The sequence below is a fragment of the Sebastes umbrosus genome, chromosome 10 (assembly GCF_015220745.1).
Source record: "Sebastes umbrosus isolate fSebUmb1 chromosome 10, fSebUmb1.pri, whole genome shotgun sequence".
Classification (NCBI taxonomy): Eukaryota; Metazoa; Chordata; class Actinopteri; order Perciformes; family Sebastidae; genus Sebastes; species Sebastes umbrosus.
Genome location: NC_051278.1, coordinates 9,535,205 through 9,673,444, shown reverse-complemented (window position 1 = coordinate 9,673,444; position 138,240 = coordinate 9,535,205). Strand labels below are relative to the sequence as shown.

The 138,240-nt window shown below is 39.9% G+C and overlaps 5 protein-coding genes across 11 annotated transcripts; 2 read left to right on the top strand and 3 right to left on the bottom strand.

The window, feature by feature from the left end:
- Positions 1-7,925: 7,925 nt before the first annotated feature.
- Positions 7,926-19,242, bottom strand: LOC119495989 (RING finger protein 122-like). Of its 4 annotated transcripts, none has more exons than XM_037782962.1 (6): positions 18,442-19,242; positions 13,365-13,521; positions 11,026-11,068; positions 10,899-10,940; positions 9,271-9,353; positions 7,926-8,541 (listed from the first exon to the last, which is right to left on the bottom strand). In XM_037782962.1, exons 1-6 carry the CDS (start codon positions 18,479-18,481, stop codon positions 8,421-8,423), a joined length of 486 nt encoding a protein of 161 aa, XP_037638890.1. In that variant the 5' UTR covers positions 18,482-19,242; the 3' UTR covers positions 7,926-8,420. The 4 variants fall into 4 exon arrangements, with proteins under 4 accessions (XP_037638890.1, XP_037638892.1, XP_037638893.1 ...); XM_037782964.1 differs by having other exon boundaries at positions 18,502-19,232; XM_037782965.1 differs by lacking the exon at positions 18,442-19,242 and adding an exon at positions 18,336-18,436.
- Positions 19,243-31,393: 12,151 nt separating this feature from the next.
- xpo1b (exportin 1 (CRM1 homolog, yeast) b) lies at positions 31,394-66,500 on the top strand. The gene is made up of 25 exons (XM_037782956.1): positions 31,394-31,740; positions 35,387-35,518; positions 35,799-35,900; positions 41,589-41,661; positions 43,696-43,757; positions 47,574-47,618; positions 51,321-51,502; positions 52,083-52,131; positions 52,250-52,369; positions 52,893-53,021; positions 53,145-53,303; positions 53,393-53,590; positions 55,314-55,452; positions 56,656-56,837; positions 57,095-57,251; positions 57,357-57,520; positions 57,646-57,780; positions 57,862-58,045; positions 60,404-60,510; positions 60,967-61,161; positions 61,471-61,639; positions 62,444-62,578; positions 62,708-62,864; positions 62,971-63,067; positions 65,012-66,500. The coding sequence occupies exons 2-25, from the start codon at positions 35,393-35,395 to the stop codon at positions 65,156-65,158; spliced, it is 3,213 nt and encodes a 1,070-aa protein (XP_037638884.1). The 5' UTR covers positions 31,394-31,740; positions 35,387-35,392; the 3' UTR covers positions 65,159-66,500.
- A 2,076-nt stretch (positions 66,501-68,576) lies between these two features.
- kiaa1841 (KIAA1841 ortholog) lies at positions 68,577-83,300 on the bottom strand. 3 transcript variants are annotated; one of them, XM_037782959.1, is made up of 21 exons: positions 83,108-83,300; positions 81,582-81,733; positions 81,249-81,420; positions 79,120-79,219; positions 78,683-78,921; positions 78,428-78,486; positions 77,890-78,050; positions 77,703-77,789; positions 77,445-77,555; positions 77,194-77,317; positions 76,916-77,068; positions 76,022-76,164; positions 75,827-75,923; positions 75,699-75,731; positions 75,469-75,568; positions 73,750-73,835; positions 73,182-73,210; positions 71,795-71,868; positions 71,544-71,632; positions 71,268-71,350; positions 68,577-70,704 (listed from the first exon to the last, which is right to left on the bottom strand). In XM_037782959.1, the coding sequence occupies exons 2-21, from the start codon at positions 81,729-81,731 to the stop codon at positions 70,668-70,670; spliced, it is 2,127 nt and encodes a 708-aa protein (XP_037638887.1). In that variant the 5' UTR covers positions 81,732-81,733; positions 83,108-83,300; the 3' UTR covers positions 68,577-70,667. The 3 variants fall into 3 exon arrangements, with proteins under 3 accessions (XP_037638887.1, XP_037638885.1, XP_037638886.1); XM_037782957.1 differs by having other exon boundaries at positions 71,268-71,343; XM_037782958.1 differs by having other exon boundaries at positions 71,268-71,343; positions 79,120-79,216.
- A 1,757-nt stretch (positions 83,301-85,057) lies between these two features.
- Positions 85,058-90,833, bottom strand: pex13 (peroxisomal biogenesis factor 13). Its single transcript, XM_037783174.1, has 4 exons — positions 90,670-90,833; positions 86,900-87,615; positions 86,612-86,734; positions 85,058-86,099 (listed from the first exon to the last, which is right to left on the bottom strand). Exons 1-4 carry the CDS (start codon positions 90,741-90,743, stop codon positions 85,750-85,752), a joined length of 1,263 nt encoding a protein of 420 aa, XP_037639102.1. The 5' UTR covers positions 90,744-90,833; the 3' UTR covers positions 85,058-85,749.
- Positions 90,834-94,306: 3,473 nt separating this feature from the next.
- On the top strand, positions 94,307-133,784 carry sertad2b (SERTA domain containing 2b). 2 transcript variants are annotated; one of them, XM_037782933.1, is made up of 2 exons: positions 94,307-94,527; positions 131,851-133,784. In XM_037782933.1, the coding sequence occupies exon 2, from the start codon at positions 131,855-131,857 to the stop codon at positions 133,118-133,120; it is 1,266 nt and encodes a 421-aa protein (XP_037638861.1). In that variant the 5' UTR covers positions 94,307-94,527; positions 131,851-131,854; the 3' UTR covers positions 133,121-133,784. The 2 variants fall into 2 exon arrangements, with proteins under 2 accessions (XP_037638861.1, XP_037638860.1); XM_037782932.1 differs by lacking the exon at positions 94,307-94,527 and adding an exon at positions 118,505-118,662.
- The last annotated feature ends 4,456 nt before the right edge of the window (positions 133,785-138,240 follow it).

The following is a 138,240-nucleotide window of genomic DNA, read 5'->3' as shown; positions in this document are numbered from 1 at the left end:
ATCTATCTATCTATCTATCTATCCATCTATCTATCCATCTATCCATCTATCTATCTATCTATCTATCTATCTATCTATCTATCTATCTATCTATCTGTCTATTTATCCATCATAATCGTAACACAGATTAAGTATATGCTTACTACCATTTGCACTCTTAGATGCCATTGGAACTATTTGTATTCTAAAACATTTCAATCTGTATTCTTAAGACCTGTTTCATAGTGAAAAACACACATATTTCAATTTGAATCATGTTAGGATAAGATAAGATGAGATAATCCTTTATGAGTCCCAAAGCAGGGACATTTGCAATGTTATTAAATGTTAATACCACATATATACCTTCAAACAGAGAGTGGTTTTATTCAAATTGCATTTGAAATCAACTTGACAGCATTTATAGCCTACATTTCAAGTAATTGATCTTAAAAGCTTTCGGAAAATGAACAGCAGCAAGACTGGCATGTAGTCCTAATAAATCCAGATATTTAAATTTACCAGTCTAAAGCTGACTTTCAGTAAGAACTTCGGCTTTAAAATAATGAACTTATTGCTGTGTGTCACAATCATATCAGAGTTTCTATTGGCCCAAAGCTAACGTGGGTTGGAGTAATGGACACAATATGTAAATATATATATATATATATATACTGTATGTATATATATACATACAGTATATACACACACATAATGTACTGTATATATGTATATACATGCTGCTGCTGCACTACTGTACACACACACACCTCTAGAGACAACAAAGTGATATCCATCTGAGAATAACTAATGTATTGAACATGAATAATGAATAATGTTGTTGCATTATTCCTTATTTCATGGGCTATTTGGGGATTATATTTTATAATTACATATATACTGTATATAAATTATAACAAAGCCTACATGAAACGAGGATTTATAGCTCAAAGCTAAACCCTCTTTCTTTCTTTCTGTGGCAACATTACAGGAAGAGTCACAGTGAATTTGGTGTTAAATGTTGCAGTGACATGCCCACCAGCGTCAGGACATCCCCTAATAAGACAACCCCGGAAAACATGTCTAAGCAGCACAGACATTCCTTCAGGATACAATTTACATCATGTTTTTTATGGGAGATGGGAAACCCATCACCATCTCAAGCATTAGAGAGGAGTCTATGCTTCAGCTGATGAAACTCATCCTATTGTATTGCCGTCATTGGCTTAAACAAAGTAAAGTTGCTGCTGTCTTTATGGCCATGAAACCTGAGTTTTTTAAAGGATGTAAGGCTGTAACTTGTTGAGTTGGTTGATTGTCGTGATACTGACAGTATATGCTTCATGTTTGAGTGTACGTTTTGTATATTTACATTGGAAAGACGGATGGTGTTTTCATTTTGAACAGCCCTAAAAGGAGTTTAGGGGAAACCACCTCCACCTTCTACAAAGCATCCTTTATAGCTGATGTGTTTGAGTGCATTCAATAAAAAACACTCCGTCATGACTGCTGTAAAAACCAGGATTGTCTGAGCTCATTCACTTATCAGTCATTTATCAAGCCTATACTACTTCTCCAACTACATTTATAGATAATCTGAGGATCATATTCAAACTTTGTTTAGTCCACCTACTGAACTTAAACTCTTTCAGTGTCTCAAGATGTAATCATATTTTTCACTCCCCATTTTAATCCATCTAGCACCGGCAGTGGTGGAATGTAACTAAGTACATTTACTCAAGTAATGTACTTAAGTACAGTTTTGAGGTAGTTGTACTGAAATTGAGTAATTCCATTTTATGCTACTTTATACTTCTAGTATTTCTTCCACTACTGAGCACCAGCAGCATTACACCTTCACCTCTTTGCATACAGTGTTACTGAATCAGCCTGAAGATGATGCAGGATGTCCTGTTTTGCAGTAGCATTTTTGCACCTTATTTTCTGAGAGCAGCTGAATCAAACAGACTTTATTACTACATGAACAGTTACTGCGTGTCCAGAAAGAGAGTGAGTGCAGGAGTTTGTCCTTACCTGAATCAGGGGTCTAAGGACAGAGGATGTTGTACAGATTGTAAAGCCCCTTGTGGCAATTTTGTGATTTGTGATAAATCAAATTGACTGGACTTGAAAGCCTGAGAGGTTTAGTGAGAGATGTTTGCAGTGATGGATCAGTCATCTCCATTCATGATAATCCTTTAACCGTTCCCCTTCACTAATGTAGGAGTAATCAGGCAGTTTATGTGCAGAACTCTAAATGCTCACTCATATCTGGGACTTCTTGTGGTTAAATATTTACTTTTTAAGGGATTTCTTTGTGAGGAAGTGCAGACTATTTTCTATCTGCCAACCAACGGATGTCTGCGGGAATAACAGAACTCACCACATTTGTAGTGCTGTGTTTTGGGGTAGTCAGATGAGATTTCCGCCCTCTTAGTGTTTCGATTGTCTTTGCAAGTCATGCAGTTAATGTCAATAATGGAAGATCAGCATCACTGAAAACCTTTCATGACACCCTTGTGTTCTTGTGCAAATACCCTGATGTCGTGACTGAACAGGGAATTTCCAGACATCTGCTCACTGTGTGTTATCGCTTTGTGTTGTCTGTGTGTGCGGTGCACATTTTTGCAGTCATGTGCATCTTCATACCTGCAAGATAACTCTGTATTTTACTGTTGCAGTGACATCATGAAGAACTCCAAAGTAGACCAGAGGTCACGTTATACAATCATTTACTATAGACCTTCTCAGCACTTTGTTTTAGTTGCATGCTGAACTGGGGGAAGCACCATGCAGCATAACGTGGGGTAATGTGAGAATTCACTATTTGTTTAAGTTAAGTGGTAAATACAGCTCTGCAGTCAAGTGTCTTTTGTGGGATTACTGGGAATTTACAAGACGATGAGTCAACCTCATAAAACAGCTTGCAGGAATTACTGGTCATGGATAAGATAATGTGACTTGGTTGTTTAGTCTCAAGTTGCTTTCTCTCAAAACCTGTAATACATATACAGTATCTTCAGGAAGAGTTTATTTTCACAGATGGGTGCTTTAAGGTAAATACTAATGTCAGCATGCTAACATGCTTACAATGCTAACATGCTGATGTTTAACGGGTATAGACTAATATTTACAATCTTAGTGTAGCATGTTAGCATGCAAACAAAGTTAACACAAAGTACAGCTGAGGCCATCGGCGTTCGATACTGCAGCACAGGGTACCCTATAGTGCCGGTATGAGGCGCACCGGGCTTTCTTTTTTAACTACAATGTAAACTCATCTGCAGCAACAGTAAATACTAAGAGAAATTGCTGTGGTGACGTAGTTTAAAGAGCAAAAGAGACACACAGGATGGGCAGGAGGGGCGGTGGATGGGTCCAACAAACACAGGGCTTTCACTCAGGAGACTACTGTTCATGTCCCGCGCGTTAAGTTTCACTTTCATGTTAGAATCAGCTGTTTGTTCGTGTTCCGTGTTCACAACGTCAATTCACATTTTCACTTCACAAACGTAGTAGTTTTAAGCCCAACCATCTAGATTTTGCCTAAAACTAAGCAAGTGTTATTGTTTAATTCACAGCATTAAGCATGTGTTTACTGCGAGCAAAAAGTGACGCCGAGGGGTCTGACAAAGTGTCAGTATGTCACGAGTTGGAATGAGAATGTGTTGCAGAATCTCATGAGATTTGTAGGTATTTGGTAATAAACCAAAGTATTGGATACATTTAATGTGAGGATGGCGCTAGAGGAAATGTTTTGCGATCAGCAGTTATTACAGTTCATCCTGAGGGGAAAATTAATATGTGTACGAAATGCAGATCCATCCAAAAGCCATTAAGACATTTCACTAAAATTCAAAAATGTCAGCCTCATGGTGGCGCTAGAGGAAAATGTCAGGGGATCACTAGCAGTCAGCAGCATCCATCCAGTAGAGTGGAGAGTAGAGAGAGGAGTTGTTCAGGTCCAATCTGGACCAGAGAGGTGGACCGACTGACAGACAGGCCAACGCTTTCTCATGTCATGTTGTCAAGTAAACAAAGATGCCTGCTTAGGTTCAGGCAATAAAACCACTATAGTTAGGTTTTGGAAAAAACAACATGGTTGGGCTCAAAACTACTACATTTGTACAGTGAAAATGACACTGAACGTTGTGAACACGGGACATGAACGATCAACTGATTGTAACGTGACACAAACAGCGGTCTACAGGATGAAAGCCTTGTGTTTGTTGGAACCATCCAACTCCCCTCCCGTCCCCCTGCTACGTCACCACGTTTATACTGACGTGGATGGGTTTATATTGTAGTTAATGGAAAGCTCGTTGCGTCTCATACCGACGCTAAAGGGTGCCTTAAGCTTTGGTATCTAACAGCAATAGTCGTGACAAAGCGTCGGTATTTGACGCCCTGGGAATGAGAACGGGATGGACAGGCAGACGTTACCATCCCTGGAGTTACGTCGTGCTACCATGGCTAAAGTATATCAAATAAAATCAGCAGGTAATTAACTGTAGAGAGCAGCATTACGCCTCACAGTCTGCTGGAATTTCATTAGAAGATGAACAACAAAAACCTTAATGTTTGAATTAAGGTGAAGATTTCTTTCTCAGGCACATTTATATATATATCTTACTGGTGGAAATCCTTCTGTCACATTCACACACAGTTGGTAAGATCAACCAAAACCACCTAAACCAAATATAGGGCACCGACGGGACAATAAATTAACATATCCATATATTATAACGACAGCATACAAACAAACAGTTTTGAGTGTCAACATGTACCATATTTAGAAATAAAGACTTGGATCCAAATGACCATATCAAAACACCGGTTATATATATTTTTTTTCTAAAGTCAGAAAATTTAAAAGCATTTACAATTTACACAGTACTCATAATAGTATATTACATGGTACATACAGAGAATGATGTTTATGGTGCACCTCACTCAGACAAGAAACCAGCTCAGACAGGCTCTTCATATCAGTGCAGTGTGTCTATTTATATCACTACAGTACAGAGCACTTCTTAGACATTGGGAGATTTCATCTGTCCCACTGGCAACAATGACATCCAACTATTTGACAAATGACAGTCAAAGTGTTTTAGCATCACAGACACACAATACCTTTTACTGAAAGCCAGTCAGATGGGGCCATTATTATAGTATAACTATTTACAAATGTGTGTGGAGAGATGGGGAAAACTGTATCTTGATTTTTGTGTGCGGATCAGGTTTGTAAAAAGTGTAAAACAATCTCTAAATGCATACTGAGATTTGTGAACGGGTACAGGAATCTGCAAATGTGCATTCAGAATTTCAGAATCTGTGTGTGTGTAATCAGATTTGTAAATGTGAAAAAAATCTCCAAATCTGTATTCAGATTTGCAAGTGTATTGAGATTTGTAAATGTGAAGACAAATCTGTAAAGGCGCACATAAATCTGTAAATATGTACATAGATCTGTGAATGCATAGACACATTTGTAAACATGTAGACAAATCTGTAAATGTGCACGTAGATCTGTAAATGTGTAGAAAAATCTGTAAATATGTACATAGATCTGTGAACGCATAGAAAAATCTGCAAATGCGTACATAGATCTGTGAACACATAGACAAATCTGTAAATGCGTATATAAATCTGTAAATGTGTAGACAAATATGCAAATGCGTACATTGATCTGTGAATGTGTAGACAAATCTGTAAATGCTTATATAGATTTGTAAATGTGTAGACACATCTGTAGATGTGCACATAGATTTGTAAACCTGTAGACAAATCTGTAAATGTGTACATAGATTTGTAAATGTGTAGACAAATCTGTAAATGCGTACATAGATCTTTGAGCGCATAGACAAATCTGTAAATGTGTACATAGATCTGTAAATTTGTAGACAAATCTGTATATGTGTATATAGATCAGTGAACACATAGACAAATCTGTAAATGCGTACTTAGATCTTTAAATGTGTAGACAAATCTGTAAATGCGTACTTAGATCTTTAAATGTGTAGACAAATCTGCAAATGTCATCAGTTACAACTCAGCAGGCCTCTCAATTGGCTTTTCTTCTTTTTTTTTCACGTGACTTTTGAGATCATAAACCATTGAATATAAAAAAAACTCATTAAAATTGGTTAATTAAAATTGGTTGAGAAATGTGAACAGAAAAGTGTTTTATATCTAGAAATGCCGTAGCTTCCTTATTTACTTGTTTACAGGCCAGTTAGCCCGGCCGGTCCACTGGGTGCTACCACTGACTGGTGGTACGTAGGCTGTACTGCTAGTGGTGCAGACACATTTGCAGATTCCTTTACACATTCACAAATCTCAGTACGCATTTAGAGATTCTTTTACACATTTACAAATCTGATTACACACACACACACGGCTTTGAGATACAGTTACACAGCTCTCAACACGCATTCGTAAATAGTTTTACTACAATAATGACCCCAGATATGATACAAAACAGTTCCTTAGAAAATAACTTAAAAACCATGAATATATGTGTTAATTTACTGGTTGACCCTTTATAGTAGTTGAACAGGCATGTAGTTGTCTGTAGTTTTGTCAGATCCCATATGACGCAACAGTCTTGTCATTTAGGTCTTCAATACCGCCACTCGGCTTGGCAACACGCTGTAGGATGGAGCTGAGTGACTGTGAGACATTTTACAACTGTCCTGTTTCGTTAAAAGTCCTCTTTTTTCCACAACTGCACATCTTTCATTACAGTCTCTGCGTTCACCATCAAATTTGGGGGCAGCAATAAGCCAAAGGAGGTTTTGATATCTTCAAAGCTGGTGTCTGGTAGTTGAATCTTCTTCTTTTACTCAGCTCCGGGCTCTTAAGAAGTTGTGGTGAAAGAGCATCATATTCATGTGGCGCTGCATGTCATTTTTTGGGGAAAAGTGAAAACGCGCAAGACTGGAATTTGTCATACAAACATTTCTCAGAGGCAGAGCTGCTCTGGGGGCAGAAATAATCTCTTTAGTTGGGTTACAGCAGTAACACTCATGCAGAGGGACCAACACAACTGTTTGGGTGACACAGAAGTAAGACACATATATATACACTTTTTCCATCAAAATTTGCGTGTAGATGCAGGTTTTTTAAACACATGAAAACGTGAAAAAGCTCTCTTATCTGACCCCACTTGCCATTCGTTCCCACTTGGAATTTGAACATTTCCCAACTAGCTGGTATCTTCACACTCTGATAATGATGCCAACACTTTGTTTTTGGTGGTGATGCCATAATGTTGATGGTAAATGCTGATGTAGTTGTCTTTATGTAACATATTTGTGCTGTAACAGAATTTCTATCTACCCCAAAGTTTCTCCTCAACAGATAATCAAATCTCACACTTCAGTGGGTGACATTAACCACAGTTTTCCTGCAGGATAAGCAATTGATTAAACCGAAGCCCATTTAAAAAGGCAAAAAGTGGCACTCTTGCTACCAAAATAGACTGTAGAAAAGCGTGGAAGGAGCATTTGTGACGTCCATAGAATTGAAAAGGAGCTTTTTGAAGCCTGGAGTTTAGGATTTATGTCTAACTGTTAACTTCGCCGTTTAGTGGAGCCAGACAATTGAGGGCTGTTGAGGAGTAAACTGGGATTTCATTAGGCGGCAACCTCTGGGTCTGAAAAGTGAAGCCATTGCGGAAGTGCCTTAAACTTACATTCTTTCTAACAGCCAGCAGGGGGCTACTCCTATGGTTGCAAAAAGAAGTCTGATTGTATAGAAGTCTATGAGAAAATGAGCCTACTTCTCACTTGATTTATTACCTCAGTAAACATTGTAAACATGAGTTTATGGTCTCAATCTCTAGTTTCAAGTCTTCTTCAATACAGCATGATGTTCATTTAGTAAATTATGGTCCCATTTAGAGTTAAATAGACCATAAAGCAGGGTTTGCTTTAGGGCGTGGCTACCTTGTGATTGACAGATCGCTACCACGGCGTTGTCCGGTCTGGGTGTTGTCCGTGTTTTCGAACTTTAACCCTTTCACAGTGTGTTTTCAGTTCATGAAAGTTAATTATAACATTTTTGGTCGTCTAAAAGTTTCCGCGTTCGATTGTATTTAGCTCTACCCTCTCGTGTCACTTCTGGTTGCAAAAAAAACAAGATGGCGACGGCCAAAAAAGCCAAACTCGAGGCTTCAAAACGGCAGTCGACAAACCAATTTCATACACGCATAAATCCTCGTCATTGTGTGCCAATGCTGACGGTTGCAGTCTCTCATTTAGAGGATCTGCAGCTTTGAGGCACTTAGCTTAAGCTTCTGGCTATTTACTCATTTCTACTTCCAGAGTAGCTCTGCCTTAAAAAATGTTTGCATTACTAAAACTACAATCTGTTGGATAGTGAAACAGGCTTTATAGTGAGTGGAGAGCGTAAGGTGCTGCAGGACATGTGTTCCCCTCTCAGACCTCCAGGAGACTCTGCGGCCGCTCAGGTGCTTGTGGGGGGTCCGGCAGGAGGCGGCAAATGGGCTTGTTGCACATGGGGCAGACACTGCGGATCTCTAACCACTTTAACAGACACCTGAGAAAAGCAGATAGATGAGAGACGTGTTACCTTGTTTTGTCATTTCAAAGGAAGACAAAGTATGCAAAGTTACGCAGGTGGGTCTAGGTGGAAGTTTAAGAATCAAGAACAAAAAGTTCAAACAGGTTAATTAATAGTTGTAAAACAGGATGGCAGACAGACATACAGGATATGTACACAGTTCAAAGGGGATACAGGTAGAGATATGTCAGTCAGAAAGACAAGCAAACTGGTCTAAAAGCCCTGATGTCAATGTCACGCCTACGCTGCAGGGCAAAAACAGGTCTCAGTTGTTTAAAGCATGCTCAAACACGCAAGGTGTTGTCAGGAATTCGTTGGTTATTTTCTGCAGGGCATCCTGAAATTTTTTATTATGAATTTCCCTGCTTCAGCTGTCAACTTGAAGGCAGAAATCCATTGTGAAGTGGAATTTATGAGTCATTCCTTCGAACTGGTTAGTCCAGCTTTTTGCACATCATGAAGCCTTTACCAAAATGCAAAAAAACAAAAACAAGGCTAGAATAATATTTTGTGGTTTTAAAAGGCAGGCCTATATGGAGCCACTGACGATGGATTTGCAGCCACAGTGACTATCCACATGGTTCGAATGAAAGATTGTTTGCATCCTCAAGCATAATGTGTGAGTCAATAAAATCAGCTGCATGATCACCACTCAAATGAATCAAGTCTGGAGTTGAGAAACGGTAGTATAGTTGCAAGACTTACTTCTTGTGAAAAGCGTGGGAGCATGGGCACACTCCAAGCTCGTCCCTGCTGCGAAACTCCTCTAAACACACTGCACATGTTTGCTGAAAAGGGGAAACAAGAGGTTTTGAAATCAGTTCATAACCGACACTTGAACTGTTTTCAGTTAACACAGCATATCCTGATAGAAGCACTCCTTACTATGCAGCATTTACAAAGTCAGAACGATAATGCATCCATTCAGCAGCTACTACTGTGTAATTCTTTGTTAAAATTGTCACCAATAAAACTTTGACTGCACTTCAATAATTTCATCACTGCCATAACCCCTTATTCATACTAACACTGTACAATATGTACTATCAATCTTACAAATATTCTGTATTTGCATTTTGCATACAAGCAATAAACATGCTTTACCCTTTTTAACATCTAGGTAATGATGGAAAATGCACACCAAACGAGCCTACTGTCAATTCAGCCTGTTCTCATTCCCAGGGCGTCAATTACCAACGTTTTTTCACGGCTGTTGTCGTTCGATACCGCCACACAAGTCACCCTTTAGCGGCGGTGGGAGAAGCACCGGGCTTTCAAGTAACTACAATGTAAACCCATTCACGGCCACAGTAAACGCTCAGGGAAAGTGCTGTGGTGACGTAGTTTAAAGAGTGAAAAAGACACACTAAGGACAGGCGGGATGGGAGGTGGATGGGTCCAACAAACAAAGGGCTTTCGGGTGACCGCTGTTGGTGTCCCGTGCGTTAAGTTTCACTTTCACTTTACAATCAGCTGTTCATTCGTGTCCCATGTTCACAACGTCCAGTCACATTTTCACTGTACAAACGTAGTAATTTTAAGCCCAACCATGTAGTTTTTTCCTGTGTTTACTGCGACCGAAAAGTGATGCCGTGAGGTCTGACAAAGCGGCAGTACATGACGAGGTGGGATGAGATATATTGGCCAATTTGGTAGTTTAGCAAAATTAGTTGTCCAAAGATATAATACTTTATTTTTTAAGAAGATCTCTAAAAAGCTTCTTCTCAAAGTTCCCACAATTTACAGATTGCTGCCAGCTCTGAGTAACTATTTCAGTTGTGTGAATTTGTCTGAAATTAAGCTTATATACTATAGACTCAATTTAGTATAATCTCACTTCTCCCAAACTTGGCCACATTTATTATGCAGTATAGAATTGGGACATAGCTGATAAGACAGACAGAAGAAGTGTCTCATGACAGCAGCAGTGTACCGGGGAGTAGCTAGTGTCTGACCACACATACAGAACCACCTTTAAAAATAGCCTAAATGAAGTATGGCGACTTAAAAGGAGTCATAGGAAGGAAGATATAATGTTTGGTTGCGTGGTTATCCTCTGAACTTCAGTGAAATATTCACCGGGACAGCAGTAACTCAGACGTTGATTACATGTGCAATATTTTTAACACTATAATTGGACTTTGCCAACAGTAATAACTAAAAAATATGTCTGTTTTTCCAGCAAATTACAGATTCACTGTCCCTCATTACAGCAGTAAATTGTCGCCATTCATTCATTTTGCGACATTTTAAATACTTGAGTCACTAAACTGCTGCAGCATGTTTTCCACATTCATTTACGCCCCATTAGCCGGTCAGCATTGTCAACTTACACCGATTAGGCTCAGCTTCTTCCCAGCTCCTTTCAAAACAACCTGTTGAGCAGAATGGATTTGTGTCATAATGCAGAATTCACCAGAGACAACAAATGAATTACTGGATATAGTATGATCATATTACCTCATTGTAACCATACTGTTCTCTTGCACCTTGTCGCCTGAGTCTGTGAAGTACAACAAAAAAAAAACTTATCATGCAATGTAATTTTGGGCCTAGTGCTCCATATCTGTCTTCTTCAGGACATGTCTTGTCACGCTGTATGAATCAGCTGAGATTCTGCCTCAAGCTTCCCTGGAATTCACACAATGCCAAATTCAAGTAACAGCCTGTGCATCTATCTACACTCCCCACGAGCACATCTATAACACTCTCAAGGAGAATCCCCACTGAAATTCTGTCTTATTAAAGGACCAATATGTAATATATTTGCTCTAATAGATCATAAAATGACCGTGATATGTTACCAGAGATTAAGGAAACACGCGTAAATGAAATACTGGCTTCCCTGACAACAATGCTACAGCCAGTATGTTCCGATCCGGAGCGTCTGTTTTTGTTTTGGCTGTTCCCGTCCACTGCCTATTTCAACACCCCTTTGCCACATATGAAACAAATTGGCACACAGCAAACACAGCCTTCTGCAGCCGTGGAAGCAAGCAAATGAACTGGATCAACAGAGATAACATTAACGTTAGATTCTACCCGACCTGGAAAGCCTCGGGTCATCTCTCTGTAGGGTTATCAAGGCAGCGAGTATTTGAAACACACAGCCGTTGAAGTGATTCCGACTACTGCTGCTGGTCAGAGGCAAAGAACGTACAGTATATATTGCTAAGAAGTGAAAGTTAATTGGTCGTCCCATTGCAACGTCAGCGCCCAGCAGCAGAGCTACACCTCCGCCATTTTGGACTGAAAGCGACTACCAGGCTAACCAAAGGGCTAACGCCGTGATGCTAACACATGCTAACGAGTAACCGTCACACCGGAGGAGCAGACGGGCCGCGGCTCCAGTGTTTTGAATTTGGACTGCAGTACTCATTTTAAAACGCTAACTGTCAGTACATATTGTTCCTTTGAATTGATAATAAATTGTTGAATGTCTAAATAGATCACTGTTATTTTGGGGTCGGTGTACAAATATAAAATATGCATTCATAATTGAGATGCACACCGTTTTGCCGTTTTTAACTTTCTTGTAAATGACTGATTTTACAGGTGTTCAAGGCAACTCTGGTGGCTTCTGATTTTGTCAACACTTATTACTTAACATAATCCCACAGTTTTAGATTAGATCAGTAGATTTTTCAGATATCTTCCTGACAGCCAAATAAATCAACAAAGTTTAACCGCCTCAGCAAAGATAAATCTTTGAACAGGTTTTTCCAGAAGTTCCGGAAGTTGACAACAGTTCACTGACTGACCTAATTCCAACCTGTCTGTAAAACCCTAATGTTAGGGTTAGTAATGTTCTTCAAAAATATTTTTTTTCTTATATTTGTTGAAATTCTATTTACATCCCGACAGCAATAAATAAATGAAAATCCAGTATCTGTAGCCGTGCTCAGACGGACTTGGCGTCAACATGTACGCACTCAAGTCGCATTGATGACGCATTGAGAGTCGATCACTCAGACCACATTCAGAGGTGGTCTGGGCCACATATGACCACATTCTTTTAGCAGTGTGTACGCGAATGTGTGCTGGGCCACATTAAGGACCTCCTACTCAACTGACGTATCGCTGAGGTCTCTGCGCTCCTCATGTGAATAGACAGACGAGCGCTTGTCTGCCTCGCGGCATGGAAATGGCCTATGTGCTCTACTGTATCCTGTCGGTACAACTGTATTTTATTAAAATATATCTTATCTGTAGGCTACATATCTACAGACTCAGACTAGGCACGCAAAGTGCATTATTCTCATACTGGTGGAGATGTGTTGGTGTCGGTGTTTTTTTTGTTTCCGGTGCTCTGCACAGAGCTGGGAGTCCTCTGCATTACCTGAACATTACCTGAATCGACGGAGTCTAGTTAATTAAAATACTAAAACTTAGTCTGTAACGAGTATTTAGACTCTCTTGCTTATTTAATGTTGGCTTCTACAGATAAAAACAACAGCTATATTGTATGCAAGGAGTTCAGGTAAGGTCTCTCTGGAGGCAGGATGAAAGAAAGTGTAAACAACAAAAGAGTAGATCAGAAGATCAGAAAATAACACCTGGTATGCACTAAAGGTTGCAGGTTAATGATCTGTGACACAAGAGCTTCTTAAGGAGGAATTTACCTTTGAGGCAGATTACACAGCACCTTTGACAGACTGTGGGGTTAAACTAGGATGATGTCTCCAGTCAGATGTGGTCAGATTTTTAAGAACATGCTAACACTAGTCCAGTACAGCAGTCTGACACATGTGTGAATCCTGTACAGAAGCTCTAACCCAGCCTTATCTGTGGTGTTGTACCTGAACAGGTAGCAGCAGAAGATGAGGGTGAGCATGAGGATGAAGAGGCCGATGCCCAGGATGATGATGTAGACGTTGAGTGGCAGGTGGAAGACTGGTTCGGATGTCATCTTGCAGTAAGGGTCGGAGTTCTGCAATCCAAGGTCACACAGACACCCTGAGAGGACGGGACACATGAAACAAGAGATTACACACAGTGGAAATTGTATTAAAGGTCTGTCTGTCTGAATATACCTGTATTCACCCTTTGTCTCTGTTTTAGCGCTGGTCTCTTTAAGCCCCCCTCCAGAAAAAGCCCAGTCTGCTCTGATTGGCTTGCCGAAAAGGTATGGTGCACCTTTGCAAAGGTAGTTTTCAAGCCATGGGCGATATATTCTAATGAGCCTGCATGTGACATAGGAAGAGCCCATTAATACCAGCCCGTTCTCATTCCCAGGGTGTCAAATAGCGATGCTTTGTCACGGCCGTCGGCATGAAATACCAACGCTTAAGGAACCCTTTAGTGTCGGTATGACCGGTACGCACCGGGCTTTTCATTAACTACAATCCCACGTCACTATTAAACGCTCAGGGAAAGTGCGCCAGGAGTGTGGTGACGTAGCTTTAAGAGCGAAAAGAGACACACAGGGCGGGCGGGAGGGGAGGTGGATGGGTCCAACAAACACAAGGCTTTCACCCAGGAGACCGCTGTTTGTGTCCCGTGTGTCACGTTACAATCAGCTGTTCGTTTGTGTCCCGTGTTCACAACGTAAAGGGTCATTTTCACTGTACAAACGTAGTAGTTTTAAGCCCAACCATGTATTTTTTTCCTAAACCTAACTATAGTGGTTTTATTGCCTGAACCTAAGCAAGTGTTTTTGTTTACTTCACAACATTAAGCACGTGTTTACTGCGACCGAAAAGTGACACCGAGGGGTCTGATAACGCGTCAGTATATGACGAGTTGGGATGAGAACGCGTTGTTAATACAGCTAAAGCAACATGGTTTGACTACCAGGAAAAAAAGAGGAAATATGTCTTAGGGTTACACCAGTATCACCACAGTGTCACAGCAATTACAGATGATTTTCATAATGAGAAAATGCTCAGATTTGTATTCTTGTCAGGGTGAAAAGCCTCTTAAACTGCATTCCGAACTATCCATTGAATATTTATTTATACCAGTTCAACTATTAATGCATACTTGTGTGGAAGCAACCGTCCTACAGACAGTGATGTATTAACAATTTTTATAATAAATGCAACTATTCATTAAACTGCATCATATCCATCATATCAACATATGATATTTATCATAAAAGGCGAGTCTAAACCAGCTTTGTCTTCACACAAAGAACAAGGCATGCATGAACAAAGCCTAACGTTGGTAATAATACAAATATTCATTCACGTTTTCAAATGCGTTTTGAAAATATATGGAAATGTTATTTTTTAAACATGAATAGCCACCGTAAACAAAGCTACAGTCACACGTAAGGAATGTAGCCTACAGCATGTGGCATTTAGAAACTCAACAGAATTGTCTTTCCACACAAAGTGCATAAAGGGCATTTTTATGGCATTTAAAGACTGAATCCTTTTGAAAGCATTGAAAGATCCATGTTTGAGTGATGTTAGCATAAATGGTTCGGTGGGGTAGTGGGGTGAGCTTCCATGTTTCATTTCTTTATGAATGATCCAATTATTTGACTATTTGTACAAGGGCCCTTCACTGTATATTTTCTATCATCTTTGTGTCCTCTTGTCTGGATAGTAGCCCGCTTGACTCTATCAGAGCCTATAGCCGGGTCTCCATGACAAACGTATCCCATCATACATCACCCTGTCCGCCTCCTATGGCGAGGATGTGGTGTACGTATCTGTGTAACTTGTAAGGCCCGGCACACGTGCACCACACACACCGCATCTGTGAAGCCTCGTATTTCAAATTGCAACGTAATACTGTTTACACTGTAGGGGATTCTTGAGCTGCACAAAGTTTTTGAACTTGGGTGAAAGTTGAGATATGAGTGCTTGTGTGGAGAGGCAGCGTGTAACAACAGCGATCTAATGGAGGTGGAAAGTGAAAGAGTTGCACTACACATGCTTTTAGTCCTTTGTTTAAAAGGGATACCAATTTTAATTGGTATCTTTGATTGGTGCACTTATTGTAAGTTGCTTTGGACAAAAGCATCTGCTAAATGAATGTAATGTAAAATCTTTATGGCATAAATCCATAGAAATCAGGATCAATCTGAGTTAAGCTACAGAATCTATCCTCATAATGTTCATACCAAGAGAGAACCTTCCACGTATTTACAAAGTTCATAGATCTCACAGCAAAAGCAACTCTCCAACCCTGCAAAGCACTTTCATGTGAACTTTTTACAACCGTCCTTGCGTCACACAGGAATGTGTTCCACTTCTTCTTGGTCCGCGTCTTAGCCTGAGAGACTAGTTAGTCGCTGGAGAGCGAAGTGTTTTCAGCCTGAGGGGCTCGAACGTGACAGTTTTCATTCCACACGGTGCACGTCAGCCTCAAACCACAGGAGTTAACTATTTCTTGAGGTCAAAATATACTGCGGTGGCGACCTGCTGGTTCAAAAGTCATTCTTTAATGGACAGGGGTCGAGACAGGAGGGTTGCACATGTACAGTTTTGGGGAGGGTTTGACAGGAGGTTTGGGTGAAGCTGGAAGCAGCTGGAATCTTAGCACAATGTTGGTAAATCATTGATAGTGGAGCGCTAAAAGGTAGGCCACTGTGCAAATGCATGCAGGACTGTACCTGAGCCACTGTTACACAGAAACAGTAGCTTTGCTTTTACATATTTTGACTGGAAAACTATAAAAACCTGATTGTATAACGACTTCTTTTAGAGGTCTAAGTTGTTTTTGTTTAATACGCCTGAGGTCATGTCTGCGGTAAAAACACACAATAAACACATTGTTATCATGGTTGTTATTGGTCAGGTCATGACTTTGTGCATAAAAATTCACATTAGGATTGGGTTGTGGCAAGCTATTCATAAATCCAGTGGTAAGTTTGTGTGGAAATCCTTCCTTTTAACTACTAGCTAGTTTCAAACTAGTGATTTACTAAATTAAAAAGAATAAGAAGCTAGTCAAGACTTTAGTAATGTGTACATTGGTTGCTAGGAAACATGCAATTTAAAAGTTTACATCTTTATTAAACAGCATTTAATGATATATGAGCAAGCTAACGTTAGTTTTGTCAGTCAGTTGACAGTTACACGTGGCAGTTACTGGGTGTAAATATTTAGTAACAACTATGAAAGAAATAGTAACTTCAGTTCTATGAGTACGTGCAAAGCCCCCTAAAGGGCTTCACTATTGGTTTACATCATCCAGGCTCCACCTCGGCACCCTGACGGCGCATTTCCACCAGATCCGGTGACTGAGGGCGTCTCAACGCTGAGATTTTTCAACTTTATGCAAATGAGTCAGCGCAGCGCGACGCGTCCGGCTCAAGAAACTTGGACCAAGTTGTTAAACTAGGCGATCTAGTTCTAAAATGAGATTCAGCAGCGGCATCGCCTATTTCTCACCTAAAATGTTTTCAGAAGTAGATTTTGGTGGATTGTTTAGACGAAATAATGGGAAATTTATGAGTAGGCCGCTATGTTGTTTCACCAATTACGTGTGTGTGAACCCGTTGGGGCACAAGTGAAAGTGGAGAATAATAATAGAAATGGGAGGAGCAAATTATTCACCTTGTGCCGTTTCCTCGTCGGTATGGGAACAGGAAACGCTACACGTCGGTGGTAAACTCAATCCATCACGGGGGGACATGAGCTATCACCCAGCAATGTGACCTCACATGAGATGGGGAGAGGAGAGAAAAGCCCGTCCCAGGTGGGATGCTTCTAATCAAAACATGTATTACAACTGAAAAAGTCGACAAGCCCAGCAGAGGAGTCTGAAGCTTACGTGGGCTGCACGCGTCTCGCTTGGTCCTTATGGTAAATACTCGGGACAGATTACCATGACCACTGTAGGGCGAGCCAGGGAGGGAAGTAGGCTGCTAATAGTTTCTGCTTACAGTAAGCAGAAGTTGGCTCTGCCATCAGGGCACCAGCGACATAAGGCCTCTGTTTCAGATGCGTTGGCCGTAGTTAAGCGAGCGAGCGAGGGAAGCAGCTTGCTAGCTAGTCCTAAACCAAATTAGCAAATGTTAGCAAGTCATGGTGTAGCTAGAGCTGGTTAGATAGTGTAGCTAATGACGTAGCCTGAGCAGCACTAGCCTAGCAGTTAGCAGAAGTGTCCGGTATGTCGTCAAAGAGGCAGTAACACAGGACCTTTGTCACAGACGAGCTGGTCATCTTCCTCGTGGTATTAGTAGTAGCACGGCTAGTTAGCCACCAATGCTTAACGAGAAACTTCAACAGGACTTGCTTAGGGGGACATCTCAGCATCAGGGGTGACAATCGGTTTCACTGAGGGCTGTGTTTTCCTCAATGTGGCTGAGAGAAAAAGAGAGCACAGCGACAGGTGTGCTGGTGTTTTATATGGCATGTATGCAACCACCTGATTAGGCGATGTGCAAAGATGCCTCAGGGTGCTGAGGCGGAGTCTTGATTGATGGGTAAACCAACAGCGAAGCCTGTTAGATGGTGAAGCAAATACGAAATAGAACTAATTTGTATGTTATTAGTAAACACATAAATTAGGCTAAGTTTGAACTTAGGAAAAACCTGTGCAACCGGCTCCAGGACACTTACCGTTACACCATTGGGCAGGATGCATCAAATATGCAAATGTTCGGTTGGCAAACCCCAGAAAATCTTTGGGGTCGTGACCTCTACGATATCACAAATTCTGGTTCCCACAAGCTCTGAACTGTACGTCCTCTACTTTTTAGGTTCAGACTAGTTTAACCCTGATAGCAGAGCGGATGTGCAGCAAGTTAAATCCGTGTGGTCTGGAGTAAGCAGATCTGATTAGAGACTCCCAGTTTCTCAAGAAGACATTACCAAAATAAGCAGCTGCTCATTTGAACCTCAGTCTGCAGTGATGCTTTGCCACTAAAAGGACAAAGACTTGGAGATGAACCTGTGAGCCTTGTGGATAAAAACACACCAATGTCACAGGCAGTATGGAAATATACTCCAAATCCCATCCAGCACTCTGGTTATGTACCTCTGGCTGAGCAGTCGTTGCTTTTTTGTTTTGCCTCCCCTTCAAAACATTGTCACGAGGCTCTCCCTCCCTTCCTCCTCTTCTTCTCTCCTTCCTCTCTTCTTCTCTCCTCTGTCCTCTCTTTTTAGATCTCCACGTCGCTTTCCTCTTCTCTGGCTGTGAAAACCTGCCGTGGCCAATTATGGAGAGACAAAGGGAAGGACATGGATGGGTTTCCCAGCAGCACGGCCAGTCAACCAGGCAGGCAGCCCTCAGTGTTCCTGTGGAAAGCAATGTCTCATCTCTTCCTCTGGCTTCCTGTTCTGAACAAAGAGCACAGGGAGGTGTATAACACAGGAAGACAATGCGGCTAATGTTAATTCAGATCCAGGCTCTCCTCTCCTCTCCTCTCCTGTATTTTCTTCTCACATTCACTCTCCTCCTCTCTCCTTCCTCGTCTCCACTTCTCGTCTACAGCCCTCAGTTTGTAAACAGATCCCTGCTCATGTGATTCGCTGTCTGCATCACAGCTCTGCTTTCACCGCCCCCTCCTTCCTTCTTCCTCCCTCCAACCCTCCCTCCCCGCCCGCCCGACTGCCTGCCCTCCCCTTACCTCTAGCCCCTCTGGGTTTTTCCTTCCACCCCGCCACCCCCTCCTTCCTTTGCAGCTGCAAGCTATTATTGAAGTGGCTGCTGAGCAGATGGCAGACAGGCAGATGTGGAAACAGGCGTGGTGAGGGGCTGTGATAGGACAGTCATAAGGTAGTTTTATATATTACAAACTAGGGCTGTCAATCAATTAAAATATTTAATCGCAAATAATCGCATGATTGTCTATAGTTAATCACGATTAATTGCAAATGAATCACATTTTTTATCTGTTCAAAAAGTCCCTTAAAGGGAGATTTGTGAAGTATTTAATACTCTTATCAACATAGGAGTGGGCAAATATGCTGCTTTATGCAAATGTATGAAATCAATGAACAACACAAAACAAGGACAAATATTGTCCAGAAACCCTCACAGGTACTGCATTTAGCATAAAAACATATGCTCAAATCATAACATGGCAAACTGCAGCCCAATAGGCAACAACAGCTGTCAGTGTGTCAGTGTGCTGACTTGACTAGGAATTGCCCCAAACTGCATTATTATTATCATAAAGTGGGCATGTATGTAAAGGGGAGACTCGTGGGTACCCACAGAACCCATTTTCATTCACATATCTTGAGGTCAGAGGTCAAAGGCCTCCTTTGAAAATGGCCATGCAAGTTTTTCCTCACCAAAATGTAGCGTAACTTTGGAGCATTATTTAGCCTCCGTCGTGACGAGCTAGTATGACATTGTTGGTACCAATACAACCTAAAAATATCGCAAGTGGTGTTAATGCGTTTTAGAAATTAGCCCTATTACAAACATAATGTTGGTAGAATTGGCTGATACCAAGTCTAGTTTACACAAACTCTCTCTTTGTTTATAAAAGATCATAACCTGAACTGATCCAGATGGAGAACTAATCCATTTCCACCAAGACGGGATCATAAACTGGGCAAAGCGGGCCCCAGGCCCTTAGGACCCAAAGGTTCCAAGCTCAACGTGTGGTGATTACTTTGTAATGTAATTTATTGTAAATAATTGTTTGTTCAAGGTGCAGTGCAGCATTTAGCGGTGAGGTTGCAGATTGCAACCAACTGTAGCTTCTCCCGTGTGCCAAGCGTGTGGGAGAACTACGGTGGCCGACGTGAAAACACGAATGTCCCTCTCTAGAGCCAGTGTTTGGTTTGTCCGTTCTGGGATACTGTAGAAACATGGTAGCCGGCTCCTTGAAGAGACCCGCTCCGTATGTAGATATAAATGGCTCATTATAAAGCCGTGTTTCCACTGCATGGTACGGCTCCGTTCAACTTGGCTCGACTCCCTTTTGGTACCAGTGCTATGCTGTGTTTCCACTGCAGATAGTACCCTTTCAGTGTAGGCGGGATTCTTATCTTATTGCTGTAGCGACAGGGCAGGAAACTGCCGTGACATCATCTTCAACGGGATACTAACTGAATAATTTCATTCATTCATGCTCACATTCACAGCTACGGGCAATTTAGAGTCAACGATTACTCTAACCTGCATGTCTTTGGACTGTGGGAGGAAAACGGAGAACACGGAGGTGTGTTCTCCGTATGTGTTGTTACGCAGTGACAATGTTACCCTACCACATAATTCTATAATATGTAGGCTACTCTGTAATTTAAACATTACAAGGCCAAACATACAAATTGTTCTTCCCTTGGAGCTACATACTGTATTTGTCCCAGTATGTATTTTATTGGTATGCTGTGTGTACTATTACACTGTAATTTGTGGGCTGTATTATAAAACATTACCATATTTTGTTTTCCAATTTTGGGCAGGAAAGTGGTCCGATTTAAAGGGACACTCTGCCAATTTTATACATCAAGTTGAGTTTACTCATCACAGAGAGTACTGTACATCCTGTATAAACAGCTGTGTAATGTATTCTGTGGCTCTGGAGGGATCTTTCTAATGAAACATGCAAATGAGTTTCATTAAGGGAAGTGTAGGATCCAGTGTTTTTGGAGCTTGACCGATATTCAGGGTATTTTGGCCTCTGCTGCTTTGATTTTGACCATTTTTATATGAGTCTCGCATGAGTCTCCTAACCTTGTGAAAGAGCAATATTAAATCAATGTAATGTACCTTTAACAGAAGGAATATATATTTTTCCCTATCAGATAGTTTGGAAGTACGGAAGTACCTTAAACTTGCATTCTTTATAACAGCCAGCAGGGGGCAACTCCTCTGGTTGCAAAAAGAAGTCTGATTGTATAGAAGTCTATGAGAAAATGAGCCTACTTCTCACTTGATTTATTACCTAAGTAAACATTGTAAACATGAATTTATTTTCTCAATCACTAGTTTCAAGTCTTCTTCAATACAGCATGATGTTCATTTAGTAAATTATGGTCCCATTTAGAGTCAAATAGACCATAAAGCAGGGGATGCTTTAGGGCGGGGCTACCTTGTGATTGACAGGTCGCTACCACGGCGTTGTCCGGTCTGGAAGTTGTCCGTGTTTTCGTCTTACAACTTTAACCCTTTCACAGTGTGTTTTCAGTTCATGAAAGTTAAATTGTAACATTTTGGTTGCCAAAAAAGTCTTAGTCAGTCAGTTGTACTTAGCTCCACCCTCTCGTGTCACTTCTGGTTGCAAAAAAAACAAGATGGCCGAACTCAAGGCTTCAAAACCAAGGCCACAAACCAATGGGTGACGTCACAGTGACTTCTGGTGCCTTCAAATGGGGTTGTGTTTACTGTGTTCACGAGAAGAGTCCATATGAACGCCCCCCTCTTGTGGTATTCACAACCTCGTAAATGGAAAGTTTCTGAAAGCTCAGAGTTCACGAGTTGTGACGTGTTATATAAATAATAAGTTAATATATTGTAATTTTAGTTGTATATTGTTTTTCTTTATAATTTTATAATATGTCTGAGAAAAATGTTGATATTCCCAACAGCCTCATCTTTCTCCTCTGTCATTATGCCTTTGCATTTACTGCTTTATGTTACCCACTTGCTAAATTGTTAGCCTCTGTGGCTTCTAGACGCCAACAGTAACGTTAATATTGCCGTTGCTTAGCAGCGGTGTTCTCACGACTTAACCACTTGGAACGCCACGCATATCGTGTACACGACTTCCCATGTTGTAAACACAAGCTCACGAGTTTCATTTGAAAGCACCATACGTCCACTTCTTATATACAGTGAGTCTATGATTAGACTTCAAGAAGTATATCAGTCAAACCATACTTGGATAGGGACCAACAGGCATTCAGTCAGTATTATGAAGATAAATAGGTGTTAACAACAGGTGACAAAAAGAGAAGAGACATGTGAGCAGAAAGTTAAACAAGATAGGTAAACATGAGATGAACATGAGGTAGTCAGCTTTGATAGATGGATTGCAAAATTAACAAATCACCAGTCTGGTGAGATGAGAGAGGAATGATGTTCGGAGCTTGTTTCCTGTAACTTGTTCAGTTTGTTTGCATATCTATAATGAGCTGTAACCAAGTTCTCTTATTGAAGCAGAGCTGAGACTCACATTTTCTTACTGTGTTTGTTATTTCCTGATACTTTATTTCAAATGCTCTCACCTGACCAAATGAAGTGTGCCAAAGGAGTAAACACTCCAGAGTTGAACTAAACCACTACACACACACACCCTGAGGTGATGGGCCAAGTGAGGATTAATGCAACCAGTGAGGGTTTTCTTTCTGCCTCCGGAGCTGCTTTGACATACTTGTAGAATAAACCTGTTAGATAACATACATTTTCTCTGAAGAAAATATATGTGTATCTGCAGCTCACAAAGAAAAATAAAATGGAAAGCATTTTAGATAAGCTAAATAATAAAAGCATGTAAGGGAGTTCTTAAGCTGAGTGAGTTCAGCAAAATGTCCCGCTCTCATTATGTTTGATATAACTATGATATGATATGAAATTAAAATGGAAAGGGAATGGAAAAGAGGTCAGTAGTAGCTGGGAAATTTTAATATATGAGAAGAATAAGCTAGTAAAGTTATATGGAAGAATTACACAATCTGTAGGCAAAATATATAAAATGAAAGTGTTATTGATCTTTTATTTACTTGTAAACAACACTTTTTTGTATTCTGTAGTTGTTTTCATCTGAGGAATAAACACCTAGAAGTTTGAATAAAGTCCCAACTAACTGTCTGTATTGTTGCAAAGCAGTATAATATGTCCATGTGTCTTTAGTTTTAACTTACAGTATGTGAAGCTTACTTCAGAGAAACCAGAGGTCCATCTAGTGGCTGTTGTGCAGAAGTGCAGCACATGTCTGACTGCAGCACAGAAATGCTTCATATTGAACCAGACAACAGAAACTCACTAACACAAAATTGAATGTGTGTCGCAAATAAACAAGATTATGAATCAGTAAGGATTTTAAAGGGGACCTAATATGCTTTTGTGCTTTTTTGTGTTATATAGTTTTTTTTGTGCATGTTAAAGGTCTGCAAAGTTACAAAGCCTAAAGCCCAGGCCAAAGGATTATTTGATCAGCGCTGCCTAGTTTGACCGTTTCCACGGAGTTCGCGAGTGATTGACAGCCGACTCTCATAGACGGCAGCTGGACGGCAGACTCCAGATCAGCTCTGATTGGTTGTTTTCCTCCGGTCTGGGAAATCTTGCAGATGTCATTAGCAGCATTGGAGGACAGCGCATGACACAGAGACACAGGATTTTTTTCAGATTACCTGTCTCATGCACTACTGTCAGCATATAGCGACCGTTTTATAAAAATTACATTTTTTAAATCATATTTGCTCCATTTCTACCCACTGCAGCCTTAATGAAAGCCCAGTGCATCTCATACTGTATCTAACGCCAACAGCCGAGACAAGGCGTCGGTATTTGACGTCCTGGGAATGAGAACGGGCTGACATTTAACTACACACTGTTTTGATTCAATCTAAGAAACTGCTGTGAAATTGATTTTTGATTCTAACTTTTAGATAAATATTGTTATGTATCTTTTTTTTGTACATTTCAAATGGTCACTGATTCAAAGCGTATTGGGAACAGGCCACAGGGTTCGTGTGCTGCCTGTAAACTGCTGTTGCTCTGCACCACCTCAAGGATTCAAACCAAGCTGTCTAGCAAGGTAGAATTTGGTCATTATTTAACGATATGACAAATATCTACCGTATAATCCACTGATGCGACGTGTACTTACTGCTCTAAGCAAAGACAAATTACATGAGAAAAAGCCTGCTGGTGTGTGAGAGTACTGAAGAAGACAACAGGCCCTTTCAAACAGCAGACGTTTGACGTTATGTCACAGTAGGACAAACACACAGGTGTAAATAATAAAGTTAATGATGGCTGAGTTGCATTTAGCTGCTTCGGCTTCAGGGTCCAGAGCCCTCGTTAATGTTATTAGTAACACCTGTGTTTTTCCTACTGTGACGAGTCTTGATGACCCTGATGAAGGACACAAGCTGCAACACATCGGTCTGATGCTAAAGTTGCTCTTTATACTAGATTGCTGTAGTTTTGACCTCTTTGACTGTGGCTATCAGCAACATCCACATATGTAGACTTAATGCTTGTGCTAAAATAAACACTCACAGTCAGAATTAAGCTTGTGCAAACATAAACTCTGACCTAACAAATCGAAACACGTTCAAAAGGCCACATCTTGGGACATGATTCTATAAAAATACAAGATAAGGTGCTTCTACTGTAACCACTGCACAAGAGCAAACACTGGCTGTATAGTGTTATAATCATATTGGGAGTGTATCATAAGTCCCACTCATAATCCCAAATTTTAGGTTGAATTCAATCTGTTCAGCAAGAAGTAGGGCTGCGACTAACGATTACTTTCATTGACAATTAATCTGTTGATTATTTTTCGATTAATCAAGAAGTTGTTCGGTCTATAAAATGTCAGAAAATGGTGGAAAATAAAGCTCTTTTTAAAGAGTAAAAAGTCTAAATTCTCTGATTCCAGCTTCTTAAATGTTAATATTTTCTGGTTTCTTTTCTCCGCTATGACAGTAAACTGAATATCTTTTGAGTTGTGGACGAAAGAAGACATTTGAGGACGTCATCTTGGGCTTTGGGAAACACTGATCAATATTTTTTTTACCATTTTCTGACATTTTATAGACCAAACAACTAATCGATTAATCAAGAAAATAATCAACAGATTAATCGACAATGAAAATAATCGATAGTTGCAGCCGTAATTTGAATTACTTTGGTTACTTTGATGTAAAACACTCATCTAACATGTATGTTACAAAAAGTTGATTCCATGTTGGTTGGTTTTTTGTTAGTTCACATATAATATAATACAGTATAATATTGTGGCTTTCAGTGAGATACTGTTAAAGTAAATACATGTCTGTCATTTCCCCAGCAGAGGGCACTCCAGGATCACATGTCAAAATGCAGTAATTTTAATCACTTGAGTTGCAGAAGATGGCGCTGTTATTTGTTTATATAATGTCCTGACTAAAGCATGGACTGGCTAATCCAAGGGGTATATTATAGATATATTTATTATTTCATGCACCAACTATCACCAAATATAAGCACGTCATTCCATGTGCTTAGTGCTTAGTCTACAGTTTTAAACAGTTAGGAGACCTCAAATATAACTGACTTTTGTTGTCACATTATTGTGCCATATCTCTGCACCGGGTCAACAGAGCCAGCACAACAAATTACAAGGTGTTACTTGTTGTTTGCCTCATGGAGGTCAGCCCCCTAGTGTGATGCAATGATAATATATGTAAATGGATTACCGTGCCCTGACCAGACAGAACGAGATTTAACCAGCCTACGCCTGACTGTGGTTGCTTACCTCCAAACTTCACACATGTGTGACAATAAATTCCAGCACTGCAGCAGGAGAGAAGCTCAGTGCTGTTGACAGAGAGAGCCTGAAGGCAGGTGACTCTCTGGTGACTCTCTGAATGAAAATGACGTGATTTCGTAGTACTACATTTATTTTTAATTATATCAAACAGATGTGAACTTTATAATGAATGGCCCATTTTGAGTGAAAGGCGTTAGTGAACGCTCCTCTGAAAATGTAGCTGATGTTTTTGAGTATTTGTTTGTGTTATGAAAATCATCAATGGTACAAGTTGAGACACATTTATGACTGTACCTGATACATTCCCTACAGTCTATCCTGCATGTTTATTTGTTTGCATATGTGATATCACAGTAAAAATCACAAGTGGAATGCAAATAATAAACCACAACAGTTAACGGTAGAGACATATCTTTAACTCTATTTAATTGTAGTTTTTTATTTCTTCTATCTAGTGTAAATGGTGTTTTTCGTACCCATCTCATATCTTTTGTGTGAGTGTCATTGTGACGTAAATTGCTGCTGTAACACCTCAATTTCCCATTGGGGATCAATAAAGTCTATCCATCTATCGATTTATCTGTCTGTCTGTCTATCTAAAGCAGTCAAGAGACAGAAAGTATATAATTTATGTTTATTCAGCCGATTTGACTGTTGTCAGGCTATTAAATTGGCGTCATCAGTCGCTATAAGCCCCATAGATGTGGGTCAATAGTGGCCTACTACACCCACTAGTAGGTTTTTATCATCTATTCACAAGTTGTCGTTTTATTGCCTAAACCTAAAGAAGTTGTAGTTTTATTGTCTAAACCTAAAGAAGTTGTAGTTTTGTTGCGTAAACTTAAAGAAAGTGTAGTTTTGTTGACTAAACCTTAAGAAGTTGCAGTTTTGTTGCCTAAACCTAAAGAAGTTGTAGTTTTATTGCCTAAACCTTAAGAAGTTGCAGTTTTGTTGCCTAAACCTAAAGAAGTTGTAGTTTTATGGCCTAAACCTAAAGAAGTTGTAGATTTGTTGCCTAAACCTAAAGAAGTTGTAGTTTTGCTGTTTAAACCTTAAGAAGTTGAAGTTTTGTTGCTTAAACCTAAAGAAGTTGTAGTTTTATTGCCTAAACCTAAAGAAGTTGTAGTTTAATTGCCTAAACCTAACTATTTTTGCTGTCTAAACCTAAAGTTGTAGTTTTATTGCCTAAACCTAGCTATTTTTGTAGTCTAAACCTAAAGAAGTTGTAGTTTTATTGCCTAAACCTAACTATTTTTGTTGTCTAAACCTAAAGAAGTTGTAGTTTTTTGCCTAAAGCTAAAGAAGTTGTAGTTTTATTGCCTAAGCCTAAAGAAGCCTTTTTGTTTGTGTTCAAAACGTGATGTTTCATTCAGTTTTACTATGTTGTGTTGCTTTTAAGTTTCACTTTCACTTTTACAACACAGTAGGCGTAGTAGGCCCCTAATGACCCACATCTATGGTGCTTATAGTGACTGATAACACCTATTTAATGGCCTGATAACAGTCGAATCCGGTGCCTTATCTCACATACTGTGTGTTGAACTTCAGACACTGACTTTTCCAAGACTACTGTATTCCTGTAAAGTGGGCTGACTTGTTTATTTGTGTCCAGAAAAGTGTGTTTTCTTTTCTTCCAAGAGGATTCAAGGAATGTGTCAGCACGCAGGGCAAACCAAATGACACCCATGAATCAACACATAGATAATAGGCTTTGAAATCTTGCTTGTTAATAACAAAGGCTCGGATATAGGCCAACTGTCTGGGAGTGTGAGACTGATCCAAGGACACTGACAGACCAACAGTGCACACATACAGTAGGTGAGATGACATACATTAAAACAAGCTGTAATCAGAGAATTTTGACTCTTTTTTTCAATTAATCAATTATCAAAATAGTTGGCAATTAATTTAACAGTTGACAACTAATCGATTAAGTGTTGTTGCTCTGGCCAGAACCATGCTCACTTTCTAAAATCACCATCTATTGAGGCAGTTTGACACATGATAAATGGTTTCGTTTTACATTAAATGGAACTTATGTTTTATCTGAACTGACCAGTAAAACCAGTAAAACATGTAGCAGTCCATGTCTACTGCACAGGTGAGCTAAGAAAGACATGAGAATGTAGTAAGAAACTAAATCAGTAATAACAGGATTTCAGGATTTTAAGGGGAGACGCTACAGGTGAACAGGGTAAACATTTTAACCAGATGTCACCATGAAACTTTCCCAATTGATTACTGACATTTAGATAATTATTTTTTGTATTACAAGTTTTCTGAAATTGTATGTTTAAATATACAAATGAGGCATTAAATATGTGCTAATTTGCATATATTTCCAGAACCTACATCTGAACATTAAATAAAGCCAGGTTCAAAATTGTTTTATTTTGTTGTCATATTAGTAGTTAAAGGGTTTTATAGAGGGAATTTTGGATATCTCTGTTTTATCACTCCATAAATCAGAAAATACTGTCAACAGCCATAAAAAAAAAGCAATTTTCACCTTGTTTTTAGGACTAAAATGTTCAATAAATCAGGCTATGAATGATATATGAACAAACCGCTATGTATAAACCTTCAGAATATAGATAGGAATGAAACTGGGAAGTTTGCTGGATGTACTAACATGTATGTTACATGTTTTGTGAAATTTTATGTTTAAATATGCAAATGAGGCATTATCTAGTGCTATAACTTTATAGGTGAATTTATCTGAACTGACCACTAAAACATGGAGCAGTCCATCTCTATTACACAGGTGAGAAACAAAAACAGTATTAACAGGCTTACAGGTTTTAAGGGAGACACTACAGGTGAATAACATTTTAACTAATTGATATCACCATGAAACTTCCCTAATTGATTACTGACATTAAGACAATTATTGAGTCATTTTTTAAATGAAAAAAAAGTCTAAATTCTGTGATTGCAGCTTCTTAAATGTGAATATTTTCTGGTTTCTTTACTCCTTTATGACAGTAAACTGAATATCTTTGAGTTGTGGACAAAACAAGACATTTGAGGACATCATCTGGGGCTTTGGGAAACAATAATCAATATTTTTCACCATTTTCTGACATTTTATTGACCGAACAACTAATCGATTGATCAAGAAAATAATCAACAGATTAATCGACAATGAAAATAATAGTTAGTTGCATTAAGACATTTACATTAAGACAATTATTTTTATGTTTTAATATGCAAATGAGGCATTATCTATAGTGCTATAACTTTAAGGGGAATTTAGGAGAAATCTACAAATAGACAAAGTATGGAAATAACATAACAGAAGTGGGCATAACATAATTATGCACTTCTTGTAATGTCCAGTGTGCAACACTGAAACAACACAGGTTTTATTGCAGTTACACATTTCCTCATCAACTGATACTAAATCTAAAAACATAGCAGGACATTTGTTTTGCAACCAAATCCAACATGCACTTTAAAAAAAACTGAAATTACATGACTTGGCACAAGCAGCATTTCTATGCACCACAATTAACGTTAAAATGATTTGTGCATGTATCTATGTGTCGCATAAAGACATAAAGAACATGAGTGGTAGACAGTGTTGCTGGGTAAAGGACTCCAAACGCCCTTCGAAAAATCCTCCCCTGAATGACTTTACAGGGTTGTGTACTGTCTCCACTACACACCAAATCCAGTATTTTTCCATCAAGTAGCGCGCTCGACCACGTGACCACAAAGGAGGAAAAAAAAAAAAAAAAAAAAAGAAAATCATGTTTGCATCCTCAATTGTGACAAGAGGGTGCATGCTCTATATGCATCTCAATTAGCAAAAAAAACTACATTTCTTCTCTCTGCAAGCTGCAGTATATGTATTATAAGTCTTCACTTTGTGGTTCCTGTTGTAACAAATATTCTCCTGCAGGTCGTTTTTCTAACCCCGTGCGTTCATGATCATGTAACCACTCCCACTCTGGTGGCTGGTGGAAAATTACCAGCTTACAAGCAACAGGCAAATGAATGGTACTTTGCGGGTTTAGCAGCACATCATTCAACCCTCTAGTACCTGCAATGTGTGAGTGCATGTAGCATAATAAAAGTAGTAGTCACACAGAGTTTGATATATTATATGCATTTTTTGTTGCATTTTACATGAATGAAGGTAATGCATAACTTGACCCCTGTGGAGTAGCAATAAAACAGCTTACTACTTACTAAGATAAGATAAGATAAGATATTTCTTTATTAGGACCTGCAGGGGGGAAATTTGCAGTGTACAGCAGCAAAGGGGATAGTGCAAAAAAACAAGATGCATCAGCTAACATAGTAAAAAAAAAAAGAGCTAAACAAAGTGTAACAAAATATGAACCATTGAAATAAAAGGAAGTATAACAATAGACGCAGTATATACAGTATTGACAATAAACAGACTATAAACAAAATTACACAAGTGGAAAATGATATTCGCTATTACTGATATAAAGCATGAACAAGTCCATTCTGCAAATGTGGGAGACTCTGATATATTATATGCATTATAATAACATTTTACATGAATGAAGGTGATGTATAACTTGACCCCTGTGGAGTAGCAATAAAACAGCTTACTTATTGGCTATTCTGCTATAAGCAAGTCCATTCTGCAAATGTGTGAGTCAGTCTCTGCCCTAGTTTGATATATTATATGCATTATAACGCTATTGTAGCATTTTACATGAATGAAGGTAATGTATAACTTGTGGAGTAGCAATAAAACAGTTTACTTATTTGCTATTACTGATATAAAGCATGAACAGGTCCATTCTGCAAAATGTGGGAGCATGTATCTGCCCTAGTTTGATATATTATATGCATTATAATATCATTTTACATGAATGAAGATAATGCATCCTGTGGAGCAGCAATAAAACAGCTTACTTATTTGCTATTTTGATATAAGCAAGTCCATTCTGCAAAATATGGGGAGTCAAATATGGGGAGTCAGTCCTAGTTTGATATATTATATGCATTATAAAAGCATTTTACATGAATGAAGGTAATGCATAACATGACCCCTGTGGAGTAGCATTAAAACAGCTGACTTATTCGCTATTCTGATATATTATATTCTGATATAAGCAAGTCCAATCTGCAAATGTGGGAGTATCTCTGCCCTAGTTTGATAAATTATATGCATTATAATAGCATTTTACATGAATGAAGGTAATGCATACCCCTTTGGAGTAGCATTAAAACAGCTTACTTGTTCGCTATTACTGATATAAGCAAGTCCATTCTGCAATGTGGTGAGTCTCTGCCCTCTTTTTTCCTCTCCAGGCGGCGTGGGCAGCTTTGCTTTGCTTGAGCGAATTGAAATGAAACTGACAGCCGAGTCGACCAATAGGACGCCGACTAGGAAGTCTCAACTGACGTGTCAGCCAATCAGAACGCAGTGTGGGCGTGACCACGAGTCCAAACTTTTACGCGGCGCCATCGGCTGAAAACTAACCCGAGATGGAATCTCCCAGTCTGAACCGGTTTCAACCGGTTAGGAGTTAGTGAGCTTGAGAGGGGAGAGAGGAGAGAAGAGAGGAGGCGACAGACTAACACACACAACAACCTCTCTCTATCTATCTATACAGCCTGGAATAACATATATTAACCTTTTAACGAGTGAATTAAGGTTTAGTTTAAGATGTGTCGGAAGGACGTACCGCTGCATGGTTCACCGTGATAGTAGTTGTGTTTCCAGACAGACAGACATCATCACATCAAACTGGATATTAACAGTCAACGCTGCAGAAAATAGAGGAAATATATTCCTCTAACAAAATCAACATTCACTCTTTTTCAAGTCAGAGCTTCTTGGACTTTAGGTAGGTAACCATTGACTTTGCCCCTGCTAAGCTACCTAGCTATACCACTTTATATAGGGATTAGCTAATGTTGTGCAGTCAGAGAGAGAAAGTTAAGATAACTATAATCTTGTTACTTGCAGATGAATTATGATTAAATCCGTGCATCTCTCATCAACACCAGAAGCATCACTTGTGTGTGATGTATGTGAACGGATGTCAAGTTGCTAGGTACTTAGATAGCTAACTTTATCTCTCTGCTAGTTAAACATGTTAACTAACCTTGGCTTGTCTTCCTGGAGAGTTTAACCTCAATAGAAAAGCAGTTAACTTCCCTAAAAACTGGAGTATAAATGAATCTATGTGCAGCCCCTCCGTCCATGGCATCCTTGGTTTGGTTTGGTGGGAGTGGTTGTAAGTCAGCAGTGAAGCACCACATGTGAAGCTAGCATTTATACCACTTTATATAGGGATTAGCTAATGTTGTGCTGTCATGTTGTTAATGTTACTTGCAGATGAATTATGATTAAACATCCGTGCATCTCTCCCAACAACAGCAGCATTCAAAATTCACTTTATTGTCATTTCACAGAGTATTTGCATAATTTGCAGTCGTGTTTAGCAGCAGATAAAAGTGCATTTATGTCCATAGTAAAGTGCTGTTTGCATTACTGTTTCCAAACATTGTCATGCAACAATCACTGCATCATACATCATCACTTGTGTCTGTGATGTGTGAGCAAGTTGCTATCTACTTAGCTAGCAACTTCACTCTCTGCTAGTTAAACATGTTAACTAATCGTTACTTGTCTTCCTGGAGGGTTTAACCTCAATAGAAAGCACCCCACATGTGAAGCTAGCATTGAAGATTCAAGATTTACTTTATTGTCATTTCACTGAGTATTTGCATGCACAGAAAGGAAACGAAATTTCATACAATTTGCAGGCAAACACACAATTTTGCAGTCGTGTTTAGCAGCAGAGAAAAGTGCATTTATGTCCATAGTAAAGTGCTGTTTGCATTACTGTTTCCAAACATTGTCATGCAACAATCACTGCATCATACATCATCACTTGTGAGCGGATGTTGCTAGGTACTTAGCTACTTTATCTCTCTGCTTCCTAAGAAAGCTAAAAAATGTTAACTAACCTTGGCTGGTCTTCCTGAGAGTTTAACCAAGCAGTTAACTTCCCCTAAAAACTGTTGCTAGCGAGTATAAATGAATGTATGTGCAGCCCCTCCGTCCCTGGCATCCTTGGCTTGGTGGGAGTGGTTGTAAATCAGCAGTGAAGAAAGCATTTACACCACTTTATATAGGGATTAGCTAATGTTGTGCTGTCAAGAGAGAGAAAGTTAACATAACTAACTCATCTTGTAACGAAACATGCCGATGAATTATGATTAAAAATCCCTGCCTCTCCCACCACCACCAACAACAGCATTCAAGATTCACTTTATTGTCATTTCACTGAGTATTTGCATAATTTGCAGTCATGCACCCAATTTGCAGTCGTGTTTAGCAGCAGAGAAAAGTGCATTTATGTCCATAGTAAAGTGCTGTTTGCATTACTATTCCAAACATTGTCATGCAACAATCACTGCATCATACAGCATCACTTGTGAGCGGATGTTGCTAGGTACTTAGCTAGCAACGTTATCTCTCTGCCAGCTGCTAAAGCAAAGCGGCTAAAACATGTTAACCAACACGTTGCTTGTCTTCCTGGAGAGTTTAACCTCAATAGAAAAGCAGATAACTTCCCCTAAAAACTGGAGTAAACACGCATCTATGTGCAGCCCCTCCGTCCCTGGCATCCTTGGTGGGAGTGGTTGTAAGTCAGCAGTGAAGCACCACATGTGAACTGTTTGTGCGACACTGCTAGCTAACAGCTAGCATTATTAGCTTAACGGTGCTAAGCTAATGTTAGCATGTTGTGTGCTAGTGCTGTGTGTGTGCGCGCTGTTTTTACGTTAGCGACACCATAGGTAATGTTAGTAAACTGTCAATATAAGCTGCATTTTGATTTAGCACCACTGCCTGCTGCTACTGTGTGTTGCTGTCGGTGTTTTGGAGGAGTGAACTCCGTCACTTACAGATGTAAACAACGTGACGTCGCCCAGTATATCCGGCACGTGGCCTGGTTAACCTTCTTATATGGTGGTAGAAAGAAGTGCTTCATTAGTAGAACACAGCAGGAGCTGCCTGCTTATTTCTAACTTTGAAATCTGTTAAGTTGTTTGTTTTAAACCAATTGGCTTAATGGTGTACTCAACTGTTTACAAATCAATATTATTAACCCATTTTTGGCAAAATAGTGTGTGTCTTGTAAAAAACCCTCCTATCACCAATAAAATTAAGGTTACCTGATGTTAACCTTCTGATAAGGTCGTAGAAAGAAGTGCTTCATTAGTAGTAACAGAGCAGGAGCTGCCTGCTTATTTATTATCTATTGTTAAGTTGTTTGTTTAAACCAACGTGGGAATTGGTTTAATGGTGTTTACAAATCAATATTAACCCATTTTTTGGCAAGATAGTGTGTTGTCAGTCTTGTAAAAACCCTCCTATCACCAATACAATTAAGGTTACCTGATGTTAACCTTCTTATATGGTCGTAGAAAGAAGTGCTTCATTGGTAGTAACAGAGCAGGAGATGCCTGCTTGTTTCCTAACTTTAAAATCTGTTGTTAAGGTTTTGTAATTGGTTTTAATGGTGTACTCAACTGTTTACAATCGTGTTTATTGCCAGGTGTAAGAGGTATACACTAGGAATTTGCTTTGGTTATGTTGGTGCAAGTAAGCAGTATAATAACACAAGAATAGATAAAAACGTTAGAATAAAATAAGAATAAAAAAATGGAAATTCTACCGATATACAATATACAAAATAAGCTATAAAAATGATAATAAACAAATCAAGTTGTTGCCAGTCTTGTAAAAAAAAACTCCTATCACCAATAAAATTAAGGTTACCTGATGTTAACCTTCTTATATAGTCGTAGAAAGAAGTGCTTCGTTAGTAGTAACAGAGCAGGAGCTGCCTGCTTATTTCTAACTTTCAATCTGTTGTTAAGTTGTTGTAATTGGTTTTTATGGTGTACTCAACTGTTAACAAATCAATATTAACCCATTTTTTGGCAAGATAGTGTGTTGCCAGTCTTGTAAAAATCCCTCCTATCTCCTATCACCCTCCTATGTTTGTATACCATATACATTGTATATTGGAATTCTAATTCCTGTTTACACCTGAATAGACCTGAAAATAAAATCAAGCCTGATGTTTCCTTACACATAAAAGAATGATCCCAGTCACTTCCACACACTGAGGCATACCCAAAGCCCAGGTATCGCTATCGGGAATGAAAAAGTTGGATCGGTGCATCCCTAATAGACTAGAGCACTGTGTCCCAACATTTTTTAGCCAAATTGCAGTCCAACAGGAGAACAGACAAAGCTTTCCTTTCATGTTCATACTTTTTGTACAGTGACAGGCTTGTGACACCATGAGTTAACTTCTTATTAATGTGACAGCTCACTGGTGGGTCCGTGGGATGTTTGCTTTAGATGTCAGCTGTTTGGAATTGTTTCTAAACACACAGTTCACATGACTTTGCCTGTTGAATGTGTTCTGTGCACTCATGACCCCCCTCTCTCTGCTGTCCTTGTTGCAGAGCTCTATGCCAGCAATTATGACAATGTTAGCAGACCATGCAGCACAGCAGCTGCTGGACTTCAACCAGAAACTGGATATCAACCTGCTGGACAATGTGGTGAACTGTCTATATCATGGGGTGGGACCACAGGTACGTTGTGAAGCATGTACAGATGTTTTATAAATGATGCCTGAAATAAAAGGATGAATATTTGATTTTGACAAGCAGTGTTTTTCTATCCCACAAGTTCTCTTAAACCCACACCTGCCATAAAACACACTGTATATTCATTCTTCCTTTCCTGTTCTGTTTACATGATGTTACAGCACAGACAAGTCTAGAAATTACTGTTTTCTAAAAAATGCATTTCTAAGTCTTTTCATGGCACCTCAGTGTTGCATTTAAAGTGTCCTTCATATTTGTATTACAGCAAAGAATGGCACAAGAAGTGTTGACACACTTAAAAGAGCACCCGGATGCCTGGACGAGAGTGGACACCATCCTCGAGTTCTCCCAGAACATGAACACCAAAGTAAGCCAGCTCCAGTCCAGAAAACATTGGTGGAAAGACACTTAGTTGTGCTTTGAGGAAGTGTATGCTATTACAAATACAATTTGTAAAATGAAAAATAAAAAAAAAACATGTCACTAGGTCACAGTGGTTTGTTGACAACATGCTTTAACTTATAGAAAATATGCTATTTGATGGATCTGTTTTTATTTAAAGCAGTTTTATGCACTATGAGTGCATATTGTGGGTGCACATGGCCCCAGTAGAAGTTGAATACCTAGTCCATATTGGCACCATGCCCTAGCTCTTGAGCTATGCAGGACCTCTGTTCTGATAAAATGAAATATGTTGGATCTGAACCCACCAGATGAACAATTGACCTTGCCTGTCAACTCCTGGTGGTAATATAATACAATACGGCAGTCCCAAATACCATTTTTTGGGCTTCGAAGCATTAGGGTCAGTCCTACAATACAATACGAAATATGTCTTTTAAAATTCTGCCCTGTTGGGTCTGAATGAGAATGAGCCCCTTCTGCTATTTTACCCATCTTTCTTAATCATGCAAATCCTATCGGCTATATTTTTTCTGGTACCAGCAGTGCTGGTCTCTATTACAATTCACCCTTTAGGAGCAATTTCATTGATTAATCATCAAGAAAACGTTACAAAGTAAACATACTTCTTTATAACTCGCATGCTTTATTGCTCATGAATTAGATTACAAATATCAACAAGTAGAAAACAGAACGAGCTGCCCCAATCCCCTTACTAGTTCGATGTATAGGCATATCTGCATGGCCAGGGGTCAGCTGTTACTGTAACGCAGGCCTCTTCAATTACTTTTTTTAAAAAGGCCAGATTTAAAAACAATGAAGTGAAGGGGCTGGACATTTACATATCCTGTCTGATCTGCAAAGCTAGAAATTTAAATGTGAAAACAATACACCTTTTTAATCTCAGTGGGTTGTTGTTTTTATAAGCACAATGTTGCATTTAGCATCTTTTTTATTCAGCTTGACTCTCCTAAATCCCCTATGCTTAAACAGCCTAGGCTATAACTTTTTAACAAAATAAGTAGGGCTGTCAATCGATTAAAATATTTAATCGCGATTAATAGCACATTTTTTTATCTGTTCAAAATGTATTTTATGAGATTTGTCAAGTATTTAATATTCTTATCATTATGGGAGTGGGCAAATATGTTTGCTTTATGTAAATGCACAAAACAATTGACAAATATTGTCCAGATCCCTCACAGGTACTGCATTTAGCATAAAAAAATATGCTCAAATCATAACATGGCAAACTCAAGCCCAACTGGCAACAACAGCTGTCAGTGTGTCAGTGTGCTGACTTGACTATGACTTGCCCCCATGCCAGTTTTTCCTTGCCAAAATGTATCATAAGTTTTGAGCGTTATTTAGCCTCCTTCGTGACAAGCTAGTATGACATGGTTGGTACCAATGGATTCTTTAGGTTTTCATATGACACCAGTATCTTCACTTGCAGATATACTCACTAGCTTTCAAACTGAGCCCGCTACAACCTCCAAAAGATCGATTGCATTAACGTGTTAAAGAAATTAGTGGTATTAATTTTGAAAGCCCTAATAAGCACCCAAACAATGATATTGCTTTTAATAGTGTGTAAAAACGTCAATAGAGTTAGTGGTGAATGGGAATAAACTCTGTTATTGGAAGAAATTATTATTATTTAAAAAAAAAAAAAACGTTCCCATATTTATAAAGGATCAAAGAGCCGGATTGAGGTCGTTAAAGGGTCAGATTTGGCCTACAGGCCGCCAATTGAATAGGCCTCTTGTAACTCCTTGTTGTTAAAGATCTGGTGCATCAGTTAAAAGTAGAACAGGGAAAAAACGCATCTGCTAAGATAAAGAGCAGCAATAATGTTTACTTTGAGTGAGCTCACACTTCCAGCATGTCATCAAGGTCAGCGACATCCTTTACCCTACAGTTTCCTGTCATATAAAAACGGTGTAGCCCACACAGCACTGGCTCTGATCAGCTATTGTAGTTATACAAACTTTTCAGCTTATGTCCAGCTGCTAAAAACATTCACACAGATATAAACTACATCCAGTATTGTCAGTTACAGTAAATCTGTTATTATAACTTTTTCAGATTTGGGTTGTGCATTGTGCACTGATACAGCTGTTAAAGCAAACTGCTTGTGAATAGTGAACCCAGCCATTCAGACACATTCATGATTTCACTGGTTGTATTAACAAAACTAAATTGATTATGATTTTTTAAAAATAATCAAGGCTACTCCATAAATCTATTGTCCACAATAGGAAATGGAAAAAGTATGCACTGAGAATGAAATAAAGTGCAGTGCATCCACGACTTCCTCAAAGCACACAGCGTGACATTTGCCTTTTTTCATTTTTGCTTGCCTGTAAGAGTGCTTTTAACACTGACGTTCATTACTAATGTCTAAGTTGATGTATCAACAGTACTTTTTCTAGATTTTAAATTTGTAATTTGCCAAGACATAGGGGCATTAGAGGAAAAGAGGAAACAAAAGGTAAACACCTCTTGAATTCTACATTCATCTTTGTTTTTTTAGTTTAAAAAGTGCATAATTTCAAAAGCACTTTGAACATTTGGCTTTTTTCTTAGTTACTACACTTATGATATTTGAAAAACAATGTCATGAATTCAAGCTGTGACTATTTGATATTAATCACAATGTTCCATTATGTTTATGGCTTGTAATAGGAAGAAAAGGGGTGTGTCATCCTGTGCATCATGACACAGCTAGGCTTTGACGGCAGGCCTCCACAAGGTCTACCCTTTTTAAATTCCCTTTGACTGAATTCTGTTCATCCGTTTCTATTGCATCTGTTTCATTGGACAGAGGGAGGGTGCAGGCTGCAGTCAGTAGGCTCCATTGTAGACAGACAATCTGTTGATGGCTTTATTTCACCTGTAGGGATCATGGCTCCGTTCCCGCCCCACCCTTCTCTCCTTTTACAGTGCATCCTCTTCCTCTTCTCCCCCTCTGTTCCCCTCAGTTCTTCAGCCAAGACCCCTTTTTTTAATAATCTGCTTTTGCCAGCTAAACAAGTTGCAAAGCATTTGGCAGTTCACTGCTGATAATTCGTCTCTTCTTACCTCTTGTGGTGGTTTGTGCAAAGCGTGGCAGTTAAAGGTGAAACTAAACATGCCAGAAATGTGTGCGTGCGGCACTCCAAGTGACACCTGTCAGTGGTGTACAGTCAGTGTGCCTGTTAAGGAGATTTCACCTTTAATCTTCCAGCATCCATTGTCTGTAGCGCATTGTTAATCCTGCTTTAATAACATCCTATACTACATGTCATTTATTTTTATTTTTTTGGAATCATTGTACTCTTGAAATGATGATCCCTACAGTTGAAACAGTCAGTTGAAGCAACGTTAGATCAAAAACTAACTTGTAAATAAAATGTTTTTTTTTTTCTTCATGCTTCACTATTAAGCAGAAATTAATACAGGGCGTAACCTGTGGTTGGTCTTGCTGTTCCTTATGACACACCAGTTATAGGGATCTGATTTAGGCTTACCTCAGACTTGAACCATAATCTATATTTTAGCGTTGGAAAAAATTGACTCACATGGTTTAGGGTTGGGTATCGATGAGAGTTTCTTGGTGCTTATTGATTCTAGCCCTTAAGTGCTCGTTCTTTGCATGCTATTTGAATAATAAAAGAAACAAAATTGTGAAGGCAAAAAACACCTTTATTTTCTGCAGATTTTTAGGCTGCAATAAAAACTCACTTTTAGGAAGAAAACATGAGATAAATATTTATATTATAATATTATCCCTGTTTTATACTTTGTTTTATTTTATTTTGACACGGTAGTAGGGCTGGGCAATATAAATATATATATATATAGTTTCTATCGGGATATATGCTGGGCTTGTATTTATTTATTTCTGTCCTTATAATTTCACTTAAAACTGTCAACAAACTCAAGCTCTTAAAGGACCAGTGTGTAACATTAGGAAGATCTATTGGCAGAAATGGAATATAATATTAATAAGTATGTTTTCTTCAGTGTATAATCACCTGAAGCTAAGAATAGTTTATATCTACATAGGGAGCGGGTCCTCTTCACGTAGTCCGCCATGTTGCACCGCCATGTTTCTATAGTATCCCAGAATGGACAAACCAAACTCTGTTAGCTTTTCCTACTTGTGCCGGAGTCGATAACGTTACTCGCTGCCATCGCCGCTGCTCTCTCTCTCTCTGTCACTTCCCACGTACCCACCTTAAGGTTGGCACACGGGAGAAGTTGTAATCTGCAACGTCACCGCTAGATACCGCCAGATCCTACATACTGTTCTTTTATCGACCTTTAAAATGAGAAAATACTTAGTACTATTTCATTTGTCAAGTATTTAATTCACACAGGAGTATACAAAAATAGGCTTTATTATGTGGTTACATATAGACTATTTATTTATTGAATTACCAGAAAACATGCTATATTGTGATTATATGTTGTTATCGAGTAGTTAACATAGTATATATAGTTTACTCTGGGGCGTTATGACTACAACTGGAAACATTGAAAATGCTGCATTCTTAGTGGGTGTTCAGACCAAAAATAGACCCCTACGTTTAAAATAAAAAAGCTTGGCACTGGGGCTGGTCATTGTATTGATATTATATCAACATCGTGATGTGAGACTTGATATTGTCTTAGATTTTGGAGTATCTTTTCTTGGTTTTAAAGGCTGCATTACAGTAAAGTTCATTTTCTGAACATACTTCTAGCTGATCCATTATTTTATCTTTACCTACTTAGTCATTAAATCAACATTACTGATGATTATTTATCAAAAATATCATTGTGTAAATATTTTGTAAAAGCACCAATGGTCAACCTACAATATTGTTGCAATATCGATATTGAGATATTTTGTAAAAAATATTGTGATATTTGATTTTCTCCGTATCGCCCAGCCCTACTTGGCGTTGCGTTGTTGGGCGCGTGTTGCTTCAGGTACCGGTGAGTCCATAAAATACAATCCAAGAGGTCCAGTTTGAGTAATAGATCCACGAGTTTGAAGGTTTATCAGACGGTGGTTTATAATGTTATGAGGGAGGATTTTAGAGCTTTGGAAAGTCATCACAATTGTTTTTCATCGCAATGATCTTTAGAAACAGGACATTGATTACAAACTAATCTACATTGTATATGCGCTTGTACATATTTTATTGACCGCCGCAGCACCTTGACCGGCGGATGACATCAAAAAACAATTGTCGATGCCCAACCCTACATAGTGTCTGTAGCCTCGGTAAAAGAACATTTAACATAGACCTTGTAATGTCTTCTAGACCATTAGACTCACCCTCGGAGCAATCAGAGCCAAATCTGGTTAATGGATTGTTGTATTTCTCTGCTGTCTTTTGCTGTCTGGTGTGATGCTGGGAGAAACAGCAGGACTTCTGCAGTGTTCCAGCTTAATGCTGCTTGTAGAGATTTAAAAACACAGACTACAAGTGAATGTTCTGCATACTACAAAATCTGCATGAAAGATGTGGTTCAGTCCAATTCAATTTAGAGTGCAAGTTATTACAGGCTTGTCCACTTCATACTGTTTTTTGGCTAGGATTACAATTATACAATGCTTGTTGTTGAGTGTTCTCATAATAGCTTTATCCTAATGCTTCTCCCTCCTTGCATGTTACAGTACTATGCTCTTCAGATTCTGGAAACGGTTATCAAAACAAGATGGAAGATTCTCCCCAGGAATCAGTGTGAAGGTAAACGTTGCTTATAATTCACCAAATGTTTTAATTCTGTCTGCCTTTTTAAATGTTGTGACGTGCCGTTGCCAAGTTGTGGAGTGTTCCCCCACTAAGCATGCTGGTTTGTTTTTCTGCTCGACTGGTTTGCACTGGCTGCTGCAAGCCAGGTTGGATTCTGCCCTGTAGCAGTTGCTTTAGAGAGGAAACAACAAAAACACCCGAGCACTGATTTTTAAAGCTTTGTGAATCTTTGTAGAGGAACTTTAAAGTTATTACTGTGCTTTCTTAAGTTGCTTTAAAACATTAAAACCCCCACGTATAAATGTTTTTATAGGACAGTATCTTTCAGATTACTCTGATTGCAAATGTTTTTGTTTAATTTATCTTATTGTAGCTGTAGGAGAAAGAGACAGGTTATTGGCATGGACTAATCCCGTCCACAGTGTCTTTTTTTGAAACTACTGCTAGGAGCTGCTCATAGAAATAGAATAAGAGTAGAATGGACATTGAACTGTTTTCCGTGGTCATTTGACTAAAAGAAAACGGCGATTGATGTTAGTTGTTAGGGCCACAACAGATCACATATCAGTGAGGCCGTAACGTGTGGTTGCAGCTCGCCGGGAAGAGAATGGAGGTCGTGTCTAGGCAGTAACTCCCAAGTTGCCATAACGTGCGAAAACTGCTGCCTGACAATCTGTCTCTACCATAACCATTCAAGGTCAATGCCTAACCATAACCATGTCGCAAAAGTTTTGCATCTTGGGGGTTACCTGCTACCTACCTGGAGGGAGACTGGCTAGTTAGCGAGGTAGCTTGTCCTTAATAGCTGGAGTTAGCTCACTACAGCGGTTGCAACGGCAACAGTACACATAAAAAGGGCCGTCGCTCTGACATCGTGCTACGTTGATTTGAATGAGGATGTCCGTTCTACTCCTGTTCTATTTCTATGGTGTTGCCAAAGTCGGAGATTTTCAAACCTTACACATCGGGGTTTATTTAGATGTCTTTGGAAACATTCCAGATTTTCAATAGGACTTGTCATGAATGGGAAGTTGTTTACCAGATAAATTGTACTTTTTATAATGTTCAGACTTTAATTGTTGCCTAATTGACAATTCTACTTATTACTTACTTACGTAATAAACGCTAGCATGGTACTCTGAACCTTTAAGGCCCATGTGAGAGTCCATGACTGCGCTCCATGTTTCTTTATCCACGTTGTTCAAGTTGTGGCAGGTAACATTTGTACACCTTACTATTTATTATCTCAACATTTCCCTGGTTTTCGTAGCTTCCAATCCAAAACATATTGCCCATATGCTGCTTAAGATATTTTTTATTTCGATTTTATTTTAGAATCTGAAAACCGAGTGGGATGTAAATTGTCTTAAAGATTTTGGTTGGAGCAAAAAGCGACTATTAAGAAGCTAATTTGATAATCATGTGCAAATCAGTTGATTGTGCCTCCCTCAATTCTTCTATAATTTTGCTCTAAATTTATTTTTTTCATTGACCTGAGACTTCCCTACTTCTGACCGTAGATGCCTGAATTTTGTTCAAGTGGCAAACCCAGTGCAGGGCAACCGGCAAGTATGTCTTTTCCCCCTTGTGTCAGAGTACTGCCTTGTTTTCGGCTCCGCTCTCACTACACCCCAGCACATAGTTTTCAGAGTACAGATACAGTCTAGTAACAAATGCGAGGGAGCTGAAAACACATTTTTTTAAGATGCTCTGCTCACATTGACAATCTTGACTGTCTATAAAACACCTGGGGAAATGTAACTTCCACTGAACTGACCAAAATGTTTGCCCTATAGAAGTTCAGTTGCAGCCCACATCCACGTGTTTATCAAGTATGTAAAGTGAGGGCCACACCTTAAAGTACAGATGTACTGGGATTACTTTGGCCAGATTCAGCTAGTTATGAGCCTGCAGACTGTGTTGAGTAACATGCTCCAGGCAACTCGTCATGTCAGGATGTGTTTCGATATACGTATTTCACTGGTGCATGCTCACTGTGTCCCTCTGTTATCTTTGTGTGTTTGCCAGGTATAAAAAAGTATGTTGTTGGTCTCATTATCAAGACTTCATCAGATGCATCAAATGTGGAGGTGAGTACAATTTGAATTCAAATTAAACCTGAATTATATAAATATGGGTGAATTTAGTGTAGGACTTCACTTAAAGGGATAGTTTGGGTGTTGTATGAGGTACTTATCCATAGTCAGTGTATTACCTACAGTAGATGACGGTCGGGATGCCCCCAGCTTGGAGAAACAGACAGGAGTTACAGCACACAACCAAAGCGATGTGCTGCTGTGGACAGGGCCGGCAGCAAACGTGTTTTAGTCACCTAAAAGAAACGCCCACCTAAAAAAAATTATTATCAGTTTAAGTGTACACTATATGTAGAATATTTTCATAGCTTTACCTTGCTGTCAGACAGCCCTTTCTGACGGGGAGCCGTCGTATCCATCTATGTTCTCACCAAAGCCACCAGACTCCATTGAAAAAAACCCAGTAATTTTACCTCGCAGAACACGGCGGTTGCTGGTGTACAGCTGCCTCGATCGATTAGTTTGTTTGTGTTACTGTGTGACTTTGGTGAATCCAAACTAATCCTTTAAAACACACAAAGTCACACAATAACAATGTGTGTAATGACCAGCAACTTCCGCGTTCTGCGAGGTAAAATTATGTTTGTTTTTTTCAATGGAGTCTAGTTGCTTTGTCAAGAGCATAGATAACGGCTTCAGCTCCCCATCGGAAACAAGACTGTTTCGCTGTCTCACTGCAAGGTAAACAGGCGAAAATATTCTAAACATAGCCCCACTTCAAAACACCCGAACTATCTCTTAAATACTATGGAAGTTGACAGAAATGCCAACAACTGAGCTGCACATAACTAAAATTATTCTGATGAAATGTTTAGTTAGTATTTAAGCTCTGTTCCAAATTTGGGCAAACAATTGTTATTCTCCATATTATCTCTTAATTAAATATAATTGGACAAACTCTTTAGTGTCAAAGTAATCTGCACTGATATAGTCTGAAGTTTGACTTACCACAACAAAGGCTACCGATATATGTTCATTCTTTTGACATTTTACATTGACAGCCATATTTACCGTCCGAGTGAATCTCCTTTAGTTTAGTGTTTATGTTACATCAGAGCAGCCAGTCTGAGGACAGCCGTGAGTAACGTTGGTAACCATAGTGCTGTGTTGTCCAGACTAAAGGTGATGACTTCAGCTGCTTTTGAAAGCGTTTTCAGCCAACTCGACCACACAAACAACCAGAGGGTTGAGTTCGGAGTCTGAAATTAAGTTTTTTCCTCACCTGCTGCTGTGGCGGGTCACTGAACATTTCTACCAGCCACTCAATTCTTTTTGTCTGCCACTTCTGAAATCGATGCAGAACGCTTTAGAACTGTAAACACTGAGTCAGTGGTACCAGACGGTAGAAATATGGGTCATGTAACCTTGATCCCTGACTATTTAAACTTAGGAATTGCTTTTTAAAAATAATATTTCTTAATATTTGGAAACCTCTCTGCTATTGTGGCAGGTGACCTGGAATCTTTACATGCCACAGCCAGCATTTACCCTGTATTTGGCAGGTGGCAGGTGCTAATTTCATTCCCTGATTGAGCTGTTAAGACTGTGTTTAACTTTCACCGACATCAACTTTTTATGCTGTCTTCTGGAGATCGCAGCATTTGTCTCTCTCTACTAAATGTTCATGCTAAACTGTTGGGAATCAACTCCAGTGAAAAAACTGTGACTGGGTTAAAAACATAGACTGTATATAAAGATGGACGACAAATCTCCTTTTCCTCCCACTGTACAAAAGTGAAGCCAAAATATCCTGGATATCGGAGCTGCCATCTTGATATTTTGACGTCATTTGGAACCAAAGTCTGCGCAGTAGTGATCGGGGGGGGGCTGGAGCTGCGGTGTCAAGGTCCAATCACGAGCCGAGCACGGCAACAGCTTGTTAGCGTGAGCCACCTAGCTCTTACGTTAGCACCATGGTAGCTGTTTGACTAGAAAGACACAAAACATAATATCTCTATAACTACATTTATGATCAAATTGACAACATGTTCTATTACACAGACTCGTGACGTTTATGGAAAGTTAAAGTTACATCTCCTCTCTCGTACAATTCCCGAGCCTCCGGCTGCGACTACTTCACTAAGTGCAGCTGTCAATCATGACGTCTCACCCCATTTTTATAGCATCAAATAACTGATTAAAACAAAACTGATCAGAAAAACAAACATACATCAGCATGATAAGAACTACTTAAAATTTAATGAAACATTTATTTAACGTGTACTTTGACTTTTTAGTTTGGCCCATGTCCCATCCACTAACATGGAGGGGGTGGGCTTTATGTCCTATACTGCAGCCAGCCACCAGGGGGCAATCCAGATGTTTTGGCTTCACTTTTGGGGAGCTGTCATGGTGTCCATCTTTATATACAGTCTATGGTTTCAAATGTAACACCTATTTGAGTGTGCGGTCTCTCATTTATTAGCAGCCCACCTGAAAACAAGATCTACTCGTGATTATAGCAACTTTCAGAAAGTCACTTAGGCTGGCTCTCCCTCTGCTGTATGATCATGTCGTGGAAAGGAGGAAGCAATGTTGGGTTATTTATGTGTGGAGTTCCCCAGTCTAACTAAAGTAATAAGTTATAATTTAATCTATATGTTTCCCTTTAGTACCTAATATTAGCATTACTGTTACTGTTACTGAACAAGAACACAAAGACTACATATAGTTGTTGAACTGCTCATGACTGTGTTATAAAACAAAAGTGAAACTGAAAACTAAACTGTAATTTAAACCAGAAATGAGCGAGGCAGTGGACACAAACATGTTTAGCTGTGCATAAGGGTGAGGTCTGATTATGGTAAGGTATAAAAATGCCATCTGATACCACCACACTTTAATGACTAACGTTATGATGAGAAAGCATAACACATTAACCAACAGGCCAGACTTGGTCGAAGGTTGTTTACAGTATTTTGAACCAACTAAAGCAGCCAGCTTTAGAACAGTAATAGGATTTGAAGTGAGGTTTTACATTCAGGTACAAGGAGCCTATACTTGGTCTGTTATCAGCTTTAAAAACCATAATTTGCTGCAGTGTTGAACAATAATATACCAGTGCAACTTCATCACTTACTTTACTGAAGGCTTTAATTTTGGGTTACATTAGATTAATGAAAGTTTATTTTTCAAATTTAATTAACCGGTCCTAAGGCGTCTTTTTACAAACACACATGTCTTTACTCCCTAATGACAAAACGTAACATCATGGATCTACTTTGATTCTTTCAACCTCAAAATTTAATGTTTAACTTTTAATCTTGTTGTCCTTCTTTAGTCATACCTCCTTTCTTCAACTTCAGACGTTGAAAATAAAGCTGCAACTAACGCTTATTTTCATTTTTTATTAATCTGTCGATTATTTTCTTGATTAATTGATTAGTTTTTAGTCTATAAAATGTCAGAAAATGGTGAAAAATGCGGTTCAGTGTTTCTCAAAGCCCAAGATGACGTCCTCAAATGTGCTGTTTTGTCCACAACTCAAAGATCTTCAGTTTACTGTCATAGAGGAGTAAAGAAACCAGAAAACATTCACATTTAAGAAGCTTGAATCAGAGAATATTTACTTTTTTTTTTCTTAAAAAAATTACTCAAACTGATAAATCGATTATCAATATTGTTGCAGCTCTAATACCACCCTTAATTGTCTCGCTGTTTGATTTGTGACCTCTAACCTGTTATATTACATTTCAGGATGTTCCAAATTAAATTTTTAATGCTGTGATGAAATGACAGAAGGCTTGTGTTGTGAAACTGAGACGGTATGACTAACATTCATCTATCCCTTGTTTATTTGTACTTTTTTAGAAAGAAAAGGTGTACATTGGGAAGCTCAACATGATCCTTGTTCAGGTAAGCCTCCAATACTAACGACAAGTCAAAGAATCCTGTTACCAAATTAACATTTAGAGCCATTTATCAGCTGTTGTTATAGCTGCTAAACCTTGAGGCTACAAAATGGTGAAAACATTGTTTTTCTCTTCTTCTATCTTGCATCTTTTTAAACAGTGTGCATTGTTATACTCTATTTACTACATTATATTTTTAAGAATTTGGTATGTACACAGCGCCTCAGCTGACAGTGTTGTATGTGGTGTGTTTATTTTATCTTTGGAAATTCTGACAATTGAGGCTCGAGGAAATGCAAACAAGATAACAAAATCACACTGTTAGTTAAAGCACTTGATCTTTGTCAATATGGCTTCCGGCTTTCTGCCTTATTTATGCTCACCCTCATTACACATGAACTGTGAGTTATAGTGAGAAGTTTAAAGTTAAAGTGAGCTCGTTCATTTTGATTTTGGTAGGGATGCCTCAAGCCAGTCTGCAAGTTATTTTTTAATTTATCTTTTATTTAACCAGAAAGGTCCCATTGAGATACAATATCTGTTCTGCTAGGGAAACCTGGTCAAGATGGGCAGCAAGTAAAAAGTTTCATATACGAATATAAACGGGGACAAGGAACCATCACAATGAAAAACATACAAAAACACAACAGCTGTCACAAAACTTACAGGAATCGGAAGCTAAAATAACCAAGGCAAAATATTGGCACTTGTTAAAAGCAACTACATTGTACTGTACAAACTAGGGCTGTCAAAGTTAACGCGATAATACATTTGTTTTAATGCCACTAATTTCTTTAATACACCGTGCGATATTTAGGCTGTAGAGGCTCAGTTTTAAAGCAAGAGTGAATATACTGCTATCATATGAAACTAGAAGCTTGCTTGTTGTGAAGGAGGTTAAATAACGCTCCAAACTTACGCTCAGTTTTGGCGAGGAAAAGCTGGCATGGCCATTTTCAAAGGGGTCCCTTGACCTCTGACAATATTTGTCATTGTTTTGTGTTGTTAATTGATTTCTTATAATATATATACATATATACTGTATATAGTATATATACATTTGCATAAAGCAAGCATATTTGCCCACTCCCATGTTGATTTGAGTATTAAATACGTGACAAATCTCCTTTTAAGCTACATTTTGAATAGATAAAAAATGTGTGATTCATCGCGATTAAATATTTTAATCGATTGACAGCCCTAGTAAAAACATATTTTAAGATATTTTTCAATCGGTATCAATCAGTGTTGTCTATTTGACCATTATAATAATCCATCATTGTGAGCACCTTGTTGTGCTCTGTTAAAACACTGGAGTTTGTTCCTAGTAACCCCACAGTGTTGCATGTGAATGAATAGTGAAGAGGAAAGAAAGAAGTGGCAGCAAATAGTTTCAATGAAGTTATGTACATTGACAGTAAGAGAGTACACCGGAGCAGGAAACTCAGCTCTAGCCAGCTACTCTAACCAGCATCCTACTCATCGCCTATGACAACTGAAAGATGAGTACTAAGGCACTTAATGATACAGAGTACACTATACGAGAATATAATATACAGAACAATATCTGTGGTCCGACTGGAGAGTGTATTAAGTCAAATACAACATTATGGCTCACTGGCTGGTTAGTTACTCACAGGCTAACTGGTGACACTGGTTAATGAGTGTTGAGGCAGTGATTAAAATGTAGCCTCTGTGTCCTCCGGTGCTCCTAACGGCATCTGCAAGATTTCACAGACTGGAGGAAAACAAGCAGTCAGAGCTGATCTGAGGTCTGCTGTCCAGCTGCCCTCTATGAGAGCTGGCTGTCAATCACTTGCGAACTCCGACCAAACGGTCAAACTAGGCCGCGCTGATCAAATATGAATCAATATTATGTTACGTTAATGCCTATTTCTCGCCTGAAATGTTTTCAGAATCATCTTGTAGTGCACGGTTTAGCTGTAAAATGAGAAAGTTTGTGACACGGCAGCCATGATGAGATCTCTTGAAAAAACGACAAGTTCTGGTCACATGAGCGGAGCACAGCCAATAGGAACGCTCTCTCTCTGATATTAACCTGTGATTGGTAGATTTTTTAAAGCCTGAAAACAGAGCCATGAGGAGGTGCAGAAGTCTAGTTTTCTCTCAGAACACTTGAATTACAATATGCTGAAAGGTTATTATGGAATTTTTGCTCAATGATGCCAAAAATATACTGCCTAATGCCACTTTAAGTAACAATGTATGACATACATGACTTCTCCCCAAAAGTGAAGCCAAAACATCTCTATTGCCCCCTAGTGGCTGGCTGTTAGTTAAGGAAGCACTTGATTTGATATGCAGAGTTTTCTATGAGCGGATCATTTTAAATGTCATTATTATACGGCTTTGTTGAATACTCGACTCTCATTGGTCAATCACAGCGTTCTACGGTCTGTTATTTTTTTTTATAGCAGACTGTTGCTATGTATAACAGACCGTTGCTATGGGCGCAGTTCTGATGTCGGACTCTGGCGGACCATTTTTGTGTCGAATTATTGATTTCTTAAGTAAGTAGCTGTGTAATAAACGGGATAATGTACAGCGAGCCGATCATTGTTGTGAAAGAAACACACACAGGGTGATGCGGCACCCCAATCCGATCAGTCAACCCTGTTCATTTAATTGTGGGAAGCCAAAATCGTGATTAATATTCAATTAATTGTGCAGCCCTAATTAACAGGTAAAAATATATTATCATCACATACACCACCTCTAAATGTTAGAAAGTTTAGCACATCTGTATGTGAAACACAGCACAATAAAATTCACAAATAAAAAGAGGGATATGTCTGTTTTGAATAGGATAACTGTGTTTGGGCGTCTTACTGCTGCCTCAATGTTCCCCTCATCTTTTGCAGTGATACTTGTTAACCTGAAGATGTCACTCTTAATTAGACTATGTGACTCTAAAACTGTCCAGGTCAGCCAAGTTCCTGATTCCTTATTATTGAAATTGCATATAGATTCTCCTTTGAACTTCTCTGGCACGGCAGATGATCTTTTATAAACTGTCGCTCATGGTTGGGAAGAGGAGAAAGCTGCAGGAGAAGCATTTGTTTGTATGGAAACATTATGATGAAAGATCTCTAGTCATTATTGATTTAGTAGTAAAGACACACAATATAAATACAGAAAATATATTAGAAAGATATTGAGTCTTATTGGTGTCAACGCTCTGGGTTTCGCTCCTGAATGTATAACAATTTGACACCACCTCCTTGTGTGTGTGTGTGTGTGATGTATGCACGAGGGAAACAGCGATTGGCTCACTGGCTGCACGAGTGACTTTGCATTAATGCCAGTGAGAATGAGTCACCGCCTGCGTCAGCTGAGCTAACATTGTTTTGGCTTTCAGAGAGAGTAGTGCTCCAGATTACACTCTCGTCCTCAGGATGCTGTTTAAAATGTTTGTGTACATCTATGTTGTATTTGTAGTAGTGCGGGTTTTGCTTGTGTCATTAACACACTTTTTACATTCTGTTTTTACAACCGTACGATCATAGTGAAACAGAAATAGGGGCACACGCCTGACTTGAGATTGAAAGGAGGGTTATTTTTAGCATGAGTCACAGATTTGTCCCCTTAATTTTTCGTTTTCAGATCACACGTTTGCCTTAGTGGAAAATGTCAACCAATATATGTGTGTGTGTGTGTGTGTGTGTGTGTGCCCCTGTGTCTGCAGATCCTGAAACAGGAGTGGCCAAAGCACTGGCCCACCTTCATTAGTGACATTGTCGGGGCGAGTCGCACCAGCGAGAGCCTTTGTCAGAACAACATGATCATTCTCAAGCTGCTCAGCGAGGAGGTCTTTGATTTCTCCAGTGGCCAGATGACCCAGGTTAAGGCCAAGCACCTTAAAGACAGGTCAGCATGCATCCTCCTCACAAACATCTGGAAGCACAATCATATTAATTAAAGGAAAGTGTTGAGGAATTTGTTTGGATGGCATTGGTGGGGTAAATGTATCTGAGTGAACCACACAAAATATCATAATTAACCTACAAGCCTACAGAGTGAGTGTTTCAAAGTCAAAAGATTTTGTGTGGAAAATCATATTACAGACAAATCAACCAAATCTTGGTCGTCATTGATTCTACATCGGTTTTGCCTAATTTAAAGGGATAGTTCGGATGTTTTTGAAGTGGGGTTGTATGAGGTACTTATCCATAGTGGATGACGGTCGGCACGCCCCGAGCTTGGAGAAGCGGAAAGGAGTTTAGCAACAATTTATTGTGCCTTATTGTCTAATTCATATGTTCCCAGAGGGTCTTTTAACTGAGGGAAAAGTTCATATTTTGTATGTGCATTTTCTTCAACTTAAAATATCCTGTGTTTGACCTGAAGCATCAAAGTGAAGTTAATGTAAGAGAGAGATTGTATCCGTCTGTCTCAAATGTCACAATGTGTTACAGTATGTTTCATAATGTTTCTTCTTTTTTTTCAGCATGTGCAATGAATTCTCCCAGATATTCCAGCTTTGCCAGTTTGTTATGGTATGCAAATCCTCATTTATTACTTTTTTATCATTGGTGTACAATCATTTTTCACCGGTTACACACACACCAGTGTATGTCCTTCAGCTGTTTGTCGTCTCATCGGTTGCACTTTTAGGAAAATTCCCAGAACGCGCCCCTGGTCCACGCCACTCTGGAGACCCTCCTACGTTTTCTCAACTGGATTCCTCTGGGTTACATCTTTGAAACCAAACTGATCAGCACATTGGTGTATAAGGTATGCACACACAGATGCACAGTTGTAATATTTAGGCCTTTCAAGATAAAATGAGATCTTGAAATTAGCTGGGAAAACTCATTTTGAACTATATTTCACTAGTATTAGGAAGTGTTGTGTGTCATAATAAGCCTATAATGCTCAAAAGTAGTATTTTGTCACTTAAAAAGATCAAGATGCATTGTCTAAAAACAACTCACTGAAATGTTGCTTGTTCGGTGATTGTGTCTTATATTAAGGGTTGTGAGATATTTTAACTAGTAATTAGACGGGATATACTTGGTGAGATTTTGCATTCCAAAATGCATCCTGAGGCATGATGTCACATAACATGTTGACTTGAAATGTAGGACTCTTAACTGAGCCAGAATGAATAGTTTGCAAAACAAATCCATGGATTTGTTAGTAGTTGTGACGTAAGGCATATGCCAAGCAAGCTTAAAAATACTACAGGTAATTGCTACACATATACAGTTTTAACCAAATTAATCTTCAACTAAACATCTGTTTCAACTGTTTTCAGTTCTTGAACGTGCCCATGTTTCGCAACGTGACACTGAAGTGCCTCACAGAGATTGCAGGCGTGAGCGTCAGCCAGTATGAGGAGCAGTTTGTCACACTCTTCACCCTGACCATGTGTCAACTCAAACAGGTGCGTTATTCCTTATTCACACTCCACGACGTTAGGCCTGATTTTCCTTTAGGCTCAGATAAGACAATGCTCTGATTTCCATTTGTTCTTGTAAAGACACTAACGATCCATATCTGTGTGTAGATGCTGCCTCTGAACACCAACATCCGGCTGGCCTACGCCAACGGGAAAGATGACGAGCAGAACTTCATCCAGAACCTCAGTCTGTTCCTCTGTACTTTCCTTAAAGAGCACGGGCAGCTCATTGAGAAGCGGCTCAACCTCAGAGAAACGTTAATGGAGGTAAGAGAGAATACTGTCAGTCGTACTGGTATAACGACCGGTACAAATGGGAGAAAAATATTGAGAATTGTTTAATGGTCCTCTCCCAGGCCCTCCACTACATGCTGCTGGTGTCAGAGGTAGAAGAGACGGAGATCTTCAAGATTTGTCTGGAGTATTGGAACCACTTGGCTGCTGAGCTCTACAGAGAGAGTCCTTTCTCTACGTCCACGTCCCCGCTGCTCTCTGGCAACCAGCACTTTGACGTGCCGCCACGCAGACAGCTCTATCTGCCTGTACTCTCCAAGGTACCACACACAGCCAATCACACTCTATTTAACCGCTTTATTGCAGAATTAACACACCTATAGCCTTAATTGTAGAGCTGCAACAATTAGTCGATCGGTAGAGAGATTATCAGCAATTATATTGATAATCTATTAATCGTTGAAGTAATTTTGAATGCCAAAGAAATACTCTTTTCAGCCTCTCAAATATGGAGATTTCCTGCTTTTCTCTGTTTTATATCATATTAAACTGAATATTTTTGGGTTTTGGACGGACAAAACAAGACATTTGAAGACATCACCTTGGACTTTGAGAAACTGGGATGGACATTTTTCACTATTTTATAGACCAAACTATTAATCGATTAATCTAGAAAGAATCTGCAGATTAATCGATAATTAAAATAATCGTTGGTTGCCGCCCTACTTCATTAGCGTTGTCCCTTTTTTTCCACTTGATGACATTTACATACGCATTGATGCAATATGATGAATTAATGGGATGTCAACAACATGGCCGTTAGATGAATTTGCATTGTTGTAGTTGAATTTATCAATACAACTTTTTTAATAAACATTGGGTGTTTAGGGGTGGAGAAGGTTTTCAGTTTTCAGGATTTCTAATCTTTCCTATGGCGCACCGCTCAAAATTGCCACCAAGCGCTTCGCTCATAGACTGTATATAAGAAGTGGACGTAGTCACCGTGATGTCACCCATTGGTTTGTGGACTGCCGTTTTGAAGCCTCGAGTTCGACATTTTGGCCCGAGAGGGTGGAGCTAAGTACAACCGAACGCTGAATAAGACATTTTTAGGCGACCAAAATGTTAATATTAACTTTCATGAACTGAAAACAAACTGTGAAAGAGTTAAGGTTCTAAGACGAAATACGGACAACTCCCAGATCGGACAACGCCGTGGTAGCGACCTGTCAATCACAAGGTAGCCACGCCCTAAAACATCCCCTGCTTTATGGTCTATCTGACCCTAAACGGGACCATAATTTACTAAATGAACATCATGCTGTATTGAAGAAGACTTGAAACTAGCGTTTGAGACCATAAACTCATGTTTACAATGTTTACTGAGGTTATAAATCAAGTGAGATTTTCTCATTGACTTCTTTACAATCAGACTTCTTTTTGCAACCAGAGGAGTCGCCTCCTGCTGGCTGTTAGAAAGAATGCCCAGGTTGCCCACTTGCTGCTCTCAATGTTCAGGTTTTTTCAACTTTGACCTCGTTTGCTGCTGACGCTTTAAAGTGCAACCAATGAGAGAACAGCTGCAACTGTTGTTGTTGCCTAGAAACAGTAAATGGCATTCCTTGTGTAGTTCTTGATGACATAATATACCTGCACTATGCTTTGCCTCTGCAAGGCTCTGCCTCGCCGGTGAGCCAATTTCTGATCATGTGAAGGCAGCTTTAGCTTGCAGTCATACTAGAATCAGCTGGCACTGGTGGAGCAACAGGTGGCTGTTAAACTGCTGCCAAAAGATTTGCTACTTACCACGTTACTGAAAATCAGCAGCTAGTAAAGCAAAAATAACAACAGACTATTTCTCTTTGGTGCTAATAATATTTTACATAACATGGTGTGTGTATATAACCATGAGTCAAACATCTCATTGTATATTATCCTTTAACATTAATGCCCACTGATATATATACTGTATGTGTGTGTGAGGGCAGTGACACTGTTCTTGGATGTGTGTACTTGCTGACAGGTGTTTGTCTCTTGTGACAGGTGCGTCTGCTGATGGTAAGTCGGATGGCCAAGCCGGAGGAGGTACTGGTGGTGGAAAACGACCAGGGAGAGGTGGTCAGAGAGTTCATGAAGGACACCGATTCCATCAACCTCTACAAGAACATGAGGGAAACCCTTGGTATGACTTCATAATAAGAGCATCTAAGATAACATCCACTGCATTCTCCATCATTAGCCTACTCTTTCTTGGCCACAAAAATGCAGTGTTTAATTTATCACAACCACAAAGAGTGATATGATTTCTATATGGCTTCTAATTTACACCCACTTATCACAAACATCCTCACTAAAGATTTATTCATTTTACTCAGCGCGGCCATGATATTTAGATATTGTCGGACAATCGGGCGGCATGTGGCTCAATGGTTAGCATAGCTGGCTGGCTGGGGCCTCTCTGTGTGGACTTTACACGTTCTCCATGTGTTTACACTCTTAACGTAACATTAGCTAAAATAAAATAATGATGATGATTTTACTGACTCCAGGGTCATATAATAATAATAATAATACTGCTGGTAAAATTGGGTTTTGATAGATTTGTGGATCAGACGCAAAAGATTTATCTATCTCCGTTCAACATTTTCATATTCTAATTTTGTCCTTTTTTTTTTACAACTGCACAGAGATGCGCTTTTGGCTTTGAGGGCGCTTTCACAAGCCAACAATTAATCTATTTTAATCAACCAATGGTGCGGTTCATTTGGGCAGTTGTGAACACAGTAATCATACTCTGGTGTGGACCAAAACAACCGGACCGCTTGCAAGAGGTGGTCTCAGAGCATTCCCAAGCGAGCCAAAACGCAGGCTGCCTGTGCCGACATTTTTAGGGATGGACACAGGTTAACATGAGTGGGAGAGGACTGACCTGGACTTCTGCAGAAATCCGATGTTTGCTTGACATCTGGGCCGAAGAGGACATACAGAATACGCTGAATAAAGTCCGCAAAAATAGTGACATTCATAAAGTCATACGAGATAAACCGGAGGAGAAGGGATTCGTGCTCAGAGTAGATCAGTGACGAGTCAAAGTGAAAACACTTAAACAGCAATTATATCAAAGTCTGTGATTCCCTGCATAGAAGTGGCAGCTCTCAAGACGAAAAAGATAAATTTGCTCCTTTATACATGCCCCTCAACAAATTATTTTTTTTATTTGGTCCGCTTTAATTTGTGCATAAATAGAAAACTAACCAAAAGTAACAATTTCACTCTGATTCAGACTAACCAAATGGACTACGGCTTGTCAAGCTCCCGAAGTTTACTACACATTGTTCACGTACTGATACTACACATCTACTGTGTTCTCTCTGTCGTCCCTCAGTGTACCTGACTCACTTGGACTACGCAGACACAGAACGTATTATGACAGAAAAGCTTCACAACCAGGTGAACGGCACCGAATGGTCCTGGAAGAACCTCAACACGTTGTGCTGGGCCATCGGCTCCATCAGTGGGGCGATGCACGAGGAGGACGAGAAGAGGTTCCTGGTCACCGTCATCAAGGTATACATAAGCACTGAATGTGCTTGTTGTAGTACTTTAATTTGAAACAGTTTAAGATCTACCAACACTTTTACAGTGAAGTCTTTATATGTTATATGTACTGTACATCTGGAAAAATTACTGACTTAAAAATGCTCATATATTATGACTCAAATTACAAGTAAACATTTAAAGCTGCTAACTGCAGTTTATCATTCATATCATACAGCGCACTAAACATTGATCCGAGGTTATGTGTCTGATTGTGTTTGTCTCAGGATCTGCTGGGTCTCTGCGAGCAGAAGAGAGGAAAGGACAACAAGGCCATCATCGCCTCCAACATCATGTATATCGTTGGCCAGTATCCACGCTTTCTCAGAGCCCACTGGAAGTTCCTCAAAACTGTCGTCAACAAACTCTTTGAGTTCATGCATGGTGAGAGATGGCTTGATTTAAAAAAATGTTGGATCTATAAATATCATATTTTGAAATGATCTCAATTTTGATGCCGCTTAATATCACCCTCCTCCTCTTCATCAGAGACCCATGACGGCGTTCAGGACATGGCCTGTGACACATTCATCAAAATCGCCCAGAAGTGCCGGCGCCACTTTATCCAGGTGCAGGTGGGAGAGGTGATGCCCTTCATCGACGAGATCCTCAACAACATCAACACCATCATCTGTGACCTTCAACCTCAGCAGGTCAGCAAATACATGATAATAATAATAGACATTTTCATCATCTCTAGAGATTTATCACTCATGTGTAAAGTACAGAGGCAGATATTACCACTTTTGCCTAATCAAGCATTCCTGTTTGTGTCCAGGTGCACACGTTCTATGAGGCAGTAGGTTATATGATCGGGGCCCAGACAGATCAGGCTGTTCAAGAGCACCTGATAGAAAAATACATGCTGCTGCCCAATCAAGTGTGGGACAGCATCATCCAGCAGGCTACCAAGGTGAGAGACCAATATACCAGTCAATATGTCCATGAGAGACAAACAAGAGCAGTGTGTTGATCTGTTACTCCGCTCCCTCAGAACGTGGACATCTTGAAGGACCCGGAGACTGTGAAACAGCTGGGCAGCATCCTGAAGACCAACGTCAGAGCCTGTAAGGCCGTCGGTCACCCCTTCGTCATCCAGCTGGGACGGATTTACCTCGACATGCTCAACGTCTACAAGTGCCTCAGCGAGAACATCTCCGCTGCCATTCAGACAAATGGTAAGGGAGGTGTGTGTTTGTGACCATACAGCTGACAGATTCAGCTCGTCGTTGTTCACGGCTGGGGCTCGGAGGGTAGAGCAGGTCATATTGATCCCCGGCTCCTCCGGTCACATGTCTAATGTGTCCTTGAGCAAGACACTTAACCCCAAAATTGCTCCCGTCAAATCTGAGTTAACCAAAGTCACACAATAACACAAACAAACTAACCAAATCGAGGTAGCGGTAGACCAGCAGCTCTCGTGTTCTGTGAAGTAAAATTACTGTTTTGTTTTTTCAATGGAGTCTGGTTGCTTTGGCGAGAGCATAGATGAACGGCTTCAGTTCCCCGTCGGAAACATTGACTGTATAGCTGTCTCATGGCAAGGTAAAGCGGTGAAAATATTCTTAATTTAGCGTGCACTTAAACTGATAATGATTCTTTTAGGTGAGCCTTTCTCACCAGCAGTACATTGCTTTACTTCTGTGCGGTAACCCCTGTCTGTTTCTCCAAACTGGAGGCGTCCCGACCGTCATCTACTGTAGGTAATACACTGACTATGGATAAGTACCTCATACAACCCCTCTTCAAAACACCAAAACTATCCCAATTTTAAAGTGTGAATTGTAACCACCTGGGAAGAGATGTCAGGATGATAGTGTAGGTAGGTGATAAGTTAAGATTGATAGACGAAATTGCGCTGTGGGCAGCAGACAGGTGGAGACTCTTTCCCCCTTCCAGCTTTTCAGTGGTGTTTTCTTCAGTTTGACATATAGCCTCTTTAACGTCTCATACAAATCATCTATTTTGTGAACATAAATGTCCTGTAAACCTTTGTTGAACGCTGCTGAGGCCTAACCTAATGTGTTTGCTAATTGTGCGGTGCATTTGTGGAGGACTTGTTGTTTGGGTTGTTAAGCCTGTGTACAGATCTGTACACAGCATAGTGTCCCTTCATTGTTGTTTAGGCATGCAGTCCATTGTGTAAAATCCAGCGTGGTCTCAGTGTGTTGCAGCCAGAGGTTTGAAAAATACCCAAATTGCTTTTCAATACCATGTGTTAATACTTGAAAGATCAAGCTACTCTCACTAACACAAACTATCATTTTGTGCTTTTTTTGGTTGGTGCTACAGTTGCAATAGATTTGTTATATTCTAGCCTTTACTCATGTACATGTCACGCGGTAGCATTTTAGTATTTTGTCATTCAGTCCTGGCATTTTGTCTGTAGGCCAATAGGTACTGCGTCCTTTTTTTTTCTTCTTCTTCTTCTTGCATGCGCCTGTTTTGGTGACTCATCTCTGAGTCTTTCTGTGCTTAAACGGGAGGAGAGGTGCCGTCTGAGGTCTGTCAGTAATGATCAAGTATCAAGGATTTCTGCTCTTGCATTGACCGCTGACTCAGAGTAGGGCAGAAATGGCGATCCGTGCAAGAGGAATAAATAAATCCTGTTCAAACGCTTAACCGAACCTTTTTAAGGATAATGTGTCTATGATCTATGATATCTCTGATTTATCTAGAATAAGACACAAAGCATCAAACTGACAGTGATACAGAGCAGATTATTTTGCAAAAGAAAGGAAACAATAATTTGTGATTGAAGCCAGGCTCCCCACATCCTGATAGTACATCCTGTAGGGAGGCACTATAAGGATAACATCTTCTATTACGTTATATTCAATGTCAGTTGTGATGGTGTTTTCTGTTGTGGAAATTCAAGTGAGAAAAAATAAAGTAACAAGATGGGAATGTCTGCCTACAATGGCCTAAATGTCGTTATGGCTTTAGTACAACCAGAGTTACGGTATCAAAGGGAGAGCTACAGTACCTCTCTATCTATCATCTCACTGCTTCTTCATAATCTTAAAGTGTTCTTGGGAGCAATTTAGCATTTATCAAACTATAATGCACAGCAAACGAGAGGAAACCCTGACACATAAAGTGTCGTTTATGCTCGCCGTAGTGTTTTTTAGGTGTTTAATAAAACTCGTTGATTTCTTGCTTCTTCACAGAATATTTTGTTTGTACAGTACGCCTTCATGCATTTTGGAGAATACTGCAAAGAACAATGCATTGAGCACCTTTGTGCGTGCTCGTAGCTTGCGCGCCATCGGGGAGGCCCGGCCAAGGTGCCTCGCTCGCATATAAACAAAACTTAAACATGCTCCTACAGATCCTTCACTGCTCAACCAGTCAGCATGTATCTGATGCACAGCTCTGCAAACACTTTGTAGTACTCAAAGACCTCTACTCTGTGCCCTGTGCAGAACTTTTTTGACTCACATCCTCTCAAGAAAACAATGTATTATTAGACAAAGTGTGAGGAAATCATCTTCATGTAACACCTTCAATATGTGTGTCTCCTCTTTGTGTTGCAGGTGAGATGGTGACGAAACAGCCGTTGATCCGGAGTATGAGAACAGTGAAACGAGAGACACTGAAACTGATCTCAGGCTGGGTCAGCCGATCAAACGACCCTCAGATGGTGAGAAATCCTCAGATATGTAGCGGCACATCACTGCTGGGGGAATAAAACCTAATATTTCTGAAATGTCTTGAGGAACAATAGCCCTATTTTGGTGGTGATTAACATTTCACTCTGAATTTACAAAAAAAAGAAAAGCAATGGTGCTAAACAGGACTGTATTTTTACTCTGGTGTCCTCAGGAGATACTACGCTGTGGCAATCAATGAAGCGGTTGACAGTAGAAAAGAAGTAGAACTAATCCAGCTAGTATTTTTAGATCAAGCACAAATATCTCATTGTGGCAGAGTTGTGCCCTCAGCTGTGTTCTTATCTGCATCACAATTAATATTCATCGGGAGAGTTCATGGACGTGCAAAAATTAAAGCTGCACCTTTTTGTAATGTACCTGTCAAAAGTGATTCTTTAAGAAGTCTTAGACGTCTTTAAAGGTGGATGCCTCCTGTTGTTTTCCAGGTTGGCGAGAACTTTGTTCCACCGCTGCTGGACGCCGTCCTCATCGACTATCAACGCAACGTCCCCGCCGCCCGTGAGCCCGAGGTCCTCAGCACCATGGCGACCATCGTCAACAAGCTGGGAGGACACATCACCAGCGAGATACCCCAGATCTTTGACGCCGTCTTCGAGTGCACCTTAAACATGATCAACAAGGTGAGGCATAATGATCAACTGGACACATCTTGTAATCTAGTTTGATATAAATTATGATCTGTGGGTATTTAAAAGTGTTTCTAAACATGTAATACAGACAGTGATCTTTGTATTTTTGTTTCTGATAATCTGCTTGAGTAGAAATCTAAACAAGTCCAGTGCAGTAGACGACTAACCTAACCTTAGCCATCATGAAAACAAACATTTGAATTAACAGCACTTAGATAAGCTAATCTATATCATGTGGACTTCACAGGAGGCACAAGGTTTTCTAACAACTTGTTTTTGTGTTGTGTGTTTTTCTGCCAGAACTTTGAGGAGTTTCCAGAGCACAGGACTCACTTCTTCTACTTACTCCAAGCAGTTAACTCTCACTGCTTCCCTGCATTCCTCGCCATCCCCCCTGCCCAGTTCAAACTGGTGCTGGACTCTATCATCTGGGCCTTCAAACACACCATGAGGAATGTGGCTGATACTGGTAAGGCTGCGGACACACACACACACACACACACACATTTTACTACATTTATTAATGTTCATATTTAGCAGTAATGTCTATAGCAGGGGTCAGCAACCTGCGGCTCCGGAGTCACATGCGGCTCTTAAGCTCCTCTCCAGTGGCTTGCTGTGGATTTTTAAAAATGGAAATGAATAACTGTTCTTTGTTTACATTTTCATTTTTATTTATCATTGTTGTACGACGGTATGACGGAGTATTAGGGCCACATTGAGTAAAAATAAATAAATCTGAGATTTGGAGAAAAAAGTCATAATATTATAAAGTAGTAATTTTACGTGTTATTTTTTCTTTTTTTCTGGTAAAGTTATGACTTTATTCTCGTAATGTTATGACTTTTTTTTGTAATATTATGACTTTTTTTCACCATTGTGGCCCTAATACTCTGTAGTACATTTGCACTTTGGCCTTCACTGCATTAGACTTACAGTTTGTACTCTAAAAATGGCTCTTTTGATAGTAAAGGTTGCTGACCCCTGGCCTAGAGCTACTAAATGATGTTAAACCATCTGGGTGTTGTGTTTTATGGTGTGATGAGGAGGGAGTGTGTCAGAGGTGAGGTTAATCTTCAAACAACAAAAACAGTTTTGTTTAAAAGGCAGAAATCTGACACAGCAGGTGCACTGTGTGTTACCTCAGCGATGTTCAGAAGCACTCGCTGATATTTACTTCCTGCAGTAATGTACAGGTATAATGTTCCTTTTCTGAGGAAGTTTGAACTGAACAATGTGTAGAAAGCTGACGTTTGTGTTTCTGCTCGTCCAGGTCTGCAGATCCTGTACACGCTGCTGCAGAATGTGGCCCAGGAGGAAGCCGCCGCTCAGAGTTTCTACCAGACGTATTTCTGTGATATCCTACAACACATCTTCTCTGTGGTCACCGACACATCACATACTGCTGGTGAGTTTACACACACACACACACATGCGCTGTGGGGGACACTTGAATGCTCAGATGTGAACATCTTTTATAGATGAATAAGTTTCTTCAGTAAAAGGGTGTGTGTGTGTTGGTGTGTGTGTCCTGCAGGCCTGACGATGCACGCGTCCATCCTGGCCTACATGTTCAACCTGGTGGAGGAGGGGAAGATCACTACAGTGCTGAACCCTGCCAGCCCCAACAACCAGAGCTTCATCCAGGAATACGTGGCCAACCTGCTCAAGACCGCCTTCCCTCACCTACAAGAGTGAGTATATCAACGCACATGAACTCACACACACAATCTCTGATGTGGTAAAATACACATTTTGTTAACACCCCTGTGGCTGTGTGTGTGTCTTTGTTTGTATTAGTGCTCAGGTGAAGGTGTTTGTGACCGGACTCTTCAGCTTAAACCAGGATATTCCTGCCTTCAAGGAGCACCTTAGGGACTTCCTGGTCCAGATAAAGGTGAGGTTGCTTTGTGTGTCTTTGTAGTGATTTTGAGTCTCTTTGTAGTCCTTTTGAGTCTCTTTGTGGTCTTTTTGAGTCTCTTTGCGGTCATTTTGTGTCTCTTTGTGGTCATTTTGAGTCTCTTTATGGTCTTTTTGAGTCTCTTTGCGGTCATTTTGTGTCTCTTTGTAGTAATTTTGAGTCTCTTTGTAGTTGCTTTGTGTCTTTTTGTGGTCATTTGGTGTCTCTTTGTCGTCATCTTGTGTCTCTTTGTGGTCATTTTGTGTCTCTTTGTGGTCATTTTGTGTCTCTTTGTGATTGCTTTGGGTCTCTTTGTTGTCAATTTGAGTCTCTTTGAGTGACATTTCGCAGATGAAATCCAGGGGGGCTCCTGACACTTTGGCCCCCTGGGCCTATGCCCGGTAGGCCCGTTCAATAATCTGTCCATCCCTGGCCCACCTAAATGGAACAGGGCCATAATTAATGTTATTAATTACACCTGTGTTTACCCTGCAATGACATGTCAAAATGGCTGCTGTGAAAAGGGCATATTGGAATAGAGCAGCCAGATCTTGTTGTTGTTTTTTCCCCAGCCATTGTGCAGCATAAACACAGCCTAGCAGCTCCTCTCTGGAGCAAAGCAAGACATGCACAAAAGCGAATGGTTATACTAAGTGTTAATTTAATGTAATACGTATATATGAATTGTCTATCCGTGTGTATTTGTTTGCTGATAAGCTGAACTAAAGTGAACAAGGCCCTGCATAGCTCCGGCTTTGCTGTTTGTTGTCTGTGCCGTGCTGGCTTTGTCTCTTCTCACAGAGGTTATCAGGGAACACATAGTTAGCTGCTTAGCTGTTGTTTCCAGAAATAACATTTTCATGCGTGGTCAGATTGTTCTGCTAAGTATATGGAAGGTTTGTGGCTGCTGTGCCAGCTTATTGTTGGAATAAAACCGTGCACAGATATGATAGTGACCGTGATGTGTTCAGTGTTTTCAGCTGTCAGACTCAATGTATCTTTAGATGGTTATCTTTAATTTCAAGATAAAACTGAGCTTTTGAGATGTAGTCAGGATCAGGGCTAAAATAATTAGTTAATTGATCATGGGATCAACAAATCAAATTATTGTCAACAATTTTGATAATCAGTTAATTCTCATTCGTCATTTATTGATCGAAAAATGCAAAACATTTATCTCTTTGCTGTTTTTTCTCTGTGGCCAGCTGCATAAAAACAGACCCAGTCTTTGTCTAAGTCAGACTTGCTATAGACATTTAAATGTACCTGTTGCATAAAGCTTCTCTATGAGTGACTAATGTATTACTGACCTAGATAGCCTGTCACGCAATGCATTATGGGTCAAATAAGACACTTTACAGAAGAGAAAAAAATGGCAGAAGCTACAGCGATACCACACCAAGTGATGGAGAAAATAATAGAAAAGATAAACAACATAAATCCAACAGCTGTTAGAACAGTTAAAGATGCTAAGAAATAATTCAATAATATGAAACAATAATCCAAATAAATAATGGATAAACCGTTGATATAATTAGCTAATAGTTATGGATAAACAGTTGAAATAGTTAGCTAACAGACCCGCTAACAGATTGTTGCCATAGCAACAAAGCTTCAGGTGGCTAACTTTTTTACCTCAAATTAAGTCAGTCTTAATATTTATGAGAGGCTCAATCAGACTCGTCTAACCTGACAATCTAAGGTCAAGACTAGTCTTAAACTAAGTTTATGCAACTTCAAATCATTGTGAATTACATAGATTTGTGTTTTGGACAGTTTGATGTCACCTTAGGCTCTGGGATGTTTACAGTTATGACACTGTTTAGACAAATCAGTTAATTGTAAAATGAATTGATAATTATTAGTTACAGTCCCAGTTGTTTAATCTGTCTGTTTTAAGAGCTAACCGCAGTGTTTCCTTGTTTTCTGCTGCTGTTCCAGGAGTTTGCTGGCGAGGACACCTCAGACCTATTCCTGGAGGAGAGGGAGGCGTCACTTCGTCAGGCCCAGGAAGAGAAACACAAGATCCAGATGTCGGTCCCGGGCATCCTCAACCCTCACGAGATCCCTGAGGAGATGTGTGACTGAGCGCCAGACTCCACCAAACTGTACAGTACTCCAAACAACAACAACAACAAACAAACAAACAAATAAACCCTAACCGCAGCAAACACAACAAAACCCAAGAGAGGCACTTGATAGTGGTGGGAGAGGCCGCTCACCCTCTGCAGAGCGGGCCGTCCCATTGGATGTTTGTTGACCAAAACAATGCCAACAATATGTAAATGATTACCGCGTCACCCTGTGGCCCTTTTTACATAATCTGCGTTTTCTATGGAGACTTTTTTGTGTAATATCTTTCCAGAACTGTTAATCTAAACTCATGTTTTGTTGGTCTCTGGCCCATCCTAAGACCTGCATGATGAGGTTGTAACGATTAGACGACTTAACCATCTTGTTTTTTTGTTCTGTTCCCTCCACCTCCCATGTTCTCTTTTTCCTCCATATATTTGTTTATATATAAATATATTATATATACAAGTCTGAGCAGGGTTTTTGTGAAAAACGGCATATGTGTCAAGTCGGCATAGAGGCTTCTAGACCTGTGGCGTGACAGGACAGGACAGGAAGTGGTCTTTTTTTAGTGGCGCATGCACCGCTTGTTTGGTGCCCCACGGCGTTGTGGGAGAATGTGAATCTAACGGATAATGAATGAAGACGGAGAAGATGCTGCTTCATGTATCAGCATCTGTTGCTCATGAGTTGTGCTTCATCCTAAAAACGTGTATGGCTGCAGCCGCCAGGAGGTTTTTTTAGGGAAAGCAAAACCGAAATATGTGCATATCATCCCAATTGTATAGCATCTTTAATACCATGGGAACATTTTTTTTCCTTTTTATTCTATTGTTTCTTTTTGTTGTGGGTGTGTGCGCGTGTGTGCTGTCGCCTAGTCGACATCAGCGTTTTGTTTTCCTCTAAGAGGATTGTTGCTCATTTGTGAGCCTTCATTAATGGGATGTTTTAAGGAAGTGGCGGAGGTATTTATGGGTTCTTAGTTGGTTGCATCTTTATAACAACTCCTGTTTAACTCAGATGGCTTTTGAGATTTTGAATTGTACTAATTTAGATTGTTTACCATGCAGTAGTGCAAGTCAAGTCACTACCTTTAGAGCAAAAATGAAAAAATAAAACTGGGTTTACATTTAATTTTGTATTTTTGCATTTTTCAGTTGTACCTGTTTGAGTTCTGTCCAGATAAACAAAAGGCTTTTTGTCCAGAGAGCAAATTAATTGCCAACGAGTTTAATTAGGAAAAGAATGTATAAATCCAAATAAGCACCCAATCTCTAATGGCAAATTTCCCTTCTCAAGGTGTTACATTTGTTGTGAACTTTTTGAACTGATTAAAGTTGAGAATTTTATAACCCTGCCTTTGCTCAGATTTCTTCATTCCAAAACAGACCCATTTTACAGGATGTTATTCTTTATACTAACTAAAATATGAAAATATGTCATGCTTATTGCTACTTCACTTGGATGTTTGAGCTTCACTGTGAAGGAGGAGAGGGAAATTTAACATTTTTTTAACCAGATAACTGAATTTAAAGGGATAGTTGAAGTGTTTTGAAGTGGTGTTGTATGAGGTATTTATCCATAGTCAGCGTATTACCTACAGTAGATGACGGTCGGCATGCCCCAAGTTTGGAGAATCAGACAGGAGTTACCGCATGAAAACAAAGTAATGTACTACTGTGGATGGAGCCTGCATCAAAACATATTTAAGCCACCTAAAAGAGAGAATTGTACTCTATACAGAGCTACAGTGGCCTATATACAGTGGATGAGGAGTACATAGGCGGCATTTGGACACCAGATATCTGTGGAAAATCGGTGCATATTTAAAGACACTTTTTTGAATTTTTTCAAAATTTTTGCTTCTAAGTCATTAAACACATCTTGTCAATACTTAACATGGCTTTTTCGGATTAGTTTGTTTTATTGTGTGACTTTCATTAGTTTACAAAAAAAAAATCTGCGGTCACAGATTTCGGTATAACACCGGTAACTCCTGAAGGCTTCTCCAAACTGGGGACGTGCAGACCGTCATACTGTAGGTGATACACTGACTATGGATAAGTACCTCATACAACCCTATTTCAAAACACCCAAACTATCTCTTTAAAGTGCATTGAGGTTGAACTATTTCTTTACTTAAAACTCTGAAGTCTGAAAAGTTTGGACCAGATGAACTGATAACATGTTGGTAGCGGGCCGGACAATGTGGCATTCTTGTCCTGAGTTATGGAAAAATAACACTGCGCTTTATATTTAAGCCGTTTATCCACATTAACTGAGAGTGAACCACGAGGAAACGGTACTCACTGTACATGTGTATTGTTTGGTATGTAGCTTCTTCTGACAGACATCAGTAAAATTACTATATTTAGAGTTCAAACCCACTTCTTTTACACACAAACTCATAAATCCTTAAAGCAAAGGTAGTTGATGATGATGATGATGGATGTCATCGGTCACACACACGCAGTATTCCTGTGGCATCGGGCCACTTCCGCTCAGACATCTTTGGCCAAGGTTGGTGCTTTGTAAACCGACCCTGCCATTAATCCCTGTTAACATGCTGGTATTACATTAAAGGTTATGATGACGCCCTGCTACTGAAGAGCTGAAACACGTCGTCTGATGCAACCTGTCAGCTCTGATGCAACCACAGAGGAAGCTGTTGCACTTCATTGTGTTTGGAGGGGGTCAAGTATGTGGGTCTTCTTTATGGCTGCAACGCCCCTGTAACGGAATCTTTTGGCTCATATCGGTGATTTTATTTGTGCATGTTTCTGTGGAGTCAGCATCTGGTAATTACTAGCTCATATGTCTGCTTTTGATGCCTTCATATCAGACCCTCTCTCTGGGACCATAATTCAGTCCGGCTGTAACTGGACCCCCCCTCCCTCCCCCTTCCTGACCCAGATCTAGAGATCCTCAGCCATTCTCGGCATCCGCTGTCGAGGAGAAGAGGGAACAGCTGGGTGAGCCCCCCCCATCGCCCGCTCTACACCTCCTTATGCCCTGCTCTGGGTCTACAGTACGCTGTGGGCAGCAAGCAGGGTTATTAATACCGCTGTGAGTAAGTCAGACAGGAAGAGCCAGGTTAGCACACCCGCTGGTCAGTCATCTCCAACAGAGAGGGTGGCTGACCCCTCTACCCAGTGGCACATACCAGCCCTCTGCCCTGGATTTTCACTGTTTCTACTTCCTTCTTTTAGTCTTTTGGGAAAGAAAAAAATGCCCTCTAAAGTCTAAAAAGCTGTAAAAGGAGTAAAATCAGAGTTTTAAATTCTTCAATATCACCTGGCAGTATACGTTGGAGCTGGTGTGACTGACAGATTGTGGTCAAACTGGGGCAAAGTTGATAGTTGAGAGCCCCAGTTAACTCCCCAAAGGTGGTATACTGCCACCCAGTGGACGGCAATCAAATAAGCATCTGGAGTTCAGTGTCATTCATGTTTTATTGGTCCCAGTGTTGTACAGTGCAGTCACATCCTAATACAGATAGGAACGGCTAGACCTACATCTCTACCAGAACTGGGGGTTGGGGGAACATTAGTAAATTACTGTAGCATCAGGAGACAATGAATGCTAGTGCAGAGTTAATTTAATGTACTGTGATCTGCAGTTAAACAGAAACAAGCCGCGTCGAAGCAGTAAACTTTTCATTCCCTATAGAGTGCTGCAGGAATGAGTCCTAAAAACCAGGAAATGAGTCAGCATGTTAGCACTTTCGGTTCCCTTGGTGTTTGGTTAGATGCCTGAAATAAGGTCTGTGGTTAACACAAGCTTAACGGCAAATTCACACCCAGAGTAGTGGTAAAGTGCGGCCTGCGGCAAGAAGGGTGACCAGATCCCAACAAACCAAATGTGAAACAAAGAGTATGTTTGTGTGGGACAATGTGGGACACGTTGGCTGAGAGGTAGTCTACTGTTTTGATATAATGTCTATCTAACTTAAATAATAAACATTTCTATTCTGCCCCTTATCTTGTAACATCTCTATGCTTTGCCAAATGCATCCATGAACTGTGTCGTATTTCCCCCCGTGTGTGAAACTGAAAAATAACTGGCAAATTTCATAAAAAACTCTGAGAATCACCTTCCACCAGCTTATACATACTTATAAGTAGTTCCACAGTTTTTGTTGTAGCTGCTCTTCCTTTTATTTGTGGTAGTTTCCATCATATTCTGCCTAAATCTGCAGAGCTTTTGACTTTGCAGTGACTCGTAGTAAAGACGGTGAAATGTTAACCTGCACTTGACCCACGTGTGCGCAGTTTGACAGCCTTCCCTGCTTTCTTCACAGCCATTGGATAAAAGCCAGATTTTTGACTTTTGAAAACTAGAGTCGATGAAAATGTGTCTGTGCAGTCTCTTGTAAAGTGGGACACCTGGTCACCCTAGCGGCGAGCTGCCATGCAGTGTCTATGAAAAGCAGCAGCGGTCGCTCCCAAGCTCAGCCAGCTGCGGCCGTTTGAATCTGCGGCAAAGTGCGGCCAAACTCAAATTGGGACAAGTTTCACTTTTAGTGGCGAAATGTGGCCAGAGAGGAATCACACCAATCAGTAAACAGATCCTGTGACTCCTGTGACATGTAGATCTATGTTTCCAATTTTCTTCTCGCCCGAAAAATGGAATTATTGCGGCAAGCGAGCTGCACTTCGCCGTTGCCTGATTTTGTTCTATGACATGAAATACGTCAGTAAATATCCCCACTCGCGAATTTTGAAGCTTTTACATGTCTTAAAAAAAGGCAGTTAAATGAGACTACTAAACATCAACACAGCGAACACTAGTCAAGCCAAGCCAGTCAAGTCATGCGACCGTGGTGTAGTTTGTTTATAGCCTAACGACGTTTTACTTCTGGCGAAAAAATCATAAAAGTGGTGTTCATTTGTGGAGATTATCTTGCTGAACAAATAAGTATCATAAAAGTGTTGTTTGCCACAGAGCTTATTTTCTGCAATAATCCAAAACCCAATGGAACAATCTCATTGGCTTTTTGTCGAGGGAACCAGGGCGATGCCAACTTCCTGTTTGGCCTAGAACAATCTGTCATCCTTGCAGCGCTCTATCTGGCTTTTAGCATCACTTATCTCTCTCTGAAGTTTTTTAGTCTCATACCAGTGGAGTTGACTGGATCCAAATCATTCAGATCTTCAGTAAAATGACAGTCAGGAATAATCTAGCATCTCTCATGTTGTCCTAAACCTAAAGACACACTGAGAGGTTGAGAGCTGAGATCTTGTTTTTCAAGGACTGACCGCAGCTGCACAAATAGTGAGGGTTGATGACGGTGATCAATACACCTGAGTTAAGCACAGAGGGAGGGAGCAGGAGTGACAGGGGGAGAGCAGAGAGTCCACAGCTGAGTTATATATATAAGTGGAGGCTGCCAGCAGGAAGTTATTATGTTGTTCTGAGCCCTCACAGAAGGATCTCGCCTCTTCCTCTTTGTTCTCTCGAGCTCTTCATCACTTTTCATGCTCGTCTCTTCAACAGCTCGGTGGGCTTCTCCCCATCACGTCCTTTATGTTGTCCTGATCTGAGCATAGCGTATTTTTGATCTACAGAGAAAGAAGAAAATGTGTTTCCATCAACTGGTTTGGAGCAAATAAACTTGGTCAGATGTTGGCGCTATAGGCTACGCATTGGCTGTAATCTACCAGTAAACAGAGGAGTAGAAGAAGAAGTAGAGGTTGTGAAACAGAAACAAAACAAGTCAGCTTGAAGAGAGGTCTTCAGGAATGTGTTTCAATTGGACAAGTTTTAATTGTTCTTTCATGTCAGCTAGTATTGTCCATGTTTCATGCTGTCCGGGGACGAAGACGAGCTTTCACGCGTTATGGGAACATTCGAGAAGACGCCAAGAGAAACAGCTGATCAGTTATGTGAGTTAAACGTTCGCTTAAATGTTAAATGTTCGAATGATTTATTTGACAAATGCGTTTCCATTTAGTGCATCAACTCTCTTTGGATAAAGGCAAAAATCACCTCAAGCGAGCGTAAAAACTTTTATATCGAATTTTCTAATGCGATACTTTAAAATGTGAATAAAAATATGTGAATGGAAACATGGATATTGAATGGGACATGATGAGGTGTGTGTGTGTGTGTGAGGAAAGAGTACCTGGGTGTCTTCTCTGAACTCTGTCTGGCTTGAGAGGAACTCTTAAACTGCGCTTCCAGTCTGGAGTAGATTCCTCCTGTAGGCTGCAGCAAGCACACACACACACGAACACACACACACACACACACCGTCCAGAACAAAAACAATCTGACATCAGGCAGCTGTAAAAACTAGGACAGCAGGGTCGACAGCTCGACACCAATCATCCTCATCTCATTACATGTCCAGCATCCTGACGGTGAATAACACTCTGCGTGTATATGAACGGCTTCTTGCCTCTTTAGTGTCCTTAGATTTGCTCTGTTCCTGCTCTCCAAACCTCATCTTAGTCAGGTAGCCGACGATCTCCACCATGCGACGCTGGTCTGGTTCATAAAGGCAAACAGAGAATTAAAAACACGGCGGGACAGAACTTGATAGTGAAAATGTAAGAATAAAGGAGTAAAGTAAGAGCATTGATACATGATTTGAATGCATACTTGATGTGACTAAAAATATAAAAGTATTAATAACATTCAGTCCTTTACCTTCTTCCCTCTGAGCGTCCTGGTTGTAGCGCATCGAGCGAGAGCTGTCCCACTTACTTTTCTGGACACTCACTCTACAAAACAAGAGCACACACACACACCAGTGTTAACCGATTCAAGATATTTAAAACATTTAAATCAAATTGAAGCAGAGAATAAACACACTTCCATCCTCATCTGATACTATAGATACACTGTAGGGCTGGGCGATACTTCAATATGATAATTTATCGTCTTTCAATGGAATCGTATCATGATGAAATCATATATCGAGATATCGTGGTACACAATTACGTCGTCTAAATTGATGATAACAAACACATACTAACTCAAATTTCTCAGAAAATCTGACTTGATAAGAATTATTCTTATGGAAATAACCCAGTGTAATTAAAACAAACAATTGTGGCGGTACTGAGTTCCCCAGACTTTAGTTGTTCAGTCAGAAGACTGAAAAACTGTTCCCATCCACATAATAATATAAAATAAAATGCCTTCTTAATAATAATAATGAACAAATGCCTCTTCAATAATAAACAATTAAGGAAACTGAAATATTGGTTTTACTTTTCCTTTTACCCTCCTTTAAAGTTTTCCCAAATAAAATACACTAAAAGAAATGGGTATAAAGGGTTTCATTGAAAATCAACAAATGAATAGAATACAAAAATACAGCCTGCAGGCGTTAGGCTATTGTAAGGCAAGCCAGCTGTTGCACAAATAGTACCTAAACGTCCCAGTGCAGGTAACCCAATTGGTTGGCACTTAACTTATTTCCCCAACTAGGAGAGTCAACACTCTCAACAAACAAAACACAAAGATCACAGAATCCCAAAAGGGCCCAAAACAGACCAGAGTTTCTGGTAAAGCTGATAACACATGTTGCATTGAGTGAAGGAGAGATCAGAATGACACTGGGTGTGCAGTTTCCCTCCTCTTTTAAGCCCTACAGAAAGGGCGTCGTTACACCCTGATTGGCCAAGAGGGGAATGCACCAAGCTGCTCTCAACTATCATTTAAGAGCCAGTCCCCACACCCTGCGCAACAGGTGAACTGAATAACCCTCTAATCACTCAGCAACTCAACCAAAAAAACACCAGGGAAAAGGAAACAACAGCAAGCACCAGAGAATTGGCAGCTGCCACACAATTATCTTAATCTGATTATACTATATGTGGTTATTTCATATAGATTATTTATTTATCTATTTATTGGATTACCAGAAAACATGCTATATATTGTGATATATATCGTTATCGAGATATGAAATGATATATATCGTGATAGAGGATTTTGCCCATATCGCCCACCCCTACAGATACATTAATATGAGAGCATGAGTATATGAGGATATTCTGAATGATCTTGTGTTTGCAGATTAACTCACAGGAAAGGTGTGTTGTCTCTGGACTGTGACTGAGGGAGAGAAAATCACATTTAGAAAACACAACAGTGACGGTTTTAAAGCTACAGTTTGACACTTAACTGTACTGTGTTATTAGAGTAGGAATACAGTTACTAACAAATGCACTGTTAACACTATATCTCTATAATGTAGACTACAGTGCAGACTACAGTGTTTCTGGTTGAATCTACGAGAGCTAGTGGAAGTTTAGAAACCATAAATAAGCCGTGAACAACAACTGTGTCTCTTTAAGCGGATGTTTTAGTAGTAATGCATCATTTAGAGTCAACTCTACGTACACATTCATGGAAGCGGAATTATTTTGCTTGGATAAACAAATTATAAACTTATAGTGTGTATAACCCAATTCCATATATGCATAAAAAAAGTCACTATACTGTGAAAAGCAAGATGTCTATATCTAGATTTCATTCACTATGCTGCATCTTTACACTCTATTGTACCACAAAACAAAAAGTCTTTTGTATGTTGCGTTCTGCAGTATTTCACTCCAGTGAGGAACTGAATATTCATGAAGTCACTGACTCACTTTCTCGGCTTTGTCTTTGCGCTGGAAGTTTGGAGAAGACATTTGTTTTTTCAGAGGTCTGTGGGCCTTCTTGGCCTTCTTAGCAGCTGGAAACACAAAAAACAAAGCAAAACAAAAAAATCATGATAAATATGCTGTGACACCATCTGCTGGCCAAACGGAGCAACTGTTTTATTTTAGACCCTTAAAAAAAGGGGCTGAAAGTAACAATGAAATGTTAAAAATAGATAAAAACGAGTGCGATGAAGTGCTATAAATAGAGAAACGTTTCCATGTGTGTCCTCATTTTACTTTTATCATTCTAACTGCAGCAGTGACTCGGCGTTGAAGCGAAGCCACAAGGGGTTAAATGAAGTAAAATTCACTGAAATAAACATGACATTTTTTATGAGGTCATGGGGTGAATAGTCACAGGAAATGAGGACCTGAAGGCATCGTGTGTTACTCATGAGTAAAGGCACTCTGAGTGATCTTCACCTCTCACGCCACTCTAACCCTTCAGATAAACTGCAAATTATTGTCGACTATAAGAAAAAACACACAAGGAAAGTATAGTGAATGTATGATAATGAAAACATTTATCCCCTATACCCTCACAGCGTCACTGCAGGAATAACCATTATGACTTTTTATCGCTGCTCGAAACGTTTTTCTGATTATACACATTAACCATATAAACTGCAATTAAACTGCCATTACAAGACACAACTATTATAATAGTACCGACAAGAACAGTTAGGAGCCTGTAATTAAACCTTGAATTACATGAATATATCCATGACTTATTATTATTCAGACAAGCAGTGAGTGCACCGACTGTAATTCAACAGCTCGAGTAGAAAACACAAAGAATCACAGGCCGTCGTCAGTTTCACCTGTTTACTACATTTTCTCCTCTTAAAACTGTTAAACTACTAATAAAGACAACTGAAGGTCAAAGTTGTGCTGTTTGTTATTAGCACCAAAACTAGTAACAGAAAGTTAAATATGTGTATAATTGTAGTTATAACTTTGATTTATATTATTGTTTTAGTTGTTTATTAAAGGCAGGGTTGACGATGTTCTCCAGTATACACTATTTGTTATATTGGTTGAAAGGGTCTTTACACCCCGACAGTGATGCATTACTGATGAGCTCTGAAAAAGAGCCGTCATCTGTAGCTGCTGTAATCCTGTAAAAACGTCTACCAATCACTGCCTCGCGGTCCGCTTGGAAAGAACCAATCAGATGCCTCCCTGCCTCCTTGCTCGTACTCTACCTTTGGCTTGCACCAGCCTGAATTCAAAGCGCGTCGCCGCGCGTTTCCTGGAGAATGGAAGAATATTTGTTTTCTTTCCAAAAACAGTTTCATATCAATCTCATGTATGTGCGTAAAGTAGAGAGTCAGAGGACAGAAGTGCTGGACGGATCATAAACTGCTGTTCATCAGCACTAAATTCGCCCCTAAAACCACAAATTGTCGATTTCACTTTCCTGCTTGTTTACAGATTAAACAAATGAGCTGCAACGTGTTTAGACGGAGCCAGGCTAGCCTGTTCTGCCTCTAGCCTTTCTGCTAAACTAAGCTAAGCTAAGCCAAGCTAACCGTGTTCTGGCTCTAGTGGTATCAATGATCTCGTTCAAAATGGTGAACTATTTCTTTAAAATAAAACTTAAAAAATGTATATGCTGAAATTAATAATTTTATACTGCAGTGTAAAGCTAAAAGGCTTCTCCACCTTGTTTCTTGGACAGCTCCTCTTCGTCCCCGACCTCGTCTTCAGTGACCTCTGACCCCGTGGTGTACTCCTCGTCCTCTGATAGGAGAGACTGCTGCCTCTGGATGGGTAAAGGTCACACACTCAGCTGCTTGATGACACTGACTTTAGTCTTTACATTTGACTAATAATCTAACAAAAGATCTCAGTGAAAGCAGATGTAATGAAGGAAATGAGGGAAACGTTCCTACCAGTTGCAGACTCCAGTTTTTCAAAAGGGAAAACTGGTTGAAAACAGAAAGCAGCTGAAGTCAGAACCAGAAAAAAAATGACATGCTGGTAGAAGAAAAGCATCAGACAGAAACTGAGAGAAACTCACGGTGCTGCCGTCTCCTCTCAGAGGGCCGAGCAGCGTCGGCTCCAGGAGAACATCACAGTCCTGAACCTTTTCTGCGCTGGAGGGACTCTCCTCAGCACTAAAACACAAACCAACACAATAAAAATATATAGCGTTAGCAAAGCCTTTCATAACAAGTAGCCCTTCAAAATGTAAGAAACACACACTGATGCTCACCTGTCTGGAGGCGGTGTGTTGGACAAACACACTGCGTCTCTGTGCAGCAGCAGGTCATTGAGGACTCTGGTCTGAGCCGAGGTCTCCTCGTCACAGTTCTCCTCATCGGGGACGTTCACGATGTGGTCTCGCATCTTACAGCCCTGAACAACACAAACACATTTAACATCTCTCAGCCACAAACACATGCATGCACAGTAGACCAATGGAGTGAATTAACTCCTGCATTCATGTTAGAACAAGCTTTCCTTTTCGGTTTTCCTCTCTTTATTTTACACTCTCGTTGTCTCGCCTACCAAGGAAACAACTGTAGTAGAAAACCTATCAATTAGTTCTATTCTGTAGTAAACACAACAATGCATCAACTACATCACTGAGAAATCCCTATAGAGGAGCATGTGATCACTATTGAAAATATAGGTTACACCATCCATCGTATATAAGGCCTTGTCCACATGTACACGGCTATTTGTATGCAGCTTTTTCTATGTGTGCATTTCATCCAAAACCCAGACAGCGTTTTAGGTCACTGAAAACAGAGCTTTTGTAAAACTCCGGCCAGGGTGAAGATTTTCAGTTTCAGTTTTTGGCTTGTAACATAGTAACAGAGTGTGCGGCATTATCTCCTTTGTGAGGCGTCACTAATGAGGCCACATGGCGTGCAATGGCAGCATAAATACATCCATGAATGGTGGACGTGGCCAAATAACCTGCTAACAGCACTTTTTACATAAATGTATTACTCTTCCACTATATTGAGGAACACAGGCGTCAGAATGCGCTACGGAGGTCACTGCTATTTATCCAATGCAACACTCCCACGACACAGACCCCGCTGACAACGTCACCTGTGTGTGTGTGTGTGTGTGTGTGTATGTCTGTGTGTGTCCATACCTTGGGCATACCAGAGGGGTCAAAGCGGAGAACCCTCTGGTTGCAGCAGGGGTAGACTCCTGCACCGTGCCAGCCTTTCTCAGTACCCATACCAGGATACAGCACGCTGTCTTGGTGGTACTTACAATGGGTCAGCTCTGCACACACAAATAACTGCACGCGCACACACACACACACACACACACACACACACACACACACACAAAGAAACTCTTTAGGTGGGGATGAATACATTTAGTCACAAGTGCTCAGGTTTATTGCGTAACACAAACACACACCTGTTGGCATCGGGAGCAGGTGAGGTAGTTGATGGTACCCCAGATCCTCCAGTAGACCAGGACCCAGGACTTGAGCTCCTCATACAGACTGCTGATGTATTCATGAACATCCCAGCTCTTCTGTCTGCACACACACAGTTAAATAGGATATATTTCTGTTCTCCACGTATTATTGCTGACAGCTAAACAAATACAGGAGAACTCTGAGTACATGACTCTTGTCCATGTTGTGTAGGACGTTGCTGTAATACTTAGTGTGCGTGTAGATGATCTCTCCGCGAGCATCGATGTTGATTTTCCCTGGAACGCAAGAAATCTTCCTCTCAGTGTCTTTAGTCAGCATCTTCAGGCACAGACCACACCTGGGATTAAACACACATGTGTGACAAATTGTGAGACTGACGCTAATAAGAGAACAATTATCAAGGTAAGAGAAAAACTGTTGCTAATGTTTATGAACGCCTGCAGCTTTAACGGTGTTGCTAAGCAGCGAGGCTGCTGCTTCTCACCTGTAGAGAGTCGAGGCGTTTCCCGGTGAATCTCTGCTCTGGTAGTTGGAATCGAAGAGACGCTCGATTTTCTTCTGAAACAATTTGCTTTGAGGGGGAAATAAAATGTTTAAAATGGGATATCTAGTTGCTTTTGCAGTTTCTTTTACAAGTACAACACCAATATTCTGCATTCCCGTCTCGTCACCTTTTGAACTTGTCCTTTTTGTCCCTGATGTCGTCGGCCTCGTTGTGGTTGAAGAGTTCGGCGATGCGCGTCGCCAGGTTGCTGTTGATGCAGTTCATGTTGCAGGGCGTAGCCACGATGGCGCTCATGTGTTTGTGGCAGTACTGGATGCACTCCTCCACCTGGATACGGACGAACATACACCACTAAAAAACCTTTCACAGCAATTGTAAATTTTCAATGATCCTGCATAAATACTAATCAAACACTACTTTATCATTAGCTCTTCTTATAGAGCAGTGGTGAGAAAATGTACTGCAATCTGTCTACATAACTCTTAACATCCATGCAACATCAACTTAACAGAGCTCTATGTATGGGCCTCTGGTTTTTCCTGGACTAAGAGATCAATCATCAGTGGTGAAACATTTCTACTGGTAGATATTGTTGGGAATATGTTGTTGCCAGGCCACATATCAATAAGTTTTAATACATCTGAAAAACAAAAGGCCCGAAGAAGCACACCACCACACCTAGCGTCACACGTCACAACACTTACTAACGTATCCATCTTCAAGAACTCGGAGGAGATCAGGATTGAGATCACATTGCTGGGCTCTGTAACCGACAAACACCACGTGACCAACCAAGCAAACCGACAAACGACACAGAACACGCAGCCAGTGACCCACCAAACACACACCACCACGTTTAGTGACCGATAAATCAAGCACCGTCCACGGATTTACACAAAACACTGCTCCCATGTGTAAGAATGTGATATTTATTATTATAGTTTTACAGTTTGTTTTACCGAGGCGGGGTTTGTCCCTGTTTCCCTCTCCGGCAGAGTTCCTCCTGACGTAGTTCATGAGCCAGTCGAAGATCTGCACGTCGCAGTGGACGGAGATGTCCACCTCCTCCCACCTCTGGGGGTCCACGGACAGGTACTCAGCGAAGTAACGCATCTCTTTAACCAGAAGATCTCTGGGACACGTGAAGTCCTGCTTCAGGTTCTTGGTCTCATCGCACACATGGATGACCATGTTGGGACTGCAGGAAACAAGTTCAAATCCAGTATTTGAAAAACATATACCTGACAGATTTTTTATACAAGGTGGAGTATTATTTAAAGATAAAGCAAGTGTGTACGTATGTGTAAGGAATCAATGTGCATTTTTGTTACCTTTAGGAGGTTAATTATGGGAAACAGCGCTTTGTAAAGACTGAGGAGGAGATCTCAACACTTACTCTCGTGGCTTCTGAGGTTTGTCGTCCTCCTCCGCTGAGACTCGTCTCTCTTTCTTCTCCACAGAATCAGCTCTTCCTGTGGCCCTCGATTTGGAGCCTGCTGACACCAGCAGAAAAACATGTAAATATACTCTGAATCCAGTTATCAAACATTAACCATCAACACTACAGCTACACATGCTTTAGCAAAGTATCGTACTGCTCTAAAATATTAGCTTTCAGTAGTCTACTAGCCTAAGAACATTTCTATTAAAGCTAGAGTTTGTAATGTTCTTCAAAACATGCTTTGATATATTTGTGAGTACTAACAATAGCCATGTTCGTTGTTTATGTTCATTATGATATATTTACATTCATAATGATTATTTTGGGGGAGTGGCTTTGGAGGGAGGCCTGAATGGCTCTCAACCTGGCGACGACCAGCCAGCGGCTTACAGCTAACGGTGCTAACGGCGCTAACAGTGCAAACAACGGCAAAAGTGCTGACAGAGCTAACAGTGTTTACCTGAGGGGGAACCGGAGGATGGGTGCTACGCTTCCGTGGCGACGCCATTGTTATTTGCTGCTATATTAATGCTCTGGATATTGAATTTAGCACCTTTAATCTAGCGTTGTCTTGCTAGTTTCTTAAGATTACCAACCCTAGCTTTAACAAAGTTAGCTGTGCCTGAACTGATTATATCTTGTTAAATGAAAGGCATAGTCAATTTAACTTTACTTCAATTGATTCAAGCTTATATTAAATGAAAACTACATGCATTTTAGACTGGATGAAACTTATATGGTTCCTGTGAGGAAAAAAAGCTGTAACAGCAGCCAATAGGTAAGATGACAAACTTATAAAGATGCTGCAGGAGGGTTCACCAAGTTAAATTAAAGACCCTTTTAATACCACACATAGAAATAGGGGATAATGTACAGCGAGCCGGGCGAAGCGGAGGTCTTGCATCGCCCTGAAGGGGTTAATTTCACAACAATGACCTGCTAACTGTACATTATCCCGCTTATTACACGATGAGGATGAATTTATGGGTTTTTTGTGACATTGTATTAAAGGTAAATAACTGTCTAAAGGATGTGTGTAAAACACCTTGGAGGCGGTGTTTATTATATGGGGGAGGGAGTGTGGCAGCTGCCAATTCTCTGGTGCTTGCTGTTGTTTCCCTTTTCCCTGGTGTTTTTTTGGTTGAGTTGCTGAGTGATTAGAGGGTTATTCAGTTCACCTGTTGCGCAGGGTGTGGGGACTGGCTCTTAAATGATAGTTGAGAGCAGCTTGGTGCATTCCCCTCTTGGCCAATCAGGGTGTAACGACGCCCTTTCTGTAGGGCTTAAAAGAGGAGGGAAACTGCACACCCAGTGTCATTCTGATCTCTCCTTCACTCAATGCAACATGTGTTATCAGCTTTATCAGAAACTCTGGTCTGTTTTGGGCCCTTTTGGGATTCTGTGATCTTTGTGTTTTGTTTGTTGAGAGTGTTGACTCCTAGTTGGGGAAACAAGTTAAGTGCCAACCAATTGGGTTACCTGCACTGGGACGTTTAGGTACTATTTGTGCAACGATCTGGCTTGCCTTACAATAGCCTAACGCCTGTAGGCTGTATTTTTGTATTCTATTCATTTGTTGATTTTCAATGAAACCCTTTATACCCATTTCTTTTAGTGTATTTTATTTGGGAAAACTTTAAAGGAGGGTAAAAGGAAAAACACAAACCAATATTTCAGTTTCCTTAATTGTTTGTTAATATAGAGGCATTTGTTCATTATCGAAGAGGCATTTGTTCATTATTATTATTATTAAGAAGGCATGTTATTTTATATTATTATGTGGATGGGAACTGTTTTTCAGTCTTCTGACTGAACAACTAAAGTCTGGGGAACTCAGTACCGCCACATACTTACTTAAGAAATCAATAATTTGACACAAAAATTATCCTCCAGAGTCCAACATTAGAGCTGCATCCATAGCAACGGTCGGTCATACATAGCAACGGTCTGCTATAAAGAAATATCAGTCTGTTGAACGCCATAGTTGACCAATCCGAATCGAGTTTTCAAAACAAAGCCGTGTAATAATGCAATTTAATACCTGTTTCACCATCATACCGACCAAAGTATGACGGTTATCTGACCTGTGACTTTGCTGCTGCTCTGGCTGCTTCCTGTCTCCACCACCTCCCCGGTGTCCAGCAGCGCGGTCAGCCCGTCTGAAGGCGAGGTGCTTCCTTCTGTCAGGGAGTTACATTGGTTGTCCACATGAAGAAAACCCCCTGAGCCCTTCAGCTCCTCAAACCGACGGGCACACTGTAAGATCACATCAGTACCACAGTGTTATTTCTTAACAACAAGCCAGGCCTCATGTTACTAAACCATGGAATGACTGATGGATGGGATCACTGGACAGGTGGAGGGGTGGATGGATGGATGGATGGAAGCAATCATAGTTACCCAGCATTCCCAGTTACCTCCTTGGGAGTGAATCCTGGAACCAGCTTGGCCACGTTGTCCCAGTTTATGGGCTGGGGGGCTCCCCACAGAGAGCCCAGCACCATGTCCAGAACCAGGACGTTGTTGTCATAGGGGAAGTTGTTGTTGTCCGAGCAGAAGCGGCTCATTTCTACAGAGAGACAAGAAACAAATAACTCAACAATGAATACCTACATCTGATTGATCATCACAAAGTAGAGTTAAAATGATTGGTCGGTCAACAGAAAATGAATTTGAAACTATTTTAATAATTGTGATAGTAAAAGAGTGTTTGGACTGTTTGTCAGGCGAAAGAAAGGGGTTAAAGAAATTTTGATGGGTATCTTTTTTTTTTTACCATTTTATAGCCCAAGCGACAAGTTGTTTAATCAAGAAAATAATCACCACATCAATAATGAAAAAAATAGTTAGTGGTAGACCCTGTTGCCCTGGCATTAATACTGAATATCAAGAAATATTCTTATTTAATTTATATTCATACTATAATTGCATTTATATTTAACACACTTAATAGATCCCACTTCTCAGAATTTGTACTGTGGTTATATGTTATATATTGTATGTCTTTAATGCACATATTTGTACGAATTTCTTACATTCTCATTTCTATTCTTATTTTTATTATTTGCTTATATTTCTCTACATATATTGTGTTATATAATAATAATAATAAAAATAAATCTTGTTTGGTGGCACCTTTCAGGACACCTTACAAATATAAAATAAATACTCAAACAGATAAAAACGACATTATTGTAGCATTATGTACACAGTTTACATGTAATGTCACAATTTTCTAATTCTGATAATCCAAATTATGAAGCAATAAGCAGCCATACACAAAATATGAATACATTATCATATGTGAGGTATTGCATCAATACTGATTAATGAATACCTAGAGAATGTGCATTTACATACATACATTTGCTGCTGCGACAGTAGTATAATATTAATCCATGGTGAGTTATGCAATAGAGAAATTTATCAGTGATGCACATATTTGTACATATTTCTTATATTCTCATTTCTATTCTTATTTTTATTATTTGCTTATATTTCTCTACATATATTGTGTTATATAATAATAATAATAATAATAATAATAATAATAATAATAAAAATAAATCTTGTTTGGTGGCACCTTTAAGGACACCTTACAAAGATGAAATAAATACTCTAGATAAAAACAACATTGTTGTAGCATTATGTACATAGTTTACATGTTATACATTATCATATGTGTGGTATTGCATCAATACTGATTAATGAATACCTTGAGGAATGTGCATTTTTACATACATTTGCTGATACAGTAGTATAATATGAATCCATGGTGAGTTATGCAATAGAGAAACTTATCAGTGATGCTAGAGGCCGAGTCATCCTCTGTCCTCCTCCTGCTGCATCAACATCACATGCTTTTAGGTCTCATTAAATCAGCTTGTTCTCTAAATACTGGGTTAATTCAAACAGCAAGAAGAATCAGATGTCGTTGACATACTTATCTGGTGTCAGAGATGTTCCTCCCCGTCGTCTGGTACAGTAAACTAGGCTGGTGCTTGTTTTATGTCATAGTGGATGGATGATGATGGTGCTGATGCTGCGGTGGTCCTCTGCTACCGGCTAGCTAGCTAACTTTAAGGGATCTGCTGCTTTCAGGTACGCCTCGTAAACTCCTAATCAAAAACTCCACACAATCACAGTGTGGCAGTCAGTCGCACAGTATTGCTCAGTTGTTGATGCTATTTTCGTCGAGTTAATTGTAGGTACACACAACCATAAACAACTTAGCATATTTTATCAAAGTACTATTTCCAAGGTTAACCTCCTGAGACCCAGCCCATTGACATGTGTCCTCTGTAGTGGACATTCTGTCTACATGCATGTCCTCTTACTCTTTTGACCTACTCTATCAACCCCTGGTGTATTGTAAAAAGGACATCCTAGGCTTTCCAGTGATATGGCATGTGTGTTTTTTTTTTTTTAAATCAATTTGAATGTATTCTTGGTTTAATATCACCCTACAGCTGTTCCATCTTTTTAGTCTTTTCACACTGAAATAGTCCTGTAGTCCACTACAGTGGACAATAAAAATAAAGTTTAACAACCCTAAATTGTTAAGATTTTCTCTTATCCATAAATAGGAAGGAAATCACAAATAAAAAGTAATTGGAAGACACTTTTTTGGTTAAAGCTCAATTGCACCCATAAGTACAGTATTTCCGAATAGTCCCTGAAGGCAGCATTAGCTTCAATCAGCTAGTTAGCATTATGAGCTAGCAAAGTAACGTCTAAAGGCTACTTATCAAAGGCTTTTAAGCTCAGTAGCACGGGAAAATGTTATCGACAAGCTACACTGTCAAAATACAAACTTAGCAGTCAAATCCTAAAATAATTTAGACAGATAAAACGCCGTTTGATGAACTAGTTCCGTCGTTATCTGCTGACTTGTCACCGTTGTCGCGACACTGCAGCAGGTTGCTAGGCGTCCTGTTGCTTAGCGACAGAGGCCGTAAATCCAGAGTTTCTGCCATCATCAATTTTTCATCATCAGTCCTCCTCTTTTTCAAAAAACTAAATAAAGTTACATAAAACAATATCATAATATTAACACAATAAAACCTAAATCTAAACAAAATAAGCTCTCTTGGTCTTTAGGTTAACTTTTGTATCTTGTGGATGTATTTTTGTGTATGTTTAGCTATTTTAAAGGTCCCATATTGTGCTCATTTTCAGGTTCATGTTTGTATTTTGTGTTTCTACTAGAACATGTTTACATGCTGTAATGTTAAAAAAAAACTTTATTTTTCTCATACGCTCTGCCTGAATATGCCTGTATTTACCCTCTGCCTGAAACGCTCCGTTTTAGTGCATATCAACGGAATTGCAACTGAATTGCGTTGCTAGGCAACAGCTTGGGTCCATGTTTACTTCCTGTCAGCTGATGTTTTTTACATACACTGCAACAGGAAATAAACTGGGATACATTTAGAGTGTTTACGTTTAAAACCGTGTAATGATCTAAATATTGTATATTTGTGACATCACAAATGGACAAAAATCCTAACGGCTTGTTTCTAATGCACAATTTCTGAATACGGGCTGTGTGTGTTTCTCCGTATATTGAGCGTTTTGATAGTTTAACAGTATTTATACAGCACTTAAAACCTGCTTTATAATATAAAAGACTCATAAATCTCACTTTTTACAATATGGGACCTTTAAAGCCTCCAGTGGACACGTGTTGAAAATACGCATTCCACTACGAACATTAAACACAGTGCATTTAGTCCTTGTGCACAAATGTATGTTACAATTCTAATGCTACTGTGATGTCCATGTCATATAAAGTAAACTAAACTAAACTTTTGAGATCTTACTGATGTGAAACCCCTGCTGTTACTTTGGTTTACTACTTTATAATCCATCTTCCCACACAATGGGCAAAACATGATTTTTAAAAAATATTTATTTTCAAAATAATTATATTAAATATTTACAAAATTACTTTTTGTAACTAACTGACAGCTGAACACATGCAAAACAAGCCTCTTCTCATTCTGATTGAATCATATTTGCTTGACAAAGAAGACAATGCAGATCAGGCAGCCTACAAGTGAGGGCAAAAACCAAATAACATCATCATGCGTTATCAAACAAATTACCCTGGCTTTGTCCTCACACTGTCAGTATACAGATGATGCATCAGTGCTCTTCATTAACTTAAACATTGAACTAATTCTTGTTATTGAACAGTATCAAGATATTACACCTTAAATCAGACATGATCTTAAGAACAGCAGTGTACCATATTTAGAGGATACACAAAACCGTCTTCTTGTACAAGAAATGTAAGGATAACCTCCTAATTTGAGACAAACTGGTCCTAAACAAAGCAGTACAACAGTGAACCTGTGTATGGAAACCATTATTGACCGTTAACCTTATCAGAAGGTGCAGATTGTGTTCGATGAGTTTAATAATTAAGAGCGATTCTTAATGAAGGTCTATGGTGTTATCTACCGTCAGCTGATTATTAATCAAGCTTCAGAGTTATACACTGCAAACAAATTCTGACTAAGTCAACCAATGTTAGGAACACACATAGACTTGCATACAGAGAAATGCATACATGCACAAACATCACAGGTCAGTCTTCTCAGGGATGTTTAGCACCGTGCTGGAGGGCAGACTGGAGTTTCCCAGACTGAAGGAAGCTGGTGTTTCTCCATATACAGACTCTAGCAGTGCCTCTGTGGAAACTGAACCGAGGTTTGGGGTAAAGCCTTGGGCAGGATTTGATTGTGGGTGTGCAGCAAGGGTCGCCTGGGAGGCCTGTGTGTTCTCTTGCTGGACCTGAGCGAGCCTCTCCATCTCTGCGTGCTTTAGGCCTCTCCTCTTGCCCAGGACCTTGACATAGTTGGCTGGGACAAGTCCTGTTGTCTGGCCGTCCATGCTGGCCAGCAGCCAGCCACGCACCTTGGGCTGTTGCTCTAAACACAGGGGAGAATACAAGGTCATGATCTCAGCTCGTCAACATGAAGGAAACACCAACTATCTATCTCTATTTTTTCCAAAGAATGCCATTCTCATCCGTTATTGACAATTTCTTTGATGGGCTTCACTTGAAAGACAAACTTTTAAATGATATCTGACTGATGTCTTTGCAATATACACTTATAATAACACATGAACAGGAAAACTAGAGCTGTAATTTCAATCGTAATGTTTATGTGGATCCCCCTGCTTCCTGATATGGATAAAATCCTCTGTGGCTATAAATATGTAATTTTAAGTAGTGATATTGATATATATCGTGAAATAATATATTTTTTGTTTGGAAAAAGCAACTCAAGGAACTTCTTGATATTGCTGCAAAAATCGTATTAAAATCAATTTTTTTGCCATAAAACACTGGTCTCTAGTACACCCAGATGTGTTAAACCATTTTTGTATGAGAGGAACGTGAGGACAGAATATATTATTGTTATTAAAGAGCTCTCACCTTTAGGGGCGAGGTTGAGCATGTCTCCAACCCGCATAGAAATCTCCTCCTCAGATGCCGCTGAAAAGTCGTACTCTGCTCTGGCCACTACATGGTCGTCCTCCCCGCTGGCCCAGTTAGTGGCTAAATAAAGAAACACAAAATAAATTACTTGTTAAAAAGTAAAAGACAGGCTACATACACCAATACTATGAAATTCATCGGCAGCTCCTGAACTTATAAAAGTTATGTGTATAAAAATGTGGAAGTTCACCATCTCATCTGCAAGTACAAAATCTCGAGTCTCACCGCTTTCTTCAGAGTCAGAGCTGGAGCTCAGCAGTTTCCAGATAAGGTAGGGTCCCCCAAGTACTACAGCGAAAAACAGAAAGATTGGCCAGGACTTCACAGGCTGACCCTCCACCCCTGCTCCATCCCCTCTTGTAGCCAGGGCATCACTTGCACTGTCTGCCCACAAGTCGTCAACCTCAGCGTCTGACCTTCGCCCCAGCAGCCTCTGTAACCGTCGGTAGAGGTAGCGCAAGGTGCGTACCAGAGCAAAGGCTGAAAAAACTCTCGTGAAGTGGGAACGCAGCCGTGTTAGGTGATTGGCTACGTCCAGCACAGCACGGAAACTGTTATACACGGCTGAAAAGGTGGCGTCCAGCATCATGCTAACTGAGGAAAAGGCATGGACGATGCTCTCGATGGACTGGAAGGCACCGCGACTGCTCTCCTCCGCCTGTTGCACGAACCGGCTGGGGGCGACTTCTTCCGTCTGGGAGAGGCGGTTGTACCCTCCCATGCCGTAGCCACCACCGTAGCCGCCGCCACCACCGTAGCTGTAGGGGCTGTAAGCCCCATACATGGAGCTCCCATAGGGGCTGTAGGAGGAGTTGAAAGAGCCGTAAGATGGACGGTAAGACTGCTGGACGGGACGAGGGGGCACTGGGGGCACCATCCGGGTCAGGACAGGAGGGCCTGCAGAGGCGGAGGGGCCTGCAGCTGGTGCAAAGTTTGAAGATCTGTATGGTGAGAAAACATAGGGTTCAAAACATCTTTGGGGATGTGTTATGTATTTGTTTGAGGAATGTGATGATAGTCAGAAGTAGAGAAGATAAGAAATTAGTTCCTCCTGTGTTTCATTTGTGCGATATTCCTCTCACGACATGCAAGGAAATAAAATATCTTGGCCATTTTCTCACTGATGATTAGAATGATGACAGAGATATCTATCGACAGTGCTGTAAACTATATGCTCAGGCAAATGTGTTGCTTCGTAAGTTCAGTATGTGTTCTGTAAATGTAAAATGTTCATTATTTACAGTTTTCTGCACGCCTTTGTACACAGCTCATCCTTGGTTTAGCTACAAGAAAAGTAGTATGCGAAGGCTCATAGTGGCTTACAATGATGCAATGAGGTTGTTGCTTCGGGTTCCCAGATGGCATAGTGCCAGTCAACTGTTTGTGTCCTCTGGTATTCCTACATGTGAGGCACTTTTAAGACATTTGATGTATAATTTGACTTGTCACTTTGATGAGTCAGAGAACAGCATCATAGAGGCTTTAACCAGCCTGAGAAAGAGCTGCACTCGGTACTCATCCAGGCTCAGAAAACACTGGCGAGATAGCCTACATATGAATTGAATGATGAACTGCTGTGGTCTTATCTTGTATGTTTTTTGTTTCTTTTTCTTTTCTTTTATTGCTATGGACCCACCTGTGTGTCTGAAATAAAGTTTGAATTGAATTGTTTGTTATGATACATAAGAGCCTCAGCTTTCAATTAGCCAAGGGCCTGATGCTGAACTAAAACCTACATAATGCATCAGGTTAGTGACAGTGTCATTACCAGGATATTCAAGACAACCCATTGGATTTGCTTGAACATATATTCCTGTAATTACATTCCTCAAATGGTGCTTCATTCAAGTTATTATCGTAACGTTAGATGAACAGCAAAAACGACGAGTTTTATCTGGATTTCTACAGAGTGTCATATTAAGAAGATCTTCTATGCAAGATTGTACTGTACCATTTTGCCCCACCGCATTTGGGCAATCAGCTTTTTCTGTTAAGGCCACAAATCAGTGGAACACCCTGCCTGACTATGTGAGGAGCTGCAGCTCTATCAGCACTTTCAAAACCAACTTAAAACGTCTGTTGGAAGTGGCTCAGCTCTGTACTCACTGATCTTTATTCCAACTCCATGGTCTTCATGACTTGCTCTTACTTTACAAGCATACTTTGTGATGTGTTATTGTGTGTTGTTGTGTATTGTGCGTTTCGTACATTCTTTCTTGTATGACTGTAGTATGTTTCTTTGATGTGACAGATGTGAATTAGCTTAAAAGTATAATCTGGTACGGTGCATCAAATTGTGACATTTATGTTTTAAACTGTACATGGTCCCTTTTAAATAAATACATAAATAATAATAATTAAAAGCAAACCGTAGCTGTTTACCAAAAGTAGAGAAGGGCAAAACAAAATATGTATTGCAAGCAAGGTTTTAGTTAATGTTTTGTGTGGGGTTTACATTCACCATTAAGAAGGGAGTCTGGTGAGAGAAAACACTGTCAAAGCACTATACTCATTTTTAACAGTCTCTTCTGCACTATATTCACTTTTTTAATAGTCGCGTATCACAGCTGTTACCATGCACTATATTCACTTTTAACAGTTTTCTTCATCTCCTTGTATTTTTATATCTGGTATATTTGTTTGTACTTTGTACTTTGCACTACTAACCTCTATACTGCCTTTTTACTAAACATGTTTTGCACTATAGAACTGTGATGCTGGAAACTTGAATTTCTCTCTGGATCATTAAAGTTACTATCCATCTATCCATCCATCTATCTATCTATCTATCTATCCATCTAACACACTAACTATCTATCCATCTATCCATCTAACAAACTATCCATCTATCCATCCATCTATCTATCTATCTAACAAACTATCCATCTAACAAACTATCTATCTATCTATCTATCTATCTATCTATCTATCTATCTAACACACTAACTATCTATCCATCTATCATCTAACAAACTATCTATCTATCTATCTATCTATCTATCTATCTATCTATCCATCTAACACACTAACTATCTATCCATCTATCCATCTAACAAACTATCTATCTATCTAACTATCTATCTATCTATCTATCCATCTAACACACTAACTATCTATCCATCTATCCATCTAACAAACTATCCATCTATCCATCCATCTATCCATCTATCCATCTAACAAACTATCCATCTAACAAACTATCTATCTATCTATCTATCTATCTATCTATCTATCTATCCATCTAACACACTAACTATCTATCCATCTATCCATCTAACAAACTATCTATCTATCTATCTATCTATCTATCTATCTATCTATCTATCCATCTAACACACTAACTATCTATCCATCCATCTATCCATCTAACAAACTATCCATCTAACAAACTATCTATCTATCTATCTATCTATCTATCCATCTAACACACTAACTATCTATCCATCTATCCATCTAACAAACTATCTATCTATCTATCTATCTATCCATCTAACACACTAACTATCTATCCATCTATCCATCTAACAAACTATCCATCTATCTATCTATCCATCTAACACACTAACTATCTATCCATCTATCTATCTATCTATCTATCTATCTATCTATCCATCTAACACACTATCTATCTATCTATCTATCTATCTATCCATCTAACAAACTATCTATCTATCTATCTATCTATCTATCTAGTGACTGCAGAAGAAGGCACATCACAGGGCCTCATTGGGCCTAGATAGCTAACTGGTTAGCTATCACAGTAGTACAGCTGTTATTGCGTTTAAATGGCTATCGTCGACTAAATATGTTGACAAATGGAACTTAGTAGATTTGTCATTGATTTATATAACACCATGTCAAAGTCTCCTCTGTTTGAGTTGTTGTGCAACAGCCTTTAGCATCAGCTAGCAGCTAGCAGCAGTCAGTAAACACAACACAGGTCTATAAACTATAGAGAGCTAACGTAGCTAACTCAGCTATTAAAGCTCGTTTACCTGTAGTTTATAGGTGCACTCATCGCTCCTGGCATCCGCCTTTCCCACGGCTTCTGTGGAGGCTGTGAATCCATCGCAGAAAAACAGTATATGTCCACAATGTGTCAAATAATAATGATGCGAACTCACTTCCGGTTTTGTAATATCGACTTCCGGCCGGACCCTGTCCTCCAGCTCCTCCTGCTGCCTTCACGTTCTCCTCGTAATTTCCTAACTCCGATGTCGCAGCTCATGTGTATGTGACTGGATCATGGATGTATAATAATAAAAAAATGTTGTGCTGAGATGCATGTTGCTAAATTTAACTCACCACAGATAGAGAAATGTGTAACCAAATGTAAAACAAAAAAATGCTCATATTTCTACATATTTCTTATATTCTGATTTATATTCTTATTTGTATTATTTGCTTATATTTCTCTACATATATTGTGTTATATAAAAATAAAAAATAAAAATAAAAATAAAGTAAAATAAAATAAATAAAATAAATAAAATAAAAATAAAAATAAAAATAAAAATAAAATAATCGGCAGTTTATCCTAGAAAAATAAATAAACCTGAAGTTTTGGGGAGAATTTTATCTGTGAATTTGTACTCCTACTGTAAAAAATGTTTTAAAGATTGAACACAATATGTGACAGAGTATTTTCTCATCAATCTAATGATCATATGATATACTCCTCTCCTCCAGGTGGAGGCGCTGTAGGACCAACAATCACTGCTGGTTTCTGAAGATAAAACTAGAAACTAGTAAATAATAAAGATGTTGTTGTTTGTTAAACAGTAGAAAGAGTGTAAAAAGATACTGGGTCCCGCTGTTACTCAGGCTGCACTACAGCGTCTAATAATAAAACCTGCATTTTATCCTAAAAAATAACAATAAAACCTGCAGTTTATCCTAAAAAATATAATAGTAAATCCTGCAGTTTATCCTAAAAAATAATAAAACCTGCAGTTTATCCTAATAAATAACAATAAAACCTGCAGTTTATCCTAAAAAATTATAATAAAACCTGCAGTTTATCCTAAAAAATTATAATAAAACCTGCAGTTTATCCTAAAAATAACAATAAAACCTGCAGTGTATCCTAATAAAAAATAATAAAACCTGCAGTTTATCCTAAAAAATTATAATAAAACCTGCAGTTTATCCTAAAAATAACAATAAAACCTGCAGTGTATCCTAATAAAAAATAATAAAACCTGCAGTTTATCCTAAAAAATATAATAATAAATCCTGCAGTTTATCCTAATAAAAAAACAATAAAGCCTGCAGTTTATCCTAAAAAGAAGAATATAATAAAACCTGCAGCTTATATTACAGTAACGTTTACTCAGAGTAACTGACCTACTTTTTAGTTTTACTTAAGTACATTTACTTTTATTTGAGTACAATATTCTCTTAGCCTACTATTTTCACCTCTGAAAAACATTAACATTTGCAATCAATTTGCAAAACACAACTATAGTCCTCCCCATAGAGTTAATAATAATAATACTAAACCATTTCCCTGGATGCAAACACCCACACATACATTGGTGTTGATGGTTTCTGTTGGATCGATGCTCTCATTGATTACTCATGTGAACTAATGTGTTCATTATTTATATCCCTCAGAGGCAAATTTGTAGGAATTGTGTGTTGCAGTTCCTTCTGATTGCCAGTAAAGTTCACTGCAAATCAAGATTTATCTATAATATCTTAATCTAATCTTGTATATCACTGTATATCAATCCAAAGCAAATACTGTCCAATCCGTGGTGGTGCGGTGAGATGTGAGAAGAAGGTTGTTCATTTAATTCATTCTGACTACCGCTGACTGTTTGTATTAAGAGCTGAGCAACAAATAATAATCATATACTTGTGTACTCTACAATGACTTTATAATGACCTTATATGACATAATTCTATTTATATCTCTGTGATACCACTATAGCATTGTGGCCCCATAGCAATAGTATGTCTGTGGCATTGAACTGAGAAGGTATACAAAATAGATTATGGTATTTTATTTATACCAAGCATCTTTATGTATCTTACTTAATTATTATTCTTTTAGGCACTTGTGCTAGAAATAGTACTTTTTATTTTATACACTTGTATTTTATACACATGAACTTGTAATTTTATTGTATTTTTTGCGCAATCTCTGGCACAAGAATTTCCTTCGGGATTAATAAAGTTCTATTTTATCTTATCTTATCTTATTTTATCTTATCTCAGGGAACTGGTTGGGAACCTGCTTATTCATTTTCAGACCAGTTCTACATGTGTGAACTTTTAAATTATATTTTTGTCAGTACTGACATGCTAATTTAAATCCTCAAAATTAGACAACGTTAAAGCAGGTAAAATATCACTTTCATGAAACGACATAAATAATAAATATATTTCCTGTCCCCTGTCCATTGTGTAACCTATATGATCCACTTCATATTTAAATATTTGTTCATAATTATATCACAGATATGTAATATACCCCGCCCACCTGCCTTTAAATGGTCAATGGGAATGATTTCCGTACATGGACCTGGAGTTAGTCCCTTTAACCCTGCACACACACAGAGGGGACTGTGACTGTGGTGGGCTGTGCGTGACTCTACCTGCTTCCTGCTCACATCCCATTGGCTGTCACCTCGGAGTGGGCGGGACACGACGCTGTGACTCATCTCTGAGTCACTGCACGACCTGTCTGTCACACACCAGCCTGCTGAGGCGTTCATGCACCGTGGGAATCATTTTATATTTTTAAATAAATATCCCTATGGGGAAGGGAAATACGTCACAGAATATCCCAAGCCTACCCAACAGGGAGATAGTATATTATATTATATGTGTAGTTAATTTAATATGTTTTATATTTAATTAAATTAAATTTATATTTAATATGTAAAAGTTAAATTAGCCCTCCTTTGCATTTTAAGCTAGGCTAATATTTCAACACGTTAACCTAAATGGTCGCTATCCTAAAAAATAATAATAAAACCTGCAGATTATCCTAAAAATTCTTTATAAAACCTGTAGTTTATCCTAAAAATATAATAATAAAACCTGCAGCTTATCCTAAAAATTCTTTATAAAATCTGTAGTTTATCCTAAAAATATATAATAAAACCTGCAGTTTATCCTAATAAATAACAATAAACCTGCAGTTTATCCTAAAAAATAACAGTAAAACTTGCAGTTTATCCTAAAAAATAATAAAACCTGCAGCTTATCCTAAAAATTCTTTATAAAACCTGTAGTTTATCCTAAAAATATATAATAAAACCTGCAGTTTATCCTAAAAAAATAAATAATATAAAACCTGTAGCTTATCCTAAAAGAATGATAATTAAACCTGCAGTTTATCCTAACAAATAATAAAACCTGCAGCTTATCCTAAAATAAATAAATAAATAAAACCTGCAGTTTATCCTAAAAAAATAATAAAACATGCAGTTTATCCTAACAACATAATAGTAAAACCTGCATCTAAATGGTCGCTAAACTACTCCAGAGAGAAGGTAAACTGTAATTTATAATCGCATACAGCATCTAAACTCTAAAGTGAGCTGAATTTTCCGAGGTAGGCTGATAACCACCTACAGACAGAGTAGTTTCTCATATGTCCCATGGTACATAAACGGAACACCAGACTGGCTGTTCTTACATGACTTCGCACTGGACGCATTGAACTGTGACATTGGAGGCTGTAGCTACGTGGTCCATCAGTTTATTTTAGGTAAAATAGGATTTAAACATCTCAACAGTAGCAAGAGGAAGCTTTCGGCCGTAACAAAAAATCTCGAAAGCTTTTCTTTTAAATCTATTTTTCTACTTTAGCACCGTGCTGGACGGATCTGCCATAGAGGGTGAGTGTCTCAAACTGCATCTTAAACTCTTCTATTTTTGTATTGAAGTCTGGTGCTCTTTGGTTGTGGTTGTAAGTTTCTATACCTCTCTAATCTGTATGTTGAATTTTTGCTTCCGACATTTTCAAAAAAGTAGTTCTTGGTATGATAAACATATGATATGTACGGGTACAATGAATGGGCAGGTACTCTGAGTCAAAAGAGGAAAAAGCGCAGCGTGGAATTCCCGTTAGTATGACGTGTTGACAGTGTACCGCCAAACTCCACTGGAAAAATGTTTGTTTTTAAGATCTTGCTTATGCTTAAAGCTGATATACTATTAAACAAGACTTTTAATATACTCTACATATTAAATTGAAGCTGCTCTTCAAATCGGCATACATTTGACACACAAATATGACTTATTATTATAAGATCTTACATTTTGGAAATTACAAATATTGTCCAGAAACCCTCACAGGTTTTTTTTAATCTGTTCAAAATGTACCTTAAAGGGAGATTTGTCAAGTATTTAATACTCTTATCAACGTGGAAGTGGACAAATATGCTTGCTTTATGCAAATGTATGTATATATTTATTATTGGAAGTCAACTAACAACACATAACAATGACAAATATTGTCCAGAAACCCTCACAGGTACTGCATTTATCCTAAAAAATATGCCGGCAAACTGCAGCCCAACAGGCATCAACAGCTGTCAGTGTGTCAGTGTGCTGTCTTGACTATGACTTGCCCGAAACTGCATGTGATTACCATAAAGTAGGCATGTCTGTAAAGGGGAGACTTGTGGGTACCCAGAGAACCCATTTACATTCACATATCTTGAGGTCAGAGGTCAAGGGACCCCTTTGAAAATGGCCATGTTAGTGTGTGCTTTGATGCATGCTTTTAATGTCATCAAGTTCAAAAATTGAAGCTGTTCTTCAAATCAGCATACATCTGACACACAAATATGACTTATTATTATAAGATCTTTGGAAATTGTACCCCTTGTATTGACATTCTTCTTCAATTTGAAGAGACAGTGCCGTAACGAACAGCGTGAATCAGTTCTAAAAGTTGAAATTATATGAAAATGTGTTAAGTTCGGCACATTATTTGTATGCCGCATTTCGTAAAGGTTTGATATATTTTATTTTATGATGTATTTCCCATAGTGCAAGATCAATAACTTGCTAGATTTTGCAGGTTTGAAGAGGTTTTCACAAGAGTGACAACATAACTTGTCTGTGTTTGGATGTACTGGCCATGGCATAGGAAAGCAGTGCACATTGTCCACTGTTGTGCTGCTGCTGCTGCTGCCTGCATTATATAACCAGCTGTCTTTAAGCTCACACACACCATCACTGACTGACTGATCTGCTGCTGCTCCAGTGCAGCACAGCCTTCCCTACTTGGGCCTGATCCACAGTGGCTGTAATAAGGCTGTAGTAGTGGGTGTGAGTGTGCGCGTGCTTTGATGCATGCTTGTAGTGTCATCGAGTTCAAACTGTATCTGGGAAACATTGTGGGATGAGAAGTGTATTTCAAATTATAATTAGGCTATTATTATTGTTAGTATAGTAGTTCATTCTCACGTGAAGCTTAGACACTCATGTTTGCACAAGCACCCAAACAGCACACATAACACAAGTAGGCCTATGTTGTAATGCTATTACAATGTTTCTATTGCGGTTTAATAGTGTTGTCATTAGGGCTGTCAGAGTAAACAATGATAATAACGCATTAACTCATTAAAGCATTTAACTCCACTAATTCCTTTTACGCATTAACGAAACTTGCGATTTTACGATCGTAGCTGACTCAGTTTTAAAGCTAGAGTGAATATACTCGCATCATATGAAACTAGAAAACCTAAGGAATCCATTGGTACCAACATACTAGTTACTACTAGTTGTGTAGTAGTTGCGAAGGAGGCTAAATAACGCTCCAAACTTACGCTAAATTATGGTGAGGAAAAACTGGCATGGCCATTTCCAAAAGGGTCCCTTGACCTCTGACCTCAAGATATGTGAATGAAAATGTGTTCTATGGGTACCACAAGTCTCCCCTTTACAGACATGCCCACTTTATGATAATCACATGCAGTTTGGGGCAAGTCATAGTGAAGTCAGCACACTGACACACTGACAGCTGTTGTTGCCTGTTGGGCTGCAGTTTGCCATGTTATCATTTGAGCATATTTGTTATGCTAAATGCAGTACCTGTGAGGGTTTCTGGACAGTATTTGTCATTGTTTTGTGTTGTTAATTGATTTTCAATAATAGATATATACATACATTTGCATAAAGCAAGCATATTTGCCCGCTCCCATGTTGATAAGAGCATTAAATCAGATTAGCAAAGATTAGCCAAGAGAAAAGTCCCATGAAATAAATGCAAAGTTGTGTAGCAGAACTTTGTTTTTTTCTTCTTTCCTACCACCTTCATCCGATGAAACTACAGAACTATAAAGTAGTTAATTAGCACCACCTCAACCAGCTACAACAATAAACTACTACATGATAATAATGTTAGAGCCATTTTTCTGCATAATGAGTACTTTCGCTACTTAGGTACATTTTGAATGTTTTTCCCCGTAGTGGAGTGTTTTTATTACTCAAATATGTCTGAATGTTGGGCCGGCCCAGCCCGGCCTGGAGGAATCGGCTGCCGTCAAATGGCCACGGAGGCTGCCGGAACTTTATCAACGGGATTACACAAGCAACCAGGCTTCTAATTTAGCAGCTAATCCAGATTAAGGTGCCGTGGTCGGTCTGTGTTGCCAGCCTGGGGCTCAGACGCTGCGGCCCGTCTGGCAGACAGAATCAGCAGCCGTCCAGCGTTCACTGTCTCTGTCTGAACACAGGGATGATGCATTCTGGACCCTGGACTAAGATCAGGTCCCTGCAGTACATCTGAAATCTTTTTTGTTTTGTAAACCTGACTGATGCTTGTCCACATTTTATACTGGTCTGAAACTGGTTCACCAACTGTCTCTGAGAGAATGTTTTTCATGATTTCCAGATAGAAGTCTTGTGTTTTTTATCAAATCTGGACTCAGTTTGGAATGAAATTGGCAAGTGCGTCCCCTGCCAATCTGAACTGTTGATCCACAAGACAGAGCAGCTGTTGGGTGAGCTGGTTCTCACCTAACCAAATGAACTGAACCACTCCACAAATGAGCTGTGACTGCAAGTCGAAATCTTAATGAAACGCCTTAATAAGCACCTGACCGTCTCATAATAAGGTGTACTTGCGGCTGCAGACAGACGGCGCTTAGAGAGAGGCTGTGCTCCAGACGCGTGTCTGCACAAAATGTCCTTGAACAGGACACTACTCAAACTCTCATTTTAAGTTGCTCTGAATGACCTCCACTAATATCCACTGCATTCTTAACATGCAAATATGTCATAATATCATCTCCTGTGGTGAAAATGTGTATTTATGTGTAATACGTATGGATATATACCAACTAGGGCTGTCAATCGATTAAAATATTTAATCACGATTAATCGCACATTTTTTATCTGTTCAAAATGTATCTTAAAGGGAGATTTGTCTAGTATTTAATACTCTTATCAACATGGGAGTGGACAAATATGCTTGCTTTATGCAAATGTATGTATATATTTATTATTGTAAATCAATTAACAACACAAAGCGATGACAAATATTGTCCAGAAACCCTCACAGGTACTGCATTTAGCATAAAAACCTATGCTCAAATCATAACATGGCAAACTGCAGCCCAACAGGCAACAACAGCTGTCAGTGTTTCAGTGTGCTGACTTGACTATGACTTGCCCCAAACTGCATGTGATTATCATAAAGTGGGCATGTCTGTAAAGGGGAGACTCGTGGGTACCCAAGGAACACATTTTCATTCACATATCTGGAAGTCAGAGGTCAAGGGACCCCTTTGGAAATGGCCATGCCAGTTTTTCCTCGCCAAAAGTTAGTGCAAGTTTGGAGCGTTATTTAACCTCCTTTGCGACAAGCTAGTACGACATGGTTGGTTTCATATGATGCCAGTATCTTCACTCTAGCTTTAAATCTGACCCCGCTACAACCTTCGAAAGATTCATTACGTTAATGCATTAAAGAAATTAGTGGCTTTAAAACAAATTTGCATTAACGCGTTATCGCGTTAACTTTGACAGCCCTAATACCAACTTAAGAAGAGCACTCTGTGTAAGATCAGGGACAGGTGTTTTATTTCCCCCTGAGTTTGAAACCACTAACTGCTGGTTAGTGCTTCTGTTTTTTTCTGACCTTCGCCTTTTAATGCATTTGGCATTCAGTATGGAGAATCTGACAGAGAGACTGAAAGAGAGACAGAGAGAGAGAGAGAGGGAGGGAGGGAGAGCTCTGTGAACTATAAATAGACAGTGGGAGAGTGGATGTGATGATAGCATCACCACACAATAATCCCTCTCCACTGCACTAGCCCTAACAGTGAACAGGTATCCCCTATAAGCGGGGTTATCTGGTGAACCTGAGCCTCTGACCCTCTGCTCAGGCTCTCTGTGTGTAGATGCTGTATTAATCTTGTTAATATGAGACCTGTGGGGACAGGAGCATGCTTCACTTCAAGCATGAACAGTCTAAGTTCAGAATAATCCTTTTAAATTTGTCGTGCACAGGGGCTTTCTGGTCAGTCAGGCAGCGATGTTGTGGGCTTTAACTGCCATTTGTTGAATGTTGTGCTGGACCCTCACTGCGGCTCCCATCAGCTCTCACTCAGCTACAAAATATTAACTATCATCAGTTTCAGCCCGCAGATATATTGCTCTTGACTAGAAAAATGTGTGTTGCCAATGAAGTTCATATTTTTGTAGGATTACAGTAGCATTTGCACCTCATCAGTGGTGCTTATTTAAGGGGAGATGAAGGTGCATCGTTGTTAATCCACCATCACAATATATACGATCTATAGTGTGTATGACTATGTGTGTGTGTGTGGCAGCTCTATATTCTCAGTGTCTTTACTTTGAGTGTTCAACATCACCCGCACCCCTTCAGGCACTGACCTCCTTTTCATTGCACACACAAGCAGCACCTTTTCTTTCTTTCTCATGTAGTGATTGTGTGTGTTTGTGTCATCTTATCCAACTTAAAACTGTGAGGCTTTTTACACACGACTGTTTAGATATTTGATATTTTATGTGTGGATGTGCTCTGTAAACCTGTAGTGTACCATGTGTATTTTAAAAAATATATATTTCAGAATACTTAGAATAAGGCATGGAAGTTCATTCTTGACCTTGGAACAAAAAAATTAAACTCAAGGTCCACATATTAACTTTTTCCAGGGCTTTCAATCACGTCACATTCTCTTAATCAGCGGATGGAGTTTGCTCAGTTGTGAAGTCATATTCAGGACTTCTCATCTGTGTTGGTTTAAAAAGTTACAGTGATATGGTTGAAAGCTCTGAAAAAAGCTAGTAAATGGATCTTGAGTTGGTATTGTTTTTTTACATTATTAGAATTGTTTTAGTTTTTAATTATAAAACGCTTGTAACACTGTTGATAACAGCCCAAAAACGTAATTGTTATTTTATATTTTTTTATTTAACCATTCATTTAGATTTTTTATTTTAATTCTTAAAATCACATACATTTTCCAATAAGCAACAGTGTTATAGGTAAGGAGGACGGAACCTGCCAAAATAAAAAAATAAAAAAATAATTTTACTTGATAAATAAATAAATAAATGTCATTAAATATAGCAAAAATATAAAAAAATAAATGTAGCAATTAATTAATTGATAAAATGTGACATAAATTTATGTTTCTGTTTTTAATTTGCTTCTTTATTTATTTATTTTTATATTAATTCTTCTATTTATTTACTCTACTGTTTAATTTTCCCATTTATTTATTTATATATTTATTTTTATTATTTTTAAATTAATTAATTTATTTTTGCATTTATTTATTTATTTATTTTTGTATTTATTTTTAAATGCATGTACTTATTTATGTATTCATGCATTTATTTATTTATTTAGCACATGTTTTATTATATTGGAGGCAACCTGGCCTCATAATACAATCAAGTTTGATTACAACATTAGACATGTTGTTTTCGGCGGTACTTACAGTATGTTTTATGATGTGCGCAATGCACTTAGTATCTAATGACTGTGGAGGTATTGTGCTGCGTTCAGGGATCCAGAGGAGACAAGACTAAGTATAGATCTGAGGTACATATAGTGAATATGCAGAACACACACACACATGAACAGGGGGATCGGATGTCAGAAGAGCAGCGTTTGCAGAGCGGGCCTCTTAACGAGAGCCAAAAGAACAAAGTGTTAATAATAGATAAGCCTGCATTCACATAGATAGATAGATAGATAGATAGATAGATAGATAGATAACTGAGCTTTGTTCATGACAACTAACACTGAAAACATGAAATTACACATTAAACATCTAGTTTACATGTATTTTTAATTTTCAGATTTGAACACAGTCTAAATGAATTGTTAAGGTGGCCACTTTTGTTGAGAAAATTACATCCTCTGTGCACTTGTGCATAAATTAAGTCCCAAAAACACACGCAAATGTTGAGTTGTTGGGGTGTTATCATGTTACCTCCCTCCGCACAGTGACTCATTGCTCCACTACCTGTATAGTAGTCCATGTTACATCATGTCCTCTGTTGGAATACCCCCTCCCACACACTCTTCCTCCCCGCTGTAAATGTGACACGCTATTCACACATAATGTTGTAGTCGACTCACAGAACAAAAGCAGCATTATACATTACAATCATCATGCTGGATAAACACCAGGGTGTTTCTTCTGCTTCAAGTGTCCTGTATGATATATTCATTTTAAGTACGAGGAGTCAGAATTAGTTTTTTGATCATATCTATTGAATGCAGCACCCAGTAACTCAAAGGATGTTGAGTGAGAAAAAATCAAAAAGTAATGGTCATTAAAAGTATTGTACAAAAAGCTTCATCGTCAAATTTTAACCATCAATCTGATCTGATTTCAAAGAACAAGAATGAAGCTGTGTAGTCCCAAAGATCAACGGTACTGCAGCCTTTTGGTTTACCTACTTTTTAGCAGTTTGAATGCTTTGTAATATTGCTGCTGATCCAGGAAGGAGAGAAGGAGAGTCATAGTAGCAGCTCTGTGAGGCTGTATTTGGGGAGCGTTCACACCAGCCTTGTTAAGTCCGGTTGAACCAAACCCTGGAGCGTTTACCCCCTTGGTGCATTCTCTGGGGCGGTTCATTTCTGGTGTAAACACCATTCGATCCTATCACAGGAAGCATACCATTTATGTGTCATTTCTAGGGCTGTGTATTGGTACGAATCTGGCGATACGATACATATCATGATACAGGGTTCATTTTTCGTCTGAAATTGTCACACGTTTAAAAATGAATGTGACTTCACGTTGTGACTCCGATTTTCTAGGTTTTTTCGCATCTCTCAACAGGCAAAAAAAGCGTTATTTGAGCCACCGTCCGTGCAAACGCCATCATCCAAAAGGGCATCCGATAAACATGAAAAAATACAGAGTACAGAGATGCAGAATATAAAGATAGATCGTGGCAGGTGATTGCAGAAAAGCTTGGAATCGGGGATGGTTGCAAAACAAAGGATGTAGTGATTGTGCTCTAGGCAGCTAAACGATAGCTTCTTGCTGATGTCATTCAATAGCCCCTTTTTGGGACGAGCGCTATCCATTGCTTCGCATTGAACAGAATAATAAAATGCATCAGACTCAGTGTGTAACGTTTTTTTGTGGATAAAAAAACGCATACAAAAAATATGGCATTGTTGTGCTAAGACCTTTAAAGTGACAATGTTACTAAGATTTAGCAGCATAATGTTCACCATGCTCATTATCTTAGTTAAGCGTGTTAGCATGTTAACATTTTCTAATTATTAGTAACACAAAGTACAGCTGATTCATTAGTTGTGCAGAGAATATTTACAAGTCAGCACCTAAATGTTTTCTGAGGACTTTTTACTTTTCTTGCAAAGTAACATTATGTTTGTTGAGTTACGGCTTGTCCAGGCCGGCCGCATGAGCAGCGCGTGGCAGCACCTCTCTGAAGTACACGCTGTGCACAAGTGTCTTTAGGACATGTTGTTCTCATTCAATCCCTTTCTACAGAGCTGTGTACCAAGTTATTATCCAAACTGTTTACTGAGATATTGAAGTGTATTGCTTGGTTAAATAGCACATATTGAAATACATGTCAAAGCATGTACAATACGCCTATTCAGGACAGTCTGTACTCCCACCAGCTTGTACAGTAGTTCATACAGTATGGTGTTCTGTCACTAACTCAGTATTGCATTAAGGGACTATATAGTGCCCAAACTGAAGAAATCCAGCCATGGCAAATGTTCAATGAGAGAGGGAGTGTTAACAGGCCAGCCCTCATATTGGGACATTTGGCTTGCAGCCGCTGTATGATTATGGCCTAATGATTATATACTTTGTTATACAGTGCTGCGTCAGCTTGGCAGCCACTCAAGTGGCTGATATCTGTGTCAATGGTACAGAGTGGCATTCTGGGAGATTACTGTTTGGGTCTCTGATTCAATGATGATGTGTGTAACACCATAATTTGGACGTTGTGCGTGGAAGCACGTCGTGTGCTTCGGGCGACACGTGTTGCACACAGCTGGTCATGCATGCACACAACTGCTAAACAGAATTTGTTTTATTTTTTTCACCTGTCCACTTGTGATCCGATCACTCAGGACGCAGGTTAATATCAGGTCTGAACGGGTCCTGGATGTGTGTGTGTGGATAGCTGAGACCAGTTCTCATGACTCCTGGCTGGCTTGTTCTGCAGCGGATCTTTCTGTTCAATAATTAATGTGGAGGACACCGAACACATCCCTCTGCCGTATAAGGACTGTGTGTGTGTGTGTGTGTGTGTGTGTGTGGTCAGGTGGTTGTGTTTATTCTGGCTGGTATTGTGTTTCTTTGTGTTTACTGGGACTGCTGGGACAGTTTACAGGGCCAGACTGGGCTGCCTCTGAGGGATTTGGTCAAGACTGTTGTAGACCAGACTGGGACATACTGTTTTGGACCAGACAGCGTTGGTTTAGCTTTGAACCAAACCAAACTGGACTACGCCAGAGTAGCCTGAGCTCAGGTGGACTGGTCTTGGCTCGACTGGAAGTAGATTGATGTTTGAGCAGCGTGTTTAGACAGGATCGGGCCAGATGAGTCTGGACTCGATTCAGTTCAGATCATTTTCCCCTCGTTTTCCATCCTATTTGCTGTTATGTTCCTGATTCAAGCCTGCAGAAGCTGCTCACATTCTCAGGTTTTCCACGTCGTGTTGTTCCCAGAAAACCCTATTTCACTTTCCCTCTATTTGTTTGTTTGAGCAGTTTCAGGCTGAAAAAGCTTTGGAAGAAAAGCATTTTTCTTACAGGTTTGGTTTGGCTCACAATCACCGCGCTGAAGGAGAAAGTTAAACTAAATATTTAGTAGTCCGCTTTGTTTTTTTGCCCTGCAGTCATTGCCCTGCTCTGACTGCTTTCCCTCTGATTTTTATAAAGATGAATTTTATTTCGTTGCACAATAGCTGCTCCACTTCAGTCCCTCTGCTACAGCTGTCCCCTAAAACCAGCTGCTGTGGATCTCTGTGTTCGTGTGCTCACGTCTCGGACATTACAGCTACTAATGAAGAAAAGGAAATAGAGACGACGAAATGTAGAATCAATGACAATATAGCGGCGTGCATTGACATCTATGTATGATAAAACTGTCTAAATGTGCTCTGTAACACGTATTGACTTTTTCAATTTGTACAGGATGTGCAGATTCACACGCTGTCTGGGTAAGAGAGATAATTATGATGATGATGATGATGATGATGATGAAAGGAAGGTCGTGCACAGGAGCATGAGCAGGACATTTTGTGTATTTCTTTTAGTCTGCTCAGTTTCCATAAAACCACCTGTTATCACGTGACCAAAGTTACATATTTAGGTCGCTGATCTATCTCCATGACAACCGAGCAAACTCCAGCCACTGAGGAAGACTAATCCACATGGTTGAAAGCTCTTGGACGAGCTAGTAAGTGGACTTTGAGCTGTCTGCCTGCTTTTGGACTGTATCCAGCCCCTACATGTGGAACTTCTGTCATATGATAACAGGTGTTTGTTTTTGGGGGGTCTCTTGTTCAAAGATGGTCTCTGGAGTCAGATCTTTCGACCAACCACTGACTCTTGGTTGATGAACTTTGACCCCTTCCCAGTCAATGCTGTGACTGGTTTTGGTCTGGGGCCCACTTGTGATATACAGATCTTCTGACAGTATACAACCACATACTGGAGTCCCACTGTTGAAAGGATTACCTGTATTATCATCATATGCCAAGCTAACAAGAATGAACAGTGAAAAAACTTATAATTTAGTGTGCAGTTCCTCTTAAACCACTTAAAGGCAGGGCGGGCGATTTTGAGAAACTAGCAAGAGTACACTAGATTTTTAAAATGATCCAATCGAAAACCAGAGCCCAGTGTTGCCATCTCTTTTCCAGTGAAAGTAGCTAGCGGGACTAGCTCCAAAAGTCTCTAAATCTAGCGAGAAAGTTGCCAAGTTGGCAACACTGATAGTCCAACGCTTCAGGCCTCCCTCCAAAGCCACTCCCCCACTATTATCATGATGAACGTAAACAACGAACACGGCTATTGTTAGTACTCACAGCTGTCAAGCTAGCAGCTTGTGGAACGGTGCACGAGTGCACGGGCAGACAGGTAGACAGACTGATTGGACGGGTTTATTAATAATTAATCTGAAACTACAGGGTTCTTTAAAGCAACACCTGCGTTACTTAATATTGAGGATCCTGTTTTAAAGGTTTCAATCCTTAAAATCCTTAAGACTGGTGGTAACAGCAAATGTGGTTTAATACTTTGGGTCCCAGAATACTGGGGGCAGCAAAACTATATAAAAACTATTGTCATTGTGATAAAGAAGTCAGGTAGTAATTGGCCTTTTTCCATAATTCTGATTTTATGCTGCACATGGCACAAATCTGCGAACAGCAAAAGTGAAATTAGTCGGTTACGTTGCAGAGAAGTTGGAGATGTACAGCGTATCGTCTGCAGCTCTTCGTCTAACAGCTCACTACGTACGTGTAGCTTAATAACGTAACAAACGTAGTCATTTTAAGCCAAACCATGATGTTTTTTTAACTAAACCTAACCAAGTAGTTTTGTTTTGTTTTGTTTCAATTTACAACGTTAACCACGTGTTTGAAACTGTTTGAAACTGCGACCGTTTTCTGGGTGAAAATTGAGGATGCAGTTTAGTTGTACAGGAGCATAATTTAGTAGGAGACATGGTTGAGTGGTCAGAAGACTTCATCACAAAATAACTCCTGGAATGCACTGACCATCACACACTGATGATCTATAACAGAGGATCTCAGGGGGGAGTTTAAGTGCACATACATACCCTGCAGGTTTCCTGAGCTGTGGTTTTCTACGGGCTACTTAGAGACTCTAAAACAACAATGGAGCTCTGTTTTGGTGCTCAGTTTTTATGTATGAACGTGCACCACAAACACAAACGGTGCATTTACTCCCTGCTTTGTGTCCACTTCTTTTTTTGGATCAACACATCTGTGTTTTTCCCCAAATATGTTTTTTTTTTTTTTGTGCGGAACAGAGTGTGGACAAAGGACTGGGTGTCTGGAGAGGGTGCTGGGGAGGGGAGAAGGGGATCATGGGTGATGGGTGGGGGACTGGAGGAAGGGATGATGGGTGGGAGTCTGCAGGGGACGGCTGGCTGGCTGGCTGTTTATGGATGTGAGTTTGGGGGGGCAAAGGTGGGGGTCCATGTGTGTGTGTGTGTGTGTGTGTGTGCATTCATCTGCATATCTGTCTGCATGTGTCTAAGAACATGCATATACTCATCTGCAAGTGAACCCGTCTGTGTGTGTGTGTGTGTGTTCATTGCCTGCCTGTTCGTAGGCTTGTGTGTGTGTGTGTGTGTGTTCTTTTGTTTTGCTCTGGGTTGCTGGGTGATGGGACCAGCTGGGAGGGCTGAAGCCATTCACTTCCCTTCTGCTACCCTGAAGGCAGCCAGCAGGGAGGGAGGGAGGGAGAGAGGGAGCGAGGGAGCGAGGGGGTCGAAAGAATGAAATAGAGGAGAAAAACGAGGCAGAGGTGGAAGGGTGGGGAGGTGTGGGGGGTGTTTATACCTTATTGCAGAGATAGAGAGAGAGAGCGACTGCAATCAGATGAAACAGAAAGAGAGTGACAGCGAACGCAGAGCGGAGAGGAAGTTTTTGAACGCAGCTCGGAGTGAATGAAGAGATTCATGAAGGAAAGGGTGCGGGGTGGGGGGGTGGAGGGAGGGAAAGTGTGTGTCGGTCTGAATCGTGATAGAGCAACGGCGCTGACTCAGCCAGTCTGGTCTGGCGTGGGAGGGCAGCAGCAGGGGAAGAAGTAATAGATTACTGTGCATGGATTACTGTAATCAGATTTCTGGCTGATCAAACAACACAAGTGTTGTCACTGACATGAGAATAACATATTTCAAGAGTCATAAATGCTTCTGTTAATTAGGGCTGAACGATTTTGAAGAACTATCTAATTATTTTGACTGATATTGCTATTGTGATATGATTGGCGATATAAGAGGGAATGATTATTTTTACATCATTATTCCCATTTTCATTGAAAAACATAATTATTATGGTGTGATTTTTGTGGGGATCCGTGTTAAACAAAGTTAAACAAAACAATTAAACAAATGTTTTCTTAAGTAATCCTGCAATTTGAAAATTGCAGTAGGCCATATTGCGATTTTGATACAATTTTTAATTAATTATGCAGCCCTGCTGTTGACTCAGACATCCTCGCTGCAATGTAAGAACTGTGTTTTCAAGTGTATCCACTTTGGGGAATGTTTTCTGAAAATGTAAATCTTTGGATGTGGAAGGCCAAAGGAGATAAAACAGTGCATTTTCAAATTCATCTTTAAAATGTGGATGTCCTAACACAGCGACATCCTAGATTAGAGATGTTGTTGGATGAGAAATCTTATTTAAATCGGGTCTGGTGTGTTTTGGTCCAATGTGGTTCTGTTTGGGGGACGTGGAAGGGTGGTGAACCGCTACCTTCCACTCCAAGCTGACCTCTGATGATTTTTTTATGCCTCCGTGCTGGCGAAAGCAGTCACGCCGGCATGAGCGAGTCCACGAGGCCGAAGCATTGTGTTTTTGGGTTGTCCGTCCGTTTGTATGTCTGTACGTACGTACACGTCCGTCCCATTCTCGTGAACCCAACATCTCAGGAACGCCTGCGGGGAATGTCTTCAAATTTGGCACAAACGTCCACTTGGACTCAAGGATGAACTGATTAGATATTAGTGGTCAAAGGTCAAGGTCACTGTGACCTTACAACACGTTTATGGCCATAACTCAAGAATTCATATGTTAATTAATACCATTTTACACAAGAGTCTTACAGGATATAACGATTAAGTGATGACATTTTGGACAGACATGGATGTGAACTGCAACTTTCAGTCTATCAGACTGTTTTCTGGTCTATCATTTCTTACTTCTAGCACATTGTTCTGACTGTATCCCCGATAACAAAACAGAACAAAAAGCAACACCAAAGGGGAGAATAGCTCTCTGTGGATGTTGTGGCTGGAGGGGTTAGTAAAACGACGCTACCAGAGGGCTTAAAAACAGAGAAAAAAGAAAGATGGATAACCAGCTAAAGTGTAGTCGCTGGCTGCTCGTCTCTGAAGCCGAACCGCTGTGGCTGCTTCCTTGTGCCGTGACTTGTGAGTCGGCTCGCTTTCTCTCGAAGATTAATGACCTTCCTGTTTTCAGCTCCAGTATCTCCCTCCACAGAGTTTTCACTGCAGTTCAGTTTCACTTGAAGTGCACTTTTAAAAAACGCTGCAGAATTTATTGTTAGAGGCAAGACAGCGAAAGATATGCGGGAGGGAAGAATGCACACACACATGTAATGAGTACACCATCTATTATTACTCTCTCTACTGCTATGACTGTCACCTTTACTGCTAATAACACCATCAGTTCCAGTATTACAACCACTACTACTTCCTCCACTACAACAGCCTCCACTTCCATTCCCGCCTGCTCAGAATGGAGCTAACTTGTGACCAAAACTGCAAAAAAAAATTGTGGTGAACTGAATGCGTATTTGTTGAGTTTTCCCCCAGTGGACAGAGGTATCTGTGTCCCAACTACTGCTGGACTATTGGTGAGTTGTCCTGCTGGAATGTGTCACGCTCACCAGTTTGCTATGGATGGACACACACATTAAAGGGTTAGTCCAAACCTTTTCACATCGCCTCGAGCCAAAAAGCTATTAAAACATACAACAGAGTACTGTACTGTATGTCTAAGGTGGTTATTATCTCGTAATGACTGGTTTAACTGATTTGCATGTACTCAACTTTATTTATTTTTTTACAGTGGCTGCTTTCAAGTCAAATAATTAACCATCTAGTATGATTTGGATGCATTGCCTCTTGCTTGTTTTTTGACATTTTACACTCTGTCAGTGAGTAGAGAGCGAAACGGCTCATCTCAGAAGTTATGAAACAAGGAAAACAGCAAAGAGGACTCACATGAAAGAGAGACAGAGCAAGAGAGAGAGAGACAGACAGAGAACAACAACTTCTTTCCTGTAAGTCACCTGACACTGGAGGCGTCACACAGCCATAAGTAAACACACCTCCCTCCTGCCCCCTCTCTCTCTCTCTCTCTCTCTCTCTCTCTCTCTTTTAGTATCTTTCTGTCTATAGGTCACCCATGATCTTAGTCCAGGCACAAGCCCTCTTTTTTGCAAGATGAAAAGTTTTGTTTGGAGCGTCCTAACTAGTTTCTACTGGTCTATAAATAGAAAACTATTTCCCTTAGTTCTTCAGTCTATTCACAGGAGAAGGAGGAAAATAATGATTTTTTTTTTTAATATTGTGGCAAATCAAAATGTTTTTTGGATCAAAGCCTGAAACAGCGGTGGTTGCTGATAATGTTTTGAGTCCAATTATCTCAAGATTCATTATCTCATGTTCCTGAAATAAACAGTTTTCTTGAAATCACAATTTAATCATCAAAATTTGTTAGTTTAGTTTAGTCAAAGATAATAGGAATGACTCAAAAATGAAACCAGCCTGGGTGGATGATGATGTACAGTATCCTGAGATAATGACACATTTAAATCCTGATCATCTTGAGTCAACAATTTGTAATACTGTATGTGGAGACAACTAGCATGTAATCTTGACATACATGTAATGACGTAACCGACATCCCGGTTGCACGAAAAGGCGTGTTAATGACATGATAATGCACGAGGCAAAAGCGTGTCATGAGAACGCTATTCTTGCTTTAGGTGTGTCATTTTCACGCCATGTAGTCTGTACTGTAGTGACGTAGAATAAAAGGGGAGAAAGGACGTTAATGGCGGATAGAAGGTTAGGTGGATGTGTCCAACAAACACCAGACTTTCAACCAGGAGACCGGTGTTCGAGATGGATGTTTTGTTTGGAAGTCACATTAGAGATGTTTGTCACATGTTTTCTGTACTTATGTTACGTTGTTTACTTAAGTATTTTACTTAGTTTAAGTACTTATTTCAAGCACAGTTTGCCTCATGATAACTTCCATATAACATAAATCTGTTGAGTGTCACAGTAGGACGAATGTAAATGCTTAGATCGGCATCATCACAAGAAACCACTGGTGTGTGTGAAGGTACTGATTCTAGGCAGCGTGACTACATTTTGGGAGCATATTTGACTAAAACGGCAGCACCGCAGGAGACCGCCTTGCTCTGCTTACTTGTACTTCCCCTTTTGAAGTGCGTGAGTCAAGACACTTAACAAGTGTTTGAAGCCTCAATGTAATGAGAAGAAAAGGGGGGAAGACGAACGGAGAGATTCCTCTTGGCTCACCAACAAGCTCTGTCCAGCTTTGGGTTTATATCAATTCAAATAGTAAAGAACAGAATAGTGGCGTTGATCGTGGATGTATCATACTGTGTGGAGGATAAACTGTCCTGTGTGGGTAGAGAGGGGGAATGATGGACACTGATAAAGAGACAAAGAGAGAGAAAAGGAGGAGGTAGAGACAAAGAGAGAGGGAGAGAGAATGGGAAAGAAAGCAGATGGGTGTTTTTGGTTTGGAGCCCTTCCCCTCCCTCCCTCCTCCCTCTCTATCTCCCCCTCTCCGTCTCCCTCCATGTTGGGCTGGAGTGCCACACCCATGTCTAATAGTATTAATACTATTCTCTGGTCCTCTTCACACACCTCCCCAAATTTGCCAGCACATATGGATGTTTCCACTGCTTTTACTTCTATTTTTCTCTTATTATTTAAGCCAAATATCAAACGATTGATCACATTGCATAAAATACTCACTCAAAATTTTAAATTCTGATATTTTCAAAGCTGTATAATCAAAGGGGAAATTGCCCTGCCTGTGCTCTTTCCTTTGGGTTTAGTTTCCAAATGTGATGTAAGAAAACTTCTAACTCTTTCTTCCACACTTCTCTTCAAACTAGGAATGCACGATAAATTACCGTCCGATAATGGGAAATTTATATTATTATGTATTATTCCAATAATGAAATTATAGCTGATAAATTATCGGCTGATAATACAAACCCATAGACCTAACAAGCGCAGCATCTACACACTCCCCTACAGTAGGTGGCGGTACTGTATGCACCTTTTAAAGTTGGTTTGCGATCCGCCAATAAACAGAGAAGAATAACAACAAGTGCAGCACGGTGACTAGAGAGCCAAACGTGTGGATGTTTTTCACAGTTTCAGAGGAAGACAACACCATTGCAATTTGCATACAAGTTTTTTGATGTACTTTATAAGAAAAAACTAAAAGAACATTTGAAGAGTCAGAACTGTTCTTTGTTTTTGTTGCGTTAACAATAGTGATGTCTAGTTAGATTTGGTTCGGTCAGCTGTATGGAATATTAAATCATCCCTTTTTGCTCACAACATCTACAGCCTTTCCTACCCTCAGGTGTGCATAAACTACAGGTTATGAACTTCTTTTTAAACTTGAAATTATCGGTTACCTTTTCGGTATTGACCATGAGAAGCAGGTAATTAACGCTAATCGGTATCAACTGAAAAAAATCCATATCGTGCATCCCAACTTTAAACACATCTAGAAGGATGTTGCTGATGTTTTTGTTGGCATTAGACTGAGGTCATCTGACTTATAGGGTACAATAGATCTCTTGCTAGTTATTTGTTTAGCTATATATGTAAGTAGGCAGGTATAGGACCAACCAGAGAGGCAGGGACAGTCATGATTTCATTGTTCTTTCATTTGCCTGCTTGTTTTTTGGAGAAATAAGTCATAAGAAACACCGAAACTTTGCAATGCAATGCACTCTTTTGCCCGCGTTACCACACTCCCATGGTGCGTCAGTGACCCTTTGATTTAAGTTTAAAGGGACTCTATGTAAGAATCAGAAATTGCTTGTTAACAGCGACACCTGTGGCTGTTAAGTCAATGAAAGTCAGCGTCCTGTTGCTCAGGCTTGTGCTTACTCTACATAGACATGAACATGCATTGATCAACACGGTGAGGCGACACACTTCAGCTAAAACCACAATATCACTCTATATTTCACCTGCTTGGCAGTAATGTTAGCTGACCAGACGAAGGTCTCTCCATGAATCGATGCTGATACTGTGTTTCATGCTTCAGCCTCTCGACCGTGTTCAGAAGGAACAGGGGAGACACCGGAGTTTTGGTCGGAGACGATAGCGTTACTCTTCTTCAGTGTGTAGTGTGCGCGTGCATGCACGTGAGAGGTGGAGCGAGTGAGAACGAACGCGGTGTGTGAGTGAAGGCAGGCAGAGGAGCAGAGTGCAGCGTCGACTCCAGCCCCGGAGACCAGGATTACGGTCTCCCCTGTGTCTTCTGGCCGTGGTTGGGGGGCTGGAGCGGGATTAGTTGTCACTGGTTTGCAAGACAGGCTTCATTAGATATAACTTTGCGGTTTTGGTGCTTCTGTGTAGTTTGTGTTGGAACAGCGTAGCCACACACAAGCGTGCATAGGAAACATGACCCGCAATGATTTATAAGAGTGTAAGAGTAAGAAGTTACAAACAGTCCCTTTAATTTAGATTTCTCTAACAAATGGCAACTACAGTAGTTGTTTAAGTAGTACTGGTAGTGTTCAATAACACCACAGTAACAGTAACAGTAGTGAAAGTGATAGTAATGGATTACTGAGCTTGTACTGCGATAGCTATATATAGCTACTAGCCATGTGCTATTGCATCAGTTAAGTCCTTCATAGAGTCAATAACATACTGCTAGTAGTGATTCCTTTATTACTGAGACAAACAGAGGACACACTCGATATATTGTCTCACGTAGACGAAACTGATGAGTAACACAAAGACTATGAGTCAATCATTCCCGCTCTGTGTGTGTGTGTGTGTGTGTGTGTGGTGTGTGTGTGTGTGGTGTGTGTGTGTGTCACTCTGGAATTTTTCTGTGTGTGCATCGCGTGTGAATTTATAGACCCTGATGATAAAAAAATGCATCTGTGCTGTCATAGCTGAGTATAAAAGGAACATGACGGTCAGCGAGCTAATTCTGGTGCCGGTCGTAATCCTGCGCGTTACCACCCGAAGGTGCAACACGGTGATGGATGGAAGCAACACGTAGCATCGTGTACTGGTACTGGGAGTGATGAGTGGGCCCATTATGAACTCACCATGAGTCAGGTTCACACTCTCAAGTTCACACTGATAGTGACACACACACACAGGCAACCTGATACATGCAAAGAGGAACATAGACACAGATCATAACAATAAAATAGAGCTGGTATTGTAGCGTAACATGTTCTCTGTTATATTATTATTATAGGTTCTGATTATTATTTTATTATAGTACAATTTCATTATGGTTTTGAATGCATTAATAGTCTATAATTGAAATCTAAACCTCAGAAAACATTAAATAAATGGACAAAAGGGAAGAAAAAGAGAGGCAGATCAACAGCAGGAAAGACAAGGAACAGGCAGATTTTGCACAGAGAGGGAAATAAAAGAAGAGCGAGGGAGAAATAAATAAAGATAGATGGAGGGAGGGTGGGAGGGATGTGGTGGGTGCAGCTCTCCAGTTGGTGTTGCTATGGCCCTGCCCTCCCTGCTCACTGAGCCATTTCCTGTTTTTGACCTGAAATCTTTATTTAGAGCCATCCCTCCTCGCTGCTCACAATTCATGAGTCAACTCAGAGTCTAGAGAGATGAACACAGGACTAAAATCAGATCTCCATTCACCACAGAAGCTACGTATGCGTGCACGCACAGAGCTGCTGCCCAGGCTAACCCGCCTGTTAACCGTATACTACTCCAGCTGAGGCTTCATTCAGGCTGTCTGCATGATGATACCGATATATTGAGAATCCCTGTGGCCAAGAATAACAGAATATTCCCGTCTTTTATTGTCTGAACAGCAGTTTCCATAAGCTTTGCTGTCTGCACTGATTGAGCTGAGTCAGTTTAGCCTTTTATAATAAAAAAATATCATATATGTCTCATCATCTGTCCAATGATGGGAGTTTTTGTGTCTTGCAACCTTCAGCCAGTGATGACTTAAAGGTACAGTGTGTCGGATTTGGCAGCATCTAGTGGTGTGGTTGCAGATTGCAACCAACTGAATACTCCTCTGCTCACTCCTCCCTTTCCAAGACTGCAGTATGGTGAGCCGTCGAGTGCAAAACCATGGTAACGCCGTTCACCTCACTCATAGGCCAGTGGTTCCAGTCACACAGGCAAAATAAAGCTGCACAAATAGTTGGTAGAGATGCACCCATCTGTCTTTTTCAGTACCAATACCGATAGCGATACCTTTGGGTATCGGCTGATACTGAGTACCAATCCGATACCAGTGTTTAATTAATAAGCTGTATGCCTCACTGTGTGGAAGTGACTGGCATAATTCTTTTATGTGTATGGCAACATCAGGCCTGACTTAAATAATACTTTCTTAACTCTGTAAAACTAAATGTGACCAATAAATATATAGATGTAAATTGAATTGTTCTTTATTATTTAAATAATAAATCGTACATCAGCAACTTAGTAAAGAATCATCATAATTACCAGGAATTACAATTCGATCCAGTATCGGTATCGATGCATCCCTTATATTTGGTGTTGTGTTGAACTTTGGTGACCTTTGACCAGCAAATGGCTTATTAGCTAATTTGCACGACCATCCACTTTTATTCAACCCTCCTCTGTCAGAAAATGAAGTGCTCCACAAAAGCGGAAGACAGGTGCAAATACGAGTTTTGAATGTGAACGTATTGTCCCGTTAGTGAACAAGCTCATAGTTAGCACGTTCGTTAGCTCAGAGAGATTTTTTCCCCTCTTCAATAAAACTTTTTATTGAATTGAAATAATGAATAATCGTGAGAACAAAATGCCAGAGGGGCGTAAACAACACTGGACAGAGAAAAACTAGCGCTTGCTTTCGCGAAGATGAGATTAGTTTTTGTTGAGCCACTTTCCGGTGACCTTTACAGTGGCGAGTTATAGAGCACCATGAAGACCTAAATGTTGTTTTACACCCTGACAAGAGGAAAAACTGTGGCAGCAGTTCAGTCCTGCAAACACTGGACTGCAAATAGATGGAAACACTTGTGACAGCAGGTTGATCACAGCCGGTCCTGAGAACAGGCAGCCCGTCTGGGAGACTCGTTGTGATTGTGAGTGTATCAGTGCACAACTGGGTGAGTGTGCAGCAGGGGGGCATCAGGGACACAAACGGTCGAGGATGCCCATTTTCTGCCCTGCTCCACTGGTGTTTTTGTCCGTTTGGAGCCGACCCTGCTGGGTTTTGTTTCAGTTTACCGGACTTCTTCCTGCCATCTGCTGCCGGGTAGGACGGGCATCACTAATCGGCCAAACGGCACCATCAGTCCAGGGCTCCTTTCTGTGACCACCGAGGTTATAATAGTTTTGAATTTTCAATTAGTTTTTATTTTATTGTAGTTTTGACTTTTAAATTTTAGTTTTAGTTTTCAGAGTGCGTTTGCTGGTTTTAGTTTAGTTTCAGTTTTTCAGAAAGTTTAAGTTTCATTTTTATATATTTAGTTTCATTTTTTATTTTGTTTTTGTTAGGACCAAGTATATTGTCTCAGAAGTATATAGCTACATATACATGGTTGGAGAACTGTGTAGTAATGGCCACAATGTGTAATATTTAATCTTCGTGCTACTTTAGTAAAGCAATTGCGACAGAGCGGCGTCTCCTGGGATGTCAAGTCCGTTCAATTTCTGTGGTTCAGTGTCGATATATCATATTTTAACCAGGAAATATTATATATATTATATTTAGTATTAAGGGATATAGTTTTTATTTAGTTTTACATTACTAACTTACTGCTTATCTTCATTTTAGTTTCAGTTTTAGTTTACTATAATAACCTTGGTTACCGCTCACCATTCTCCTGTCAATAAAATAATAAATTAAGGATTTCTCAGTACATGTCAAAGTGCAAAAAAACACCAGCAGATAGTAATAAAAAAATCTCTGATAAGATACTTTTAAATTTAAAGCATGTGACTATTATAAAAGCACTGGTAGGGCGTCCGTCCAAATGGGGTCTTGACCGCAGTTAAAGCTTTAAAACGTGAAAATTGGTTCCACTTTACAGTTTCAAAATGTTGTTAATGTTTAATTACATATTTTATACTGAGAGGGAGCATACCATAGTGTGTGTGTGTGTGTGTGTGTGTGTGTGTGTGTGTGGGCGGGGCCACTTCTTCTCTGGGCAGCTGCTCGGTTTCAGCTTCTCCTGCTGCCTTCACGTGCTCCTCGGAAATTTAACCACCGTAACAAAATGGATCCTGTCATGACACTAATTATGTCGTTGTTACATTAATAAGAATTTTAAAGTGTTTTTTTTTAAGTATTCTTTCCTCATTTATTAATTAATTTGTTTGTTTATTTATTTTTTATTTCTTTAATTTATTTTTCTCTCTATTTTGTTTTATCCATATTTAATTTAATTTTAATTTGTTATGAGGAAAAGGAGGAAAAGAAAAAAAACAAACTCCTCAACTGGCCGGGCATGGGCCGTGATGCCTCAACACCAACTGGGCTCCTCCTCCATCTCCTCTCTCCTCCCTCCAACGATCTGCTATGGATAGAAAAGGGCAAAAGCCCTGAGCTGTCAAACCAGGCTCACGAATTTACGATACGTTATGAATAAGAATGACCTCGGGAATATACAGTGGTGAAAGAAGTACTCAGATATTTTATTTAAATAAAAGTAGCAATACCACAGTGATAAAATACTCTGTTACAAGTAAAAGGCTTTATTCAAAATTATACTTAAGTAAAAGTAAAAGTATTAGCATAAAAAATATACTTAAAGTACTCATTATGTACAATAATATGTCTTATATTATTGTATTATTATTATTATTATTGATGCATTAATGTGTCCATCACTTTAATGTTGCAGCTGGTAAAGGCAGAGCTCATTTATTTATTAATATATTTTTATTTTGTGTTTTGTGTAGCTCCATAGATCTTCCACATTTGAACATTTACCATACATGAGCCTGTCTTCTTACAACATACATATAATAATGTTTGTGTCACGCAAAAGTTTAGTTATTCTAAGTTCATTATATATATATATATATAATGAACTTAGAATAACTAAGACATATTATTGTACATAATAACTAAGACATATTATTGTACATATATATATATATAATGAACTTAGAATAACTAAACTTTTATATATATATATATATATGTATATAAAGTATACTAGTATAGTATATTGGGGCGGCAGTAGGACTTGGCTTTGGGAACCGGAGGGCCGGTGTTTCAAGTCCCCACAGGGACCAAGTACGGACTGTGAACTTGTAGCTGGAGAGGTGCCAGTTCACCTCCCGGGCACTGCTGAGGTGCCCTTCAGCAAGGCACCGGACCCCCAAACTGCTCCTCGGGCGCTCTATAGCAGCGGCCCACTGCTCCTAATACTCAGATGGGTTAAATACAGGGACTAAATTTCTGCTGGGTTGAATACTCAATTCTGATTGGTCAATCATGGCGTTCTGTGGTCTGCTATTTCTTTATAGCAGTTGCTATTAGGGATGCTCATTTTGAAAATGTTCTTAACCGATAACCGACTCTCGTTAACCGATTATTAACAGTTAACCGACAAGATTTGTGCCTCGTAGCAGCTGCAGTAGCACAACAGATATTCGTTGACGGGAGCGTTAATTTAGCAGCTACGATGCTGCGTGTAGTGTCGCGGACATGCAGCCACTTTCGCAGTAAAAGTCTCCACCGCACATTTAGTTTAGTTTAGCAGGTTATCTGCTGTGTGCCTGCCCGACATAACGATACTCTGTCTGCCCGGCATAACTTTAGCGAGTGGCCAACAAACAGTGTGTGTATTTGTGCTACGTTTGCAGCTCTAGCATTGCCGGAGGCTCGCCGCCGCACACGTAGTCTGCGTAACTTTAGCGAGTTTCCATCAGACCGTGTGTGTATGATGGCGGCAAGTATGAGGTTGTTGGTGGCGGTATAGCTGTGAACGTAGGTGTAGCAGTGTGTGTACAGTTTATTTGTTGGTGAATAAATGCTACGAAACTACAACTCTGCTCCGCTCAAGCGAGACTTCCTGTATCCTACAACTACAACTACCTACAACTCAGGCTATAGCACTTTTCAAAAACAAGTTTACAAAGTGCTTCACAGACATAAAAACGGAAAATACACAGTGCAACTAAAACATTTTAGATAAAAGACAAAAATAAATAAAATAATATATATAAATATAATATGAATAAATATAACATATAATATAATCAATCATATAACATAATAAATCAATGAATATAAGCATAAAACAAAAAGAGAAACTCTTAATTAAAAGCCCTAAAGTGCATGTGTAGCTGTGGTGGCCGGTCTGTCCCACAGCCCGTGAAGGCAGCGTGGCTCCAGTGAGCGGAGGCAGTCTCTCCTCCTATCAGCGCCATTGTGTGTCAGAGCGTCGGGCAGCGAGGAGCGTGTTCTCCTGCAGCCGAAATACCTCCATGTTTCTCTCTCTAACTCCGGCTCACCTGGACCTGGTAAGACTCCGTTTATACCTTTTAATAAGTAAAACACGCAGAGAGGAAATAACAGTAATGAGAGGCAGTGTTTCTTATGAATAATAGACACAGTGGAGGTGTATACTAGTGTACTAGTGGAGCTGTGTGGTATAAGGTTAAGAGGTCCTGTTGGAAAAAAAAGTTTTTGCATTAAATGTATAATATGTGGTTACTTAAAGTGACCCTTTTATCTATTTCTTCTAAAAAAACTCATTCCAGTTTACAAAGTGGCCACTTTCCAGTTTATCACAATTAAGAAAAGTGTCTTATAATAAACTTTTTTCTTACCTTAAATACATTTCAACCAAATACACTCACCTATTGGCACATACTGCAATAATGAATAATATTAAAAAAATATTAATAATTTCACTCGAGTTAGGCTACTCTATTTTTTAATTAATTACCATATTAAATGTATAATATGTGGTTACTTCAAGTGACCCTTTTATCTATTTCTTCTTAAAAAAACGCATTCCAGTTTACAAAGTGGAGGCCACTTTCCAGTTTATCACAATGAAGAAAAGTGTCTTATAATAAACTTTTTTTCTTACCTTAAATACATTTCACCCAAATACACTCACCTATTGGCACATACTGCTATAGTGAATAACATTAAATAATAATCTCACTTAAGTTAGGCTAATCTATTTTTTAGGTAATTACCATATTAAATGTATAATATGTGGCTACTTCAAGTGATCCTTTAATCTATTTCTGCTTAAAAAAATCATTCCAGTTTACAAAGTCAAGGCAGTAGCCACTTTACAGTTTATCACAATGGTAATAAACTTTTTTATTACCTTAATTACATTCAGTGTTTCACCCAAATACACTCACATATTGGCACATACTGCTATAATGAATAACATTAAATAATTTCACTTATTTAGGCTACTTTATTTTTTTAAGTAATTACAACTGAATGACCTACATTTGCAATAATAATAATAATAATAATAATAATCTTTATTTGTATAATAGCACCTTTCTAAACATAGTTTCAAAGAGTTTGCACAGATACAATGCAATACAGACAAAATAAAAACAACAATAAAAGAACAAAACATAAAGACCAAATAATGAGAAAACTAAAACCCGTAACCAGTGGTATCAAAACAATAAGTTACTACACATATGCCAAAAGAGGACAATATAAGGTGTGGGAGAAGGTGCACCAAGCTGTTGCCTTACGGAGTTAAAAAAAGCCTTTTTATAAAAATGGGTTTTTAAAAGAGATTTAAAATAATTAGTAATAGTAATTGTACTCTCTTACATGTCAAGGACATTAATTGAGCATGTATTTGAGGTCAAATATAACGGCTTAAGTCTACATATTTGCTGTGTTGTCAATAACAGCATATAGAAAAGATGGACTTTTACACTTAAAGCACACATGCAGTATTGAATAGTCTTTATTGACAACTTGTGTGAATGCACCTGTAAAGCTGCTTTGAAGTAGTGAAATGTGTCTTTGCAGCGGAAGTGGAAGTGATTTGACTGTCTGAGGTAGTTTCATAACGTGCACCACAACAACAGCAGTCTGCTCTTATAAATGACAGTATACACTCACTCCTGTGCTGCGAGACCCACAAGAGCTGCAACACAGGTCACCTCAGAGGTTCTTACTTTATGTGGACGAGCACCCACAATAATATATCAGACCTCAGAGATCAGAGCTGAACCCCGTCTGAGGGGCCAGATGTGAGGCAGAGTTACACAACTGCCTGTACTGTAGAGATGAGCAGATAACCACAGTAGGGAGGGGAAAGCCTCGTGTGTGTGTGCTGAGTGTGGTACCCCTCAGGAAGTCCCCAGACTCCAGGTGGAGGACATTTAAAGGAGCACATTGATTTTAAATTTCATTGTTGCATTTACAGGAATATTTCCTGTATTGGTGTAACGACACATTGTTCTGGATCGATTCAATGATTAAAGATCCAATGTATCGATGCAAAGTAAAAATATCAATACATATCGTTATCTTTAAGATGCGCCTTTATTTTGAAATTCATAAATGATTAAAAAAAAAACACTTCAAGGTGAAGTAGGTGAGATATGAGCAAATATGATTTAAAAAAGTTATTTTTATAAACGGTCGCTATAATCGTGACAGTTGAACATGAAACAGGTAACCTGAAAAAAATAATGTGCCTCTATGTCTTCCGGTGCTCCTAACGGCATCTGCAAGATTTCACAGACCGGATGAAAACAAGCAGCAAGAGCTGATCTGAGGTCTGCAGTCCAGCTGCCGTCTATGAGAGCCGACTGTCAATCACTCGCCAACTCCGACCAAATGGTCAAACTAGGCAGCGCTGATCAAATATGAATCAATATTATGTTACGTTAATGCCTATTTCTCTCCTCAAATATTTTCAGAATCTTCTTATAGTGTAGCTGGAAAATGAGAAAGTTTGTGAAGCTGCCGCCATTGTGAAATCTGGTGAAGGAACGCCAAGTTCAAGTCACATGACCGGAGCACAGCCAATAGGAATGCTCTCTCATTGAAATGACCTGTGATTGGTCAAAGCCTCCCGTCACGGGCTAGATTTTCTAAAGCCTGTAAACAGAGCCATGAGGAGGAGCAGAAGTCTAGTTATCTCTCAGAACACTTGAATTACAATATGCTGAAAGGTTATTATGGAATTTTTGCCCAATGATGCCAAAAATATACTGCCTACTGAAGCTTTAATGTGAATGTAACTGATTGAGTATTTATTTTTATATATATATATATATATATAAGTTTGGCTTATGGCAGAATCTTCATATGTATCACAACAATGACCCGCTAGCTGTACATTATTATTATTCCACTGCTACTTACTTAAGAAATCAATAATATTACACAAAAATGGTCCGCCAGAGTCCGACATCAGAACTGCATCCATAGCAACGGTCTGTTATACATAGCAACGGTCTGTTATACATAGCAACGGTCTGCTATAAAGAAATAACAGACTGCAGAACGCCCTGATTGACCAATCAGAATTGAATATTCAACAAGGCTGTGTAATATATACAGTATATATACTGCACACATATATGATATCGTCTCATATCGATCGCTGGCCCCTGAATTGAATTAGATAAAAATCCTATCATGGCAGTCTTTGTGATATCAGCAAATATCGTATTGTTGTCCAAAGAATCGATATAATATTGTATCGTGATGGAACTTGTGATTTACACCCCTAATTTCCAGTATGAAACCGTGACAATGGCTAAATTCTGATCAGGCAACTCTACACTGTACTATTAAAACTTAAAAATGGGGAAAATATCGAGCCTTTAGTTTTAAGATGCGCTCCCTGATTTTGTTTTTAGCACCCAGTAGTCACTCTAAAACCCACTAAATTTCCTCACAACTTGCTGCTGTTATTTCAAAGTCACTCAACATCAGTATTTAGCTGGGAAGAAATTTGGAGGCACTATAACAAAATCATCTTTAACACATATCTTATCTTCACGTACATTTCTAGAAGGCCTTGATATGAACATGTATTGGGCATCATGAGGTGACAGCTGCAGGCTTTTATTGTCAATATCTAAGGCTTTAATTTACAGTAACATATATTGCCAGTTCTGTTCCTTCGGCTACCCTCTGAGGGATGCATGTTCTCTATATTGCATCTACCTTCAGTAGCTGAACACCTATAACTAGTAATAGGAAGCAGCGGTAAAGCTTCAAGTGCAGTAATAAGGCTTGTACTGCATTCACGAGGATTATGCTTAAGTAGTAAGCGTGCTGCCTGCAGTAAAAATGATGACACTTGCAGCACTGGAGCTGGTGCCGCTCTAACAAGGTGGGCACGGTGGTAATACTGCTGTGATACAGCGATGCATGCTGCAGTAATAAGGCAGATACTGCAGTAATAAGGTGGATACTATACATACACCCTGCAGTGACCAGACATACTATAGGTTTCTGCAGCTTCTGATGCTTCGTCACTGGAAGTGTCAGGCTGTGTTTCCCCCTCCAGAAGCGGAGGCTTGGTGGAAAGAGTGGAGCGCTGAGCGGCATGTAGACACGTCTGCTGACCTAAATCTGCTCTCTTCTTCTGCCTCTTATTTATAGACTTAAGTGTGTGTGTGTGTGAGAGGGAGGGAGTTTGTGTGCGAATACACTAATGACAAGAAATTTGCACACACACACACTTATTGTGCATGTATGTGTCATTCTGACGCCATTCTGTAAAAGTGATTCATGGTGTTAACTTTTTGGCGGGTCTCTCCGGTATGATTGACTCATTGTGTTCGATGCAGAAGTTTGGTTCTTGGTTAAACATAATATAAACTCAGTTGCCAGTTTGTTAGGTATGCCTTGCTAAATAACAGCCCTGTTATAAATCCTACCTTAATGATTTTATAACTTATGGTCAGTTTGGTTGCTGTACTGTTCTTGTATTGTATTGCTTTACACTGAGTAGGGATGTCATGATACCAGAAATTTAGTAGTCGATACCAATACCGGGGAAATTCCACGATTCTCGATACCAATTCGATACCACGTTAAAAAAAAACAAAATTAAAACAATAAATCCCATGTACTTCAACATCCTTTATTACCAGTTGCATACTGGTTTTTGTTAGGTTATAATTCCCACTCTATTATCTATTTTATATTACTGTGAAAACATCTCCTTCAAACAACTTGATTTATTCATGTTTCTTACAAAAACGACATTTTACAAGATTACATTTGAACCTTTGCCCAATACTTTTTTTACTGAATAGAGCCTGAACGCATCATAATGTAAATGTTGAAATCAGCAGGACGAGAGCTAGTTAACGTTTGCAGTTAGCAGCTGGTTAGCAGCACAGTCCTGCACGGAGCTGACAGCTAATGTTAACTAGCTCTCATCCTGCTGATTTCAACATAGATTTGTTGTTCGAAATGTAGTAGTGTTGTCAAAAATACATCGAAACATATCGATACTGAATATTTGAAAAGGTTTTAATACTCATTTTCCACAGTATCAATACACGGGTACCTGCTGCGCTTTCTGCTCTCTCTTCCCTCCGACCGCTATTTATATTTTAAGAAAAATTTAAAATGTTATGCCCACAATGTTGTGTCAAATTTTCCCTGTGGTGTTGAAAATGGTATCAAATATCAACATTTTTCAAGTATCGTGACGACACTACAATGTAGCATTATAAAAAATAGGGTATCAATAATGAGTTTACTTCGTCCCAAACACATTTTCTATCATCCTCGGGACGACCTTACGCCGTTAGTCTCTAGTCAACTTGGTCCTGAAGTATTGGTTCTCGTGACATCACTAACACTGAGAGGTGTTTCTATTTTTTTGTCCAGCCCAATTCTGTCAATGAGTGAAGACTTGAATGTTAGAAACTACAACTCCCAAAAAGCTATATGTACCCAATGAACTGGCAGCTGAGTTTAGGTTTAATATGAGTCTGGAAAGAAAAGGGTTTACGTGACCTGCTGTGTGTGATTAATCTCTTAACTTCAGACACCTTAACTTACACTTTGAATACTGTAAATGAAATACAGAAAGTTATTCATTCAGACTTTTATAAAAAAAAAAGGATTGCTCTCAAAAATGAATTGTGATGCATTCATTAATTCAAAATAATTAAAAGCAACAGCTGCAAACTAAATTGATCAAAATCCTCCAGATGCAGATTGCAGACATCAACTCTCTCTCACATCTTCTTTTTAACGGTTCAGTCCACCCTGAGCTCGCCTTGCCGGGCGCTCACACCGAGTGTCTCTTTATTAATGGGATGCTGCATGTTGTGCAGTCGGAGCTGTAGTGTTTTGTAACCAGGTCTGTCATTATGTAAGAGGTCGTAGTGAATTCCCCGTGTGATACCCAGCTGACCTCTGTCATCTGAGCATTTATGATCACTACGAGGGAAAACACACGCACAGGACATTGTTTCCAGCCGCACGATTGGCTTATTTATTTTGGTTCCTGCTCTTCTCTACCATCTGTCCTCCCGTGTTGTTGTTGCTGCACAGAAAAACTTTTGAAGAGTTTGCAGCAATGTCAAAATGAAAGTGTTTTGAAGATTAGTTATGTTGTTCACTTGCAGCCAAAAGCAAATTAAATGACCTTCAATATTTAATTGACCTTTATTCATCATCACCCAACCTCCTGTCAGCATTTCCCCCTTTAAACCACATGTGTCTGGTTGAAAAAAAGTCAAACATACTGTGTTTTCCCGGTTGAAGGTAATTTCCTGTTTTATTGCAGGCCTATGCAAAAGAGCAAGTTGAAAGTTTTAGTGGAAAAAATTGCTGGCAAGGCGTCAATGACCAAGTCTAATTGTGGCACTTTGAATGCATTTATACAAGTGCTCAGAAGCAGAATGAATATATTAGTAGACACTAGACAGAGCTGTAGTAGTGGTATAAACAGTAGTAGTAGTAGCTATCGTCATGGTGTAACTGTATCTTAAGTTGTGTGTGGAAGCGTAGCTGCTATTGAGCGTAGTGGATCTGGTCAGGCGAGCACTACAACGCACTATCTCTTCCTCTGGGTTTCGTCTGGAATGTGTTTACTAGTGCTACAATGTGTGTGTGTTTGAGAGACACACACACACACACACACACACAGGAGTGAGTTGGACAGTGTCGTCCTCATGTGCAAAGCTGGATGCATTACAGCGAGGAGGAACAGTGGAAGCACAGTCATGACTGCAAACTGTACTGTATGCCTTCATGCACATGCTGAGATTAATACATGTCATACTGAGCATGCAGCACATCGCAGTACGTTCATCCACCTGCAGCAGCAGCGTGGTGTGTGTCGCGTGTGTGTGTGTGTGTCCACACTTTGTGCATCCAGAGAACCTGAAATAGCCCCGATGTGGAGGTGAGGGGGAGGGGTGGATGTGCAGCTCAGGCATGGAAACCAGCGTATCCGGTTACAGGATCATAATATCACTGCAGAGTCCATCCACTAGCACCGCACTACTGCACAACACATACTCACCACAGCAGCCAGCTCCTGGAGTAATATGCTCGGCCCACATGTCTGATGCGTGTTTCTAGGCACAGTTGGCAAGCTAACACACACCTGACCTCACCTCTAAATGTATAAAACACTCCTGTTTTCCATCAGTTTGTGATTAGATTTATACTTTTCATTCATTCATATATAGTATAGGGATTGTTTGGATGTTTTGAAGTGTCAGTGTCAGTGTATTACCTACAATAGATGACGGTCGGGACGCCCCCAGTTTGGAGAAGCAGACAGGAGTTACTGCACCGAACCAAAGCAATGTACTGCTGTAGACGGGGCCGGCAGCAAAACATATTTTAGCCACCCAAAAGAAAGGCCCACCTGAAAAAATCAATATCAGTTTAAGTGTACGCTATATTTAAAATATTTTTGCAGGTGTACCTTGAATTTGTTCCCATTGAAAGACAGTGTCATGAAATGCTGAATGACTTTAATACAGCTCAGTTATTTTTCTTATAATGAAGATGTCTTTATTTCCCCAGTACAAAAGGGGAATAAATAACAACAAAAACAAAATAAACAGCAACATCAAAAACATTGGTATCTGCCAAATTGTTATTTTAAACATCAGTATTGGTATCGGCCCACAATTTCACAATCGGTGCATCCTTACAGACAGCCCTTTCCGACGGGGAACTGAAGCCGTTATCTATGCTCAACCAGACTCCATTGAAAAAAACAGTAATTTTACATTGCAGAACACGGGAGTTGCTGGTTACTGCTGCCTCGATTGATTAGTTTGTTTGTGTTATTGTGTGACATTGGTGAACAACTCCTGTGTTCTGCGAAGTAAAATTACTGTTTTTTTCAATGGAGTCTGGTGGCTTTGGCGAGAGCATAGATGGATGCAACGGCTTCAGTTCCCCGTCAGAAAGTGCTGTCTGACGGTGAGGTAAAGCAGTAAAACACTGACTATCGATAAGTAACTCATACAACCCCACCTCAAAACACCTGAACTATCCTTTTAAAACTCACTGCTTGTTCTTAATAGTCTATTTTTCTTTGCTTTATATTACTTTACTTCCAAGGTCCCTTGAGATGAAGTTTCAGATTTTGATATTTGATTGCGTTGTGTCCTTATCAATTATAGTTAATCATCATCAATTCTCTCATAAGCTGTGTGGGTGTCCTATTTCAGAGTAAAATGGAAATTGTTCAGCCCAGTCGGTGTTGGTTATTGGTTTTGTATCAGGATATTTGGTGATATTTTGGGCTGTAGTGTCTGCAAAATCAGAGAAGAGTTTATTTTGAGAAATGTTCTTCCCTGAAGTTTTTTTCCTAGATCAGATCGCTCTGCTGGAAACAACCATTTATGTATTGATTATGATTTGTTTGGTATCTGTTGCACTTTTTTGAAGGTGGTTTATAGGGCAAGAAAAAGGAAGAAAACGCAACAAATGGAACGCACTTCATAATATGTCTTATTGATTACATATATTGATGAAATAATAGGGAGATATTGGACTTTTATTAAAGTAAACCATGTCTAGTGAGCGTTATCAGCCTCTGATATGATACAGTTTGACTGATTATACACTACTTTTGAAATTGCACTGGCTCTGAAGTTATTCTAATACATTTTCAATATACTAAATACTCATAATATTTTGCAACTTTATGTCCAATTTAAAGGTGTAGGATTTATCAGCATCTAGCGGTGAGGTTGTAGATTGCAACCAAATGAAACTTCTTCCGTCTGCCAAGTCGGCTTGGTTGTTTGGTTTGTTCCAGGAGTGAGGTTCACTAAAATCAGTTATTTTATACACTAAAGAAAACATACTTATTAATATTATATTCTCTAAATGTTACACACTGCTCCTTAAAAAGTAATAACTATTGGAAAAAGAAAAGACATTGTGAGCTCTTCAGTCCAAAAATATCAGTAATAGTTCTGCTGACCTTCAAAACTGTAGGTTGGTTGATTTCATAGCTGGTTGCTTCTTTGCTTAGAAGCTCTCAAGATACCTCGAGCTATATTTACCTCACGGAAAACCTTTTGGAAAAGGTAGTTTTGAGACGAGACAGTGTGGCGTGTTAAGTCACAGTGACCTTGAACGAAGAGCGTGGCTCCATTGTGGAGTTGCAGTACTCCTCCACTGCTGCTCTTTATCTACTCATTTATGATCTGTTTTTCTTCTTGCGGTGTGTTCATATCTAGACGTGGCTCATAGAGGGTGTAGGACGGCTCCGGGCCTGTGAACTTTGACAGTCAGAGGAAGGAGGGGGTAGGATGAGAAAAAGATAGATGGAAAAGAGGTAAAAGAGTGAGTGAAGAAGAGGCGGAGGAGAAGGAAAGGGAAGAGGAGGATAATGAAGAGGAATGTAAGGGGTGGGGCACCTCTGGTATGTCAGCCCTGCACCGTCTGCGTGTGTGTGTGCGTGTGTGTCTAAACACCCCGCCATGAGTCGGTGAGTCAGACATGCGCAGCTGCTTCAGCTCTCAATCACACACCCGCAAACTGCTTTGAAACTAACTCTGTTGCTTTTCTCTTTGACTCTCTCTGTTTCTGTGTCTCTCTTTCTGATTCGCCATTTTCCCTAGAAGCTCCACAAGCAGCTGCAGCGACTGCAGAAACTCAAGTAGTGGATGGTTTAAAGTCACAAACATCTAAATGTTGGGATGTTTATGAAAGCAGCAGTGGGTAGAAATGGTGCAAATATGATTAAAAAAAGTTTCATAAAACGATCACTATATCCTGACAGTAGTACATGAGACAGGTAATCTGAAAAAAATCATGTTCCTCCGTGTCCTCCGGTGCTCCTAATGACATCTGCAAGATTTCACAGAGGAAAACAAGCAGTCAGAGCCGAGCTGGAGCCTGCTGACTCTGAGCAGCTGTCAGTCACTCACAAACTCTGATCAAACGGTCAAGGCAGCGCTGATCAAATATGTAATATAAACAATATAATATAAATCAATATTCTGTTACTGTAATGCCTATTTCTCTCCTCAAGTGTTTTCAGAAACATCTTGTAGTGTACTGTTAAGCTGTAAAATGAGAATATTTCCATATATGAATTTTGTATATAAAGTTCCCTTTGTTAAAGCTGATTAGGCGAGATTACAGCAAATATGATTAAAAAAAGTTATTTTATAAAACGGTTGCTATATGAAAAAAATCATGTGTCTCTGTGTCCCCCGGTGTTCCTAACGGCATCTGTAAGATTTCACAGACCGGAGGAAAACAAGCAGTAAGAGCTGATCTGAGGTCTGCTGTCCAGCTGCCGTCTATGAGAGCTGGCTGTCAATCACTCGCGAACTCCGACCAAACGGTCAAACTAGGCAGCGCTGATCAAATGTGAATCTATTATGTTACGTTAATGCCTATTTCTCTCCTCAGATGTTTTCAGAATCATCTTGTAGTGCACGGTTTAGCTGTAAAATGAGAAAGTTTGTGACGCCGCCGCCATTGTGAAATCTGGTGAAGGAACGTCAAATTCTGGTCACATGACCGGAGCACAGCCAATAGGAACGCTCTCTCAATGAATAGATTTTCTAAAGTCTGAAAACAGAGCCATGAGGAGGTGCAGCAGTCTAGTTATCTCTCAGATCACTTGAATTACAACATGCTGAAAGGTTATTATGGAATTTTTCCCCAATGATGCCAAAAATATACTGACTACTGAAGCTTTAACACCTTATTTTGAAAAAACACGTGTATACTTCCTCTAACTTCGCCAAGTCCGTCGCTAGCTCTCCCGTCAGCTTTATACATCCGTGGTCAGCTCCATCCGGGTCGTTTGAATGCATTTAACATAAATGTCAGTATATGGGTGCTCTACAGTTGTGACGTCGGCCGATTTGACCGCGGAGATGAGATTGACGGCTGACTTGACCGCACGTTACTGCAATACGATAACATAGTTAACCACAGAGTGAGGTGTGAAACCCAAAGTGTTTCCATACTAGTGTTACTTGTGTTACATACTTTGGATTTAAAATATGAGCCTCGTCTCTGCAGTATTAGTAGACTTTTTTTTTTTATAAAGAATAGCCGCTAACGAAGCACCGCTAATCTGGAGATAAGCATTTCATTTCCTATAAATTCTTCACAATAAAAGTCCCCTGTTATTTAAACTTTTTTATTGTGAAGCAGTAAAATCAAGAAATGTTAGGTTTTCATCAGCAGCAACTTAACACGACTCCTGTACAAATCAACGCGGCATGGTTTGACTTGGCGTGGCCAAAAGTGCCAATGGAAAAGCCCTATCAGGGACATCGCTAACTTGCTGTACTTTTGTTGTGTCAAAAGGCAAAGAAATCAAATAATCAAAGGTTTTTTAACATCTGCTAATATCAGTAAAATGTGAATATGTGCAGCCGCATCTGCATCATTTATGAGCCAATTAAAGTCTGCAGTAATGAAGAGCTCAAAGGCACCTCAGCAGTAGTTTTAATAGATAAGAAGAGAGAAAGTTGCTCATTCCCTTCCCACCTTTTCCAGACCAATATCTCACCTACTCCTCTACTTCCTCCTCCTCCTCCTCGTCTTCCTCCTCTTCCTTCCTGCCCCCCAGCACACCCCCTCCTCCTCCCTCCTCCTTCTCCTCCTCCTCCTCCTCCTCCTCTCCCCCATCCCATTCTTTGTCATCTCTCTGGGTGAATTCCCAGCTGACTCTGTTTGTCATGGCAACCAACCAGTCGTGGTGACTGGGCCTGCAGCTCACACTTCCTGTGTGTGTGGTTGTAAGTGTGTATGTGTGTGTGTGGAGACGCATGCGCAGTGTGTGTGCATGTGTGTGTGTGTGTGTGTAGACAGCAACTGGCTGCATGAGCCTGTCAGCCTGGATTTGAGTCAAACACACTGCAGCGATTCCTGTTTTCTTTCTTTTCTTTTTTCATTTGTCTCTCTTTCTTTCTGCTGCCTTCGTTGCTTTCTCTGCAGCACCAATAATGACACCATCAGATAGTTTGATTAGATGCAGAGATCTGTAAAATATGAACAGGAATATGTACAGTATGTTGTAGGGAACATGGCTCTCTTTCTCTCTTATGTCTCTCGCCGCCACCCTGCCCCACCCGCTCACTAATACCCCATTCATACCGACACGGTGATGCAGGTCTTGGGTCGATCTGTATGGGTCAACTACAATCAGCTGACCCTCCCTCACAATCCTCTTCCTGTCCTGGGTTGGACGCGGGTCGGACGCTGGCTTTGATTGCATGAATGGAAATTAATTCAATGATACAGATGTTTAAATGTCATTTAACAAACCCTCCGACAAAAGAGAGAAAGAGAGAGGGATAAATAGAAAACGTGTGTGATTAAGAGAGATGGAAATGCAACTTTTATCTGGTTAATTACTGGATATAATTCAGTGTTTTATCAGTGAAGTGTTGCGCTGTAGACTGGAGTCTCTGCCAACAGCGGGAAGCAGCTGTCTCGTGTGAAACGGTCCAACGCGGGTCGAACACGCGTGCTGTCTGAATGTGGTTTAAGTAACTCAATGTGCTATTCTGATATGGCAGGCGGAGGGAGGGAGGGAGGGAAGGAGGGAGGGTTGAGGGTAGAGGGGGGTTGGGCTTAAAATCTGGCCTATGATCCTGTGGTACAGCAGGGAACGCTGCTATTACATAACTAGTATGTGTGTGCTGGGCTACAGCGTGCAGCGGTGAGGCTCCCTCTGCAGCTGCTCTTGGTTTCAATGTATGTTTTTTTTTTTTTAAATCCCCTGTTGCAGTAAGCTTGTTGCGTTTAAGCAGCTTTTTGAATCACCACGGTTAAGCTGCTGGGTTTCAGTCGGCAAACTTCACTGGAGAATATATCAGTGTTTCAGTTAGGTGAGATGTGTGATAATCTAATGATGAGATCTAGTAGGGCTGTTGGATTTGAATCAACATACAAAAACCACAATGGTCTAGAGCTGCACATTAATTTAATATAAATCGTGATCACAATTTTGGCCTCCTACAATTAAATGAACACGATCACCTGCAATTAGAATGCTCCGCTCATAGAAAACACATCAACGCATCACAAATCAAGCGCTCCCTAAACTAACAGCCAGCCACCAGCTGCACCAAATTACAAGACTTTTGACCAATCAGAACAAATGTTGTTTCCTTGTGATACTAAATATAAACCCCCAGATGAGATGCTTTTTATGTTACTGACTTCTAAGTTGAGCGACAAATAACCTCCTCTCCCCTGTCTCTCTGGTTTTCCAGATATATGTTCGGTAAAGGTGCGAAGCGGAAGCTGGACGAGGATGAAGAGGGGCTGGAAGGCAAAACGCTGGAGGCGCCGGTGGCGGGAGGGGGACTAGGCTTCTGTCCGGAGGGCTTGTCCAAGGTGTCGTACAACCTGCAGCGGCAGACCATCTTCAACATCTCCCTGATGAAGCTGTACAGCCAGCGGCCGATGGGCGAGCCCAGCCTGGAGCGCCGCGTCCTCATCAACAACATGCTGCGACGCATCCAGGACGAACTCAAGCAGGAAGGCTCCCTGCGGCCGCTGCTCCTGCCGCCCTCGCCGCCGCCCGACGACCCCATGGATGAGGGTTTCCGTGACGCGCCGCCCTCCTTTGGTGTTTTGTCAGCGGCGGCACAGGTGTCCCAGCCGTCTGCGCTGTTGATGCCGGCGATCGTCCCGCCGCCTTCGCCCCACCCAATGGTGCCTCCCAACTGCCAGGCATCCCAGGCGTGCCCCACCCGCGTGGAGATCTGCCCCGCCCCTCTGGACGCCTGCCTCACTCCCGCCTCTTTACTGGAGGACGACGGTGGAGATTCAGCCTTTTGTACTCCATCCCCGCCCACTCCTCCTATGTCGCCTCCCCCGGCGCCGCCTCCTCCGCTCCCTTCGGCGCTTCTGAGCCAGGCGCCCGTCAGGGTCGCTGTGCCGGCCTCGTCCAACGACGGTTTCCCCTCCGCTCTGAGTGACATGGAGTTGGGTCCTCCCACAGCCATAACAAGGACAGCAGCAGCTAATACTACGACCGTGACTACCTCCCCAGCTCCCACGCCACTCGCCCAGCCCTCCCACTTAGCACCCCTCTCCCCAGCACCCACGGGTCCACTCAGAGACAGCAGGACCATGGGTGCTAAACCAGAGGCAGCTGGCGTCTTGCTAGCGGACGCCCGCTGTGGCGAGCTCCGGCCGATGGACACTTTGCCCCCTGTTGGCCTAGTAGACATTTCCTCCTCTTCTTCCTCTTCCTCGCCCTCGGGGTTTCTCTCAGACTTGGCGCTGGACGACGTCCTGTTCGCCGACATCGACACGTCCATGTATGACTTTGACCCCTGTACGACAGCGGGGGCGGTGGGCGTGACAGCAGGCGGTGGCCTCACCAAACTGTCGCCGGTGGTGACGGCGGACGACCTCCTCAAATCGCTGGCGTCGCCGTATAGCGGCCCCGCCCCCCAGGTTTCAGCCAATCAGCCTTTCAAAATTGATCTGACAGAACTGGACCACATCATGGAGGTGTTGGTGGGCTCGTGACTCGCGGACGCCAGAAACAGACATTTTAATAACAGACTGGAATGAACATTTGTTTTTTTTTTTCCTGTTTTTTAAGTTTTTTTTTTAAAAAACTCTTCAAAAGTCGGTAATTGTAAACATCGATAGTGATGTCAGTTAGTACTACTATGACAACTACTACTACACAACACTGTGCATGCACTGTGCTCGCCTTTCCAAATATGGAAATGAAGTAACCGGGAAACAAAGACACACATTTTGTAGTTTGTATTTCTATACTTGTGAGGACCTCCATCGACTCCATTCATTCCCTAATAATCCTAATTTAATCCTAGTTTTAATCTTTAACCTGAGCCTAAGCCTTAACCCTAAAACTGTAAATAGAAAAACAAATGAGGACCGGCAAATTGTCCTCATTCTGGAGGATTTGTGCAATCATTCTATCCTTGTGAGGACATTACAGGTATAGTAATACAAGCCAACACACACACACACACACACACACACACACACTGAATTCATGGCTTTTAGCAGACGAGTGCCTTTCAAAATGACCACTTCTTCAATTCCTGTTTTTACAGTATTTTTTCTAGTTCTTTTCACTTTAACAGCCGAGCAAGGTCACCCCTCAATGTTGTTGTTTTTTTAATTTATTGTATTGTGTTATAAAACTATTATTAAGTAAGGTAATATCTCATGATCAAATAATAATTATTTAATCTTATTACAGATGTTTTATTTGTAAAGCGAGCATAAAAAGGTTTTTACGAGGAATACGTTTTACCGGTGTGCTACATTAGCTTGGCTTTATTAATCACGCTTTTGGGAATCGCTCTAAAACACATCGCCTGGTTGTTTGTTGGTAGAAGGAAAATGTCTGTTCTTGTGCACATCATGTCTATGAATTCAGTTCAGGACTTATTTTATTACCCCTTCCTTACTGGCCGGCACATATAACTGTGCTGGATGCTACTTTGCATGAGCTCAAACTATCATGTTTCAGTTACAGCAGCATTCAAATGAGCTACACCGACTGGAAAGCTTGATGTGTTTACATTGGAAGCTGCGCCACCACCAACTCTTGCCTCCCTGTTGGATGTAGATGTTGTGAAAAGTTCAACCTCAGCAGAGACACATTTAAATTTAGCTTTAAAAAGGCCTCAAAACAAACAAACTATTACAGATTGCAAAATATCACACAAAGAAAATTTTATATTTTAGTAGAAATGCCTTATTTTTGGTTTGGCTCTTACAGAAATAGCAACATGAGTGACAGAGAAATTACAGCACAGCGTACAGTATTAACTTGTGCTAGGAACCCTATACGCCAAATCTCAGGGTTCGTCTCACTTCTGTGCATTGCGCAACACATACGATAGCATCGGGGCTAAATCTGGCCCGTGGGTTATTTGAATGTTGATTTCCACTGAAATAGGAAACCCGAAACCACAATGTTAAGCTGAAGCTGCAATGATGCAAATGACTGTTGTTTCAAAACACTACCCCCCCTGCTCAGGCCTCTATGCATGACAAAAAGGCAAAATTTGATGGCTAAGGGCAGCATCTGAGATGAGGGTCACATGAGGATTTCTAAGGGTTTTTTCCCAGCAGACCACAAGCACATTTTTTAAAAGTTGCGAACTATTCAATTTATCAGTCAAATGTTGAGCCTTTTATACCTGATGAAGTTAGAAATAGTCCTGTTTACACAAATGCCCCATTACATTTTTAACATAATTAACCTGATGTTATGTTTGTTTATAACCGTCCCCAATTCACAGATTTGGCTTTTAACTGTGATGTTCCACATTAAGAAGGGATAAAACCATAAAGTGCTGCAGGGATGACGTATTTCTGTAGGCAAACCAGGAAGTTAGCATCGCCCTGGTTCCCTCGACAAAAAGCCAATGAGATTTTTTCATTAGATTTTATATTATAGCAGAAAATAAGCTCTGTGGCAAACAAGCGTTTATGATCATACACGTTTTATTCAGCAAGGTAATCTTCACAAAGGAACACCTCTTTTATGATTTTTTAAGCGTGAATGCAATCGCCAGAAGTAAAATGCTAATGTTCGGCTATAAATGAACTACACCGCGGTTGCATGACTTCAACGTCGCCACCACTAAGCTAAAGGCGGACTAGTGTTCGGTGTGATGATGTTTAGTAGTCTCATTTAGCCACTTGTTAGCAACCGCCTTTTTAAAGACACGTAAAAGCTTCAAAATTCACGAGAGGGATATTTACTGTTGCGTTTTACATTGTAAAACAAAACGTTAAAATCTCTTCTGCTTGTGTTAACCACAGACCTTATTTCAGACATCTAACTAAAAACCCATTGACTTCCATACGAGGGAATCGGAAGTGCTAAAATGCTAACTCATTTTTCCGGGTTTTAGTTTTCGGGATTAGTTGTTTGGTCTATAAAATGTCAGAAAAAGGTGAAAAAGTATTTCCCAAAGCCCAAGATGACGTCCTCAAATGTCTTGTTTTGTCCACAACTCAAAGATATTCAGTTTACTGTCATAGAGGAGTAAAGAAACCAGAAAATATTCACATTTAAGAAGCTGCAATCAGAGAATTATTTTCTTAAAAAATTACTCAAACTGATTAATCGATTATCTAAATATTTGGCGATTAATTGAATATTTGACAACAAATCGATTAATTGTTGCAGCTCTAAAAAGAAGAAAACACTTCATTGAACTAAGGGGAACTGCAGAGTTTGGTGCTAATTATCTACAAGTTTATCACTACAAACGACACCTTACACATTATACATAATCATTGATAGTAATAATATAAAAGATGTTGATGAGTGCAGCTTTAATGTTGACCCCAAACACCGATGTAACTGCTGTGCACTGTATCCTATAAAAAAACACATCATCTTTCGTGTAGCTATTCACAACAATATAAGAAAAGTACACCACAGAGAGACACTTCAGCGGCCCAGAATGCAACAGGGTGGATTTTTCCTTCAACTAACAAATAACACAAGAACCCCCTAAACACGTGTGCGTCTGCCTACGCGGCCGTGCTCGGGTGTAAAATGGTATGTTAATGGTATTTCTAGCGGCGGTCCCAGCTGGTGGGACGCAGTAGTTGTTAAAGTGTTATCTGGTATCCAGTCTGACTCATCTTACCGTGTCAGCCGACAGCAGCGAGGTCGGGTTGGTGTTAAAACTTGTTCCAATGGAAGATCGTTAGTTTCCCAGCATGCATTTTGACCTCAGCTAGTATGAAAATGAACTGAATTCACAGCCGAGCGTGAGCCGAGCAGACGGCAGCACCAACTAATACTGTTTGTAGACGACTGTGTCTTGTTTCTTTCACTATGTTTGGATTTTGGAGTGCTTGTTTTTTTGTTTTTTTTTGTCAATGAAGTTATTTATTCATATTGTTTTTCTTTTTCTGTGTAAATATATTTATTTTTGATGTGAAGTGAACATTTGGATTGTAAATGTGTGTACAGAATGTGTGGTAGGAATGTATTTCAGATAGGAATGTATCTGAGTGAGGAAATATGGGTGGAAGCCATTTTTTTATATACATAGGTAGTTTATATTATCTTGTTTATGTTTGTTTGTTGCTTTGTTATTTTTGTGGGGTGGCGGCCACAACTTTTTACATCTTTTGTACTTTTTTTTTTTGTTTATCATTTTTTCCAGTTGAAGGCGAACAGTTCATGCAGCAATACTCAAAAAAGCCGTCTCCAACCTTCAGATGTCAAGACTCCAAAGCCTGTCATAGACGCTTCAATGCCAAAAGTAATGTACATAGTATGAACAACATTCGAGCTCCTGAGACTTTTTTCGATCAGTGTTTGTTACCGAATCTGTTTTAGCGCTGTTCGAGCATGTGGCGGTTTCAAAATCGCCGGGAAAGACTGACCGCAGTCGAGGCTGATTTCCTCTACGAAGGCTGTATTTTACACAGACCTCAGAGCTGTGCCTTTTTCTATGCAATACAACACAAACACACAGAGAAACTATCAGCTGAGATCACTCTATTGGGATCCAAATGTGGACTGTAGATTATATATATATGTATATATATATACATATATATATAAATAATGAGATAAATGACAGACTGCTGTCTATGAATTTGAAACAGTCTTACTTTTGTAGTTTTATATATATATATAAATATATATATATAAATACACAATAAACTGTAAAAAGAGCAGATGCCTGTTTTGTCTTTCCTTACTCTCTGATATTGTGCACAATCTTGTTCTTTCATATACATGCACATGAACACATTGGCCTTCTGGCAGTTTACATCACTGGTTTCCAACAGGGGGGTCCCGACCCCCAGTAGGGGTCGCCAAAGCTCCACAGGGGGTCGCAGGGCCTTCTCTATTTTAGGGGGTGTTTTTAACCTTTAAACGTTTTTTCTTACCTTTCGCTTCCTGTCTGTTATTGTGTCATGTGACTTGTTGCAACGGTGGAAACGTGAATGAGAGTTGGAGAGAGGAGTGCAACTGTACACCGGTGTGTTGTGAGAGTTTGTTGTGTTAGAGTACAGAAAGCGTAGATGACTTCGACAATGTGGTTGTGACGCAACATTTCACAACGAGACTTCTCAGAGCGACACACACACAATAACAAACAGACCAGATCAAGCGAAAGGTAAAGATAAATGTTTAATTTCTCTGTAGGGTTCTTTGCATAATGCTGTCAAGACACTTATAATAACAATCTGAGCCGGTCAGTGGCAAAAACAAGAAGTGGACGTAAACTGACGGTACCAGGTTGCCCCAGATGTTTACATTACAGCCTGTTTAGTGACTGCTGTTTACAATGTTATCCCTCAATATTGGACCAATTTCAAAAAGTGTTGTCCCCATTAGTCACTTAGACACAAAAACATGGGAAAATAGGGTCCAGGTTGACTGATAACAAGAAGAGGGAGAATACAACTACTGACTTTGTACTATGTCACAGTACATGTGTGGGAAAATGGTGGATAATGAAGTGGAAACAGCAGTTTGAAATAAACTTGCGTATGGAATTTTGTTCACATGATAACGGATGGTCAGGACGGCCATCAAGCAAGTGAACCGTGTTGAGAATTTTATCACAATGATATCAAAATATGAATTTTTACTATATGATGCAACCCTATCAATGGGT

Bases quoted from the DNA above. Each gene is read 5' to 3' on its own strand.
- pex13 (XM_037783174.1), bottom strand. From the start codon at position 90,743: ATGGATTCACAGCCTCCACAGAAGCCGTGGGAAAGGCGGATGCCAGGA. The intron at 87,616-90,669 runs GTAAACGAGCTT...CTCACCATACAG, and splicing joins AGTGCACCTATAAACTACAG to ATCTTCAAACTTTGCACCAG. The intron at 86,100-86,611 runs GTGAGAGCTCTT...CCCTGTGTTTAG, and splicing joins GCTCAACCTCGCCCCTAAAG to AGCAACAGCCCAAGGTGCGT.
- xpo1b (XM_037782956.1), top strand. From the start codon at position 35,393: ATGCCAGCAATTATGACAATGTTAGCAGACCATGCAGCACAGCAGCTG. The intron at 62,579-62,707 runs GTGAGTTTACAC...TGTGTCCTGCAG, and splicing joins CGACACATCACATACTGCTG to GCCTGACGATGCACGCGTCC. The intron at 63,068-65,011 runs GTGAGGTTGCTT...CTGCTGTTCCAG, and splicing joins ACTTCCTGGTCCAGATAAAG to GAGTTTGCTGGCGAGGACAC.
- LOC119495989 (XM_037782962.1), bottom strand. From the start codon at position 18,481: ATGGGATTTGGAGTATATTTCCATACTGCCTGTGACATTG. The intron at 11,069-13,364 runs GTACAACACCAC...TGTACTTCACAG, and splicing joins TTCTGCTGCTACCTGTTCAG to ACTCAGGCGACAAGGTGCAA. The intron at 8,542-9,270 runs GTAAGTCTTGCA...TGCTTTTCTCAG, and splicing joins TCCCACGCTTTTCACAAGAA to GTGTCTGTTAAAGTGGTTAG.
- kiaa1841 (XM_037782957.1), bottom strand. From the start codon at position 81,731: ATGAGCCGCTTCTGCTCGGACAACAACAACTTCCCCTATGACAACAAC. The intron at 81,421-81,581 runs GTAACTGGGAAT...GTGATCTTACAG, and splicing joins CAGGATTCACTCCCAAGGAG to TGTGCCCGTCGGTTTGAGGA. The intron at 78,051-78,427 runs GTAAGTGTTGTG...GTCCGTATCCAG, and splicing joins TCTTGAAGATGGATACGTTA to GTGGAGGAGTGCATCCAGTA.
- sertad2b (XM_037782933.1), top strand. From the start codon at position 131,855: ATGTTCGGTAAAGGTGCGAAGCGGAAGCTGGACGAGGATGAAGAGGGG.